Here is a 126,398-nt window from a genome sequence, read left to right as displayed (position 1 = left end):
ATAGGGAGGAAAAAAAAGCTGTTCTTTAAAAAGCTGTTAACAGCTGTAGCAGACTGACGTTGAGCAAATTAACTTGGGTTGTTATTGTTGTCAGTGCCTGCCTTCTTTTTAACAGTTTTCACCCTATGGATATCATCACGATCTGCCAATATATGTCAGTTGATGATGTACAAGGGGTTTGGATGGATGGATGGATAACATTTAAAATGTGAAGTCTTTTGACTCAGTCCCTAATAACTTCTCTACGGCACTTTTTAAAAAGGGGGTCGGAATGGAAATCTCAACCCTGGCCAATGCAGTAGTTTTGCAAGACTAAACATAAAACGTTTACCTTTTTAAAGGTATCTCGTAGCCTTTCTGTTTACTAACGATCTATCCCTTGCATTGCCCCTTGGATTAAAGGGCTTCTACTGTAACAGTTACAAAGACGCAAACAAGCAAGTAGACAAAAGGATGAAAGAAGTTAGTAAAAAGGTGAAAAAAAAAATCACATTGATGGACTTAGATCTTCCAGGTCTGAGTCGATAAACGTGTATCTCCGAGCTACCAGAAACACCCACGACCATGTTTGCGGTCCCTTATTTATGTCGGCCTTATCTTCACATTGGTATTACTTAGTCCTCCTGGCTTATTCCAGTGAGGTATTTGGCTTCAAATGACTTACATGCTTCATTTGGAAATTCTGGCTTAAAATTGAAGAGTAACTTATTGCTTTATTTAACTTTAACTTTGTTACAATGCAATCTGCTTCAGGTTTTGGAGTTTTTTCCTTTTTAAGTTGCCTTTGGTAACTAGAGGCAGGCAGACATTTCATACCCGAGGCTGCGTTATGTATTTTTTTTCAAATATAGCTAACCGATTAAAAATAAACAAAATACAATTAGTGTACAGACAGAAGATGACGTAATGTTTTGGTTTCTAAATACCTCAAAGATGGCAGTGGGTATATTCTGATCCTGAGCCAATTCCTCTTTCCTTTAGCTGACGAGGCTAGTAGAAAGAGAAAAAAAGTTCTCAAGGAAGCTGCCAACAGCTGTAGTACACTAAGGGTGAGTAAATTGATGTGGGTTGTCATCACTGTGCTTTCTTGTAACAATTTTCACCGTCATCATGGTCCTCCATATGTCCGTTAATTATGTAAAAAAGATTAGGATAGCATAACATCTAAATTTTGAAGTTTTTGGCTCTGTAATATGAGTCTTACGCTCGGAAAAGGGCAAATATAACCATTAACAATGATGAAATGCCGCATCTAAAAAACACTGAATTTGAAAAGGTTTTTCGAGTCACTGGTGGTCATTTTAAGCTAAAAATAGTATCATGATTTTATAACTCGCGCAAATCCATTATTTACAGTTCAATTAAAAAACAACACCAAACAAAACACAAAACAACAAAAAAGTAAAAACTAAATAATAGCATATTATTTAATCCTGACAGCTACAAATATGAACTTTGTCAGTTTTGAATTCATTGTAAGACAGCAGATTTTTTTTCCTTTTAAGGAAAGTAACGGACATTGTTGTTTATCGACTGCCAGCAATGACATGGAATAAAAACTACTAATAACAGTAAGACTGTTAGAGCCATTATTACATAAAAAAATATCGATCACTTTCGCGTTTTACTAATAAGATTTGTGGCTAAAAAAGCAACAACAACAACAACAAAAATAGCAAATACTGATAATTGACATCGGTTTCAAAATCCTCATAAACTTTAATTTTTGGACGCACTTTTCAGTTTTACCAGTCTAATAAACTTACTTTTTCAAGAAATTGCTGCATTTGCACGATGGCGCCATTTTACTACTACGACCAGAATCCTTTACATTTTTCCTTTAATTTCGCGTTTTTCGCGATTGTAAAAAAATCACGAAATTAAAAGCCGCGCGAAATTTAATACCCATACAGAAAATTCGTATAGGTAATAGCATGATTTGTAGTGATATTTGGCATAAACACCACTCGTGATATTTCAAAATTGTCTCAAATCTTAAAATTTATATTAAAAAGAGCAAACAATTCCAACGTGCAAACGCGATGGCTGTATGCCTGTGCTGTAAATCATGATCATTCCACCTTATAAAGTAGTACAACTAAATCAATTTGTTTTCTCCAAATCCATTGTATCTTAGGGCGCTTTCCATTTGTCAGAACCGGCCGGCCGCTCCATTGCCCGACCAGTCAGTTTGAAATTGTCTTTTTTCGAGAGTTTTTGCTGAAAAACCATCTCTTTAGTTCATACTGTTTAAGATTTGACTGATCTGGCCGGAGAGTTTCGATTAAAAGGGAAATTCCCACTGCGATGGGAATGGTCTGGCCGGTCAGTTCTGACTAATGGATAGCGCCCTTACAAAGGTAGCCCGAGCCCACGCTCAAGAGCGTCTTGATAAGTATGGCTCTTCACCACGCCTTCCCCGTCAGCGAAATTGTGATTGAGTGAAGCCTGGGGTCAAGAAAAAAAATTCCAAGAAACCAATATGGCGGCAAATCTGAAGCTTGAACGTTCATGATAACAGTTTTAGGGGAAAGTACCACGTGCTAGCACACCAAAAGAACACAGCACTGACGTCTAGAGGTTTTTATCAACGCCTGGATCCGTTTAGTTTTTTTTACGACTGAATATTTTCCTCTGAACACAGGAATGGTGGAACTTATTAAATCCACTCTCTGGAAGCACAATTTTTTTCTCAATACATTGTGTACAGCTGTTGGGTCGACGCGTTGGTAAGTAAACCAAACGTTATGATTCAACCTTATATTTAAGAATATAATTAACGGTAAAATTTCCGTACGGCCCCAGACATTTATCATTTCTGCGTATATGTTTCGACTCTTTTGATATTATTAAACTGTGTGAAATAGTCTGAAAAAGTCCATTTCACAGTAACGGGTGCAAACGAGGTTAGAGTTGGCCTTGTTTTGACGCAACCCTTCCTGCTTTATTATGTAGATCATGTTGTTCTCATGCTAACTAGTATTTATTAGCATGATTTTCGTAAGGAAAGGAAAGAGGTTTAATGTATCAAAGGGTACTATTAAGCTCATAACTGTAAAATGGTCTAACATGCTGCACGCGTATAGCTAGCCCATTTTTCGAAAACCAACGTTATTTGAGTGAAAATGCGTCAAAAGGTAGCTTTCTTGGGCCCGATAAGCTACCGGTGTATGACATTTGCAGACTGTAGACTGCAGACCGCAGACCGCAGACCGCAGACCGCAGACCGCAGACCGCAGACCGCAGACCGCAGACCGCAGACCGCAGACCGCAGACCGCAGACCGCAGACCGCAGACCGCAGACCGCAGACCGCAGACCGCAGACCGCAGACCGCAGACCGCAGACCGCAGACCGCAGATTGTAGACTGCAGACTGCAGACTGCAGACTGCATGATGCAGCAAGACTGTAAATTGAATGAAACCAAAAATATCATAATAAAGGTGGCATCATCACCAGCAATGCCTTGTTCTGAGAAGTACATGTAAGGCCTAGAAGCGAAGTTTATATTTTTCACGCAAAACACACCGACCTCATTCCTGAAGAAGTTGTTGGCTGTTCTTCTTGTATTGAATTAGAGCAGAATAATGTCTGCCGATGTCACAAACTCGCTCATGAATCTATAGCAACAGGCTAGCAATTTAGCCTGCACCACAGACGAAACTAAACTCTGGTTATTTAAGTCTGTCTGTGAAACAGCGCCGGAATTCCTTATTCTATGGGGGCCCCACCTGTGTACTAGGATTTGAGTATGAGCAATGATTGGCCTGTTAAAAAAGCCATTGTTGATTTGCCTATTTAGAAATTCAAAATGCACTTCCGGTAATTCGTCAAGTCCAGGTAGGATCTGTTCAGTTTAGATTATTTAGCATAGATGAAATACTTGATTTAAAAGGTGTTAAATGTTCATGATCTATCCTAGTTGTTTTTGTCGACGTAACTGTAGTGAGCATGAAGTGCTCGCAATCTGTTTTACAGAAGACTACTATTTAGACAGGCATTAGTGGGCATTGCTACATGTCATTATCAATTCGCAATAATCAAAGAAGAATAAAGATCTCAACCCAATTGGTGATATGCCGGATGAGTCAATAAAGAGTCACGTTGGTGAAGAATAGCCAACAGCATCTTGGAAATGAGGCCAATGTAACTTTGCACAAAAATATCAACCTTGTTCCCAGGCTACTTTCTCACTTCACACAATGTTACACTTTTGATGGTGTCACCTTTATTGGGAACATTTTTGGTGTCTTTTAATTTGCATTCTGCAGTCTGTGGTCTGCAGTTTGCAGTCTGTGGTCTGCAGTCTGCAGTCTGCAAATGCCATACACCGCTGAACACATCATCCAGTTTGACGTTTTTGGTTTGATAAAACTGTGGTTAGTAATAAGTGTATCCTAGCCTCTTTACACACTTTACACACAGATGTTTTGGTAGACAAGTTTAAAAAATGTGGAATATCTGAGTCTCATCATTCTCCTATTATCATCCTCGTCAAAGTTTTAAATGCAGATTGTCGCATTCATCTTAGCACTTATTTGAGAGGGGTGCTTGTTTGATATTATTGCCTAGAGGTTGGGTGCTCATTCAGGGTAAGGCCCTTTTCATAGCATGTATTGAACTTATACCTAGGAAATCTTTTGTTAATTTATTCTGCTTTATGTTGAAAGCTTAAGAAATTAGACCGCTCCCTGTTTTTGAGGAATTTAATAGAAGCCCCTTGCCTAAATTTCACGAATTGGAGATTTGGTGAGCAGTAGGGGCCATTCTCTACCCCTGGTCTTTATTCGCGGACATGATTACAAAAGAAAACATACATTCAGCACAGATGCAGGCCTTATTATTTTTTGGATAAATAATTCAGTCAGAGAGATCAACTCATATGTCATCTGATGATAAAATTTATAATATAATGCAGGTGTACTGTCCAGGGTGCTTTTGACTTTGTTGTTAATTGCTGTTAATAACTGTTTTGTACATGGAAAAAGTAAAAAGGCATGTTGATAATCTTTCAATTTAATCATGAATCAATGTGATAACAATATATGGTCTTAAACATCCTGCTTTTTTCAGCAAAGCACACTATCATGTTTAACATGAACTTCTTAAAATTATCTTTTTATAGCTAGGTTGGTTAAGTTAACTAGATGGAGCCATTATCTGTCTACTACAAAAAATCCTCTATTAAGCCCCCCCAAGAAGGGGGGTAGGCTTATTTATTTCAAGCACATTTGAGGGAGGAAATTAATAGAGACAGGGGGCTTATTTGAGAAGGGGGGATATTTATATTAGCAAGATAATAATATCAGTTCCCCATAAAGAACTAGAATGCCAAGTGTAGAAGCTCATTCCACAAGTACGATTGCTGGAGATCAAGCAGCCGAGGATCAAAATCTAATCCAACACGTGAATAAACCATCCTGGATCAGTCCATTTGAAGTGTTACTGTTATGATTGCTTAATACAGTATATCAATTATTAGTGAAGAATGATAGGAGGAAGGGGGGGGGGGGGGGGCTTTAAAAAGAAAAAGAGGGGGGGCTTATTACTTTCTTCCCCTGAAAAGGTAGGGCTTATTTAAGAGAGGGGCTTAACAGAGAATTTATGGTTTTATCTGTCTCTAAATTACATGTATAGCACTAGTTTTGCTGTGAATGCAATAAACAACATGCAGTCTTTGTAGTCAGATAATGTTGACAAACTGTAGAATAATTACAAAATGACTATAAAGTCATTCACTGTCAATATAGGCCTGTACTTATGGGAAACAAATACTGCCTCAGTTAAGGTTAGTATCAGATGATGATGGGCCATTTTACTTAACATCCACCCCCTCCTCTTCCCTCTATTGATGGGGTGTTTTTTCCTAAGCCTTTCAGAGAATCATTCCTGGGATTATTCCCTTCATAAGTTAATGTTTATCCTTTCACTAAACCCCTTGGAAATGTTAGTTTTTGATCTGTACCCCTTACAAAATGTGGCAATCATATCACCTGAAAACTTTCAATTTTGTTAGAATTTTGTGTATCCTTTGGGTGATTAAGTGAAATTGCAGTGATGGGTTTACAGATCATATTTTTCATCGTTCTCGTATTTTGCAGGTATGCTTGTACGGCTCATTGTAATGTGCACAAGAACGAGCACTCAGAAGCTGATGAAGGTAAACAATCAAAATGTCCTAAACCGGTACGTTGTTGCTATTAAGAAGAAGCGCTCTTAACACAAATCTATGACCACCTCTGACTCTTATATAGACGCAGCCATGCTTGTAAAACTTAACTCGATGCAAAATTGCTAGTTATTGTCTATTGGAAGGGAACCTTTCTTTTAAATGATGTTCTTCCGAAAAAAAAAAATTCCTTCGCAATTTATTCTAAAGCCCTGTGCAAACGGTAGCAACATAGTTGGATGTTACATGTTGCGTCCGTTTGCACACCCTGTTGCATGTTGTTGGCAGTTGCTGTGCAAATTTTGAAACCGGTAAAACTTTTCAGTCAACAACTCTTAACATTTCTTTTGTTCCGTGATCGCCGAAACGTAGCGCAACAATGTAGGATCCTTCCAACATTAGTGAGTTTACGCAAGGGGACTGTAGAAAGAAGAGGACGGCAAAACGTTTGTGTGTGACAAACGTGACAGGGCTATTACTTGCACTTGCATGTTTTGTCGTGATCTTCACTTAACGTTAATGATTTCTGGTCTTTTACAAAAAGATTGTGTAAAGGAAGGTGAAGTTTGGCGGAAAGGTTTTTCAAACAATATTATCGTGACGTCACGTTTGTCAATACAAGGTTTGCCGTCTTCTTTCCTCTCCCGTCCTGTTGCGTGAGTTCACCATTGCTAGGGCCACACACACTCATTACACATGGTGTCCTTGGTAACAGTCGAGTGACATTATTACAAAAGCATCAACACACCAGGCAGATACTGGTTATCTAAATCAGCATTCACCGGCTAAGTATAGTACTAAAAGTAAGGTCTTTGTGAGTATAATAATAACAATCTTTTAATAGGATGCTCCATCACAAGAGTGGTTTACATAGAGGTCCTAATTACGAGATGTATATTATATAATACAATTAAAATATAAAAAGGTTAAGCTAAAATCGATATATATTAAAAAAAAAAAAAAAAAAAAAAATTCAAGCTAAAATCCAGTTACAGAAATAATTAAAACATACACACTACAAGTACTCAATTATAAAAAGCAGAAAAAAGACACTTCTTAAAAATTGGAAAACTTGCTGAGTTTCTTACAGTTCTCTCTAATTCATTAAAGTCTTTGAAACAGTGGTACCGCGAACGTTGTTTTCCCCAATTATATTTAATTTTGGGGAGCTTGATAGTATCGTTATTGCGCGTATTGTAGGAATGTATATCACTCTTTCTTACAATGTCCAAAGAATGATTAAGTTGGCCATTAATACACTTGTATGCATATATACATCGATGACATTTCCTACGTTCTTCAAGATTCAGCCATCTCAAGACAATCAATGCATCGGTGGATGAGGAGTGAGGTGATCTATCTAATATCAACTTAGCTGCTTTGTTTTGGAGAATTTGCAATTCCTTCATAAGTGAGACATTGTCCTTGTCACCCCAGACTAAATCAGCATAATCAAAAATAGGTAGCACTAAGCTATTATAAAAAAGTAACCGGGCATCATAAGGTAAATAATACTTAATCCTACGTAGAAGACCAAGGTTTTTATTAACCTTACATGAAATAAATATCTTAGACTTGAGTGGAACTTTCTTTCATGACATGAGGATTTGAAAAATTGATGCTCATGTAGAAATTAGCCTTTGCTCCTCTTCCCCGCTCCTGGCGTGGCGGTGGGAGTTCTCAGACTCTGTATGGTGCAGTTTGGGAAGAATTCATTACCAGACCTACTACAATGGTCGAACTTGATTTACAATTACATATGTTAAAGGATGTTTTTTCTTAAATCTCTTAACCCCTCTCCCCTAAGGAGGGTACTAAAGTTGGTTATTTAATTAATATAGTAATGGCTTTAAGTTTGTTGCCTTTGTTATCAGTATACAGACGGAAGCTTCGCTTTTAGGCTTGGGTAAAACTATATAACATTGAAGTGAAGCACCTGTTATCGTTAACTTGATCGTCACTACAGTCTACGCCCCTAAACAGCCTCCATAATGTCAGAAGCTTAGGTAGATTTAACTGAAAGCTACTGAGTAGCGATAAAAAGTGTCCTTTATTCCTAATTAACTCTAGACTGAGTAATCTGCAAACTAGCCCTACGTTAACAGAGTGACAGGTCAGGTCGACTCCCTTCGTAGTCATCACAAGAGAGTGTCGAGAGTTTCGTTGGTGCTGGGGCATTGATCATTGTAACATTCTTGGCTCTCATCTAACAGTGTAAAATCATAATATGGAGTATCAGCTGTCATCATTTGTTCAAGGGTTGGTATCATTTCGGAGAATGCGGGTCGTTCGTTCGGATCATCCCTCCAGCAGTCCAGCATTAACTTGTACCTGTCGAGAAAAAAATATTGTGGATTATGCTTTGTTCAAGTTTGCCAATTATGACGATGCCCTAATTTGTCGTCAAGTTACGATACGCAAGTCACTTTGAACTCTGATGATCGTTGGCAATAGGCAATAGGCAATCACTGTTAACAACAATCTTTTCAATAAGTACACTCATCTGAATGACCACATTTCACCTAGTTACGAGACGAAATACTGGGCTCAAGCTATTTACAATGCCATGTTTTACCGAGTGAGATTACCTAAGATTTGGTTTTTACTTCAGCAAACGAAATTTCCCTTGTGAGAAGTATAGGAGGGATGAAATTATCCATTTTAAAGCGGAACATTAGCAGGTAGTTCTTCACGTTCAAGACGTCAAAGAAACGTGAATGCAATTGGGGTATGATTCTACTTCGTCTGGTGGAGAGATAAGCCTGGTTCTTTTTTGATCGATCTACTTGCGTTAGCGCTATATTCGCCACTTGCATTTATTTTTGTCGCAATCAAGTCGCATGAGTACCTGCTAAAAAGTCATGATTGTTTTTTTTTTATGTCACTTGTTACCTTCCTAAAGATAAAGTCAATCGAAGTGTATTGTACTTTAATTTACCCCTGGCGTTTTACCTATGAAGTGAAAGAAGTAGTCGAGAACGCGGCTTTGTTATGAACGTTTTAAAGATGATCATGCCTATAGCATAACGATGTTGTTTTTAAAAGATGCTTATTATGTTTCTTGTTTGGTACAAGTATTAATTGCGAGTCATTTACAATACGTTTACTTACATTTCATCACTGCAAGTGTTTGGTTGTTCCATGCGATACCCTTTCTTAAGGAGATTGTACAACTGGGCATGGCTGATTCTGGGATAAGGAGTGCCCCCTAAAATGTTCAATTTAGGTGTTATTGTGGAATTCAAAGAACTTTTAAACTAACATTACGTCTGTCAAGAACTGTTACTTATTTTAGCTCGTGACAGATTGACTCACTACGTTGGTAGTGATCTTGAACCCAGATCTTTGGTCAACGAAGCCGAAGACGAGATAAGGTCAACTGAAAAGAGATTAAAATATAAAAGCTTCGACTGTACTCTGTTCTCTTGTAAAGCACGCCGGAAGCAGCTTACGCACGAAGGAGTATTTCTCCTTACTTCTTAAGTGTTCTTGCCGTTTCCTGCGTACTTTACAACAAAACAGAGCACCGTGTCAAGGCTTCTCTATTTGTTTCATGATAAAGAATCCGCTGAATTCCCCATGCATCACTTTTTAATTTTCAAAACAAACTTTCGCAGATGGTGCGACACTTTAGCTGCGTGTTTTATACTCTCACAAAGCACACATTTGCAACCAAACAGAGTGGGCGTTATATCTGGACTTCACCATAAATCAACATATTTCATTGGTTACTCATACTGTTAAGATTGTGGGGGAGTGCGCCTGACCGCCGATCACGTGACGTACGGATTTGACCAGATCTCGCCTTCGGCTTCCTCGACAAGAGATCTGGATACGAAATTACTATGTTAGAATTTATTAGTCAAACAAACAAACAAATGCAATGGACAATCATTCTAGTTCTAACATCAGTCAAAGCATTAAATATATCTCACCCATGGTAGCCATTTCCCACAAAACAACTCCAAAGGACCATCTAAGGAACAAGGTACAGTATGATGAAAACAAATAATCGGTGAAACAACTTAACAATTATAATGTAAAAAGTTGTAATGAGAGGAAGAGAGAAATTACCCTTGATTGTCCGCGAATCCTTACATCAATAATTGTATTTTTTTTCTAAACGTAGCCGGAAAGGTCAATAGTTTTATTGCATGCTAACATTTCAGAAGGGTATCTTTGGTAAGAACAAAATAACAGCCTGCTGACCACTTACTATGATTCTATTCATCACGAGGTTCTTAGCGAAACATGCAGTGACACAGAGTTTTACTCAGTGGAGAGTGGCCCCTTAAATGGCAGTCATGGGGGGGCGGAGAGAAATACAGTAAATAGCTAGGCCATTTGTACGATAACGTCTTTGTGTTACTAAGACCAGAATTCATTTCGTTTTTTTTTATACTTACATTTGGTAACCTCCGTGAGGTTAAAAAACAAAAGTCCTAATTTGCACAAGAAAGCAAAACACTGAAGGATTCTGGCAGTAGTAGTAAAATGATGCCATCGTGCAGTTGATGCCATCGTGCAGTTGATGCCATTGTGTAACTGGGAAGGAAGGGTTTAAACAGAGGCTCTAAAACTGGAAGCTAGGACGTATGTCAATCTTCTTTTGGTTAGAGTAAATTCGAACCCAGTCCCCTGCCTTTAAACAAAGGGATGGTAACTGGTAATGGTATGTGTTAGTCATTTAATGCTTTGGAACATCTATTAGAGGAGCTTTTGTTATGGAAAATGTCCAAAAAGTGCCTCTGGTGAACAACCCGTAGGAAAGAATTCACTCAGTAGTAGCCGGGTTTCTCTGTTTAAATCTTGGTATGTGGCTCGTGCTTATACCTGTGTTGTAGGTGAATTTAACCCTAAGAAACATTGCAAAGTTTAATTTTAACTTACACATCACTCTTGGAAGTAAAAATTCCAGTCTCCAATGAATCAGGTGCTGTCCATTTTATGGGCAGTTTCTTAACGGTGGCCACCTCGTATATCTCACTTTCACTTGTGCGGCGTAGCATACCAAAATCAGAAATCTTCACCACTTTGTTTTCACCAAGTAATATGTTACGGGCTGCAAGATCGCGATGAACAAATCCTTTACTGGCCAAGTATTCCTGATAAAAGGATGATTTAAAACTTAGTCTTTTCTATCTACTTGTTAGCCGTTTGCCTGATCCCTTTTCTCGTTTGTAGCTGTTTATTTTCTTCTTAGACAGATTTTTTCAGTTACTATTAATAGTTACCAGTTCTGACAAAACGTAATGAAGTGAAGCCGTTATTTGGGCGAATAGTTTTAACCCTTTTTTGTGGGCAACAGATTATTTTAGCTGTGAAAGGTTTGAACCCAGCGGTCATTTCATAAGTTGGTTGAGCTTTATCGTTCGGGTGAACGAAGTCCTGAATAGGACTGTTTTTGACAGTGACTGACGTTTCGACAACCTCTGCGGAAGTCATCAATCATCATCAGAGTCAAAGTGAGTTGTAGCACGTCAGTTGAAGGTCGCGATGTTATTGGTTGTCTGCCAATTAAGCCGTAATGTTATTGGCTACGAAGGCTCTGTGAAGATTATGGTGCGTTTCGATCCGTCTATTGTCACAGTTTAACAGTCGTTTATTGTTAGTCAAATTGTCGGTTGTACAGTCATTCTCTTGTAGCTAGTTTTGCTTGAGTCCATCAATAAGTCGTTTGCACTGTGCCGGTAACTGTTGACTACGATTCAGTGGGGTTTGCTCTAAGTTTGTAAACCAACCCTCTAAAGTCAGTCGTTGATAGTAGTATGAAGAGTACTTAATGCAAGTCGATTGGATGTTTCGTCTGTAAATGATGTTCAGGAATGTGATTGTTGACATCACCATTTCTTGTCGCTCGTTTGTGTTCAGTCAGTCCCGTACTTAGGTTTCTGCCGGTCTTACCAGTGTAAGTAGCCTGTTAGTTGTATCATTTTATCTCCTATACTGCTCCCTGTCTGTCCTCCGGTTTGTCTTTGTCCTTGACGTTAGTAATTATAGTCATCGTAAAGTGGTTATCGGTTTGTGTGCAACGCTTATGATGTGAGGTTGTAGAATACGTGCGATAGTTTCAGAGGTGCCTCTATTGCACGGTATAGTCGCTGTCGAATATATATTAGACCTTAGGCAAAAAAATCAAAATTGTTATTTTTCGGAAGTATTTGTTAGTGTTTGTTCGTATGATTCATTTCCCATAGCAAAGACTTAACCTACCATTCCCCTAGCAATCTGCCACGCAAAACTCATCATATCATCTGCAGAAAAAACGTGGTCTTTATTGTCGATGTCACAAGTGCCTTCGTCTTTCTCTCTAGAGGCCCTCGCTGTGGTCCTTTCAAGGGATTCAGGAAACTGGTCGTCTTTAAAGGTCGGTGGTAATGACTGCACTCTCTTTTCGTTTTCTTCTTTACCAGGTTTGGTTTCTGGAGATGATACGTATACGTTCATGGCATCACCTTTGGACTTGCTTTTCTCGTTTTCCGAACTTTCTATTTCCTTTTGCTTTCCATTAGCATCGCTGTTCCTATCCTCTGTTTCTATAGTCAAGGTTATTCCATCGCTTCCCTTCGGTTCGTCATAGTTCGTGAGCTGATGAGTGGGTCCTTCGCCTCCTACCATAACAAGGCTTGCAGCAACTTCTGGGATATTTCTCGAGCTCTGCCCCAGCGATGTCGCTTCTTTTTCCAAAGTTGAACACTGAGGTAGTATTTCAAGTAGGCGCTCAATATTGGTGTCAGCATCAGTTTCCTTGGATTTGTGCGGATTTGCTAGTTCTTGCAGTTGCTTGGAGCCATCTTCCCCTTGTTTTTCATTTTTGATCTTCCCTCTTTTTATCTCCTGACCATCCGTGTTTTTCTTCTGACTTTCTAAGACATCAGTATGGTCATTATTCTTTTTTGTAAGCTGCAAGTAGTTTAAACATGATTAAGGTCTACAAATTAATATTCTATATAGTGAAGACTGGTGAAGCAATTTTACCAGAGTCAAAAGATCATTTTCTACACAGACGAAAAAGGAATGACCATACGACATAGCTACAGCTTAAGATATTTCTTTCGTTAGAAATGAGATTTTCTGATTTCAGACCAAATAAATTACCGGTTTTCCAAGAAAACGATGTCAACCTGTGGATATAGAATGTAAAAGCAAATTCATACATTTCCCGTGTTAGAATTGAAGAAGTGTTTCTTTCTCCCCAGTGGTTTTGGCTCTCCTTAGATGTTTTAGATATACAAAACTCTTTCAGTATAGACTGCGACATGCTCTGCAAGGTGATAGAAATATTGTGGGTAATGGCGTTGCAGCTAGTGTCCTCATTTAAAATGGCCCTCATCTTTGTTGTCACCCTGAATTTTACCGTAAATTCAGGTTAAAACAAATTAGAGGAAAACCTTTGATGAGGGCATATACGTCCGCCCCTTCTGCCAGAGTGTCTACTCTCCCTTGTATTTATCATTTTTTAACCCAGAGAGTCGTTATCATATTTCTGGTTTATGCTTCATAAATTTAAGTTAACAGGAATTGAAGACATGTTCAAAAAATTTGAATTTACGTTATATTTTGAGAAATGCTCCAGGCTATACAGTTATAGGAAATGTAACGGGGCAACAAATAAGCTGATATAAATTTTGCTATTAGGGAAAAACTGGCAAAAAAACGATACGTACAATAACAAGCTTTATTTGCTGTCTTTTGTTTCTAAGCCACTGCAGAAGATCTCCGTGAGGAACATATTCCATGATCAACATGATGGGCTCTGACCGAATCCAAAAACCGAGTATGCTAAGAATGTTTCGATGCGATCCAACGTCCTTCATGAGGTCAATTTCCTGAAGAAACTGTCGTTTTTCCTCCTCCCCAGCATTTTCTAAACAAAAACGGGAGTTAATGAACAAAAGGATATCAGTTAAAATCAGTCAAGAAAAACAATATCGAGAGGGTTTGTGAACTGCTTACCCTTGCAAAGAAAGTGATGATGAAGGCATCATGTTTTGAATCAAAATGTGGACGTGACAAAACGAGCAAAGTTCGCAGCATTGGTTAGACGTATCGCAGACAATTTATGCTTACTGCAGCAATATAAATGGAACACAATCAAAATAGGATTGCCGTGATTAATCGTCAACGCGCCATCCGGATCAAGTTCCATGATCATTCGTGACTTTTCCATCAGTGGGCGGAAAAACTGGCCGTTTTCAACAAGTTATTTTGGCAGTTGGGGTTATGCGTCAGTGGCCGTTGCCGTTGTAGAGACGTTTCGACAAGATTCATTGTACAGACTGTCCCTATAGGGACAAAACATAGTGACTGTTGTAGAGAGGTGGCCGATTATGGAGGTTAGACTTTAGCTTCAGTATTAGTAAGACGTCTGTCATATGTAAGTTAAGCTATTTTTATTGCATTGTTGGAAGTGGAAGCCTTGATCCCACATGGAAGTGAACTTCGACTACACTAAAGTTACACAAACTTTATTTACGTTAACAACGTGCAGGTCGAACATGATTTGTGAACACTAATCGAAAATGGCTTAGGATAGCTTACCAAGAAGGACTTTAACAGCAACAATTCGTCCTTCATTGTCCTTCAATGTTCGTGGGCTGTCCTTGGAATGTACATTTGGACTTCTTTCACTGGTATCGGAATATATATTTGCGTTTGTTACCTCCTTCATCACACCTTTGTGAACCTTGCCAAAAGCCCCACGACCAAGTTCCCCCATGATGGTTACTCGCTCGTGTGGGACTTCCAGTGACATAAAATGAACAATTTCTTTCTTGGATCTAAATAAGAAACATCCAATATTAGTAAAAAAATTCGTTTTGTACATGATCAAACTATGAAGAAAATGTGTAGTAAGAACGGTTTTTCCTACTGCGTAGGCGGCAGAGAAGGGTCGTCCGTAGCCCCCCCCCCCCCTAAAAAAAATTTGGGAGGGGGCGAGGGGGAGAGCCCCCTTCGTTTTGGTTCTTAATCGCCATTACGGATGTATTTGACATCACCTATGACTTCGGCGACTTCAAAGCGCACATTTCCTGCCCTCACTGGACGATTTGCTACCTAAAGAGCACCATGAATCAGGACCGTCTAAACAAATGCCTACTGATGTATTGTCCCAAATCGCAATCTTCCCACTAGACACTGTGAAGATTACAAAGAGATTTGCCTGTGCTAACGAAAAACGCGCTCAGCAGACCGGCGTTCTCCTAACTGAGCTAACCAGGCGGCAGTCAAATTTGGGTAGTGGCAGCCATGGACGGCTGTTTCGCCCTTATTGGGGTTGTTCAGCATGGTATAGCCGTCGGTCAATGAAGGGGGGAAAACCCGTGTATAAAAGACCCTTTGATGAGCCCCCCCCCCCCCCGCCCCCCACGTTTCGAAAGGCTCCGCCACCTCTGATGTTTAGACACATTAAGGAGCAAAAATTCCTTTTTTATGGGGAGCAATAGAAGTCACTCGATTTCCTTGAGTGCAATTTGACTTAAAGTTGAAACTGGGGTCCAGTGCGCATGTCTGTCTTCGTTCTAGCCTGGGCACGCTATGTACCTGTCGTCTGTCGAAAAATTAACTGTATTTAAAGCGAAAACAAGAAAAACAAACAAGCGAAACACACTGTGCCTTCCTGTTAAGGTTACGCCATGTAGTACATATTGTAATGTATCATTTAAAGGCCACTTTATACGTAACAGTTTGTCTGGCCGGTTTTGTAACCAAAACATATGGTGAACAGAAAAGTTGGCCCAATTTTTATTTAGACCTTCCGTGAATCGGAAAAGACACCACGCCAAAAAAAAACAACAAACAAATCGGTTTTCGAGTTCGAGCAAAAACATTATTTTTCCTCGGAGAACTACTTTTCAAAGAAATTGTTGCATATGACATTAGTGTCAATGTCAGTGTCAACTTTGTAAACATGCGTGGAGTAAACCCTCTTGACTTCTCAGTGTCATTTAAGCATACCGTTCTTCCCTTTTTTGCCTCCTTCGGTAGATCCCTACGAGAATTGCTGCCGCGAGAGTAGCAGTGATTCCAAGAACTATCCCCAAAGTTTTTGTAACGTCATCGTTAGCTGGAAAGACAGAAATAAGTTAATGTAAAAAGATATGGAATGCATACAATTTACATGTACGTCATCCATGCGAGGATAGGTGTTATTGTCTCGGTTACGGGAGTTTGTTTTTGTACTTTTTTTGCATTCTGAACATTTTGCGTATATCTCTTTTAAAATCTGTTTTGTTTTCCCCGTCTTTTCTGCTAAAGTGGCCTTCAAAATGTCTGTTGTAAAATAGATGGCTTCATTATCACCATAATTTGACTTGATTTTTTGAAGTTTTTAATGATTTTTCATATCAAGTAACCATGCTTTAGCCTTGCAATTTCATGCTGTTTTCTCAGTTAGGATAATAAAAATGCCTTCTCGGAAATTTTGGGTCTTCATTAGGTAAAGTCTCCCTATATATTAAAAAAATGACGGAGATTATAAATAGGATAATGCCTAGTTAGTTAGGCCTTCGTCTGAAAAATAATGACCGAGCGTGTAGAGTAAGGTAGAAATTTCCTCATTCTCCTGAACGTGACTTAAACGTCGGTCATTATAGTGGCAATGACCTGTTCTTCCATTTACCCTGTTCAAAATAATAAAGAGATGAATTATAAGTACATCTCAGAGGATTTGTTTTTGCGGCCGGCATTTTCTGGATTGTTTCTCATCTAATGGCATCATCCATGACCTACGGGTCTGAACGAATATAAAGCCTCACTTGTTCTGGGGGAAGTAGCCTAGACACGCAACGACGCGTGACGAAGCCCTTAGAATGTCAGCTTGGGTTAAGGTAAGCTATGTTTTGTTCCCTTGCGTTACTTACAGTAGACGTTTTGTTTATCCTGCCGTATCATAGGTGAGTTAGTTTGAACTTGCCAAGGAGTAGACCAGTCGCTTTGAAGTCGGCCAATCCACGAAGACACTTCAATCTGATAGATTTTGTCGCAGTTAAGTGTCAATAGATGATATAACTTCGCTGAAGTATGCTCTTGTACCCGGCGTTCTGCTCTGAAGCCCTGTGGATTTATCACCCTAAAGCGTATGGTGTTCTTCGTAGTGGCACACGCGTCACGACTCCATGTGAGGTTTACTGCGCAACCATTTATCTTGCTTTTCTTCTTGTTAATAACTGGAGTTTTCGGCGTGCCTTAGGTTCACAAAAATATATCGTCATCAGTTAGTTATTTACTATACCTGCCAACTTTTTCTGAGATATGAGCGTGAGATTTTTATCCTGGGAGTGCTGGGATTTTTGAAGACGACACGATCATTTTCGAAGAAGTCCGAAGTCTTCCGAAGACGTCCTAAGTCTGCCGAACTCTGCCGAAGGCGACCTCGCTCCCAGTGCTTTTCACTTCAAAAATCAGAGATCGTGAGGAAGGTATTGTCATTTATTCATTTTACACATGGTTTTCGTTCCTTACATGGGTCTGAGTTAACATATTTTTGGAAATTGTGTCAAGCAAGACGGCAACAACTCACATTTTTCAATCAGGCGTGAGAAATTGGCCCGCAAGCGTGAGCCGGCGTGAGATCGAAGTTTTCAACCCGCAGGCGTGAGAGTTGGCAGGTATAATTTACTTGTGTGTAGGCTACAAGGGAGTCGGTTTAATTCTTTTGTTTCTGATCAATTAAGATGAGAGCACCAAAATATGGGGATTCTTTCGCGACTGTACGGTTGTCACTCCAGCTGGTTTAATTGGCCCCGTTTAGCCATCTCGTCTAACAAGACGCTCAAGTATTGACCACCTCAAAGTTACTTCCGTTTTTTCAGCGTAACACGTATGCATTTTTAGATCACTACGACAATCACATGACTTTTGGGGGGGCATATAGTTTATTTGTAGCACGAGTAGCATCATTTGCGCCCTAGCGGAGCGACGTTTTGGTTGCCGTCGCGTCGTCCAATCGTCAAGTCCCTAATAAGAGCAAGACAACAAGGCATTACAATTTTGGCAGCGTCAAGATGTATAAAGAACGAAAACGGCTCACTTCCGGTCGACGTGTGTCACTTAAAAACTCATTTGGTTAAACTCCCTAATAACAACAGATTACCTTTGCCCAAGTCAGAAATCTGATTTGCAGACAAGGCAGTTTCGATTACATGAAGGTCCATCAGTGCCCCAACAAAAGGTTTATTTACCAATGGCAACTTGAACAGGACTGGATGATTTCCTATCACATTTTCCGTCTCAAGATGGTCTGACGATAAGAAGAAGAACTCGTTCCATTGTTCCTTCGTTAAAATTTCTGTTCCATTTACAAACACCTTGATCTTAGAGTCCTCACAGGTAATGGCAACATGATTCCAGTCACTGATTGCGAAGTTTGCTTTTGCTATAGTGTTATGTATCGACAAGATGACACTGGAATTCTTTATTGCTGCGTAAAATAGTTTTCCACTCACAGACCAAATCGCCATTAAAGGTCCCTCAATACTATCGATTTTAACCCAAAAAGCAATTGTAAAGTCGCAGTTTGTAATGTTCATTTTGGGCACGGTGACAAAGGAGCCTTTTTGACTAAAATGCGCCGCTTTACTTCCAAGGCACCGACCTTCAGTGTAGTTGACCGCACCAAAAAAACTACGAAATGAAAATTAGAGCAATGATTGTTAAAATAAATATGAAATATAACCTTAAAAGGAGCATACCACAAGAGATCTTTGAAAGTTTTTGAAAACTACGACAAATTATGAAGGGACTCTCCCTTGATGCACAAAGTGACTTACGATAACAGCGTTGACGTACGATAACGATGATGATGGCCATGAATATTATTATTCTGATGATGATGATGATCATTATTATTAGGATCATCATCGTCATCATTATCATCATGTTCCTTCAATAGGTTATTTATATGTTATACTAACCTTACATCTGAATCAGAACCATCTAGGAACCAGTGGCCAAAATTTGATGTCCCTAAGAAAAGATCATTTGTTAGATTGACTCATGAAAGATTTTTTTTTATAAATTGGATCACAAAATTAACTGAATTCTCCTAATGTTAAGGAGAAATTTCTTCTGTACAGTCGCTTGATCGTGGATCCTTTTTTTTGGTAATTTATCATTCATCATCTTATAATTTGTCACCTGTAATTTTTTGTTACTATTTTATGCATGTTCAGGGTGAAACTGTAAAAAACTGTTCGGAATTAGATTGCTTTCTCTATCTAAATCATCTAGGAACCAGTGGCCAAAATTTGGTGTCCCTAAGGAAAGATCATTTGTCAGATTGACTCATGAAAGGGTCATTTTTTAAAACTTGGTTCAGAAAATTAACTTAATTCCTCCTATGTTAAAGAGAAATGTCTTCTGTAGAGTCGTTTGATCAAAGATCCTTCTTTTGTCAATTTATCATGTATCATGTTATAATTTCTGTTTTTTTTAAATAAAATATTTCAGGGCAAAACTATGAAAACTGTTCGGAAATTGATTGAACTCTCTCCTTCAATAGTTTCATATGACGTAACCCATTTAGGCAACCGTGTGTCTCCAAGTTTCGTCAAAATGTATCTAAGATAAAAGTAAACTGCTTTGGGGAGGTTGTGGAGGGGCGTCCACTTCATACATGTAAGTGTTAGATTTAAAGTTAATTAGCAAATGTTTTAAATTAAAAGCCATCTGTTCATTAATTACCTTTACATCCATAGAGTTCCACCCTCATAGAGATGTGTTTATGCCAAGCGGTTGGTAGGAAACGGATGTACCGTGCTCTTATGCGTGGATTTAGTTTATGAGAAACAATGGTATCCGGGTCTGTGTTGCCATCGAACACCTGAAAAATCCAGGTAGGACGCACATGCGTTAAATTCACTCAATATATTCGATTCTTGCTGCATTCCTCAAAGAAAACGGGTTGCCAGACATATTTTTACTCTGAACAAAAGTGCACACGAGCAAAATATATACGTATTTAAAGGTTGGTGGAGAAATGCCCTACTGCTTTTTTCACTTTGGCGAAGGAGAGGCGTCTCACCTTATCTTTACCTTGTCCTTGCTCTGTGTAAACATTGAACTTATCTCCGTTGTCGCTGTACTGTAATCTGTAATGTGTGACCCACGTGCTGCTAGCATTGTCTCCTTGAGTAGCAATCTTTGCTACAAGGGTACGCTCTTGACTGCCCAGATCTATCTGCAACCATTGCTTAACATTATTGGTATAAGGTGACCACGATCCTACTTTATTTGAAGATCTTATCGCCTTTAGTCTGCCGTTGATGGCTGCATGCTCGGCATCCAGTTGCGAAGAAGCGATGACTTGCCCGTTGGAGATCTGTCCGTCTCCCATACCGAGAGCTTCTTCACATTCTATTGAATAAAAACAAACAACGACGGCTCTCGAACAGAACTCTTCTTTGACGGGGTAATCTGGCTTTGACATTAACCGATGCACCTGGGTTTGATGAACGTAAAAGGTAATGACGATGACGATGATGTGGTCCTACTGATTATAGCAATACTTATCACTATGATGTTGTTGTTGTTAATGATGATGATAATGATGATGGTAATGACGATGATGATAATGGTAATTGTGGTAATGGTGGTGGCAGTGTTGGTTGTAGCGGTAGTGATAATTATTTTAAAACTGAAGATTATTTATATAATGATGACAATTTAAAAAATGCTGCACAAACTTGGTATAAGGCGTCCCATTTACTAGTTGGAAGAATACCTTGATTTAGAAGCTCTAATCTGCAGAAGTTCAATAGCTTTCGGGTTGGATTGACAGGAATCCAAAAAATTGTAAATAATGGCTTATTTTTAACGCTACAATTGAGGGGGGAAGTGAAACTTAAACGATCAAGATACAAACCATCACAAATGATGGTGTTGGCATCCTCACTCCATGATCCACCAATCCCGCAGCGAGCAGATGAAGGACCCCTGAGATATCCACGGGCGCAGTTAAAAGAGCAAATCTTTCCATGTGGGTGAGTTGGTAAAAGACAATCAGAAGGTGAAACAAGCACATCATCCCGCAGTGAAGGTTTTCTGCACTTAGTTCCTTTTTAAAATAGAGAGAGTGTAAAAGAGAAGCAAAGTAAAATCCTTTTAGTGCTTTTTACTGGGAGCTTTATTTATTTATTTTGAATTTATTTTTGCTGGAAAAGTACTTTACAGTGAATCTAACATTACTTGATGAATCTGGAAACGTCGTGATTAGTATATCAGTGGGTCGCTCCGGTTGTAATTAATGGACCTTGCAATCAAGTATTAATTTTTCTGTCTTCTTTTTATTGCATTTCTTTCAAGTGAGTGGTACCTTTTTAAGATTCTTAACTGGCACCTCTATACAATACACACGAGCATAATCTGGAAAAAAATTCTAACCCTTCCAAAAACACATGATGTTTTCTTGGAGTTACTTACCTGCCGATATTGTGCAAAGGTACCGATGGTGATGACGACAGTCTCTATTTTTCAGTTTTCCCTTCGAATTTATCTCTACACAATCTCCCTCGTCCGTCAAACTATCCAAGTGACTGCGTAATTCATGAAAGTAACTAGCTTGTGAACCACTGACTAAACCAACCCCACTTAATATGTGACTGGGATTCCTGCGCAGACCAGTCCATGCGCTTTGTGTTAGAAATGAGCCAAGGGCATCTTGTTCAGCACGTGAAGTCACCATAGGAAGACTAGATTCAATTGCCTTACAGGCCGATTCTGCCGCGAACCAATCCAGTGCGTAAGAAGAGGCTCTGTAGCAGGAACCGAGGATTTGAATCCAGTCCTGGGGGCAACCTGCGAAAGACAAATAGAGACCTTTAGATTCTAAGACGAGTACGACTACGAGTACCAGATTTCCTCAATACTCAGTAGTGCGCGCGAGTAAACCAGCGTCATTTTGGCGGGAAACGTGACGGTGGTCGTCATTCTAGTACGAGTTAGTGTGTTAGCAGTCACAAGTGAGTTATAAAGTGTTATAGGTTTTATTATTTTGCAGCTGGGAGTTTAACCTCGTTCAATAAAGATAACAGGGCTAATTTTGTGGTGGAAAAGATGTAGAATGAAGCAATCCACGGTGTCTATTTTTTGAAAATACGCGAAAAATAAAATAAAATTCAAAGGACGCAAGACGCCTACAAATTTTGGAGGGAATTACCGAAATTACGTCATCGATAAACTCACGTGTGAGATTATGTAAAATAAACCACTCGGGTCCCGGATGTAGTTTTTATGAATTTTACGAGTGGTATATTTTTCAGTAAAACACTCGTGTCTATATAATAAAATACAAGAAGTCTACCTTTATTACCTTTATGAGAAATATCCAGATTCATTGGGATCTTAGATAAACCGTACAATCATTGGAAGTACTGTTTACACATCAAATTTACAATTTACTTTACTTTTTGATTGTACTTTATATCATAGAAAGTTGTGTTACCGTTGATTTCACAAACGTAATAATGAGATTTCCAACACTCTCTGTCATTCCATTTTCCTATGTGAGGGTTCATTACAACACAATCTTCTTTGCCTCCGAAATTGTTTGGCTCTCCACTCCACCAGTAGCTATAAAAAGCGCCAGACCCATCAACCCATTGCCAGCGTGAACTGTCCGTGACATCCCTCTGTAAACCAATCCACGTCTGGCCCTCTATTCTTTTAATGAGCTCTTGTATTTCAGCCAGTGAGTTCAGAATAACAAGACTTGATCCCAGTGCTTCACAAGCGGACTTTGCTGAGTTCCACTCCAGTGCGTTAGAAGATACTTTGTAGCAAGAACCATAAAGGCTTGTCCATCCTATTGGACAAGGTGCTGAAACATAGTCAAAGTATAACTTATTCAATACTTAGCCTGAGGAAACAGCCAACATTTCGCGAGCACTGGTTTCACTGTTTTTTCCGCGAAATGACGTATGCCAACATTCCAGATCTGGGTAATGACACGTCATAAATATGGAATCGTTGCATTTCTTCCTGAGACGTCCCTTTCTCGGGGAAACCAATGGTGGGGTCGTGAAATCACGGCTGTTTTCTCAGGATATTCAATATGTGACCGGTCTTTTTTTTAGTTGCAATTTTAAAATAATTCTAAAGCTTTTCCTCGACCGTGATATTTGCCAACATGAAAATTCAGGAAAACTCCGCGTACACAATAATTTTCCATACCGATCTCCGCTCATTTCCATTTGATAAAAGATCATAGCATTTTCTCTTTGGTGATCATTATTAATTTTCATAAACTTTTGTCCACCCTGCTAGCAGATTCTTTTTTTATCTGTTGGACAAAATTAGGCACCACTCGCAGGGTGCCTTTTCTTTTCACAACGTTCTGCAAATAGATTCCATGTTGCCGTACGTCCGTTCAATTATAGATCACAGATAGAGTGAGAAAGTGGTAAAAAAAAAAAAAACAAACAAACAAATAAGAGGCACACGAGCCCCACCTTTTTAAGTCCTCCACTTGCTTATTCCGAAATAATCTCCCATACATTTCAAAAGCGCGCGCCATGTTTGACAAACAAAGAAAAAACGTTTCCTTGACGTCATCCATGTGTCTGTACTCTAATATAATTTGCTATTGTAGTATTGATATAGTACAGTTATCGTTTCTTTCACTTACCAGGCATGTTTACATCTTCCGTAAAAAATATTTCAAATCCTCTATTGTTAGAATCAAATTTCTCGTTTGAGTGAAATGTTAACACCAGATAGTCTCGTGAAACGAAAATAACTTTTCCCGTTAAGTTACCGCAGTAATGGCCGATAGAGTTATTACCATGCGAAATGCTCAGGTAGTTCAATCTGCAAAAGGAAACACTCATTATTTCACGTGTTTACATTAAACAAACTAAACAAATTACATTTATATATGTTCCTGTTAAAATGCATTAAGTCAAAGGCTTCTGTTCAGAATAAAGAACCATTCAGATGGATTGGTTTCTTTGAAGTTGCTTTTCCATGACATGATATTAACTTTTTTGTAAGAGCCATTTGACTACTTAACATTTCGAAGTGGTGGCCAATTCCTTAAAGTAAGTACAAAGAAAAACAAAAACAAAAACAAACTAGGAGAAAATGGTTTACTTTAGGTTATTTAAGAGTTTTGACCCTTCAAAATTAAGCCGAGGTTTTTAATATGAATGATCCCTGCATTACGTAGCAATTTGAAACCTGATGATGTTTATCAACAGATTCACTTCCTAGTGAATTATGTCAATTTTTGCCCGCCAATAACTGTCACAGACATTGGTGTCCTTATTAGGTGCACTTCTTGCCCTGTTAACATGTAATTACTTGAGCTCATTATATCATTACCCAAAGTTTTGTATAATGATCCTTGGATCATAAAGCCACCAGTTCTTGCCGGCTCAGGCTTCCCTTTCACCCAAAAATAGTTAGCATTTTCACGGTTTATTTTGACACTGTTCACTAACACACTATAATTGGAAACACGCTTAATCAAAGAATATTACTCTAACCTGCATTCTGGATCAAACGCCAGTTCAAATATTTGAAACACAAGTTTTTGCACCTTGCCATGTGGAATTGAGATATTATAGACGCAGTGCATATTTGGTGGATAACTTTGTACGTATACAGGGGATCTCAGTATATTATCCTTCGCCGAACCGCATAGCTCTGCCGAGGAAAATGAGAGATGATCGAAATGTTTACGTCTACTTAGCATCGTTTGGATTAAATTTGCTATTAGGTGCGACAACAACTTTGCACGTGCATCAAGCTTTTTTGTACATTTCTTTGCCGTCTCTGCATGACTACGACGTGAAAATGCCTAATTTCACGTTTTGTGGAGGACATGAACACAAGGCAACGACTTTGTTTTTCTATTCCTATATCAGTCTTTTAGAATTCAGCTACAGAAAAAATTGTCAAGATTTGACGAATTGAATGAGATGAATAAACGCGATAAAGTTTGAGGCAGCGCGAATTCACTTTTTATGCAACGTTTTCGCAGCCGTCGCCGTCGTTGTTGCTTAAGCTCCCTCGCAAATGAAGACGTTAGAGCAGCTAATTTACGTAGAAAATTAATTCATGAGTAGCCAGACTAACTATTACCGTGAGAAATGTCCCTTACCGTGGTGTTTGTAACGCACCTATTGTTTCTGCAACCGTACAGAAACTGTTTAGCCACTCCGCTTACTCAAAATAAAGAAATAGGTCTAGTCTTCGGACGTAGATCAAATTCATATCGCGACCGCTTGTGTGTATGTAGATGGATGGGGAAGGGCTTTCGTTGGGGTTTCGTTGTTTTTTGACATTTTGCTACTTGTTAAACGTTTAATAGAAAGCAGGTGCGACGCAAGCTGCTCTACAAGATGACAAACGTGATACGTAAAATATCACCACTGGTCGCCATCTTAGATACTGTCCCGACCTATCTAGGAAGATCGAAGGGCCTGTGCTCACAAGTAGGTTAGATTGAAAATTGAGAGTTATTTCCCACACAAATTCTTGTATTACGCTTGGGTCCCTTCGGCACTTACCACTTTGAGGTAATTCTTTGAAATGCAATCTGAATCCACGCCTTCCTTTCCTAACGTTTTCCGAGTGGAATTTAATCACTGTGTAATTCCCGGCAACCATCACTGCCAAATTGTACGTCAAATTATCGCAATATCTGCCAATCAGAACGTTGCTTTGATGGTAAATGTTTAAATAGTCCTCCCTACAAGAAAATAAAAAATCCAGGCCCGATGAAACAGTAAAAGCGTTTGATTCTTCTACAAAAAACAAATTTTATTTTGGTGACAAACTTGCTTTGATAACCTGCGCAAGATTACATATTTCATTTATTTGTTTTGTTCTTGCATTTTGCCCACAAAAGTCCGTAACTGGTCTTTTTTAGATAACTTTGTAATATTATTGCGGTCTTATGTTGTGTACATTGCAGCCAGGTAAGCTTCTTCGCTTCTAATGCAGGAGTATCTAACTACTTCTCTGGTAGATTATTAACGCCCATCGCTTTGGTCAACAATTATTTTTCCATGAAAAAGTAAGGGACGATCTATTTTGTTAGGCTTTGTCTTGCCGAATTAATATACAAAATCGTTCAATAACTTGACGAATTAGTAAGACCATAAACCTCTGGAAAATGTTCAAGCGAGCGTAGAAGGTGTTTGAGTTAAGGCAGAGTGGTTTACCTCTACTGTTTTGACTGCTGGAAGAAAAGTCACAAGAAAAGCAGAATAACAAGTCTGTCAGTATGTTTGCTTAAAAGGAAATAAAAATGAAAATTCATCTAAGAATACACGTCTCTTGACAGACTGGTGTATTAATAACTCCAGTTCGCAGGTGCATAGTCTCTTTTTAAAGAGCCTTAAGTCTTAAGCTTTAGCTTTTGCCCACTTTCTCTTTTCATAAATTATGGGTAGATATGCACGGGAAAAAAATTGAAGTTTGAAATACACAGTGGAGTATTATCACATGACCTAGGGTTAAGAAAACAAAAAAGTATAAGCTAAAGAGGTCTGTTGACAAAAGTAAACTTGAACTGCGCTTAAGCTATACCTAACCCCAACCCCCCAATAGAACTATGAAATAAGGCCGTTTAGGGGAGGCCGGTGTCTGTTAGCAAATATTCAGCTCTATAGTACTGATTTTAGATGGATATGGCTCGAGGACTTTACAACCCTTTACTACTTCTCATTTAAATCGCCTACCCACAATCCCACAGAGGTTCCATGTCGAATGATGCAAAGGTCACATTCAGAATTTTTCCTGCTGGAATTTCCCAAGTCCAAGTACAGTTCATGTTTCTTGGATAGTGGTTTGGATATCCTGGACTTGTTAGTGTAGTATTGTTTACTACTGAACCGCATTCTGCAAAATCAAATGCACAATTTCTAATCATTTGTCATTTCTAGTAATTACCAGTCGGAATAATAGTACATTAGCATCTTAGATATTAGATTGTTCCTTAGCAGTTTAACTCTCATAGTTTGTCTAGGGCTAGCTAGGTTCACACCCTCAGGAAATTTTTCCGAAATTCACTACGAATCCGAATTTTCAGTTTCGGATAAGTTGATGCGGGTCAAAAACCTACGCATTCGAATCCCCTTTTTTTTTCCTTACAGGGAAATCCTCAAAGTTGTTAAGAATCCGGCCTCTCCTTCCTGTGAACAAGGTTGCAAGTATACCGCTGATTAACAGCAGCAAGGGCCCAAAAAGGGTGGCTCATATTACCCCTTAACACAAATTAAATATGGTAATGTCTCGCGGGGTTAATCACATTATTTTTATTCGTTACATTTCGTAATCATGGCAAATAATCTAAAATAATAAATTCATTCTCTGAAGCATTTTGGCTCACATCACCATGTTTTACTTAGGCTTTACTGTACGTAACAGAATGAGTGAATATGAACTACTCCTACCTGAATTTCCTTCAGCTGTAATGGTGCATAGCATTAGAAACAACACAAAAAGAACCTCCATTTTTCTGTTAATATAAAAAGTGAAGTGGAATTAGTCATATTCGTCATTTCAGCAGGGTGGGACAACGAAAAAACATTGTGCTGACAACTGAAATTAAATGGATAAAGACAAGAAACCTCTTTCATTGCCCTGTGAATCTTATAGGTTCAGGTGCTTTACCACTGGATCTTCAAGGCTTTCAAGACTAGTATAGAGGAAATGTTAATTGCTAAAGCCTGTCCAATTATGTGGCTGCGTTTATCGTAAGCATGGACGTCAGTGGGGCCATAAAAAACATGTTTTAGACTTTTTCCAAGTAAATTATTTTAATGACTTACCAAAATTAAACAAAGTGCATCTTTGATAAAATTTCTGTTTTTAATTTAATCAACATTGCCTTCCCAAAACCATTTACCCATGTCTTAAGTAAAAGATAATATGTAGCAGCCTTATTTTAAGTCAAACATAATTTATTATTGATCGTTTTCTGTTATTGAAAAAGAACATCTGAGAGTCACATCTGCGTAGATCTCCTCAGAATACATGTGCTTTCTTGTCAAAATTTCTGTTTTCAATTTACATAAAATTTTCTTCCCAAAAAAAACATTTACCCATATCCCCAGCCGTGAGTGAAAAATAATATGTATACATAGTAGCCTTAAACATAACAAAAATATTCTTTGATGAAATTAAATAGCAAACGGTTTTTGGGTTTCTAAGAATATCAATCAATTTTGCTCCTGGACGTTACACTAACGATCTCTTTGTCTCAATTCGTGTACACTGCATGTAACTGGTTCAAAGCAGTGGTTGGCAAGGATGGCTGTGTGGGGAAGGTCGTTGGCCGGGAGGCCATTATTCTGGGAATTTCAACAACCTATGGGTGTGGCAACCAGGTCTGGACAAGCTCATGCATTTTGAGAATTGAGAAACTGATTACCTTCAACATAACTTATCTGTGAACTGAGTTAATACAAATCCCCTCTTGCACCGGTATATGTTTTGCATACTTGACTAGGAATTTCTTTCCTGGCGAAGAATCTGTCGGCTTTTAAAACCAGATGGGGCCGGAGAAAAAGAATCAAACAATTTCTCTAGGAGTACGATTGACGCAGTCTGTATCGGTTGCAAATACTGGTGAAATTTTTAAGCGATGTGAGATCTGAGTAACTTGCCAAGCCGATCAATAGCACTTTTGCAGGCGAAGAGCAGTGATAGACTCGATGCAGACGAAACGAAAACCAAATAATTCCTTCCAAAATAGTTATCACGTACGAAGAAGGGAATATTAAGGACTGCATTTACAACGAAAGGGAGTTGTGTCGTGTGCCGTCGATCTCTTTTCACCGGCTACAACTTTAATGCAGGTGTTTCCAGTTCTTAAGAACTAAGTAAACAAACCGCAAGATAACAGTTTAACTATTTCAAGTCAGAATTTAATTTCACTTTCTTTAATTTAATACGCAGAATATCTTGATTTCTTCTTTCGTTGAGTACCAATAATTATCATCACGGATAAAACCGCATGCTCTTAAGTCTTATTTTCTGGTTACTTAAGCAATAGAAAACGTTTTCCGTGCATAGCCTGATATAAACACGAGAAGGGTTGGGAGAATTCGAGACAGTTATGCAAACCCGAGACGAGGTTGAGGGTTTGCATAACTGTCTAGAATTCTCCCAAAGCCTCGAGTGTTTATATCAGGCTATGCAAACACAGGAAAAAAGTTTTCTATTGCTTTTATAAAATAAATTTCCCGAGAAAAAACGCAAAACTCTTTGTATGGCACTGATTAAAAAGAGAAATTCTTGCCAGGTGCAAAGTCTTGTCGACGAGGTCTTGCACGCGTAATCAGTTCTTGTTTTGCAAAAAGATTCTTTCCAAAATACGGACTTTTCTCGCTTAAAATGTCAGATTAAGCGAAAAAAAAATGACACTTTCTTTGTAACGATTTTCCAAGTTTCAGCCGACGAAGGAATGGGTAAATAAAGTAAACTTGTCGAGTTTTGAACTTGAAAACTTTTTCAAATTCGTGATTGCGTGATTAGTGCGAAAAGCAAAACATCTCCACGCCACAACCATGTTTACATACTCTCATGCAAACACTCCTCTCAGCCAATCAGAGCGCGCGTATGGATGTGCTATCTTAGTTATTTTATAAATTTATGCACTATGCGGGCGTAAAACTTCAAGCATACTCTCCTTCGTATTTCACTAATTTCTCCAAACGAGGTCCTTAGAAAAGGTAAACATACTGATAAAGACAATTTGTAATTGATATTGGAATATACGGCGTTTATGCTAGTCATTTAGATATTTTCAGCAGGAAAGGAATGCACCAAGCCTTTCAAGATGTAGACCGTTTGACTGAAACGTTGTAAAGAAGAAGACCACTCTCTTTTCCTTTTCATTTTCTTTCCTCCATAATGCATCAGTCAATTCCACCTGCGCCCTCGTTTCAAGAGTAAGAAGTAGGCGAAATATTAGCTAAAAACATGGCAAGAACAGCAAGAAGATAACTCGACGGGCGACATCTGCTATTTGAAGAATATTTGCGGAGCTGAACAACCCTAAACGTGCACTATCGAAGATGAACTTAACATCGATGGGGGTAAGCATGTTTTAGCTATGTTTTTAACCTAGGAATTATTTTGAATGAATAACAAAACCATTATTGAATTCTGCTTTCGTATCATATGAAGAATTATGGAGATCGAGGAGGGTGTTATCCGTGGAGGCCGTACTCAGCCTCATTCATTAAAATAACGTACATTTTCCTGACAAAGAAAGAAAAAGAAAAGATTTTGATTTTAGCTCCACTGAATCCCTTCAGATTCTTCGGTAGTTTATATATCTCCAAGGAATGAACTTCATCTATTAAAACCATTGCATCTATCACTGGGCTCCCGCCAAGAAGATACATTTTGCGATGTTTTTGTATGCCACCTCTTTTACATTTCCTTTATTGTTATGCTCAAAGAGGACCATTTACCGCGCCACAGTCAGACCAGACCTACGTACTACAGTACAGTGGAACCCCGATAAAACGATTAATGGCCAAGGACAGGAGATATATTTTCGCTCGACGCTGTAACAGGAGAAGTTTCGTAATATCGAGATTCTGATATATATTATACTATATTATATTGTGTTTATTATTATTTTTTATGGTAAAAACAGCAAACACTTCCAACGTGCAAACGCGACGGTTGTATACCTATGCTGTAAATCAATCCACCCTAAGTAATACAACTAAATCAATTTGTTCTCTCCAAATCCATTGTATCCTACAAAGGTAGCCCGAGCCCACGCTCAAAGAGCGTCTTGATAAATACGGCTCTTCACCACGCCTTCCCCGTCAGCAAAATTGTGATTGAGTGAAGCCTGGGGTAAAGAGAAAATCCAAGAAACCAATATGGCGGCCGATGGCGGCAAATCTGAAGCTTGAACGTTCATGACGACCGTTTTGGGGGAAAGTACTACATACTAGCACACCAAAAGAACACAGCACTGATGTCTAGAGGTTTTTATCAACGCCTGGATCCGTTTAGTTTTTCTACCACGGGATATTTTCCTCTGAACACAGGCATGGTGGACCTTCTTAAATCGACTCTCGGGAAGCAATATACATGTACAACTGTTGGATCGAGGTGTTGGTAAGTAAGCCAAACATTATAATTCAACCTTTTATTGAAGAACATAATTAGTAATGGTAACAGGACTGAGTGGAGTCCAATTCGGTCTGTAATCATACGAGTGATTAACAAAATCGGGAGTCCGATTTGTTTAATCACGAGTATGATTACAGACCGAATTGGACTCCACTCAGTCCTGTTACCAATTAATCATAACTTTAACAACATTTGTGATATAATAGGCTATTTTTTAAATCAAAACACCAGAAATTCCAAATTTTGTTTTGCTAGCAGTGAAAAAATAAAGTCATTTAAGCGCGCGCGTGATGGCGCGTACTGTCCAATTACTTAGGAATGACGCGTACTGTCCTATTAAACTGTCCAATTAAAGCTGAAATCAGGGCAGTTGATAGCCAATCAGATTTGACAATTTTGTTATAGTGATGATTAACGTTAAAATTTCCGTACACCCAAGACATTTATATATCATTTATGGGTATATGTTTTGACTCTTTTCATTGTATTACGGAACTGACGTGTGAAATAGACTGAAATAGTCCATTTCACAGTTACGGGTGCAAACGAGGCTAGAGACGTAAGATTTTACCCTTTTTTGACACAACCCTTCCTGCTTTATTATGTAAATCATGTTGTTCTTATGGTAACTAGTATTTATTAGCATGATTTGCGTAAGGAAAGGAAAGAGGTTTAATATATCAAAGTAAAGGTCAACCTCGGCCTCACGTGCACTCAGAGGCTAGGGTACTATAAAGCTGGTCTAACATGTGGCACGCATATATCTAGGCTATTGTTTGAAAACCAACCTAATGAAATTTGCTGTCTTTTGAGTGGAAATGCGTCAAAAGGCAAGTTTCTTTGGCCCGATAAGCTCCAAGATCACACTAACAAAGGAAAGGAAAGGAGAAAAAGAATAAGCAAGGAGGAAGAAAGGAGGAGAAGAAAAACAAAAAAAAAAAACAATAGTTGCATTCTTATAGTTTTTATATAAAGCTGTTGGATGGAAAAGGTCCATTTGCCAGTAACACTTTCAAAAACCCGGCTAGATATAAATACTTATATAAGCTTACAATGTTTGTATGGGGCTGGATGGAGATGATACCTAATTAACTTGGGAATTTTATTAGAGTATGCTTAGATCTGAACCTTTATGTGGTTTAATTTGCTGTGGACTGGATATAGAGGCGGGATATGGTGGAGGCGGCTTGTTTCTTACTCTGGAGAGTACTCCAAATGCCTGAATTGTCAGTTTAATTTTGAAATCTTTCAGTTAATTGACTGGTGATTATTGATTATAATTAAGCTATGCTATAGTTTATTGCTCACACCTTGCTGTGAACGTGATCTTTCCATACAAATCAAATGTGCCATTACAACAGGGCTGTCTCTAAGATTTCACGATGGCTGAATTACACATCATCCAGGATTAAGTGAAGTCAATATTGATGTTTTTGGTTTGATAAAACTGTGGTTAGTAATAAGTGTATCCTAGCCTCTTTACACACTTTACACACAGATGTTTTGGTAGACAAGTTTAAAAAATGTGGAATATCAGTCTCATCATTCTCAAGTATCATCCTCATTAAACTTTTAAATTCAGATTGTCGCATTCATCTTAGCGCTTATTTGAGAGGGGTGCTTGTTTGATATTATTGCCTAGGGGTTGGGTGCTCATTCATGGTAAGGCCCTTTTCATTGCATGTATTGAACTTATACCTAGGAAATCTTTTGTTTATTATTTTTTGGATTTAATTCAGTCAGAGAGATCAATTCATAATTCATCTGATGATAAAATCTATAATATAATGCAGGTGTACTGTACAGGGTGCTTTTGACTTTGTTGTTAATTGCTGTTAATAACTGTTTTGTACTTGGAGAAAGTAAAAAGACATGATTGTTGATAACCTTTCTATTTAATCATGCATCAATGTGATAACAATATAATGGTCTTTAACATCCTGCTTTTTTCAGCAAAGCACACGATCATGTTTAACATGAACTTCTTAAAAATATCTATTTATAGCTAGGTTGGTTAAGTTAACTAGAAGTCTACTAGATGGAGCCATTATCTGTCTACTACAAAAGTAGTAAGTGTTAATACTAAGTGTACCGTAGCTCCTTTACACACTTTACACACAGATGTTTTGGTAGACATGTTTAAAAAAACCTGGAATATCAGCCTCATCATTCTCGATTATTATCATCCTCATCAAACTTTTAAATGCAGATTGATGCATTCATCTTGTATCCTAACTATTTTTAAGGAAAGTGAAGTAAAGTGGGGAAGGGGGGGTTCACTTATTTGAGAGTGGTGCTTGTTTGATATTATTGCCTAGGGGTTAGTTGCTTATTGAGGGAAAGGCCCTTTTCAGAGCATGTTTTGAACTTATACCTAGGAAATCTTTCCTTAATTTATTCTGCATCATGTTGAAAGCTTAAGAAATTAGACCACTCCCTGTTTTTGAGGACCCTTGCCTTAATTTCCCGAATGGGGGATTTGGTGAGCAGTACCATAGAGTTGGCATATGTGAGTCATTGTAGCCAGGGGCCATTCTCCACCCCTGGCCTTTTGTGGACATGATTACAAAAGAAAACATACATTCAGCAGAGAGATCAACTCATACTTCATCTGATGTTAAAATTTATAATATAAAGCAGGTGTACTGTCCAGGGTGCTTTTGACTTTGTTGTTAATTGCTGTTAATAACTGTTTTGTACATGGAAAAAGTAAAAAGACATGTTGATAACCTTTCTATTTAACAATCATCAATGTGATAACAATATAATGGTCTTTAACATCCTGCTTTTTTCAGCAAAGCACACTATCATGTAAAACATGAACTTCTTAAAAATGTCTATTTATAGCTAGGGTGGTTAAGTTAACTACAGATGGAGCCATCATCTGTTTACTACAAAAAATCCTCTATTATGCCCCTCCCCCCAGAAGGGGGGGGGGGGCTTATTTATTTCAAGCACATTTGAGAGAGGAGATTAATAGAGACAGGGGGCTTATTTGAGAAGAAGGGATATTTATTTTAGCAAAGATGATAATATCAGTTCCCTATAAAATACTAGAATGCCAAGTGTAGAAGCTCATTGCACAAGTACGATGGTTGGAGATCATGCAGCCGAGGATCAAAATCTAATCTGAACTTCCAACACGTGAATAAACCATCCTTGATCAGTCCATTCGAAGTGTTACTGTTATGATTGCATAATACAGTATATCATTTATTAGTGAAGAATGATAGGAGGAAGGGGGGGGGGGGGGGGGGCTTAAAAAAGAAAAAGAGGGCGGGGGCTTATTACTTTCTTCCCCTGAAAAGGTAGGGCTTATTTAAGAGGGAGGCTTAATAGAGAATTTATGGTATTATCTGTCTCTAAATTACATGTATAGAGCTTGTTTTGCTGTGAATGCAATAAACAACACGCAGTCTTTGTAGTCAGATAATGTTGACAAACTGTAAAATAATTACGAAAAAATTATGACTAAGTCATTCACTGTTAATATAGGCCTGTACTTATAGGAATCAAATACTGCCTCATTAGTTATATTACAGTTAAGGTTAGTATCAGATTATAATGGGCCATTTCACTTAACATCCACCCCCTCCTCTTCCCACTATTGATGGGGTGTTTTTTCCGGAGCATTTCAGAGAATCGTTCCTGAGATTACCCCCTTCATAAGTTAACGTTAATTCCTTCACTAAACCCCTCGGAAATATTAGTTTTTGATCTGTACCCCTTACAAAATGTGGCAATCATATCACCTGAAAACTTTCAATTTTGTCAGACGTTTGTGTAGCCTTTGGGTGATTAAGTGAAATTGCAGTGACCGGCTTAAAGACCATATTTTTTGTCGTTCTCGTCTTTTGCAGGTATGCTTGTACGGCTCATTGTCATGTGCGCAAGAACGAGGACTCGGAAGCTGATGAAGGAAAACAATAATACTAAAATGTCCTAAACCGGTACGTTCTTGCTATTAAAAAGAACCGTTGTTAACACCAATCTATGGCCACCTGTGACTCTTATATAGACGCAGCCATTCTTGTTCAACTCGATGCAAAATTGCTAGTTATTGCCTGTTTGAAGGAAACCTTTCATTTAAATGATGTTCTTCCGAAAAAAAAAAAATTCCTTCGCAATTTATTCTAAGGCCCTGTGCAAACTTATTAGTGGCAACATTGTTACATGTTACATGTTGCGTCCGTTTGCACACCCTGTTGCATGTTGTTGGATGTTGTTGCACAAAGTTTGAAACCGGTCAAACTTTTGAGCCAACAACTCTCAACATTTCTTTCGTTCCGTGATCGTCGAAGAGTAGCGCGACAATGTTAGATCCGTTTGCGCAGCTCCTCTAACATTGGTGAGTTTACGCAACACGACGTCAGAAAGAAGAGGACGCAAAATGTTTGTGTATGACAAACGTGACAGGGCTATTACTTGCGTGTTTTGTCGTGATCGTCACTTAACATTAATGTTTTCTGGTCGTTTACAAAAGGATCTTTTTAAAGGAAGGTGAAGTTTGGCGGAAAGTTTTTTTAAACAAAATTATCGTCACGTTTGTCACACAAGGTTTGCCTTCTTTTCCACTCCTGCCCCGTTGCGTATTGTTAAGGCGACGCACGCTTATTACACATGGTTCCCCACTCCCAGAGTAGCGGTGGGAGTTCTCAGGCTCTCTATGGTGTAGTTTGGGAAGAATTCATTTCCAGCCAACTACAGTGATCGAACTTTATTTATAATTATGTTTTGCTGTAAATAGAAATGTTGGCTCAATGATAGAGTTATTTTGATTATAGATTTGTTAAAGGATGTATTCCTTAAATCGACGAACCCCTCACTCTTAAGGGGGGGACTAAAGTTGGCTATTGAATATTATAATAATGGCTTTAAGTTTGTTGCCTTGTTATCAGTGTACAGACGGAAGCTTGGCTTTTGGGCTTGGCTAAATCTATGTAATACTAAAGTGAAGAACCTGTTATCGTTTACTTGATCCTCACTACAATCTACGCACCTAAACAGCCTCCATAATGTCAGAAGCTTAGGTAGGTTTAACTGAAAGTTACTGGGCAGCGATAAAAAATGTCATTTATTCCTAATTAACTCTAGACTGAGTAATCTGCAAACTAGCCTCTCGTTAACAAAGTGATACGTCAGGTCGGCTCACTTTGGAGTCATCACAAGAGAGTGTCCACAGTTTCGCTGGTGCTGGGGCACTGATCATTGTAACATTCCTGGCTCTCATCTAACAGTGTAAAATCATAATATGGGGTATCAGCTGTCATCATTTGTTCAAGAGTGGTTATCATTTCGGAGAATGAGGGTCGTTCATTCGGATCATCCCTCCAGCAGTCCAGCATTAACTTGTACCTGTCGAGCAAAAAACATTCTGGATTATGCTTTGTGTGCCAATTATGACGATGGCCAAATTTGTCGTCAAGCTACGATACGCAACTCACTTTGAACTCTGATGATCGTTGGCAATAGGCAATAGCCAATCACTGTTAACAACAATCTTTTCAATAAGTACACTCACCTGAATGATCACATTTCACCTAGTTACGAGAAGAAATACTGGGTTCAAGCTATTTACAATGCCATGTTTTGCCGAGAGAGATTACCTAACATTTGGTTTGTACTTAAGCAAAACGAAATTTCCCTTGTGAGTAGTATAGCAGGGATGGAAGTATCCGTTTGAAAGAACAACATTAGCGGGTAGTTCTTAACGTTCATGACGTCAAAGAAACGTGAATGAAATTGAGGTATGATTCTACTTCGTCTAGTGGAGAGTTAAGCCTGGGTCTTTTTTGATCGATCTACCTGCGTTGGCGTTATTTTCGCCAGTTGCATTGCACTGAGTACCTGCCAGAGAGTCAAGATTGTTTTTTTTTATTGTCACTTGTTACCTTCCTAAAGATAAAGTCAATCGAAGTGTATTGTACGTTACCCCTGGCGTTTTACCGATGAACTGAAAGAAGAAGTCGAGAACGCGGCTTTGTTATGAACGTTTTAAAGATGATCATGGCTATAGCGTAACAATGTTGTTTTTAAAAGATGTTAATTATGTTTCTTGTTTGGTACAGGTATTAATTGCGAGTCATTTGCAATAAGTATACTCACATTTCATCGCTGCAAGTGTTTGGTTGTTCCATGCGATACCCCTTCTTAAGGAGATTGTACAACTGGGCATGGCTGATTCTGGGATAAGGAGTCCCCCCTAAAATGTTCAATTTAAATATCATAGTGGAAGGTTCAAAGAACTTTTAAACTAACATTACGTCTGTCAAGAACTTTTAGTTATTGTGGCACTTGACAGATTGACTCATGACGTTGATAATGATCTTGTACCCAGATCTCTCGTCGACGAAGCCGGAGACGAGATCAGGTCAACTAAAAAAACTTTAAAATATAAAAGCTTCGACTGTACTCTGTTCTGTTTTAAAGCACGCCGGAAGCAGCTAAAGCACAGAGGAGTGTTTCTCCCTACTTCTTAAGTGCCCTTACCGTTTCCTGCGTGCTGTACAACAAAACAGAGCACAGTGTCAAGGCTTCTTTATTTGTTTCATGATAAAGAATCCGTTAAATTCCCCATGCATCACCTTGTAATTTTCAAAACAAACTTTTGGCAGATGGTGCGACACCTTCAGCTGCGTGTTTTGTATTCTCATAAAGCACGCATTTGCGACCAAACAGAGTGCGCGTTATTTCTGGACTTCATTAGAAATCAACATATTTCATTGGCTACTCATACTGTTAGGATTGTAAGGGAGTGTGCCTGTCCGGCGATCACGTGACGTATGGATTTGACCAGATCTCCCCTTCAGCTTCCTCGACAAGAGATCTGCATACGGAATTATGTTGGTAGAATTTATTAATAAAACAAATAAACAAATGCAATGGACAATCATTCTAGTTCGAACATTAGTCAAAGCATTAAATATATCTCACCCATGGTAGCCATTTCCCACAAAACAACTCCGAAGGACCATCTAAGGAACAAGGTACAGTATGATGAAAATAAATAATGGGTGAAACAACTCAACAATTATAATGGAAAAAGGTCGGATGAGAGGACAAGGGAAATTACTCTTGATTGTCCGCGAATCCTTACATCAATAATTGTATTTTTTTTCTCTTAACGTAGCCCGAAAAGTCAATAGTTTTATTGCATGCTAACTTATCAGAAGGGTAGCTTGGTATGAACAAAAGTTAATAACAGCCTGCTGACCACTTACTGTGATTCTATTCATCACGAGGTTCTTAGCAAAGCATGCAGTGACACAGAGTTTTACTCAGTGTAGGTTGGCTCCTTAAATGGTAGTCATGGGAGGGTGGAGAGAAACACAGTAAATAGCTAGGCCATTTGCATGATGACGTCTTTGTGCTACTAAGAAGAGAATTCATTTCGGCTTTTCTTTGATATTTACATTTGGTAACCTCTGTGAGGATTAAAAAAGAAAAGTCCTAATTTGCCCAAGAAGGCAAACCCTGAGTGATTCTAGTAGTAGTGGTAAAATTGGCCTATTGTGTAACTGGGAAGGAAGGGTTTAAACGCAGGCTCTAAAATCGGAAGCTAGGACGTATTCAATCTTCTTTCGGTTACAGTAAATTCGAACCCAGTCCCCTGAGAGAGAGAGGGATGGTAACTGGTAATGGTACGTGTTAGCCATTAATGCTTTGGAACATCTATTAGAAGAGCTTTTATTAAGGAGAATGTCCAAAACGTGCCTCTGGTGAACAACGCATAGGTAGGATTAACCCATTCGTAGGTTTCTCTGTTTTTAGTCTTGGCTCGTGCTTATACTTGTGTTGTAGGTGGCAAAAGGCCTAAGAAACATTGCAAAGTTTAATTTAACTTACACATCACTCTTGGAAGTAAAAATTCCAGTCTCCAATGAATCAGGTGCTGTCCATTTTATGGGCAGTTTCTTAACGGTTGCCACTTCATATATCTCACTCTCACCCGTGCAGCGTAGCATACCAAAATCAGAAATCTTCACCGCTTTGTTTTCACCAAGTAAGATGTTACGGGCTGCCAGATCACGATGAACAAATCCTTTGCTGGCCAAGTATTCCTAAAGGAAGTTTGATAAAAACTTAGCCTTTTCTAGCTACTTGTTAACCCTTTGCCTGAACCCATTTCTTCACTGTAGCTGTTTATTTACTTCTTAGACAGATTTTGCCTGTTACCATGGTTACCAGTTCTGACAAAACGTAATAAGTTAAAGCCATTGTTTGAGCAGTTTTTAACCCCTTTTTGGGGGCAACAGATTATTTTAGCTGTAAAAGGTTTGAACCCAGGAGTCATTTCGTAAGTTGGTTGAGCTTGTTCGTTTGGGTGAACGAAGTCCTGAACAGGACTTTTTTTGACAGTGACTGACGTTTCGACAACCTGTGGGTTAATCTTCAGAGTCAAAGTGAGTTGTATCACGTCAGTTGATGGTATTGAACTCTGATTACTGACCTGTTTGGTCAATTACGTCGCGATGTTATTGGTCGTCTGCCAATTAAGCCGTTATATTATTGGCTATGAAGACTCTGTGAAGACTATGGTGCGTTTCGGTCCGTTTATTATCACAGTTCAACAGTCGTTTATTGTTAGTCAAATTGTCGGTTGTCCAGTCATTCTCTTGTAGCTAGTTTTGCTTCAAGTCCATCAATAAGTCGTTTGTACGGTGCCGGTAACTGTTGACTACGATTCAGTGGGATTTGCTCTAAGTTTGTAAACCAACCTTCTAAAGTGAGTCGTTGATAATAGTATGTAGAGTACGTAATACAAGTCGATTTTGTGTTTCGTCTGTATATGGTGTTCAGCAATATGATTGTTGACATCACCATCTCTTGTCGCTCGTTTGTGCTCAGTCGGTCGCGTGCTTAAGTTTCTGCCGGTCTTATCAATGTAAGTAGCCTGACAGTTGTAGCTTTTTATCTCGAAAAACTGCTCCCTGTCTGTCCTCCAGTTTGTCTTTGTCCTTGACGTTAGTAATTAGTCGTCGTAAACTGGTTATCGGTTTGTGTGCAACGCGTATGGTGTAAAGTTGTAGTAACGTGCGATAGTTTCAGAGCTAAAGGACTTAACCTACCATTCCCTTGGCAATTTGCCACGCAAAACTCATCATATCATCTGCAGAAAAAACTTGATCTTTATTGTCTATGTCACAAGTGCCTTCGTCTTGCTCTCTAGAGGCCCTCGCTGTGGTCCTTTCAAGGGATTCAGGAGACTGGTCGTATTTAAAGGTCGGTGGTAATGACTGTAACCTTTTTTCTTTTTCTTCTTTAACAGGTTTGGTTTCTGGAGATGATACGTATACGTTCATGGCATCACCTTTGGACTTGCTTTTCTCGTTTTCCGAATTTTCTATTTCCTTTTGCTTTCCATTAGCATCGCTGTTCCTATCCTCTGTTTCTATAGTCAGGGTTATTCCATCGCTTCCCTTCGGTTCGTCATAGGTCGTGAGCTGATGAGTGGGTCCTTCGTCTCCTACCATAACAAGGCTGGTAGCAACTTCTGGGAGATCTATCGAGCTCTGCCCCAGCGATGTTGTCTCTTCTTTTTCCAAAGTTGAACACTGAGGTAGTCTTTCAAGTAGGCGCTCAACATTGGTGTCAACATAGGTTTCCTTGGATTTGTGTGGATTTTCTAGTTCTTGCAGCTGCATGGAGCCATTTCCCCCTTGTTTTTCATTTTTAATCTTCCCTCCTTTTATCTCCCGACCATCCATGTTTTTCTTCTGACTTTCTAAGACATCGGTATGGTCATTATTCTCCTTTGTAAGCTGCAAGTAGTTCAAACATGATTTAGGTTTGCAAATTAATGCTCTATATAGTATAGACTGGTAAAGCAATTTTTCCAGAGCCAAAAGATCATTTTCTACACAGACGAAAGCGCAATAACCATACGACATGGCTACAGCTTAAGATATTTCTTTCTTTAGAAATAAGATTTTTAGATTTGAGACCAAATGAATTACCGATTTTCAAGGAAACGATATCAACTTTTGGATGTAGAATGCAAAAGCAAATTCATACATTTCCCGTGTTACAATTAAAGGAGTTTTTCTTTCTGCCCAGTGGTTTTGGCTCACCTTACGTGTTTTAAATATGCAAAACTCTTTCATTATAGACTGCGATAAGCTCTGCAAAGTGAAAGAAATCTCGTGGGAAATTACGTTGCTGCTAGTGGCATTTACAATGGCCATCATCTTTGCTGTCACCCTGAATGTTACCGAAAATTCAGGTTAAAACAAATTAGAGGAAAACCTTTGATTAGGGCATATACGTCCGCCCTTTTGCCCGAGTGTCTACTCTCCCCTGTATTTATAATTTTTCAACCCAAAGAGTCGTTATCATATTTCTGGTTGTATTATCAATGCTTCATAAATTAGTTAACAGGAATAGAAGACGTGTTCAAAAAATTTGAATTTACTTTATATTTTGACAAATGCTCCAGGCTATACATTTATAGGAAATGTAACGGAGCAACAAATAAGCTGATATCAATTCTGTTATTAGGGTGAAAATGGCAAAAAATTGAGACATACAGTAACAAGCTTTATTTGCTGTCTTTTGTTTCTAAGCCACTGCAGAAGATCTCCGTGAGGAACATACTCCATGATCAACATGATGGGCTCCGACCGAATCCAAAAACCGAGTATGCTAAGAATGTTTCGATGCGATCCAACGTCCTTCATGAGGTCAATTTCCTGAAGAAACTGTCGTTTTTCCTCCTCTCCAGCATTTTCTAAACAAAAACGGGGGTAAATGAACAAAAGGATATCAGTTAAAATCAGTCAAGAAAAACAATATCGAGAGGGTTTGTGAACTGCTTACCCATGCAAAGAAACTGACGATGAAGGGCACGATGTTTTGAATCAAAATGTTAACGTGACAAAACAAGCAAAGTTCGCAGCATTGGCTAGACGTATCACAGATAATTTATGCCCACTGCAGCAGTATAAATAGAATACAATCAAAGTAGGATTACCGCGATTAATCATCAACGCGCCATACGGATCAAGTTCCATGATCATTCTTGACTTTTTCATCAGTCGGCGGAAAAACTGGCCGTTGTTTACAGGTTATTTTGGCAGTTGGGGTCATGCGTTAGTGGCTGTTGCCGTTGTAGAGACTTTTAAACAAGAGTCATTGTATAGACTGTCCCTAGAGACAGAAAATAGTGACCGTTGTAGAGAGATGGCCGATTTTGGAGGTTTGACTTTAGCTTCAGCTTCAACAAGATGTCTGTCACATGTAAATTAAGCTATTTTTCATTGCATTGTGGGAAGTGGAAGCCTAGATCCCACATGGAATTGACAATCCTAAAGTTACACAAACTTTATTTACGTTAACAACGTGCTGGTGGAACATCATTTGTAAACATTCATCGAAAATGGCTTAGTAGCTCACCAAGAAGGACTTTAACAGCAACAATTCGTCCTTCATTGTCCTTCAATGTTTGTAGGCTGTCCTTGGAATGTACATTTGGATTTTTTTCACTGGTATCGGAATATATATTTGCGTTTGTTGCCTCCTTCATCACACCTTTATGAACCTTGCCAAAAGCCCCTCGACCAAGTTCCCCCATGATGATTACTCGCTCGTGTGGGACTTCCAGTGACATAAAATGAACAATTTCTTTCTTGGATCTAAATAGGAAACATCCAATATTAGCAAAAAATTTCGTTTTGTACAGGATCGAACTATGAAGAAACTGCATAGGAAGAACGGTTTTTCGTACTGCCTAGGCGGCGGAGCAGGGTGGTCCGTAGCCCTTCCCCCCCTAAAAAAAAATTTGCGAGGGGGCAGAGCCCCCCTCGTTTTGGTCTGTAATCGCCATTACCGATGTATTTGACATTACCTATGACATCGGCGACTTCAAAGGGCACATTTCCTGCCCTCACTAGAAGATTTGCTACCTAAAAAGCACCGTGTATCAGCACCTCCTAGACAAATGCCTACTGATGCATTGTTTACAAATCGCAATTTTCACACTAGACACTGTGACGATTTACAAAGAGATTTGCCTGTGCTAACAAACAACGCGCTCAGCAGACCGGCGCTCTCCCAACTGAGCTAACTAGGCGGTCAAATTTGGGCAGTGGCAGCCATGGGCTCCGCCGCCTCTGTTGTTTAGATACATTACGGAAAATTCCTTTTTTCATGGGGACCAATAACGAAAATATATGGTGAACAGAAAAGTTGGGCCGATTTTGTATTTAGATCCTCCGTCAATCGGAAAATACACCAGGCAAACAAATCAGTTTTCGAGTCCGAGCAAAAACATTATGTTTCCTTGGAGAACTGCTTTTCGAAGAAATTGTCGGATATGACGCGAGTGTCAGTGTCAGTGTCCAACTTTGTAAACATGCGTGGAGTAAACTCTCTTGACTTTTCAGTGTCATTTAAGCATACCGTTCTTCCCTTTTTTGCCTCCTTTGGTAGATCCCTACGAGAATTGCTGCCGCAAGAGTAACAGTGATTCCAAGAACTATTCCCAGAGTTTTTGTAGCGTCATCGTTAGCTGGCAAGACAGAAATAAATTAATGTAAAAAGATATGGAATGCATGCAATTTACATGTACGTCATCCATAAGAGGATAATTGACAATTATTCTTTGAAATAGAGGTGAATAGTGGCCAGGTATTTACCGAGCCGCGAAAGAGGCGAGGTAAATATTCCCAAAGCCACCATCCATCGAGATTGAAAAGAATAATTGTTTTAGTATATACACCCGAAGTGATGTCAACAAAATCAGAGAGGAAACCATTAAAAAGTACGATTTGATTCAGAGATCACATCACGCGTAAGTTTAAAAGTAGATCTTTGCCGAATTTTCAAACCTGGTAATTCACAAGTTTATCATTTCGCAAACATCAGCGTAATGGCTTAAATGGAACCGCTAAAAGCTTGAACTGTTTCCTTACTAAGAAGAAAAGTAGAGCTTTGTTGTTTTCTGTTGACTCGCCAAGTTTATAGCCAAAAGGGTTTGTTTTATCGTTCTTCGCATGAAGTACTGACAAAAATTGCGGCTCGGTTGCTCGAGGTAAGACGTCGTCTTCTTGTATCATTCTTTTTCCTGTTTACTTGAAACGTAGAATTTCTTCAAACATTTCCTTTTAAATTTGTTTGTCACAAATAAACTTCGATTTTTGAGCCCAAATTTTCTTGTTGGAAAACGCTGAGTTCATGAAACGGCTTCTACGCGAATACACGGGAGTTGTAAACAATCCATTGAGCACAAAACTCAGCTACAGTAAATTGAAAAACGTTATATTGAATCCTTCCAAGTCTTTTCTTGCCTTGAAAAAAGTCAGCCCTAGGATTTTGTCGAGTTTTAAAAGATCTTTCTCTACAAAAATGGGAAAAACACCGAGCTCACACTTTATCCACTCGCTTGGGGGTGAATATTGTTGAATAGTCCGAGATAGCGAACCAATTAGATTGCTTAAATCACCAAGATCTCTGAGTGTGTATATACTAAGTGTTATTGTCTCGGTTGCGGGAGTTTGTTTGATATATTAATTGACGGATATTATAAATAGGATAATGTCTAATTAGTTAGGCCTTCTTCTGAAAAATAATGACCGAGCGCGTAGGTTAAGGCAGAATATGTTCTCGTTCGCTTGAACGTGACTTAAACGTCGGTCATTATTGTGGCAATGACTTGCTCTTCCATTTACCCCGTTCGAAATAATAGATAGATGAATTATAAGTACATCTAGGACTATTTTTTTTGCGGCCGGCATTTTCTGGTTTGTTTCTTATCTAATGGCATCATCCATGACCTCACGATTCTGAACGGATATAAAGCCTCACTGGTCCTGGGAGAAGTAGCCTTCCACGCAGACGGCGTTTTGACTAGTCACGCAACGACGTGTGACGAGGCCCTAAGAATGTCTGCTTAGGAGGAACGCCAGTGCGGCTTGGGTTAACGCAATCTATATTTTCTTCCCTTGCGGTACTTACAGTAAGCGTTTTGTGTATCCTGCTGTATCATAGGTGAGTTAGTTTGAACTTGCCAAGGAGTAGACCAGTCACTTTGAAGTTCTCCAATCCACGAAGACACTTCAATCTGATAGACTTTGTCGCAGTCAAGTGTCAATAGATGATGTAATTTCGGTGAAGTATGCTCTTCTACCCGGCGTTCTGCTCTGTAGCCCTGTGGATTTATCACCCTAAAGCGTATGGTGTTCTTCGTAGTGGCATACACGTCACGGCTCCATGTGAGGTTTACTGTGCAACCATTTATCTTGCTTTCCTTCTTGTTAATAACTGGAGTTTTAGGCTTGCCTTAGGTTCACAAAAATATATCGTCATCAGTTAGTTATTTACTTGTGTGTAGGCTACAAGGGATTCGGTTTAATTCTATGTTTCTGATCAATTAAGATCTGATAAGAGCACCAAAATATGGGGATTCTTTCGCGACTGTAGGGTTGTCACTCCAGCTGCTTTAATCAGCCCCGTTTAGACACCTCGTCTTACAAGACGCTCAAGTTCTTGACCACCTCAAAATTACTTCCGTTGTTTTAGTGTAATCCGTATGCATTTTTAGATCACTATGACAATCACGTGACATTTTGGGGGCATACAGTTTATTTGTAGCCCGAGTAGCATCATTTGCGCCCCGAGCGGAGCGACGTTTTCGCTGCCGTCGCGTCGTCGGATCATCAAGTCCCTTATAAGATCAAGACAGCGAGGCATTACAATTTTGGCAGCGTCAAGGTGTATAAAGAGGGAAAACATCTCACTTGCGGTCGACGTGCGTAACTAAAAAACTCATTTGGTTAAACTCCCTAACAACAACAGATTACCTTTGGTTAAGTCAGAAACTTGATTTGTAGACAAGGCAGTTTCGATTACATGAAGGTCCATCAGTGCCCCAACAAAAGGTTTATTTACCAATGGCAACTTGAACAGGGCTGGATGATTTCCTATCACATTTTCCGTCTCAACATGGTCTGACGATAAGAAGAAGAACTCGTTCCATTGTTCCTTCCTCAAAATTTCTGTTCCATTTACAAACACCTTGATCTTAGACTCCTCACAGGTTATGGCTACATGATTCCAGTCACCGATTGCGAAGTTTGCTTTTGCTATAGTGTTATGTATCGACAGGATGACACTGGAATTCTTTATTGCTGCGTAAAGTAGGTTTCCACTCAAAGACCAAATCGCCATCAAAGGTCCCTCAATACTACCGGATTTAATCCAAAAAGCAATTGTAAAGTCGCAGTTTGTAATGTTTACTTTGGGCACAGTGACAAAGGAACCTTTTTGACTGAAATACACCGCTTTACTTCCAAGGCACCAACCTTCAGTGTAGTTGACCGCACCAAAAAATCTACAAAATGAAAATTAGAACAATGAATGTAAAAATCAATGTGAAATATTAAGCTTAAAAAGAGCATACCACCAGAGATCTTTCAAAGTTTTTGAAAACTACGACAAATTATGAAGGGACTCCCCTTTGATGCACAAAGTGACTTATGAATATCAATCAAATGCATGGAGAACATTATGATAAAATTTCTATGATGAAAGGCGTTGACGTACGATAACGATGATAATGACCATGAATATTATGATGATGATAATGATGATGATGATTATTATTATGATAATCATCATCATTATCATTATGATAAATTTTCTATGATGAAAGCATTGACGATAACGATAATGATTCATGACTATGAGTATTATCATCATCATCATCAATATCATCAAGTTTCTTCAGTAGGTTATTTATAAGTTATACTAACCTTACATCTAAATCAGAACCATCTAGGAACCAGTGGCCATATTTTGGTGTCCCTAAGGAAAGATCATTTGTCAGATTGACTCATGAAAGATTTTATTTTTTTAAATTGAATCACAAAATTAACTGAATTCTTCTAATGCTAAAGAGAATTTTCTTTTGTACATTCCTTCTTTTGGTAGTTTATCATGTATCATGTTATAATTTGTCACTTTTATTCGTTTGTTACCATAATATCCATATTCACGGGGTAAAACTGTAAAAATTTGTTCGGAAATAGATTGAACTCTCTCCTTTAATAGTTTCATATCTCGTAACCAAAATAAGCAACCGTGCGTCGCCAAGTTTTGTCAAAATGTATCTGAGATAAAAGTAAACTGCTTGGGGAGGTTGGGGATGGGTGTCCACTTCATAGATGTAAGTGTGAGATTTAAACTTAATTAGGCAATGTTTTAAATTAAAAGTTATCCGTTTGTTAATTACCTTTACATCCATAGAGTTCCACCCTCATAGAGATGTGTTTATGCCAAGCGGTTGGTAGGAAACGGATGTACCGTGCTCTTATATGTGGATTTAGTTTATGAGAAACAATGGTGTCCGGGTCTGTGTTGCCATCGAACACCTGAAAAATCCAGGTAGGACGCACATGGGTTAAATTCAGTCAATAAATTCATTTCTTGCTGCATTCCTCAAAGGAAGCGGGTTGCCAGACATATTTTTACTCTGAACAAAAGTGCACACGAGCAAAATATATACGTATTAAAAGGTTGGTGGAGAAATGCCGGCTAAACTGCTTTTTTTCAATTTGACGAAGAAGAGGCCTCTCACCTTATCTTTACCTTGTCGTAGCTCTTTGTAAACATTGAACTTATTTCCATTGTCGCTGTACTGTAATGTGTAATGTGTGACCCACGTGCTGTTAGCATTTTCCCCTTGAGTAGCAATCTTTGCTACAAGGGTACGCTCTTGACTTCCCAGATCTATTTGCAACCATTGTTTAACATTATTGGTATGAGGTGACCACGATCCTACTTTATTTGAAGTTCTTATAGCCTTTAGTCTGCCGTTGATGGCTGCATGCTCGGCATCCAGTTGCGAAGAAGCAATGACTTGCCCGTTGGAGATCTCTCCGTCTCCCATACCGAGAGCTTCTTCACATTCTATTGAATAAAAACAAACAACGACGGCTCTCGAACAGCACTATTCTTTGACTGGGTAATCTGGCTTTGACATTAACCGATGCACCTGGGTTTGATGAAAGTAAAAGGTAATGATGATGAAGATGATGTGGTCCTACTGATTGTAGCAATACTTATCACTATGATGTTGTTGTTGTTAATAATGATGATAATGATGATGGTAATGACGATGATGATAATGATAGCGGAGCTCTGGCGCGCGAAGCGCGCCTGCGGAGCACCATGCGTAAGCAAATCTACCCATCCCAGAAAATTTGGTAATCACGTGACAGTACACCGCCCGCCCGTCCGCCCTCCCGCCCGTCCGTCCGTCCGTCCGTCTGCACCGTCTGCACCACAGGAGAACCAATGTTCAATCTCACACTTGCTTGCTAGTCTGGGAGCACAAGAAGACTGATATTGCGCATCAATGTTGTGATCAATTGACAGCTGTCAGAACAGGGTATCCGCTGACCAGTATCACCTGGCCGTATCGCGGGCTCAGGTTTTGACCCATCGAGGAAGAGAATCTTTTTGAAATTATCCGCTAACAAGTCACTAGTTTTCAAATGATCGCAGGCTCAAGTTTAATGTTTTTTAATTCATATGAAATATGTTGTGTTTTATATTTGCCGCACAATTAAAATTTTGATTTCAAACTGACCCCGGAAACTAAAATTCAGCCAGTTTTTACTGGCAGGGAAGACATGCCAGTTGCTTTTGATTTTTCTCACCAAGGTCACCCGTTGGTAACGCTCTACGTCCAATTTTTATGCTCTGATTCGTCAAAATTTGACAGGTGAGTTCATGCGGAAAATTTATGCAGCATCTTGAAACTTGTTTACTTTGACAACTGAAGCTGACAGAGTTTTGTGTCAACTTGTGATGTTTTTAAATTTCTTTTTCCACTGAATGTGCGAAATGAAATTCAGCTGCTATCAAGAGTCTTCTGTTATTCATGGCTAGTTTGTTTACTGGGTTTTTGGTTGAGAAATACGTCGCTTGTCAAAGTCGAAAATCCGATTTCGGATGGCATCGTTTTCGTTTTTCACCTTGCTTGATGCTTAAGAGCGTTGAAAAGTCTGAAGCGATCTGGCCTTACTTGATAGTTTTCAGTGCATCTCGAATGGTAAGCCTGAATAATTATTGTATTTGATGTCGAGCGTAGTTTATGGGGCTATTTAGTTTATGCACGTTTGTAAGATTTGACACAATAATCTGACCGAGTATCAGGTTTGATTATAAGCTTATAGAACTTTAAAAAGCCTCTAGACGTTTTCTAACCGCAAATAGAAAGAAAACGTTCGAAAGAATATCTAGTTAGAATTCTGGCTGTAAAAGAAAGCTTTGAGCGATTTTCTTCCCTCGAGTTCATCTTTGAAAACAGCAAACACCGGGAAGCCGGCTTAAAACATAAACAAGAATTTTCAGAGACACTTAATACTTGTCTTCGTGAATGAAAATTGTTGTCTGTGTATATGTTTCACCGAATTATTTTCCTTTTATTGATTGTTAGTAGTCTCTTTTACAATTTTAATCGCTGTGCCGTTTGTTTTCAGTCGCTCATGAACATCGCTTGTAGGAGTAGTCAAAATGTCGCGCGTATCAAACGCTTTTGAAGATTACACATCGTTAAAAAGCCATTATGTTGAAGCGTATAACTCTGTTAATCTTAATTTAAACAGTCGACTTTGGCGCTTGTTAAAAGTGAGAACCGGCTCGCCGTATAGGTGATTTTGTAAATTTTTTTTTAACGGTTTCGCTAACGCGTGCTTCGATCGTCCTGAATATTGAATGAGTGCAGTTTGTATTGCAAAATTGTGAAATACTGCATTCTGTCCGAGGTCTGTATGATGAAAACAGCGCATCATGGTACCATTTCACCTCAGATGTGATGTATAAAAAGTATGGAAGGTTGGTTTACATGTTCCCAGACTTGTTGGTAAGATATTGTAAAGTAAACTTGTCGAACGCAAAAAATTCGGCCTGATTTGTTTTCCAAGAATTTGTTTTCCTGCCCTAATGTACTATGATAAAGACCATTATGGCTATGGTGTACATATAAGGCTATCAAGTCGATGTAAGATTAATTTCACTCTTGGCTTGGACTGTTTGCAAATTATTTTTCTCTAAAATTACTTAGCCTTTCCCTCAAAAGTCACATGAATGTGCTCTAAAGTTAACTCATTTGTGGAATACAAGTTTACAATTGTTTGATTTAAATAATAAATTCGAGATAGTAGGAGCTTCGCTTTTAGCCCTGGCTAAATCTATATATTAATGTTTGTAATGGTGGTGGCAGTGTTGGTTGTAGCGGTGGTGATGATTATTTTCAAGCTGAAGATTATTTATATAATGATGACACTTAAAAAAATGCTGCACAAACTTGGTGTAAGGCGTCCCATTTACTAGTTGGAAGAATACCTTGATTTAGAAGCTCTAATCTGCAGAAGTCAATAGCTTTCGGATTGGATTGACAGCAATCCAAAAAATTGTAAACAATGGCTTATTTTTAACGCTACAATTGAGGGGGGGGGGGGGGGGGGGGAGTGAAAGTTAAACGACGAGATACAAACCATCACAAATGATGGTGTTGGCATCCTCACTCCATGATCCACCAATCCCGCAACGAGCAGATGAAGGACCGCTGACTTGATATCCACGGGCGCAGTGAAAAGAGCAAATCTTTCCATATGGGTGGGTTGGTAAAAGACAATCAGAAGGTGAAACAACCACATCATCCCGCAGTGAAGGTTTTCTGCACTTAGTTCCTTTTTAAAATAGACAGAGTGTAAAAGAGAAGCAAAGTAAAATCCATTTAGTGCTTTTTACCGGGAGCTTATTTATTTTTGCTGGAAAAGTGCTTTACAATGAATCTAAAATTACCTGATGATTGTGGAAACGTCGTGATTAGTATATGAGTGGGACGCTCCGGTTGAGGTTAATGGACCTTGCAATCAAGTGTTAATTTTCATGTCTTCTTTTTATTCCATTTCTTTCAAGAGAGTGGTACCTTTTTAAGATTCTTAACTGGCACCTTTATACAATACACACTAGCATAATCTGGAACAGAAATTCTAACTCTTCCAGAAACACATGACGTTTTCTTACTTACCTGCCGATATTGTGCAAAGGTACCGATGGTGATGACTACAGTTTCTATTTTTCAGTTGTCCCTTCGAATTTATCTCTACACAATCTCCCTCGCCCGTCAAACTTTCCAATTGACTGCGTAATTCATGACCGTAACTAGCTTGTGAACCACTGACCAAACCAACCCCACTTGAATTGTGACTGGGATTCCTGTGCAGACCAGTCCACGCGCTTTGTGTTAGAAATGAGCCAAGGGCATTTTGTTCAGCACGTGAAGTCACCATAGGAAGACTAGATTCAATTGCTTTACAGGCCGATTCTGCCGCGAACCAATCCAGTGCGTAAGAAGAGACTCTGTAGCAGGAGCCGAGGATCTGAATCCAGTCCTGGGGGCAACCTGCAAAAGACAAATAGAGACCTTTAGATTGTAAGACGAGTACGACTACGAGTACCAGATTTCCTCAATACTCAGTAGTGCGCGAGTGTGAACCAGCGTCATTTTGGCGGAAAACGTGACAGTTGTCATCATTCTACAACGAGTTAGCGTGTTAGCGGACGCAAGTGAGTTATAAAGTGTTATAGGTTTTATTATTTTGCAGCTGGGAGCCTAAATTCATTCAAAATAGATAACAGAGTTAATTTTTTTGGTGAAAAATATGTAGAGTGACGTTATCCGCGGTGTCTATTATTTGAGAATACGTGAAAAAAAAACTTTAAATGAAATGTCATGCTCGTAGTCGTTCTCGCCCTAGAATCTAAAGGTCTCCAATATTTCTTAAATGAACGAATATTATCATAAGCTGTAAGCAGAGGGAATCAAAAGTTGTTGTTGATGACTGCTATTATTATTGTCGCTGGAACAAAATCTGATTTTCGTTTTATTATTCAACAAAAGTCTATTATTATGACGAACGGGAAATGTCCAGATTCATTGGGATCTTAGGTAAACGGCACAATCATTGACAGTACTGCTTACATATCAAACTTACAATTTACTTTACTTTTTGCTCGTAGGCTTACTTATTATCATAGAAAGTTGTGTTACCGTTGATTTCACAAACGTAATAATGGGACGACAAACACCCTTGGTCATTCCATTTTCCTATGTGAGGGTTCATTACCACACAATCTTCGCCACTATTTCCGTGATTGTTTGGCTCTCCACTCCACCAGTAGCTATAAAAAGCGCCAGACCCATCAACCCATTGCCAGCGTGAACTGTCCCTGAGATCCCTCTGTAAACCAATCCACGTCTGGCCCTCTGTTCTTCTAATGAGCTCTTGTATTTTAGCTAGTGAGTTCAGAATAACAAGACTTGATCCCAGGGCTTCACAAGCGGACTTTGCTGAATACCAGTTCAGTTCGTTGGAAGATACTTTGTAGCAAGAACCATAAAGGCTTGTCCATCCTGTTGGACAAGGTGCTGAAACATATACTCAAAGTATAAATTATTCAATACTTAGCCTGAGAAAACAGCCAACATTTCGCGAGCCCAACACTGGTTTTACCGCGAAATGACGTACGCCAACATTCCAGATCTGGTTAGTGCTTCTGATTGGTTGTGTCGCGAAATTTGCCTCAACCAATCAGAAGCACTACCCAAATCTGGGTAATGACACGTCATAAGTATGGACTTGTTGCAGTCCTTCCTAAGACGTCACTTCGCGGGGAAACCAGTGGTGGGATCGTGAAATCACGGCTGTTTTCTCAGGATATTCAATATGTGACCGGTCTTTTTTTAATTGCAATGTTAACATAATGCTAAACTGCTTTTCCTCGACCATGATATTTGCCAACATGAAAAATTCAGGAAAACGCCCGTACACAATAATTCTCCGTACCGATCTCCGCTCATTTCCATTTGATAAAAGATCATAGCATTTTCTCTTTGGTGATCATTATTAATTTACATAAACTTTTGTCCACCCTGCGAACAGATTCTTTTTTTTTTTCATCTGTTGGACAATGTCTCTTGACAACGTTCTGCAAATAGATTCCATGTTGCCGTACGTCTGTTCAGTTGTAGATCACAGATAGAGTGTGATAGTGGTAAAAACAAAACCAAATAAACAAATAAGAGGCACACGAGCCCCACCTCTTTAAGTCCTTCACTTGCTTATTCCGAAGTAATCTCACATACCTTTCAAAGGCGCGCGCCATGTTTGAAAAACAAAGAAAAACGTTTCCATGACGTCATCCATGTGTCTGTACTCTAATACAATTTGCTATAGTAGTATCGGTATAGTATAGTACATTCACTTACCAGACATGTTTACATCTTCCGTAAAAAATATTTCAAATCCTCTATTCTTAGGATCAAATTTCTCGTTTGAGTGAAATGTTAACACCAGATAGTCTTGTGAAACTAAAATAACTTTTCCGGTCAAGTTACCACAGTGATGGCCAATAGAGTTATTACCATGCGAAATGCTCAGGTAGTTAAATCTGCAAAAGGAAATACTCAATATTTCACGGGTTTACATTAAACAAATTACTTTCATATATGTTCCTGTTAAAATGCATTAAGTCAAAGGCTTCTGTTCAGAATAAAGAACCATTCAGATGGATTGGTTTCTTTGAAGTTGCTTTTCCATGACATGATATTTACGTTTTTTTAAGAGCCATTTGACTACTTAACATTTCGAAGTGGTGGCCAATTCCTTAAAGTAAGTACAAAGAAAACAAAACAAAAACAAACTTGGAGAAAACGGTTTACTTTAAGTTATTTAAGAGTTTTGACCCTTCAAAATTAAGCCGAGGTTTTTAATATGAATGACCCCTGCATTACGTAGCAATTTGAAACCTGATGATGTTTATCAACAGATTCAGTTCCTAGTGAATTATGTCAATTTTTGCACGCCAATAACTGTCACAGACATTGGTGTCCTTATCAGGTGCACTTCTTGCCCTGTTAACATGTAATTACTTTAGCTCATTATATTATTACCCAAAGTTTTGTATAATGATCCTCGGATCATAAGCCACCAGTTCTTGCCGGCTCAGGCTTCCCTTTCACCCCAAAATAGTTAGCATTTTCACGGTTTGTTTTGACACTGTTCACTAACACACTTAAGTTAGAAACACGCTTAATGAAGGAATATTACTCTAACCTGCATTCTGGATCAAACGCCAGTTCAAATATTTGAAACACAAGTTTTTGCACCTTGCCATGTGGAACTGAGATATTATAGACGCAGTGCATATTTGGTGGATAACTGTGTACATATACAGGGGATCTCAGTATATTGTCCTTCGCCGAACCGCATAGCTCTGCCGAGGAAAATGAGACATAATCGAAATGTTTACTTCTACTTTGCATCGTTTGGATTAAATTTGGTATTGGGTGGGACAACAACTTTGCACATGCATCATGCTTTTTTTGAACATTTCTTTGCCGTCACTGCACGACTACGGCGTGAAACTGCCTGATTTCATGTTTTGTGGAGGACGTGAACACAAGGCAACGACTTTCTTCTTCTTTTTCTGAACTTCGATACAGTCTTTTAGAATTCAGCTCCAGGAAAAATTGCCATGATTTGACGAATTGAATGAGATAAATGAACGCGATAAAGTTTGAAGCAGCGCGAATTCACTTTTTATGTAACGTTTTCCATGTAGCCGTCGCCGTCGTTGTTGCTTTAGTTCCCTCGCGAATGAAGACGTTAGAGCAGCTAATTTACGTAGAAAATTAATTCATGTGTAGCCAGACTAACTATTACCGTGAAAAATGTCCCTTACGGTGGTGTGTGTAACGCACCTATTGTTTCTGCAACCGTACAGAAACTGTTTAACCACTCCGGTTACTCAAAATAAAGAAATAGGTCTAGCCTTCGGACGTAGATCAAATTTATATCGCGACCGCTTGTGTGTATGTAGATGGATGGGGAAGGGCTTTCGTTGGGGTTTCGTTGTGTTTTGACATTTTGCTACTTGTTAAACGTTTAATAGAAAGCAGTTGCGACGCAAGCTGCTCTACAAGATGACAAACGTGATACGTAAAACATCACCGCTGGTCACCATCTTAGTTACTGTCCCGACATATCTAGGAAGATCGAAGGGCCTGTGCTCGGAAGTAGGTTAAATGGAAAATTGAGAGTTATTTCCCACACAAATTCTTGTATTACGCTTGGGTCCCTTCGGCACTTACCACTTCGAGGTAATTCACTAAAATGCAATCTAAATCCACGGTTTCCTTTGTCAACGTTTTCCGAGTGGAATTTAATTACTGTGTAATTCCCGGCAACCATCACTGCCAAATTGTACGTCAAATTACCGCAATATCTGCCAATGAGAACGTTGCTTTGATGGTAAATGTTCAAATAGTCCTTCCTACAAGAAATAAAAAATCCAGGCCCGATGAAACAGTAAAACCGTTTGGTTCTTCTACAAAAAACAAATTTTATTTTGGTGACAAATTTGCTTTGATAACCTGCGCAAGATTACATATTTCATTTATTTGTTTTGTTCTTGCATTTTGCCCACAAAAGTCCGTAACTGGTCTTGTTTAGATAGCTTTGTAATATTATTGCGGTTTTATGTTGTGTACAATGCAGCAAGGTAAGCTTCTTCGCTTCTAAAGCAAGAGTGTCAATCTACTACTCTGCTAGATTGTTAACGCCCATCGCTTTGGTCAACAATTATTTTTCCATGAAAAAGTAAGGGCCGATCTATTTTGTTAGGCTTTGTCTTGCCGAATTAATATACAAAATCGTTCAATAACTTGACGAATTAGTAAGACCATAAACCTCTGGAAAATGTTCAAGCGAGCGTAGAATGTGTTTTGAGTTAAGGCAGAGTGGTTTACCTCTATTGTTTTGACTATGGGAAGAAAAGTCACAAGAAAAGCAGAATAACAAGTGTGTCTGTATGTTTGCTTAAAAAAAATTAAAAATGAAAATTCATTTAAGAATACACGTCTCTTGACAGAGTGGTGTAATAACAGCCTGTGTACAGACGTCCCCCCTCCCTCAGGAAAAATCCCGGGCTAGTGTAATAATAACTCCAGTTCGCAGGTGTCATAGTCTCTTTTTAAAGAGTCTTAAGTCTTAAGCTTTAGCTTTTGCCCACTTTCTCTTTTCATAAATTATGGGTACATATGCACGAGAAAAAAATCGAAGTTTGAAATACACAGTTCTCTGGAGTATTATCACATGACCTACATTAAGAAAACAAAAAAATATAAGTTATAGAGGTCTATTGACAGGCCGTTTATTGGAGGCCGGTGTCTGTTAGCAGATATTCAGCTCTATAGTACTGATTTTGGATGGATGTGGCTCGAGGACTTTACAACCCTTTTCTACTTCTCATTTAAATCGCCTACACACAATCCCACAGAGGTTCCATGTCGAATGATGCAAAGGTCACATTCAGAATTTTTCCTGCTGGAATTTCCCAAGTCCAAGTACAGTCCATGTTTCTTGGATAGTGGTTTGGATATCCTGGACTTGTTAGTATAGTATTGTTTACTACTGAACCGCATTCTGCAGAATCAAATGCACAATTTCTTATTAATTGTCATTTCTAGTAATTACTAGTCGGATTAATAGTACATTAGCATCTTGGATATTAGATTGTTCCTTAGCAGTGTAACTCTCATAGTTTGTCTAGGGCTAGCTGGGTTCACACCCTCAGGAAATTAAATTTTTCCGAATTCATTACGAATCCGAATTTTCAGTTTCGGATAAGTTGATGCAGGTCGAACACCTACGCATTCGAATCCCCCTTTTTTCCTTACAGAGAAAATCCTCAAAGTTGTTATGAGGCCGACCTCCCCTTCCTGTGAACAAGGCTGCAAGTATACCGCTGATTAACAGCAGCAAGGGCCCAAAAAGGGTGACTCATATTGCCCCTTATGGTATCATCCAGGTTAAAAAATCATCATTTTTCTAAATTTGCAATTTTTAGACGATTAATTAGAGCTCATCAAGAGCTTTCTTTTAAAAAAAAATCCAAAAAAAAAAAATTTTCTGTGCAGATTTATGGAGCGCAAAGGTTTTTTCTATGCTAATTATTTTAATTGATCGTTGACAAGTCCTGTCATACTTGATACGCATGCCGCTGTTGAACCAAGCTAATCACGCAATTTGACAGAAATCGTGGTTTGCAAGTATAGTGCTCACTGTTTTTCCCTGGAGTTTGAAAGTGAATGCCTACAAAGAAGAAAAAAGAGCTTGTCCGTTTTCGTCCTCGCCTCGAAGACAAAAGAAGACGACAAAATCGTTTTGCCGCCAAAGAGTGGGCTTCGAAATTAGCAGAGAGCGACAAGGGCTCCTACTACAATCAAGAAAAATGGCTAAAAGATGACAAAGCTCCTGAAAAACCCATTGAAACTACCGCGGGATCGAGTTTCACGAATTTGTTAGCGAGAGGAGCGAGCTTTTTAGGCCGCGAAGCAGCTAAGCGAGAGATGAAGTCACAAGAGGTCCCTTGCCATATAAAAATCGGATGAAGTACTGTTTTGAAAGTGTATTGTAGCGGGAAAGAAGCTTCAAGAAAAACTCCCGGAAGCGGTTTGTTTTCGATTTTTCCAGGGAAGTGTCCAACTTTTAAAAAATGTATCGAGTAAAAGTACGCTTGGCTCAACTTGGCTTGTCCGGTGCGAAAATGAAAACTGCCGTTGCAAATTACTAATGAAGCTTTCTCGACAACAGAAAGGATCGAACAGAGCAGAGCCCTTGAAAATTGTTCATCTGTTGTCGGGTTTCGTTTTCAACTTTTCCTGCTGTGTCACTATTGTTGTCCCTTCTCTGGTATGCATCAACATTGACAACTTTCAAGTTGGTGTCATAATCTGTTATAGTCTCATCACGGGTAATACGCCGCCAAAAATCTTTTTCCACTGTTTTCTCGAAATGAAAATCAGGACAAGTTGAGGATACGTTTTAAACTCCAAGTCGGCAACCCGTGAACCAATTTGCTTGAAATTTGGCCAACTTACTGTCAGATAGTTTTTCTAAAAAACCATGCCTGCGAATTTTGATTTCTTTTTTCGTTTTCGAGTTAGAGTATTTTTTTCACTGGTAGTGCTAATGATTTGCTATTCCTAACTTCACCTGCTTATATCAACAGAACAAACGCACTTGACAAAGCGATCTGAGACACGATTTTTTAGTCAAACGTGTTAAGAAGCGAATGCGTTCTTAACTGACTTCTTCCGTTAATTTTTGGCTGGAATGGGCTTAAATTTACAGTGACACCTACTTTCACAAAAAGCTTCTCATTTCTAAATCGCGTTAATATTTTGATTTTTTAAAAGAAATAAGCAATAATCTAGAACTATTAAGCTTTCAGAAAATGTACGGTTTAGGGGGGTATTTGTTAAAAGCAAAAGCGCTAGCGCCGATCAACGCGAGGAGGGTGCTTGAGGGTGGATGATACCTTAAAAAAAATTAAATATCGTAATGTCTCATGGGGTTAACTACATTATTTTTATTCGTTACATTTCGTAATCATGCAAATAATCTAAAACACTAAATTCATTTTGTGAAGGATTTGGCTCACATCACCATGTTTTACTTAGGCTTTACTGTACTTAACAGAATGAGTGAAAATAAACTACTCCTACCTGAATTTCCTTCAGCTGTAATGCTGCATAGCATTAGAAACAACACGAAAAGAACCTCCATTTTTCTGTTAATATAAAAAATGAAGTGGAATTAGTCAAATTCGTCATTTCAGCAGGGTGGGAAAACGAAAAAACATTGTGCTGACAACTGAAATGAAATGGATAAAGACAAGAAACCTCTTTCATTGCTCTGTGAATCTTATAGGTTCAGGTGCTTTACCACTGGATCTTCAAGGCTTTCAAGACTAATATAGAGGAAACGTTAATTACTAAAGCCTGTCCAATTATGTGGCTGCGTTTATCCTAAGCATGGACGTCAGTGGGGCCATAAAGGACATGTTTCAGACTTTTTCCGAGTAAATTATTTTAGTGACTTACCAAAATTAAACAAAGTGCTTCTTTGATAAAATTTCTGTTTTTAATTTAATTAACATTTCCTTCCAAAAACCATTTACCCATGTCATTAGTAAAAGATAATATGTTGCAGCCTTATTTAAGTCAAACATCATTTATTATTGATCGCTTTCTGTTATTCAAAAAGAACATTAATCTGAGAGTCACATCTGCCTAGATCTCCTCAGAATACATGTGCTTTCTTGTCAAAATTTCTGTTTTCAATTTACATAAAATTTTCTTCCCAAAAAAACATTTACCCATATCCCAAGCCGTGAGTGAAAAATAATATGTATACGTAGCAGTCTTAAACATAACAAAAATATTCTTTGATGAAATTATAAATAGCAAACGGTTTTTGGGTTTCTAAGAATATCAATCAATTTTGCTCCTCGACTTTACACTAAGATGTCTCTGTCTCAATTCGTGTACACTGCATGTGACTGGCTCAAAGCAGTGGGTGGTTAGGATGGCTGTGTGGGGAAGATCGTTGGAGGTCAACAACCTATGGGTGTGGCAACCAGGTCTAGACAAGCTCATGCATTTTGAGAATTGAGAAACTGATTACCTTCAACATAACTTATCTGTGAACTGATTTAATACAAATCCCCTCTTGCACCTGTATATGTTTTACATACTTGACTAGGAATTTTTTTCTTGGCGAAGATTCTGTCAGCTTTTGAAACCAGATGGGGGCAGAGAAAAGAAATCAAACAATTTCTTTAGGAGTACGATTGACGCAGTCTGTATCGGTTGCAAATGCTGGTGAAATTTTTAAGCGATCTGAGATCTGAGTAACTTGCCAAGCCGATCAATAGCATTTTTGCCGGCGAAGAGCGGTGATAGAGTCTGTGCAGGCGAAACGAAAACCAAATAATTCCTTCCAAAACAGTTATTACGTACGAGGAAGGGAATATTAAGGACTACATTTACAACGAATGGGAATTGCGTCGTTTGCCGTCGATCTCTTTTCACCGGCTACAACTTTAATGCAGGTGTATCCAAGTAAACAAACCGCAAGAAAACAGTTTAACTATTTCAAGTCAGAAATTAATTTCACTTCCTTTAATTTAATACGTAGAATAACTTGATTTCTTCTTTCGTTGAGTACCAGTAATTATCATCACGGATAAAACCGCATGCTCTTAAGTTTTATTTTCTGGTTATATTTGTGCAATATGCGGGCGTAAAACTTGAAGCATACCCCCCTTCGTATTTTACTAATTTCTCCAAACGAGGTCCTTAGAAAGGGTAAAAATACTGATAAAGACAATTTGAAATTGATATTGGAATATACGGCGTTTATGATAGTCATTTCGATACTCTCAGCAGGAAAGGAATGCACCAAGCCTTTCGGGATGTAGACTGTTTACTGAAACGTTGTAAAGGACAAGACCACTCTCTTTTCCTTTTCATTTTCTTTCCTCCATAACTGAGCAACATCAACAACAACTGAATAGATCAGAGTTTCCCATACCAGAGAGCGGTAAAAGCTTATGTAATCACACGCAGACAGCACCTTATTAACAACTTTAATCTTGTTTAGTGATTTTAGTGATAAGGGGTGTTAAAAAGTTGCCATAAAATTGTGTGAACATAGTGGAAGCATCTCCAACCGTTTATTGGAAATTCTGATAAGTTTTGATTCCTATTTCAAATTTCACCGTCAAAAACCACTGATTAATAAAAATTATTTCCTAAACGAACTTGGATCCTCTCTACTGCCTTGAAATACAACTTAAATGGTACTTCTTTGAAAAACAACTTAAATGAGTTAGGACCCAGTGCGAGTCAGCCAGCGAGCAATGCGTCTGAAAAATACGAATGAAATTAAATTAGATTTTTAATTCGTTGCCAGTCACCTATTCTTGGAAAATTGTTGTGAAGTTGTTGTGAATCGACTGGCAGTAATAAGATGGAATAAGATTTTCTAATGACAGTAAGACAGTTAGAGCCAGTATTGAATAAAAAAATATCAATTTCGCGTTTTACTGATAAGATTTGTGACAAAAAACAACAACAACAATAAATACTGACTATTGATATCGGTTTCAAAATCCCGTTTCATTTTTGGACGCAATTTTCAATTTTACCAGTCTAATAAACTTACTTTTTCAAGAAATTGTTTTTAACTGCTCGTTATATTCAAACAATGAAAATAAACTTGTGCAGCAAAAAGGTAACAATGGGACATATACCAAAACGTCTGATCTCTTCTGCGATCTCAATTAGTACCTTACTGGTACTTAAATTCGTGATTTTGCCGGCGAGACAGTATTTCGCGGGGTTTTATTTTTGGAAGATACAAAATGGAGCTTACCAGTAATTATAAAACCGGAAGGCAATTTTTTTTGTCGATACATATCGTTGCCATTACACGTCAATGTTATTTGAATTTTCATATGGGTATTAAGGGACCGGTCATTATTTATCACCTGGGGGGGGTCGGAGGATTTTGGGCTAAACACGATGAAATTTAGCCGATCCCCCCTTTAAATGTTATTTTATTGAAGTGATCCCCCCTCATAACTATATATAACTTTCGTGATCCCCCCCCCCCCCAATGTCTTTGTACCCATATTCACCTTTCGACGTGTATATTTAGTGTTTTAAACGTTCATATACAGGTATAGTATTTCTAACTATGATGTACTTACAGCATAATAAAGCCGTTATCGCGCAGTCTTTTTTTAAAAGTGTCTCTTGACGAGGCTCAAGAGGCAAATGAAGTTGTTGAATGGGATGATGAGGCTCAAGATGAGGCAGATGAAGCAGTTGAATCGAATTTAGTATAGAGCTGACACAGGACGCCCATTCCTGGAGAGGCGATAAATGGTTTATGTTTAAACAAACACGCTTTTTACAATGTTTCAGTTATCAGAAGTTTATATAGTTCACAATTTAGAATTCACCTGTCATGTTTAAAGATGAATATTAGCTAAGTCATGAGCACGTTATAAAAGGAAAAATATAAAAGCGTTAAAACAAAGCTTTCTCGATATAAATTGAAATGCACACATTCGCCAGTGTGACAGACTTCCGTTTTTTAAATAAAGTTGTGTTAATAGAACAAATTGAGATTGCAAATGCCATCATCTCCCAGCAGAATGGGCACATTTATGTTGTATGCTTTCAAACTGGCATTGTTCAAGCAGATTTGAGTGGTCCCACCTCTGAATCCTTCCAAAATTTTCAGTGATCCCCCCTTTTGGGCTCTCAGTTACGACTGATCCCCCCCTCTGTTCTCCTAAAAATCAAGTGATCCCCCCCAAAATCCTCCGACCCCCCCCCAGGTGATAAATAATGACCGGTCCCTAAGTTTCGCGATTTTTTTACAATCGCGAAAAACGCGAATTTGAAGACTCACGAAATTTAGTACCAATAAGGAACATTTAACTGGCAAAGAAATAGAAAGAATAGATTTGATTTTAGCTCCACTGAATCCCTTGATGCTTGGAACTAATTTACCGTCAGTTTATATATCTCGAACTGAATTAACTTCATCTACCAAAACCATTGCGTCTATCATTGGGCACCTGCCAAGAAGATACATTTTTCAATGTTCTTGTTTGCGATCTCTTTTACATTTCCTTTATTCTCATGCTCAACGAGAACCATTTACAGCGCCACATACCAGACCTACGTAAGCCTGTCCCGATTGTGCTCGGCAGCTAACTTTTGAGCAACTTTTCGAGGTTCTACCAACGTTGAGCATTTTTTTGTCTTTCTGCGGAGCAATTTTGGAGCAAAATGTAGGTTTAGATCTCATATCAAGCACCAAAAAGTCAACAGGGAGGATCGTCCTCTTCTTTTAAAATATTTATCAACCTTTTGACTCATAACCTTTCACTTTTCAACGTTTCGCAGGCCTAAAAAAGCAATTATTACCTTATGAATAATTAATTATTTAGTTCTATGTTTTTACATTTTCTCCCATATTTGCGAGGAACTCTTTAAAGGTAAGCTTCAAGCTATTTTTCTTGAACAATGTTAGCAATTATTGTGTAGAACGAAAAATGAAGCCTTAAATTGACATTTATTTATAAATAAAAATATTCAGAAATTTGGGAAGCAACTTTTTGGATTTTTGGCATTTTTTAGCAACACCAGAGCTACACTGCAGTCACCTCGATAAAACAAAGGACCAAGGGACAGGCAAAATATGCTCACTCGACGCTCTAACAGCATGGATAATAGAAAGACTGGATAGGAAATTGGCTGACGCGATCGGTTTCAACATAGTGGGAAAATGTGACGTCACATTATCGAGAGCCATTCAACCTCTTACATCCGATGTTTTGCGCGTCTTACTTTTCATCGCATACTTCATATCTCTGTCTTCGACTATACAGATTGCCCATGTTTTGAAGTACAGGATGAAGAGGACTTGCTCTCGGAGAAAACAGTTAGAGGGTTCAAAACCGGTAGCGGTAAAAGACAGAATAAATGATTATGAAACTTGTGAGAGCGAAGAATGACTCCAGCGCCCGATAATTTTATGCACCAAACGAGAAGCCTAACTACATAAAAACTATGCGAAACCTTACATTTATACAGCTACAAAACACCTATAAAAAAGGCACAGCCTAATTTTCTACAAACCACAAGAAAACTGGAAATAATTTTAACTCTTTTTATCACGGTTTTGACGATTTCTTTTCTGCTTTCATCGACAAGCTCAGCGAGTGTCAAATTTTATAAGTTAACAACACTTGACAAAATGATTTTATTAACCGGTAGTAGTACCCAGCTCAAATAAGCGTTTAATTTTCCCTTCATTTTTATTTACGAACAACCAGTGACAAGAAGCCGTATTTCAGAAATGTAAAAAAGCGGGGAAAAGCTCACAGCAGAGAAAGGAAATTTGCTTGTGGACCACCGTGGAAACGCCGTTTCTACCTTTTTCAAATCAAGTTTCATAGTGAAGCAAGTTGTTTTGTTATTTTCAGGTATAAATGTACAATGACCCAAGGTACTTTTCAGTCAGGTCTTTGAAAAAGCGAACTGAAACGCTTTTAAAAATGTTATGTAAAACGGTTAATTGTTAACTACTAGAATACAACTGGGAAGCAAACTCTACTGGTTAATAGTAGAACCTTCCTTTTCACGAGGAAACACTTGCCTTCCATAAGGCTTAATAAAACCTAGAAATATATTATCTTTGAAATACTGACCTTTTTTTAGGATGAAACAAAGTTTAAGTTTTTGTGTAGTGTTAACGATGTGGACAGGGAATACTGTAAATCACCTCTGAAATAAATATAAACACTGTTCCTAACGAAAAATAGAAGCTCCTTAATATATGTAAAAAATGAAACAATAGCATCAGGGGTTATGGAGTTTTTGTTTAGTCTGAGGTGAGTGGATGAGGGATTGAAAAAATATGAAAAACATGAAAAACAAACTGCTTATTTGAAAACAAAATTCGTACCCCCAAGAAAGTACAGGTATATGTTTTATTAATTTGATTTAGAATATATCTTGGTAAGGTTTATCATCTACAGGTACCTTGTTGCTTTGGATCTCTAAAAAAACGAGTACAATAATAGTGCTAATCAAGTCCATCTTTGGTTGGAAAACAATGTGATTCTGATAGACCGTCTCAAAGAAGAACACTAACCAACTTAAACACATGACTCTGTGGCTAATATAAGCATTGACCCTCAAACACAGTTAATTTGTCCCACTCACAAAGAAGTAATAAATACGCTTCAGAAGTGACAAATAGATCTTCTGATCATAAATAATTTAGATGCCACCTTCTGGCTCTCATGCGTGACAAAAGCAACTTTGTTGCTGTTTAATACAGAAGATTGATTGATTTGTGCCCTCTCAGGAGAGTACTTGACTCCAATTTTACTGTCTTCATTGACTATGTGTGTTCAGCACATTCTACAATTATAAAAGACAAACAAAAGGGAAACTAAAACACTGTTTAAAAATTAACAACAACACTTACTAGGAGCCTGAACAGAGGATAAAAAATGTCAGTAGGTGTTTTCCCATTGATGCAACAATTATTTATAGTTTATGTAAGGGAAAAGTACAAAAATTATGAGGCTCTTCAGTGCCTTCGAATACAAGCTGCGAGGAGCGACGTGAGTCGATTGTATTCACTGGATATGTAATATAGTAGTTTAATTTTAACATTAAAAGATGAGCAAAATTAACATACTGCTTTACGAACAATTAGCAGGGTTAATCTAGGATATTACTTGAGCGAAACAGTTCTCAACACAAACTAGTCTGTCCATTGGAACTTTATACACCGTGTGCGTACACTTGCTCGGCGCCAGCTCCGAAAGTAGTTAGTTTCAGCCATTTTCAATCGAAATTTTTTTTGCTGAAAAATAACAGCTTTCACTCTGTAACTATGCCTATGCCACAATTCCATCCTTAAAACATCTGTCAATCATAGTTAAGAATAGAAACAAGAAGAAACCTTCATAAGGCGTCCTAAAACAGTCGCCAAGTGTACTAAATATGACTCTGGCAAGGTCAATTTTTGGGACGCAATTTTCTCAAAGACAAGGACAAATAACACAAAACAACAACAAGAAGTTCTTACCTCGAAGGTTCAAGTGTGGCTTTGAATGATCGCCATCGCCGTAAGACAACAAACGAAGGGAAAAACACACAACAAAAATTAAATTACTAATAAAAAATCCGACAAAGAACAACATGCAGGCAAAGAAACCCTGCAGTTCGACTGGTTTGCGCCACCTTTTCGCCATCGTTTTGTCACAAATTTCCGCTATGATTGAACCATCCAACGCCATCTTGGAGCACGAACCAACCAATCGGCGATAAGAAATCAGCCCACGTGACATAAGTTTCCTATCCAGTCTTTCTATTATCCATGCTAACAGGAGAGGTTTTGTCATATCTACATTCTTTCCCGTGTATTTTTCTGTTACTTACTACTGATACATTTTCTTGTTTTTTATATTAAAATTGTTGTTGTTTTTTTTACAAAGATTAACAGTGAAACAGTAAATCGCAGTTAATGGAGCGTGACTAGCCTGCGATCATGCCCTCTCCCTATGTCTCTATAATCTGTTTTCGGGAGGAGGGCATGATACATTTCTTTTACAGATCACATGGAAAAAATCCAGAATCTGGACTTTTTTCTGATTGGATAGGAAACAATACGGATGATTTGCGCTGTTCCGATTGGCCAAAACGCCGCCATCCGTTAGTTGTTGTTGATTTCAGTCTGCATTGTTGCTTGCGTAATGAGCAGTGAATACACACGCGAGTTGGTTATGAAATTTCTGCGGGCTCAGTTTTCTTGATTTTGAAAAAAGTCTAAATACAAATTTCATCCACTGAAATATTTTCCATTTCATCGTAAACTAAAACTTGCAGTCAAAATTGACCGATCATTTGAATGCAATTTGATACCGGCTACAAGTCACAGAACTGGCAACGGGTTCACTTTTCAAATAATTAATTTATGATTGGAATCTTGACCTGATTTGACTGTAGTTCCTCCTTCAGAAACCTGCGAATTATTCTGAGCCATCTTCGCTTTCACAACACTTTTCAGTTAGTGAAATAAGGTGCTTCAGCCTAATTTTGTTTTTCACTGCTTTCGGCACAGAACGAGGTCAAGGAGCTTTTACCAGTAAATTCTTTATTATTTGTAGCTGTTAAAGAAAGGTACGGCAGCTCCAGCTGGCAGTATTTCATCAAAAAAAAAAAAAACCTTTAAACTTTTTTTTTTAGGAAGCGCCATCTGAACGTACTTAAAAAGTTTCTTTTCTTTAAAATTGATTTCGAAAGAGACATTATTCTTGCCAAAATTTGATTCTCGTCTGGTAAACGCATATTGGCTAATAACACGACAGGTCAAGCAGTCGTTAGATTATGTAAATTAGGGGGCAGTTGATGGCTTGTTAAATAAATGTATCAGGCGTTATTTTTTTTCCTTCCCGAGCCAAAGAAGCAAAGAAGCAAAAAAAAACCAACAAAAATAGTAACGGCTGATCTCAGGTTAGAGCGTGACGCGCCAGAGCTCCCGGGGACTGTTATTGTTTTGACGTCGTTATATGCGTCGACGCCATATGTGAGTTGAGTTTGTTGTTGGTTCTCTCCCTTGCTCCGAGAGGTTTTTCTCCGGGTACTCCGGTTTTCCCCTCTCCTCAAAAACCAACACCTCCAAATTCCAATTCGATCTGGAACGCACGGACACGTTTAAACGATTTCATATGAACTCTTAAGTGCTTCGTGGGTAAAAAAGCAATTTAGAATTTACAATTTATGAGCGAAGCAACTCGTGCCATGCAACGCACCATGAATCTACAATAGTTAATATCTTTGTCGCATCTTAGTACAAAGGTACAGACAGGTACCAAGATCAAAATGTTGCAACACTGTCTAGTACGTTTGTAACATTCGTTCTGTATCGCTAGATTCAATAAATACCTCTATTCATGTCTCGTTGTACGCACCGTGTGTCCCTGCAACACTGTTGTACGCCACCGTCCATTTGCTTAGCTTTAGACGTATGTTTATATATAGCTGTAAAAAGGTTATATTAGGCAAAAATCATCATTCGCTTAGCTGTCTTGCTTACTGAACAGTTTACTCGTAAATATTGTAATTTTTTCCCTCCTTCCCTCCCAGTTGAAAGGCGTTGTTGTTGTTATCTGATGTCATACAAATAAAATGTGGTTCACCCATCGTATCTGGCTATCGGTTAAGTCTCGTGGCGACTTCCCCAAGCGTCGTGTTGTCGCACTATTTGAATTGCGATTAGCTTTAGCTCTGTTACACTCCAATGTTTAATCGTTTTGCAATTCAGCACTTGCCGGCGGTGTCGGCCTAAATTGCTGTCATATTGGCTTGAGCAAATTATAAACTGCCTACACTCGTTTCATTAGGTTGCACGATGCTGAGTCGTAGGTTTTCAGCTTATAGTGCCGTGGAGAGTAAGGCTTGTAGGTTGCGTGAGGTTTTAACACAGGAGCGGCGATATAAATTTATGATAAAAACAGCAGACAATTCCAACGTGCAAACGCGATGGCTGTATGCCTATGCTGTAAATCATGATCATTCAACCCTAAGTAGTACAACTAAATCAATTTGTTTTCTTCAAATCCACTGTATCTAACAAAGGTAGCCCGAGCCCACGCTCAAAGAGCGTCTTGATAAGTACGGCTCGTCACCACGCCTTCCCTGCAGCAATATTGTGATTGAGAGAAGCCTGGGGTAAAGAGAAAATCCAAGAAACCAATATGGCGGCAAATCTGAAGCTTGACACTTTATGATAACAGTTTGTGGGGAAAGTAGCACATTCTAGCACACCAAAAGAACACAGCACTGACGTCTAGAGGTTTTTATCAACGCCTGGATCCGCTTAGTTTTTTTTACCACTGGATATTTTCCTCTGAACAGAACACAGGCATGGTGGAACTTATTAAATCGACTCTGGAAGCAATATACAGCTGTTGGATCGACGCGTTGGTAAGTAAGCCAAACGTTATAATTTAACCTTAGTTATATTTAAGAAATCAATATAATCAACGGTAAAAATTTCCGTACAACCCCAGACTTTCATCACTAGATTTATGAGCATATGTTTCGACTCTTTTGATATTAATAAACTGTGTGAAATACCGTAAAATTCCGAAAATAAGCCCCTCCATGTATAAGCCCCTCCAAATATAAGCCACCCAAACTCGTAACGCGAAAAACCGTCCGTTAAATCGCCTTCCAAATATAAGCCCCCCCCGCGCCCCGGCGGGCTTGTACTTGGAAATTGCCCTCAAATACAAAGTAAAACAAACCAAAAATGGTAAATTTCATTCCAACTATAAGGCTAGCCTAATCGATTTTTAAACGCAACTGTCCCTCCGAATATAAGCCCCTCCAAAAATTAGGCCCCTCAAAAAGGGCCCTTGAAAAATATAAGCCCCGGGGCTTATTTTCTGAATTTTACGGTAGTCTGAAATAGTCCTTTTCACAGTTACGGGTGGAAACAAGGCTAGAGTTGACCTTGTTTTGACATAAACTCTTCCTGCTTTATTAGGTAAATCATGTTGCTCTTATGCTAACTAGTATTTATTACCAGGATTTTCGTAAGAAAAGGAAAGAGGTTTAATGTATCAAAGTAAGGTCAAGCTCAGCCTCACGTGCACTCAGAGGCTAGGGTACCTAATAAAGCTCATAACTGTAAAATGGTCTAACGAGCACTCACAAGCTAATGAAGGAAAACAATTTAAATGGCCTAAACCAGTACGTTCTCGCTATTAAAAAGAACCGTTCTTTACACAAATCTATGGCCACCTCTGACTCCTATATAGACACAGCCATGCTTGTAAAACTCAACTCCCTTTGCACACCCTGGTGCATGTTGTTAGGAGTTTTTGCGCAAAGTTCGAAACTGGTCAAACTACTTAGCCAACAACCCAACATTTGTTTTGTTCCTTGTTTGCCCGAAGCATAGCACAAAAATGTTGGATCCGTTTGCACAACTCTTCCAACATTGTTGGGGGCCACGCACGCTCATCTCAAGGGGTTTAAGGCCTGGGTCAAAGGTGTGTTCTGAGCATATGAATGACGGCAGTATCTTTCGCTAGGAGACCTAGAACAAAATGAAGTTTTTCCCAAAGGCAAATCTTAAGGTTTTCTGGTGCCTTAACGTTTAATTATGGTGACATGACATGCCATGTAACCAAAAATTGAGAATGAAGGAAATTGGCAAATTGGTGGTGAATTCACTTTTTTCGGATAAGCAAATTGGCATTTATAAACATACCTAACTTTCTACATTTGGAATGAATGTACATGAAGTTTAAAATTAAAGTTTTTAATAATTCAAGATTAAATTTGGGCATTTAAGATGATGTTTTCCTTCATAATTTCATATTGAAGGGCAATGGACGGTCATGGGGATGGTCCTGTGTTAGTGTTAGAAATATTTAATATGAATTAGAAAAATGTTATTGCTGGATTTCTTTCCTTAAACCGGCCACCAATTGGTCAATAATTTACAATTTTTAGCAAAGTGGTCACGTGACATATCACGTGACTTATTTACACAATATTCATACTTTAAAATGTTAAGGACGATGAGTTCTTTACATGTGCCAAATTTTGACTCAGTGCCATCATCTATGCCAAAGTTATAGCCAATAATTCATTTTCCTCAGGTAAACCCCTTAGTCCCAGGCCTTAAACTACTTGAGATTACCCATGGTCTCCTTGGTAACGGTCAACAAGTGACATTATTACAAAAGGATCAACACACCTTATGCTCGTTATCTACTTCAGAATTCACCGGCTAATTATAGTACTGAAAGTAAGGTCTTTGTGATAATCTTGAACTTGAGTGGACGTTACTATCAGAAATGATGTTTTCTAATGTTGCGGGGGATATGAAAAAATGATCCTCAAGTAAAAATTATCCTTTGCTCCTTTTTCCCGCTCCCGGCGTGGCGGTGGGAGTTCTCTGACTCTCTGTGGTATAGTTTGGTAAGAATTCATTTCCAGGCTTACTACAGTGATCGAACTTGACTTACAATTACGTTTTGCTGTAAATATTAGTCTGTTAGCTCAATGGTAGAGTTATTTGATTTTAGATATGTTAAAAGACATTTTGTCTTAAATCAGCCAACCCCTCTCTCCTAAGGAGGGGACTAAAGTTGGATATTTAACCTTATAATAATGGCTTTAAATTTGTTGCCTTTGTTATCAGTATACAGAAGGAAGCTTCGCTTTTAGGCTTGGCTAAATCTATATAATATTGAAGTGAAGCACCTGTTATCGTTAACTTGATCATCACTACATTCTACGCCCCTAAACAGCCTCCATAATGTCAGAAGCTTAAGTAGATTTTACTGAGTAATCTGCAAACTAGCCCTACGTTAACAGAGTAACACGTCAGGTCGACTCACTTTGGAGTCATCACAAGAGAGTGTCGAGGGTTTCGCTGGTGCTGGGGCATTGATCATTGTAACATTCCTGGCTCTCATCTAACAGTGTAAAATCATAATATGGGGTATCAGCTGTCATCATTTGTTCAAGGGTTGGTATCATTTCGGAGAATGAGGGTCGTTCATTCGGATCATCCCTCCAGCAGTCCAGCATTAACTTGTACCTGTCGAGAAAAAAATATTATGGCTTATGCTTTGGTCAAGTTTGCCAATTATGACGATAGCCAAAACTGTCGTCAAGCTACCACACGCAGCTCACTTTGACCTCTGATGATCGTTGTTGTCGAATAGGCAATCGCTGTTAACAACAATCTTTTCAATAAGTACACTCACCTGAATGATCACATTTCACCTAGTTACGAGACGAAATACTGGGTTCAAGCTATTTACATTGCCATGTTTTGCCGAGCGAGATTACCTAAGATTTGGTTTTCACTTCAGCAAAACGAAATTTCTCTTGTGAGTGGTATAGAAGGGATGAAATTATCCATTTTAAAGCGGAGCATTAGCGGGTAGTTCTTAACGTTCATGACGTCAAAGGAACGTGAATGAAATTGGGGTGTGATTCTACTTCGTCTGGTAGAGATAGAGTTAAGCCTGGTTGTTTTTGATCGATATACTTGCGTTGGCGTTATATTCGCCAGTTGCATTGATTTTTGTCGCAATCAAGTCGCACAAGTACTCGCCAGAGAGTCGTGATTGTTTTTTTTTTATTGTCACTTCCTACCTTCCTAAAGATAAAGTCAATCGAAGTGTATTGTACTTTACCCTTGGCGTTTTACCGATGAACTGAAAGAAGTAGTCGAGAACGCGGCTTTGTTATGAACGTTTTAAAGATTATTATGCCTATAGCGTAACAATGGTGTTTTAAAAAAATATCGTATTTCTTGTTTGGTACAGATATTAATTGCGAGTCATTTGTAATAAGTTTACTTACATTTCATCACTGCAAGTGTTTGGTTGTTCCATGCGATACCCCTTCTTAAGGAGATTGTACAACTGGGCATGGCTGATTCTGGGATAAGGAGTCCTCCCTAAAATGTTTAATTTAAATATCATTTGGGAAGGTTCAAAGAACTTTTAAGCCAACATTACGTCTGTCAAGAACTTTTAGTTATTGTGGCACGTGACAGATTAACTCACAACGTTGATAGTGATCTTGTACCCAGATCTCTTGTCGACGAAGCCGAGGACGAGGTCGCTTCGACTGTACGCTGTTCTGTTGCAAAGCACGCCGGAAGCAGCTAAAGCAGGAAAGAATTGTTGGGGGAAACCGAGACCTAGTGGAGAGTTTCTCCCAACTTACGTTCTCTTGCCGTTTCCTGCGTGCTTTTCAACTAAACAGAGCACAGTGTCAAGGCTTTTTTATTTGTTTCATGATAAAGAATCCGTTAAATTCCCCATAAATCACTTTTTAATTTTCCAAACAAACTTTCGGCAGATGGTGCGACACTTTAGCTGGGTATTTATACTCTCATAAAGCACACGTTTGCAACCAAACAGAGTGCGCGTTATATCTAGACTTCATTGTAAATCAACATATTTCATTGGTTACTCTTCCTGTTAAGATTGTGAGGGAGTGCGCCTGTCCGGCGATCACGTGACGTACGTATTTGACCAGACCTCGCCTTTGGCTTCCTCGACAAGAGATCTGGATACGGAGTTACGTTGTTAGAATTTATTAGTAAAATAAAAAAACAAATGCAATAGACAATCATTCTACTTCCGGTCTAACATCAGTCAAAGCGATAAAGATATCTCACCCATGGTAGCCATTTCCCACAAAACAACTCCGAAGGACCATCTAAGGAACAAGGTACAGTATGATGAAAATAAATAATCAGTGAAACAACTTAACAATCATAAATTAAAAAGTTCTGATAAGAGGAAGAGAGAAATTACTCTTGATTGTCCGCGAATCCTTACATCAATATTTTTCTTCTAAACGTAGCCGGAAAGGTCAATAGTTTTATTCCATGCTAATATTTCATTAGGGTATCTTGGTATGAACAAAATAACAGCCTGCTGACCACTTGCTGTGATTCTATTCATCATGAGGTTCTTAGCGAAGCATGCAGTGACACAGAGTTTTACTCAGTGGAGGGTGGCCCTTTAATGGTAGTCATCCCCGGAGAGAAATACAGTAAATAAGCCATTTGCACGATGACGTCTTTTTACTTCTAAGACAAAAATTCATTTCTTTTCTTCTTTGATTTTGAAATTTGGTAAACCCATTGAAGTTTAAATACCAAAAGCCCTAATCTGCACAAGAAAGCAAAACCCTGAAGATTTCTGGTAGTAGTTATAAAATGACGTCATCATGCGAGTGGCCTATTGTGTAACTGGGAAAGACGGGATTAAACACAGGCTCTAAAATCGGAAGCTAGGACGTATTCAATCTTCTTTTTGCCTCCTACGCAGGATTTTTTAGGGGAGCTCGTATTTCGTCCCTCCCCACAAACGTCTGCTCAACTGAGAACAACATTCCTTTTCCATTATTTTATTCGCGTGATAAGTGACCAGTTCAATCAACAGTTTTGAAATTAAGTGTTGATAGGCTAAACACGACTCATAAGCTCATGGTCGTGTAAAAACGTGACTGTAGATTTACCTTTTTCCTTCTTCTCTTTCTTACGCTAAGGTTATGCAGTGCACGAAGTATTCTAAAACCTGAATATATCTTACTTTTGCCGCTCTGAATCTAACATTTACTAGAGGTCATATAGCTTTCCCAGTGTTCCATACAGATCGAGTAATTATCGGGTAACCCTGCGGTCAAGTTCAACCTTCCAGAACTTGAAAGATACAATGTGATTGGCTAAGCTTGGGAAAGGGATGTTGTTTTCGGTTGAGCAGGAGTTTGTTGGGAGGGACGAAATCCGAGCTTCGCTAAAACGCCTGCGTGGGAGGTTAACCTTCTTTTGGTTGGAATAAATTCAAACCCAGTCCCCTTTGAAAAGAAAGGGATGATAACTGGTAAGAGAGCAGTTATCAAGGAGAATTTCCAAAAATTGTCTCTGGCGAACAAGGCCTAGGAAGCAAATGACTCAGTAGTAGGTTTCTCTGTTTTTAGTCTTGGTATGTGACTCGTTCTAATACCTGTGTTGCAGGTGACGATAGGCCTAAGAAACTTTGCAAAATTTAATTTTAACTTACACATCACTCTTGGAAGTAAAAATTCCAGTCTCCAATGAATCAGGTGCTGTCCATTTTATGGGCAGTTTCTTAACGGTGGCCACCTCGTATATCTCACTGTCACCTGTGCGGCGTAGCATACCAAAATCAGAAATCTTCACCGCTTTGTTTTCACCAAGTAAGATGTTACGGGCTGCCAGATCGCGATGAACAAATCCTTTACTTGCCAAGTATTCCTGATAAAATGATGATTTAAAACTTAGTGTTTTCTATCTACTTGTTAGCCGTTTGCCTGATCCCTTTTCCCCTTTGTAGCTGCTTATTTTCTTCTGAGACAGATTTTTCTAGTTACTAATAGTTACCAGTTCTGACAAAACGTAATGAGGTGAAGCCATTATTTGAGCATTTTTGACTCTTTTTTGTGGGCAACAGATTATTTTAGCTGTGAAAGGTTTGAACCCAGTGGTCATTTCATAAGTTGGTTGATATTGATCGTTCGGGTGAACGAAGTCCTGAATAGGACTGTTTTTGACAGTGACTGACGTTTCGACAACCTGTGCGGTAGTCATCTTCAGAGTCAAAGTGAGTTAAATCACGTTAGTTAATGATATTAAACTCCGATTATTGGCCTGTTTGGTCAGTTAAGTCGCGATGTTATTGGTCGTCTGCCAATTAACCCGTAATGTTATTGGCTATATGAAGACTGTATGAAGACTATGGTGCGTATCGATCCGTCTATCGCATTTGTCACAGTTTAACAGTCGTTTATTGTTAGTCAAATTGTCGGTTGTCCAGTCACCCTCTTGTAGTTAGTTTTGCTTGAAGGCCATCAATTAGTCGTTTGTACGGTGCCGGTAACTGTTGACTACGATTTAGTGCGGTTTGCTCTAAGTTTGTAAATCAACCTTCTAAAGTGAGTCGTTGATAGTAGTATATACAGTACGTACTACAATTCGATTTGATGTTTCGTCTGTAAATGGTGTTTAGCAATGTGATTGTTGACATCACCATTTCTTGTCGCTCGTTTGTGTTCAGTCAGTCGCGTGCTTAGGTTTCTGCCGGTCTTACCAATGTAAGTAGCCTGGCAGTTGTAGCATTTTATCTTGTATATTGCTCCCTGTCTGTCCTCCGGGTTTTCTTTGTCCTTGACATTAGCAATTAGTCGTCGTAAAGTGGTTATCGCCTTGTGTACAACGCATAGGATGTGAGGTTGTAGTATATGTGCGATAGTTTCAGAAGTGCCTCTATTTCACGGTATAGTCGCTGTCGAATATATATTAAACTTTAGGCGTAAAAACAAAATCTTTGTTTTCGGATGTATGATTCCTTTCCCATAGCAAAGAAATAACCTACCATTCCCTTAGCAATCTGCCACGCAAAACTCATCATATCATCTACAGAAAAAACGTGATCTTTATTGTCGATGTCACAAGAGCCTTCGTCGTGCTCTGTAGAGGCTTTCACTGTGGTCCTTTCAAGGGATTCAAGAAACTGGTCGTCTTTAAAGGTCGATGGTAATGACTGTAACCTCTTTTCGTTTTCTTTTCCAGGTTTGGTTTCTGGAGATGATACGTATACGTTCATGGCATCACCTTTGGACTTGCTTTTCTCGTTTTCCGAACTTTCTATTCTCTTTTGCTTTCCATTAGCGTCGCTGTTCCTATCCTCTGTTTCTTTAGTCAAGGTTATTCCATCGCTTCCCTTCGGTTCGTCATAGGTCGTGAGCTGATGAGTGGGTCCTTCGCCTCCTACCATAACAAGGTTTGCAGCAACTTCTAGGAGATTTCTCGAACTCTCCCCTAGCGATGTTGTCTCTTCTTTTTCCAAAGTTGAACACTGAGGTAGTATTTCAAGTAGGCGATCAACATTGGTGTCAACATCGGTTACCTTGGATTTGTGTGGATTTTCTAGTTCTTTCAGTTGCATGGAACCATTTTCCTCGTGTTTTTCATTTTTAATCTTCCCTCCTTTTATCTCTCGACCATCCATGTTTTTCTTGTGACTTTCTAAGACATCGGTATGGTCATTATTCTTCTTTGTAAGCTGCAAGTAGTTCAAACATGATTTAAGTTTACAAATTAATATTCTGTATAGTAAAGACTGGTAAAGCAATTTTTACCAGAGCCAAAAGATCATTTTCTACACAGACGAAAGCGCAATAACTATACGACATATACAGCTTATTATAGATATTTCTTTCTTTAGAAATAAGATTTTCTGATTTTAGACCAAATAAATTACCCGTTTTCAAGAAAGCGGTATCAACTTTTGGATATAGAATGTAAAAGTGGTTCCACAGTGGTTTTGGCTCTCCTTAGATGTTTTAAATATGCAAAACACTTTCATTATAGACTGCATGCGACAAGCTTTGCAAGGTGAAAGAAATGTTGTGGGAAATGGCGTTGCCGTTAGTTGCTTCATTAAAAATGGCCATCATCTTTGCTGTCACCCTAAATTTTACCGAAAATTCAGGTTAAAACAAATTAGAGGATAACCTTTGAGTAAGGAATATACGTCCGCCCTTTCGCCCGAGTGTCTACTCTCCCATGTGTTCATGATTTTTTAACCCAAAGAGTCGTTATCATGTTTCTGGTTGTATTATCAATGCTTCATAAATTTGTTAACAGAAATTGAAGACATGTACAAAAAATTTGAATTTACTTTATATTTTGAGAAATGCTCCAGGCTATGCATTTATCGGAAATGTAACGGGACAACAAATAAGCTGATATAAATTTTGTTAATAGGGAGAAAATGGCAAAAAATTGATACATACAGTAACAAGCTTTATTTGCTGTCTTTTGTTTCTAAGCCACTGCAGAAGATCTCCGTGAGGAACATACTCCATGATCAACATAATGGGCTCCGACCGAATCCAAAAACCGAGTATGCTAAGAATGTTTCGATGCGATCCAACGTCCTTCATGAGGTCAATTTCCTGAAGAAACTGTCTTTTTTCCTCCTCTCCAGCATTTTCTAAACAAAGCGGGAGTTAATGAACAAAAGGATATCAGTTAAAATCAGTCAAGAAAAACAATATCGAGAGGGTTTGTGAACTGCTTAGCCATTCAAAGAAAGTGATGATGAAGGGCATCATGTTTTGAATCAAAATGTTAACGTGACAAAACGAGCAAAGTTCGCAGCATTGGCTAGACGTATCGCTGACAATTTATGCTTGCTGCAGCAGTATAAATGGAACACAATCAAAATATATAGGATTGCCGCGATTAATCATCAACGCGCCATACAGATCAAGTTCCATGATCATTCTTGACTTTTTCATCAGTCGGCGAAAAAACTGGCCGTTGTTTACAGGTTATTTTGGCAGTTGGGGTCATGCGTTGGTGGCTGTTGCCGTTGAAGAGACGTTTAAACAAGAGTCATTGTGTAGACTGTCCCTAGAGACAGAAAATAGTGACCGTTGTAGAGAGGTGGCCGATTATGGAGGTTTGACTTTAGCTTTAGCATCAACAAGATGTCTGTCACATGTAAGTTAAGCTATTTTCCATTGCATTGTCGGAAGTAGAGGCCTTGATCCCACATGGAAGTGAACTTCGAGTATACTAAAGTTACACAAACTTTATTTGCGTTAACAACGTGCTGGTCGAACATGATTTGTAAACATTCATCGAAAATGGCTTAGTAGCTCACCAAGAAGGACTTTAACAGCAACAATTCGTCCTTCATTGTCCTTCAATGTTCGTAGTCTGTCCTTGGAATGTACATTTGGATTTCTTGCACTGGTATCGGGATATATATTTGCGTTTGTTACCTCCTTCATCACACCTTTATGAACCTTGCCAAAAGCCCCTCGACTAAGTTCCCCCATGATGGTTACTCGCTCGTGTGAGACTTCCAGTGACATAAAATGAACAATTTCTTTCTTGGATCTAAATAAGAATTATCCAATATTAGTTAAAAATTTCGTTTTGTACAGGATCAAACTATGAAGAAACTGCATAGGAAGAACGGTTTTTCCTACTGCTTAGGCGGCGGAGCAGGGAGGTCCATAGCCCCTCTCCCCCCCCCCCCCCCCAAACAAAAATTTGTGAGGGGGTCACTTTTGTCCGTAATCGCCATTACGGATGTATTTAACATTACCTGTGACATCGGCGTCTTTAAAACGCACATTTCCTGCCCTCACTAGACGATCTGCTACCTAAAAGCACCACGAATCAGGACCGCCTAAACAAATTCCTGCTGAAGCATTGTCACAAATTGCAATCTTCACACTAGACACTGTGAAGATTACAAAGCGATTTGCCTGTGCTAACGAAAAACGCACTCAGCAGACCGGCGCTCTCCAAACTGGGCTAACCAGGAGGTGGTCAAATTTGGGCAGTGGCAGCCATGGACAGCTGTTTCGCCCTTATTGGGTTTCTGCAACGTGGCATAGCCGTCAGTAAATGAACAGGGAAAACCAGTGTAAAAAGACCCTTTGGCGAGACTCCCCACCCCACCCCCCACGTTTCGAAAGGCTCCGCCGCCTCTGTTGTTTAGACACATTATGGAAAGTTCCTTTCTTATGGGGACCAATAGAATTCCTTGACTACAATTTGCCTTTTGTTGAAACTGGGGTCAAGTGCGCATTTCTGTCTTCGTTCTAGTCTGGACACGCTATGTACCTGTCGGCTGTCGAAAAATAAACTGTATTGAAAGCGAATACAAGAAAAACAATCAAACAAACGAAACACACTGTACCTTTCTGTTAAACTTACGGCCTGTAGCACATATTGTAATATATAATTTAAAGGCCAGTTTATACGTAACGGTTTGTCTGCCCGGTTTTCTAACGAAAATAGATGGTGAACTGAAAAGTTGGGCCCATTTTGTATTTAGATCCTCCGTCAATCGGAAAATACACCAGGCAAACAAATCGGCTTTCAAGTCCGAGCAAAAACATTATGTTTCCTCGGAGAACTACTTTTCGAAGAAATTGTCGGATATGACGCGAGTGTCAGTGTCAGTGCCCAACTTTGTAAACATGCCTAGAGTAAACCATCTTGACTTTTCAGTGCCATTTAAGCATACCGTTCTTCCCTTTTTTGCCTCCTTCGGTAGATCCCTACGAGAATTGCTGCCGCAAGAGTAACGGTGATTCCAAGAACTATTCCCAAAGTTTTTGTAGCGTCATCGTTAGCTGGAAAGACAGAAATAAATTAATGTAAACGATATGGAATGCATGCGATTTTCATGTACGTCATCCATAAGAGGATAGGCGTTATTGTCTCGGTTGTGGGAGTTTGTTTTATATTAAAACAAAATTGACTGATATTATAAATAGGATAATGTCTAGTTAGTTAGGCCTTCTTTGTAAAAATAATGCGCGTAGGGTAAGGTAGAAAATGTTCTCGTTCCTTGAACGTGACTTGAACGACGGTCATTATTGTGGCGATGACTTGCTCTTACATTTACCCCGTTCAAAATAATAGAGAGATGAATCATAAATACATCAAGGACTTTTTTTTTCCGCGGCCGGCATTTTCTGGTTAGTTTCTAATCTAATGGCATCATCCGTGAATTGAACGAATATAAAGCCTCACTGGTCCTGGGTGGAGTAGCGTTCCGCGCATACGGCGTTTTGACTAGTCACGCAATGACGAGTGACGAGGCCCTAAGAATGTCTGCTTAGGAGGAACGCCAGCGCGGCTTGGGTTAAGGCAATCTATATTTTGTTCCCTTGCGGTACTTACAGTAGACGTCTTGTGTTTCTTGCTTTATCTTGGGTGAGTTAGTTTGAACTTGCCAAGGAGTAGACCAGTCACTTTGAAGTTCTCCAATCCACGAAGACACTTCAATCTGATAGATTTTGTCGCCGTCAAGTTTCAATAGATGATATAATTTCGCTGAAGTATGCTCTTCTACGCGGCGTTCTCCTCTGTAGCCCTGTGGATTTATCACCCTAAAGCGTATGGTGTTCTTCGTAGTGGCACACACGTCATTACTCCATGTGAGGTTCACTGTACAACTATTTATCTTGCTTTCCTTCTTGTTAATAACTGGAGTTTTCGGCGTGCCTTAGATTCACAAAAATATAACGTCAACAGTTAGTTATTTACTTGTGTGTAGGCTACAAGGAATTCGGTTTAATTCTTTTGTTTCTGATCAATTAAGATAGAGCACCAAAATATGGGGATTCTTTCGCGACTGTATGGTTGTCACTCCAGCTGGTTTAATTGGCCCTGTTTAGCCATCTCGTCTTACAAGACGCTCAAGTTCTTGACCACCTCAAAATTACTTCCGTTTTTTCAGCGTAACCCGTATACATTTTTAGATCACTACGACAATTACATGACTTTTGGGCGGCGTATAGTTTATTTGTATCACGAGTAGCAATTTGCGCCCTAGCGGAGCGATGTTTTGGCTGCCGTCGCGTCGTCCGATCGTCAAGTCCCTAATAAGAGCAAGACAACGAGTCATTACAATTTTGGCAGCGTCAAGATGTATAAAGAGCGAAAACGGCTCACTTCCGGTCGACGTGTGTCACTCAAAGACTCATTTGGTTAAACTCCCTAATAACAACAGATTACCTTTGCCCAAGTCAGAAATCTGATTTGCAGACAAGGCAGTTTCAATTACATGAAGGTCCATCAGTGCCCCAACAAAAGGTTTATTTACCAATGGCAACTTGAACAGGACTGGATGATTTCCTATCACATTTTCCATCTCAAGATGGTCTGACGATAAGAAGAAGAACTCGTTCCATTGTTCCTTCGTTAAAATTTCTGTTCCATTTACAAACACCTTGATCTTAGAGTCCTCACAGGCAATGGCAACATGATTCCAGTCACTGATTGCGAAGTTTGCTTTTGCTATAGTGTTGTGTATCGACAAGATGACACTGGAATTCTTTATTGTCGCGTAAAGCAGCTTTCCACTCACAGACCAAATCGCCATTAAAGGTCCCTCAATACCATCGGTTTTAACCCAAAAAGCAATTGTAAAGTCGCAGTTTGTAATGTTCATTTTGGGCACGGTGACAAAGGAGCCTTTTTGACTGAAATGGGCCGCTTTACTTCCAAGGCACCAACCTTCAGTGTAGTTGGCCGCACCAAAAACACTACGGAATTAAAATTAGAGCAATGATTGTTAAAATAAATATGAAATATAACCTTAAAAGGAGCATACCACAAGAGATCTTTGAAAGTTTTTGAAAACTACGACAAATTATGAAGGGACTCTCCCTTGATGCACAAAGTGACTTGTGAATATCAATCAAATGCACGGAGAACATTATGATAACATTTCTATGATCAAAGGCGTTGACGTACGACAACGATGATGATGACCATGAATATTAATATTCTGATGATGATGATGATGATGATTATTATGATCATCATCGTCATCATTATCATCATGTTCCTTCAACAGGTTATTTATATGTTATACTAACCTTACATCTGAATCAGAACCATCTAGCAACCAGTGGCCAAAATTTGATGTCCCTAAGAAAAGATCATTTGTTAGATTGACTTATGAAAGATTTTATTTTTATAAATTGGATCACAAAATTAACTGAATTCTTCTAATGTTAAAGAGAAATTTCCTCTGTACAGTCGCTTGATCGTGGATCCTTTTTTTTGGTAATTTATCATTCATCATCTTATAATTTGTCACCTGTATTCTTTTGTTACTATTTTATCCATATTCAGGGTGAAACTGTAAAAAACTGTTGGGAAATAGATTGCACTCTCTATCTAAATCATCTAGGAACCAGTGGCCCAAATTTGGTGTCCCTAAGGAAAGATCATTTGTCAGATTGACTCATGAAAGAGTTATTTTTTTTAAAATTGGTTCACAAAATTAACTTAATTCCTCCCATGTTAAAGAGAAATGTCTTCTGTACAGTCGTTTGATCGAAGATCCTTCTTTTGTCAATTTATCATGTATCATTTTATAATTTCTGTTTTTTTTTTTAACAAAATATTTCAGGGCAAAAGTATGAAAACTGTTCGGAAATTGATTGAACTCTCCCCTTCAATAGTTTCATATGACGTAACCAAAATAGGCAACCGTGTGTCTCCAAGTTTCGTCAAAATGTATCTAAGATAAGAGTAAACTGCTTTTGGGAGGTTGGGGAGGGGCGTCCACTTCATACATGTAAGTCTTAGATTTTAAAGTTAATTAGGAAGTGTTTTAAATTAAAAGCCATCTGTTCATTAATTACCTTTACATCCATAGAGTTCCACCCTCATAGAGATGTGTTTATGCCAAGCCGTTGGTAGGAAACGGATGTACCGTGCTCTTATGCGTGGATTTAGTTTATGAGAAACAATGGTATCCGGGTCTGTGTTGCCATCGAACACCTGAAAAATCCAGGTAGGACGCACATGCGTTAAATTTAGTCAATAAATTCGTTTTTTTGCTGCATTCCTTAAAGGAAGCGGGTTGCCAGACATATTTTTACGCTAAACAAAAGTGCACACGAGCAAAATATATACGTATTTAAAGGTTGTTGGAGAAATGCTAAACTGCTTTTTTTCACTTTGGCGAAGAAGAGGCGTCTCACCTTATCTTTACCTTGTCCTAGCTCTTTGTAAACATTGAACTTATCTCCGTTGTCGCAGAACTGTAATGTGTAATGTGTGACCCACGTGCTGTTAGCATTGTCTCCTTGAGTAGCAATCTTTGCTACAAGGGTACGCTCTTGACTGCCCAGATCTATCTGCAACCATTGCTTAACATTATTGGTATAAGGTGACCACGATCCTACTTTATTTGAAGTTCTTATAGCCTTTAGTCTGCCCTTGATGGCTGCATGCTCGGCATCCAGTTGCGAAGAAGCGATGACTTGCCCGTTGGAGATCTCTCCGTCTCCCATACCGAGAGCTTCTTCACATTCTATTGAATAAAAACAAACAACGACGGCTCTCGAATAGCACTCGTCTTTGACGGGGTAATCTGGCTTTGACATTAACCGATGCACCTGGTTTTGATGAACGTAAAAGGTAATGATGATGACGACGATGTGGTCCTAATGATTGTAGCAATACTTATCACCATGTTTTTTTTTGTTTTGTTTTTTTGTGATGATGATGATGATGATGATAATGATAATGATGATGACGATGGTGATGGTGATAATGATAATGGTGGTAATGGAGGTGGCAGTGTTGGTTGCAGCGGTGGTGATAATTATTTTAAAACTGAAGATTATTTATATAATAATTACATTAAAAAAAATGCTGCACAAACTTGGTTTAAGGCGTCCGATTAACTAGTTGCAACGACATTTTGTTTCACAGGCTCTAATCCGCAGAAGTCAATAGCTTTCGGGCTGGATTGATAGCAATCCAAAAAATTGTAAACAGTGGCTTATTTTTAACGCTACAATTGAGGGGGGAAGTGAAACTTAAACGATCAAGATACAAACCATCACAAATGATGGTGTTGGCATCCGCACTCCATGATCCACCAATCCCGCAACGTGCAGATGAAGGACCGCTGACTTGATATCCACGGGCACAGTTAAAAGAGCAAATCTTTCCATGTGGGTGAGTTGGTAAAAGACAATCAGAAGGTGAAACAAGCACCTCATCCCGCAGTGAAGGTTTTCTGCACTTAGTTCCTTTTTAAGATAGACAGAGTGTAAAAGAGAAGCAATGTCAAATCCTATTAGTGCTTTTTACCGGGACCTTTATTTATTTATTTTGAATTTTGCTTTGTGTTATTTATTTTGGTCGCTCCGGTTGTAATTAATGGACCTTGCAATCAAGTATTAATTTTTCTGTCTTCTTTTTATTGCATTTCTTTCAAGTGAGCGGTACCGTTTTAAGATTCTTAACTGGCACCTCTATACAATACACACGAGCATAATCTGGAAAAAAATTCTAACCCTTCCAGAAACACATGAAGTTTTCTTGGAGTTACTTACCTGCCGATATTGTGCAAAGGTACCGATGGTGATGACGACAGTCTCTATTTTTCAGTTTTCCCTTCGAATTTATCTCTACACAATCTCCCTCACCCGTCAAACTATCCAATTGACTGCGTAATTCATGAACGTAACTAGCTTGTGAACCACTGACCAAACCAACCCCACTTAAATTGTGACTGGGATTCCTATGCAGACCAGTCCATGCGCTTTGTGTTAGAAATGGGCCAAGGGCATCTTGTTCAGCACGTGAAGTCACCATAGGAAGACTAGATTCAATCACCTTACAGGCCGATTCTGCCGCGAACCAATCCAGTGCGTAAGAAGAGGCTCTGTAGCAGGAACCGAGGATTTGAATCCAGTCCTGGGGGCAACCTGCGAAAGACAAGTAGAGACCTTTAGATTCTAAGACGAGTACGACTACGAGTACCAGATTTCCTCAATACTCAGTAGTGCGCGCGTGTGAACCAGCGTCAGTTTGGCGGGAAACGTGACAGTCGTCGTCATTCTAGTACGAGTTAGTGTGTTAGCGGTCACAATTGAGTTATAAAGTGTTATAGGTTTTATTATTTTGCAGCTGGGAGTTTAACCTCATTCAATAAAGATAACAGCGCTAATTTTTTGGTGAAAAAGATGTAGAATGAAGCTATCCACGTTGTCCATTATTTGAGAATACGCGAAAAAAACTTTAAATGAAATCTCGTACTCGTAGTCGTTCTCGCCCTAGAATCTAAAGGTCTTTAATATTTCTGAAATGAACGAATATTATCGTAAGCAGAGGAATCAAAAGTTGTTGTTGCTGACTGCTGGTATTTTTGTCGCTGAAAAGAAAAAGATTTTCGTTTTATTATAATACAGGAAGTCTACCTTTATTACCTTTATAAGAAATATCCAGATTCATTGCTGGTATCTTAGATAAACCGTACAATCATTGGAAGTACTGTCTACACATCAAATTTACAATTTCCTTTCTTTTTGATTTTACTTATTATCATAGAAAGTTGTGTTACCGTTGATTTCACAAACGTAATAATGAGATTTCCCACACCCTTGGTCATTCCATGTTCCTATGTGAGGGTTCATTACAACACAATCTTCGTTGCCTCCGTGATTGTTCGGCTCTCCACTCAACCAGTAGCTATAAAAAGCGCCAGACCCATCAACCCATTTCCAGCTTGAATGGTTCATGAGATCTCGCTTTAAGCCAATCCACGTCTGGCCCTTTGTTCTTTTGATCAGCTCTCCTATTTCATCCAACGAGTTCAGTATAACTAAGCTTGATCCCTGGTCGTTACAGGCGGACTTCGCTGAGTTCCAGTCCAGTTGGTTGGAAGATATTTTGTAGCATGAACCATGAAGGCTGAGTATCCATCCTACTGGACATAGCGCTGAAAGATACAGTCAAAGTAAGACTAATTCATTACGGAGTCTGAGAAAACGGTCGATTTACCCCACCAATGGTTTTCCCGAGAAGTGAAGTCTGAAGAACGACTGTGGAAATTCCACACTGATGATGTGTCATTTCGCAGATCTGGGTAGTGCTTCTGATTGGCTGAGGCAAATTTCGTTTGCGACAACCTATGAGAAGCACTACCCAGCTCTGGGTAGTGACACGTGATCAGTATCGAATTTCTGCAGGCGTCATTTAGCCGGAAAACCAGTTGTGGGGTCACGAAATGTCGGCTAGTTTAGGCTATTCAACACTTAGCCGGTCCTTTTTTCGAGAGCAATCTCAAAATAACACTGAATCTTTTCAGTCTTTTCCTTGACCATTATACTTGCATACAAGGAAAACTGGAAACTCCGCGAACATATTCTCCACTCTGATCTCTGTTCATTTCCATATGATATAAGTACAAAGCAGTTTCCCTTCGGTGATCATATATATTCTCATAACCTTTCTCTTGACTGTGTATTGAATTATAGATGTTGATTTTTGTATTCACTTACCAGGCGCGTTAACATCTTCCGCAAAAATTATTTCGAATCCTCTTTTGTTAGGATCAAATACCTCATCGGAGTGAAATGTCAACACCAGATAGTCTCGTGAAACAAAAATAACTTTTCCCGTTAGGTCACTGCAGTATTGGCCAATAAAATTATCACCATCTGAAATGTTCAAGTAGTCGAATCTGCGAAGGAAATATTCAGCATTTACGGGTTGGCAATAAACAAATTCCTTTTAAATGCTTCTGTTCAGAATACATATGTGTGTGGTGATGACACTTTTGTTGGTTTTTCAACACAAAAATGACGACCGTTTCGTGAACTTAGCGTTTTCAGCAGAAAGATTGGTATCCTTGCATCCTCGGAGACCCAGGGGCAGATAGTGGGGGCGAGGGAAAGTCTAAACGGGCGGAAAAATATGGCACGAAGAAAAGTAAAGAACGGTGAGAAGAGCCCCTGGGGACACTGTCTTACCAGACCAGTTCCTAACGGTCGCCGCCGTTCTGACTTCTGATTGGTGCCAGAAAACTTTTGTGATTTTCTTCCCAATCAGAAGGCAGAACGGCGACGACCGTTTGGAAGTGGTCTGGTAAGACATTGTCCCCAGGGGCTCTTCTCGCCGTTCTTTACTTTTCTTCGTGGCATATTTTTCTGCCCGTTTAGACTTTCCCTCGCCCCCACTATCTGCCCCTAGGTCTCCGAGGATGGTATCCTTGTCACCAAAAATAGCTTGCAATTTTATTATAGATGATACCTTAGCATCTGTAACCGGTATAAATTATACTGTGTGACAAAGCAAATGACTATTCCATTCCCCGTCTTTTTTCTTTCTCAAGTTATTTCATTCATTCGTTCGTTCGTTCATGCATCGTCGCTAAAAGCTTCGATGTGTAAACATTTCTGGAAAGAACCCATAAATCCATTAGGTCCCACCTTTCATGGTTTATACTTTTCAAGCGACAACGTTTTTTCAGTCAGGTATAGACAAACATGTTTTATGCTGAAGATAGTCAAGTTTATGTTTCTATCAACCTTAAACACCCGAATTATGATGTTCTTGTTACCCTTCGGCTATGCGTATTGCTCCGCAAGCTAATCTGGTGATGAGATCAATTAATCGGAACATGCGAAACTATCTTTCGTATAATGGACTTAAAATGTCATCTCTTGATCAGATACTCTTTTGTATGACATACCTAATGGAATACTTAAGTTTACAGAAAAAAAAAATTGCACTAGCTTTCAGTTGAGAAGAGGATTGAATTGCAGATTCTCCTTGAAGACAAGACTGCAGACTGAAGCCTCACGTTCACTACTCTGTCGGCAAAGAGCTAGAGCTGACAAATATGGTAATAGAGCTTTTGGCTACCGCAGGCCTTTACAGATTATATGGAAAACGGGCTTAATCAACAAATAGTACTCTCACCTGCATTCTTGATCAAACGCCAGTTCAAATATTTGAAATGTAAGTTTTTGCACCTTGCCATGTGGAAGTGAAATATTATAGACGCAGTGCATATTTAGTGGATAACTTTGTACGTATACAGGGGATCTCAGTGTATTGTCCATCGCTGAACCACATAGGTCTGCCAAAGAAAATAAGAGATAATCGAAAAGTATAAGTTTATTTCTTTTCTATCTGTAAGTGTGTACATTTTTAATGATTTGCTCATATATTATTACAAATATAGCAACCTTTATTTTTGCGGGAAAAAAAGAGCAAAATAAAACAAACAACAACAATTGTAACCAAAAAAATTCAAAATAACCTTGAATTGCTTTTTTACGTTAAAGTCGAAAAAGGAAGGTGCCAGTTTCTGCAAAAGTCTTTGAACTTCCGGTTGAAAGTTTCAACGTCCGTTATGCTTTGTGTCCTCATGCCTTTTCTGGCCTTCATCTTGGTTTGACTTGCTACTTGATTTTGGCTCTCTACGATGCCTTCCATGAGGTCACCTGGAAAGCGACCTTTTTTCATATTTTAATCGAGTATCTGGCATTGAAGTGACATTTATTCCTATGTACAACAGAACCGTCCGACCTTTCTTAGAACTTTTAAAAAACTCATACTGGCTGACCAAAGTTTGCCAAACCCATTGAGCACTTTTTCTAGCATATGGCTCCGAGGCAAACAAAGTTTACACTAGTAATAACCAAAGGTTAGGAAGTGAGGGCGATAACGATCGCAGGTCCAAACGCTCAGTTGCTCCAACGCTGTGCTTTGCCTACGTTTCAGTTGACAGATGGTCAAAACATGCGCGGATCAGATTACAAGGAGTAGCAGGTCGAAACGCGCGTGATCAAATCCGTTTTGAGCATTCCATCCATTCTTAGTGGAAGTCCAAACGAATGCTGGCTACATACATGTGACGCATGCGTAATAACAACCTGGAGATTAGGATTGCGGGCTCCTCTTGTCGCCCGCAATAGTATAAAGCATCAAATGTTGTCATAGCGAATTTGGATACAAAGTGCAGAAAAACAGTTTTTTTAAAAAAGTAACACTCGTAGAGAAAGTAGTTGCCATATTGTTTCCTGATAAATTTCACGGTTCTAAATTGCCCTTAAATTCGAAGGGGTTTGTGTTGGGTCGTTTTAAAATTTTAATTGACCAACGCCTCCCGCCTTCCAAACCTAAAGATGATTTAAACAGTCATCAAATGTGGCCAAAATAAAATGGGTCTAATCGGAAACAAGAAAATTTGCAGAAAGACCTAAAGGATCACTAGTTTTCAAAACCTCCACTAGGAGGGAAATTTTCACCTGTCAAATTTAAAGCCCCTCAGGAACTATTTATTTTGAGAATTATTTCCCCGAACAAATTGATATATCACGCTTGGGTCGATCCTTGACTACACTCACCACTTCGAGGTAATTCACTGAAATGCAATCTGAATCCACGCTTTTCTTTCTTAACGTCATCTGAGTAGAATTTAATCACTGTGTAATTCCCGGCAACCATCACTGGCAAATTGTACGTCAAATTACCGCAATATCTACCAATCAGAACGTTGCTTTGATGGTAAATGCTCAAATATTCCTTCCTACAAGAAAATAAAAAATCCAGGCCCGATGAAACAGTAAAACCGTTTGGTTCTTCTACAAAAAACAAATTTTATTTTGGTGACGAACTTGCTTTGATAACCTACGCAAGATTACATATTTCATTTATTTGCTTTGTTCTTGCATTTTGCCCACAAAAGTCCGTAACTGGTCTTTTTTAGATAACTTTGTAATATTATTGCGGTCTTATGTTGTGTACATTGCAGCCAGGTAAGCTTCTTCGCTTCTAATGCAGGAGTATCTAACTACTTCTCTGCTAGATTATTAACGCCCATCGCTTTGGTCAAGAATTATTTTTCCATGAAAAAGTAAGGGACGATCTATCTTGTTTGGCTTTGTCTTGCCGAATTAATATACAAAATTGTTCAATAACTTGACGAATTAGTAAGACCATAAACCTCTGGAAAATGTTCAAGCGAGCGTAGAAGGTGTTTGAGGTAAGGCAGAGTGGTTTACCTCTACTGTTTTGACTGTTGGAAGAAAAGTCACAAGAGAAGCAGAATAACAAGTCTGTCTGTATGTTTACTTAAAAGGAAATAAAAATTCATTTAAGAATACACGTCTCTTGACAGACTGGTGTATTAATAACTCCAGTTCGCAGGTGCCATAGTCTCTTTTTAAAGAGTCTTAAGTCTTAAGCTTTAGCTTTTGCCCACTTTCTCTTTTCATAAATTATGGGTACATATGCACGAGAAAAAATCGAAGTTTGAAATACACAGTTCTCTGGAGTATTATCGCATGACCTACATTAAGAAAACAAAAAAAATATACGCGAAAGAGGTCTATTGACAAAAGTAAACTCGACCTGCGCTTAAGCTATACCTAACCCCAATTCCCCAATGGAACTATCAAATAAAGGCCGTTTAGTGGAGGCCGGTGTCTGTTAGCAGATATTCAGCTCTATAGTACTGATTGTAGATGGATATGGCTCGAGGACTTTACATCCCTTTTCTACTTCACATTTAAATCGCCTACCCACAATTCCACCGAGGTTTGATGTCGAATGATGCAAAGGTTACATTCAGAATTTTTCCTGCTGGAATTTCCCAAGTCCAAGTACAGTCCATGTTTCTTGGATAGTAGTTTGGATATCCTGGACTTGTTAGTGTAGTATTGTTTACTACTGAACCGCATTCTGCAGAATCAAATGCACAATTTCTAATCATTTCTTATTTCTAGTAATTACTAGTCGGATTAATAGTACATTAGCATCTTAGATATTAGATTGTTCCTTAGCAGTTTAACTCTCAAAGTTTGTCTAGGGCTAGCTAGGTTCACACCCTCGGGAAATTTTTCCGAATTCATTACGAATCCGAATTTTCAGTTTCGGATAAGTTGATGCAGGTCAAACACCTACGCATTCGAATCCCCCCTTTTTTTTCCTTACAGAGAAAATCCCCAAAGTTGTTGAGGCCGGCCTCCCCTTCCTGTGAACGAGGTTGCAAGTATACCGCTTATTAACCGCAGCAAGGGTCCAAAAAGGGTGACTCATATTGCCCCTTAACAAAAATTAAATATCGTAATGTCTCATGGGGTTAACAACATTATTTTTATTCGTTACATTTCGTAATCATGGCAAATAATCTAAAATAATAAATTCATTTTCTGAAGCATTTTGGCTCACATCACCATGTTTTACTTAGGCTTTCCTGTACTTAACAGAATGAGAGAATATGAACAACACAAAAAGAACCTCCATTTTCCTGTTAATATAAAAAGTGAAATGGAATTAGTCATATTCGTCATTTCAGCAGGGTTGGACAACGAAAAAACATTGTGCTGACAACTAAAATGGATAAAGACAAGAAACCTCTTTTATTGCTCAGTGAATCTTATAGGTTCAGGTGCTTTACCACTGGATCTTAAAGGCTTTGAAGACTGATAGCGAGGAAATGCTAATTGCTAAAGCCTGTCCAATTAAGTGGCTGCGTTCATCTTAAGCATGGACGTCAGTGGGGCCATAAAGGACATGTTTCAGACTTTTTCCAAGTAAATTATTTTCATGACTTACCAAAATTGAACAAAGTGCTTCTTTGATAAAATTTCTGTTTTTAATTTAATTAACATTGCCTTCCAAAAACCATTTACCCATGTCTTAAGTAAAAGATAATATGTAGCAGCCTTATTTTAAGTCAAACATAATTTATTATTGATCGTTTTCTGTTATTCAAAAAGAACCTCCATTTTCCTGTTAATATAAAAAGTGAAGTGGAATTAGTCATATTCGTCATTTGGTGGGACAACGAAAAAACATTGTGCTGACAACTGAAATTAAATGGATAAAGACAAGAAACCTCTTTCATTGCTCTGTGGATCTTATAGGTTCAGGTGCTTTACCACTGGATCTTCAAGGATTTGAAGACTGATATCGAGGAAATGCTAATTGCTAAAGCCTGTCCAATTATGTGGCTGCGTTTATCGTAAGCATGGACGTCAAGTTATTTTCATGACTTACCAAAATTGAACAAAGTGCTTCTTTGATAAAATTTCTGTTTTTAATTTAATTAACATTGCCTTCCAAAAACCATTTACCTATGTCTTAAGTAAAAGATAATATGTAGCAGCCTTATTTTAAGTCAAACATAATTTATTATTGATCGTTTTCTGTTATTCAAAAAGAACATCTGAGAGTCACATCCGCGTAGATCTCCTCAGAATACATGTGCTTCCTTGTCAAAATTTCTGTTTTCAATTTACATAAAATTTTCTTCCCAAAAAAAACATTTTCCATATCCCAAGCCGTGAGTGAAAAATAATATGTATACGTAGCAGCCTTAAACATAACAAAAATATTCTATGATGAAATTAAATGGCAAACGGTTTTTGGGTTTCTAAGAATATCAATCAATTTTGCCCCTCGACTTTACACTAAGATGTCTCTGTCTCAATTCGTGTACACTGCATGTGACTGGCTCAAAGAAGTGGGTGGCAAGGATGGCTGTGTGGGGAAGATCGTTGGAGGTCAATACTCTGGGAATTTCAATAACCTATGGGTGTGGCAACCAGGTCTGGACAAGCTCACGCATTTTGAGAATTGAGAAACTGATTACCTTCAACATAACTTATCTGTGAACTGATTTAATACAAATCCCCTCTTGCACTGGTATGTTTTACATACTTGACTAGGAATTTTTTTTCTTGGCGAAGAATCTGTCAGCTTTTGAAACCAGATGGGGGCGGAGAAAAGGAATCAAACACTTTCTCTAGGAGTACGATTGACGCAGTCTGTATCGGTTGCAAATGCTGGTGAAATTTTTTAGCGATCTGAGATCTGAGTAACTTGCCAAGCCGATCAATAGCATTTTTGACGGCGAAGAAAAGTGATAGAGTCGGTGCAGACAAAACGAAAAACCAAATAATTCCATCCAAAACAGTTATCACGTACGAAGAAGGGAATATTAAGGACTGCATTTACAACGAAAGGGAATTGTGTCGTGTGACGTCGATCTCTTTTCACCGGCTACAACTTTAACGCAGGTGTATCCGGTTCTTAAGAACTAAGTAAACAAACCGCAAAAAAACAGTTTAGCTATTTCAAGTCAGAATTTAATTTCACTTCCTTTAATTTAATACGCAGAATAACTTGATTTCTTCTTTCGTTGAGTACCAATAATTATCATCACGGATAAAACCGCATGCTCTTAAGTTTTATTTTCTGGTTATTTAAGCAATAGAAAACGTTTTCCGTGTTTGCATATATAGCCTGATATAAACACGAGAGGGGTTGGGAGAATTCTAGACAGTTATGCAAACCCGAGACAAAGTCGAGGGTTTGCATAACTGTCGAGAATTCTCTCAACGCCTCGAGTGTTTATATCAGGTAATGCAAACACAGGAAAAAAGTTTTCTATTGCTTTTATAAAATTTATTTCCCGAGAAAAAACGCAAAACTCTTTGTACGGCACTGATTAAAAGAGAAATTCTTACCAGTCGCAAAGTCTTGTCCACGAAGTCTTGCACGCGTAATCAGTTCTTGTTTTGCAAAAAGATTCTTTCCAAAATACGGACTTTTCTCGCTTAAAATGTCAGCTTAAGCGAAAAAAAATTGACACACTTTCTTTGTAACGATTTTCCAAGTCTCAGCCGACGAAGGAGTGGGTAAATAAAGTAAACTTGTCGAGTTTTGAACTTGAAAACTTTTTCAAATTCGTGCTTGCGTGATTAGCGCGCGAAAAGCAAAACATCTCGACGCCACAACCATGTTTACATACTCTCATGGAAGCACTCCTCTCTGCCAATCAGAGCGCGCGTACTATATAAATTTATGCAATATGCGGGCGTAAAACTTCAAGCATACTCTCCTTCGTATAGAGTACTAACGTGTGACGTCATAAAAATGAAATTTCCGAAATTATGGGATTTGTCAGGATATTCTGAAAGAACAATGTCCAAGAAGCCTACTTGCCAAAAATGAGCATTTGGAGGCAAATTGTCGCTGAGATCGTAGCCCAGTTATGCTTACAAAACTCCATACAAACCCTTCTAAATTTTTTTGGGGTCGACCCAACAAAAAAATTAGAAGGGTTTGTATGGAGTTTTCTGAGTATAACTGGGCTACGATCTCGGAGACAATTTTCCCCGAAATGCTCATTTTTGGCAAGTAGGCTTCTTGGACATTGTTCTTTCATGAATATCCTGACAAATCCCATAATTTCGGAAATTTCATTTTTATGACGTCATCACTTTAGTACTCTATTTCACTAATTTCTCCAAACGAGGTCCTTAGAAAAGGTAAATATACTGATAAAGACAATTTGTAATTGATATTGGAATATACGGCGTTTATGCCAGTCATTTCGATATTCTCAGCAGGAAAGGAATGCGCCAAACCTTTCGGGATGTAGACCGTTTGACTGAAACGTTGTAAAGAAGAAGACCACTCTCTTTTCCTTTTCACTTTCTTTCCTCCATAATGCATCAGTCAATTCCACCTGCGCCAGCCCCCCTTCCCCCCACCCCCCGGGCTGACCCCCGAGCATTTTTTACCTTGGATGGCAAATTCCCGGGAGTGGGGGCTCTTGAGCTGTCGAATCCCCCGGGGTGGGGACAAAAAAAAGGGGGCAAATGCCCCGTCCTCCGTCAACACTGCAACCTTTTTTCATTGACCGCACAGTCGAATAGTGCCATTTTAAGCATTTCAATGTGCGATTTTTCGATTGAAATAAACGTCTTCCTTTGTAATGGCGCTAGGATTCTAATTAAGACTTCACGCCGCGACGACATGCACTAGGTTATGGTTTTAGTATTGATACAAAATTATTGACATTAAAATTAATAGAGCGCTGTAAAGTTATATGTTATGAATAGTTTTATAACTATGAAAGGATGGTCTTTAAATAATATCAACAGAAATTTGATTCAGTAACCAAAAAACGTTGATTCACATCGATAGCTCCAATTTTCGCTATGTAATTCTGGCTTGATGAGCAGTGAAGAAATGCATGCATAAAATAGAGAACATGCCTTTACAACCCACTTCAATTTATTCCTGTCCTTTAATTTTCCCTTCAATTTTATTTACGGACAACCAGTGACAAGAAGCCGTATTTGAGAAATGTAAAAAAGCGGGGAAAAGCTCACAACGGAAAAAGGAAATTTGCTTGCGGACCACCGTGGAAAAGGCGTTTCTAACTTTTTCAAATCAAGTTTTATAGTGAAGCAAGTTGTTTTGTTATTTTCAGGTATAAATGTACAATGACCCAAGTTACTTTTCAGTCAGGTCTTTGAAAAAGCGAACTGAAACGCTTTTAAAAATGTTATGTAAAACGGTTAATTGTTAACTACTAGAATACAATTTTGAAGCAAACTCTTCTGGCAAATAGCAGAACCTTCCTTTACACGAGGAAACACTTGCCTTCCATAAGGCTTAATAAAACCTAGAAATATATTATCTTTGAAATACTGACCTTTTTTTAGGATGAAACAAAGTTTAAGTTTTTGTGTAGTGCTAATGATATGGATAGGGAATACTGTAAATCACCTCTGAAATAAACTTAAACACTGTTCCCAAAGAAAACTAGAAGCTGCTTAATATATGTAAAAAATGAAACAATAACATCAGGGGTTATGGAGTTTTTGTTTAGTTTGAGGTGAGTGGATGAGGGATTGAAAAAATATGACATTTGAAAACAAAATTCATACCCCCAAGAAAGTACAGGTATATGTTTTATTAATTTGATTTAGAATATATCTTGGTAAGGTTTATCATTTACAGTTACATCGTTGCTTTGGATCTCTAAAAAAAACGAATATAATAATAGTGCTAATCAAGTCCATCTTTGGTTGAAAAACAATGTGATTCAGATAGACCGTTTCAGAGAAGAACACTAACCAACTTAAACACATGACTCTGTTGCTAATACAAGCATTGACCCTCAAACACAGTTAATTTGTCCCACTCACAAAGAAGTAATAAATACACTTTAAAAGTGACAAATAGAGCTTCTAATCATAAATAATTTAGATGCCACCTTCTGGCTGACATGCATGACAAAAGCAACTTTGTTGCTGTTTAATACAGAAAGATTGATTGATTTGTGCCCTCTCAGGAGAGTACTTGAACATGATTTTACTGTCTTCATTGACTATGTGTGTTCAGCAAATTCTACAAAAAAGACCAACAAAAGGAAAACTAAAACACTGTTTAAAAATTAACAACAACACTTACGAGGAGCCTGAACAGAGGACAAAAAATGTCAGTAGGTGTTTTCCTATTGATGCAACAATTATTTATAGTTTATGTAAAGGAAAAGTACAAAAATTATTCGAGTCTCTTCAGTGCCTTCGAATACAAGCTGCGAGGAGCGACGTGAGTCGATTGTATTCACTGGATATGTAATATAGTAGTTTAATTTCAACATTAAAAGATGAGAGAAATTAACATACTGCTTTACGAATAATAAGCAGGGTTAATCTAGGATATTACTTGAGCGAAACAGTTCTCAACACAAACTAGTCTGTCGATTGGAACTTTACACACCGTGTGCGTACACTTGCTCGGCGCCAGCTCCGAATGTAGTTAGTTTCAGCCATTTTCAATTGAAATTTATGGCTGAAAAATAACAGCATTCACTCTGTAACTATGCCTATGTCACAATTCCATCCTTAAAACATCTGTCAATCATAGTTAAGAATAGGAACAAGAAGAAACCTTCATACTAAATATGGTTCTGGCAAGGTCAATTTTTGGGACGCAATATTCTCAAAGTCAAGGACAAATAACACAAAACAACAACAAGAAGTTCTTACCTCGAAGGTTCAAGTGTGGCTTTGAAGGATCGCCATCGCCGTAAGACAATAAACGAAGGGAAAACACACACAACAAAAATTAAAGTACTACTAAAAAATCCGAAAAAGAACAACATGCAGGCAAAGAAACCCTACAGTTCGACTGGTTTGCGCCACATTTTCGCCATCGTTTCGTCACAAATTTCCGCTATGATGGAACCGTCCAACGCCTTCTTGGAGCACGAACCAACCAATCGGCGATAAGAAATCAGCCCACGTGACATAAGTTTCCTATCCAGTCTTTCTATTATCCATGCTAACAGGAGAGGTTTTGTCATATCTACATTCTTTCCCGTGTATTTTTCTGTTGCTTACTACTGAGATATTTTCTTGTTTTTTATATTGAAATTGTTGTTGTTTTTTTTACAAAGATTAACAGTGAAACAGTAAATCGCAGTTAATGGGGCGTGACTAACCTGCGATCATGCCCTCTCCCTATGTCTCTATAATCTGTTTTCGGGAGGAAGGCATGATACATTTCTTTTACAGGTCACATGCAAAAAAGCCAGAATCTGGACTTTTTATCTGATTGGATAGGAAACAATACGGATGATTTGCGCTGTTCCGATTGGCCAAAACGCTGCCATCCGTTAGTTGTTGTTGATTTCAGTCTGCATTTTTGCTTGCGTAATGAGCAGTGAATACACACGCGAGTTCGTTATGAAATTTCTGCCGGCTCAGTTTTCTTGATTTTGAAAAAAGTCTAAATAGAAATTTCATCAACTGAAATATTTTCCATTTTATCGTAAACTAAAACTTGTAGTCAAAAATTGACCGATCGTTTGAATGCAATTTGATACCGGCTTAAGCGACAAACGGGTTCACTTTTCAAATAATTAATTTATGAATGGAATCTTGACCTGATTTGACCGTAATTCCTCGTTCAGAAACCTGCGAATTATTCTGAGCCATCTTCGCTTTCACAACACTTTTCAGTTCGTGAAATATGGTGCTTCAGCCTAATTTTGTTTTTCACTGCTTTCGGCACAGAACGAGGTCAACGAACTTTTACCAGTAAATTCTTTATTATTTGTAGCTGTTAAAGAAAGGTACGGCAGCTCCAGCTAGCAGTATTTCATCACACACACAAAAAACATTTAAACTTTTTTTTTTTAGGAAGCGCCATCTGAACGTACTTAAACAACAATAATAACGCCTGATCTCAGGTTAGAGCGTGACGCCTAGAGCTCTCGGGGATTGTTATTGTTATGACCTCGTTATATGCGTCGACGCCATATGTGGGTTGAGTTTATTGTTGGTTCTCTCCTTTGCCCCGCGAGGTTTTTCTCCGGGTACTCCGGTTTTCCCCTCTCCTCAAAAACAACACCTCCAAATTCCAATTCGATCTGGAACGCACGGACACGTTTAAACGAGTTCATATGAACTCTTAAGTGCTTCGTGGGTAAAAAAGCAATTTACAATTTACAATTTATGAGCGAAGCAACTCGTACCATGCAACGCACCATGAATCTACAATAGTTAATATCTTTGTCGCATCCTAGTACAATGGTACAGAGAGGTACCAAGGTCAAAATGTCGCAACACTGTCTAGTACGTTTGTAACATTCGTTCTGTATGGCTACATTCAATAAATACCTCTATTCATGTCTCGTTGTATGCACCGTGTGTTCCTGCAACACTATTGTACGCGACCGTCCATTTGCTTAGCTTTAGACGTATGTTTATGTATAGCTGTAAAAAGGTTATATTAGGCAAAAATCATCATTCGCTTAGCTGCCTTGCTTACTGAACAGTTTACTCGTAAATATTGTAATTTTTTCCCTCCTTCCCTCCCAGTTGAAAGGCGTTGTTGTTGTTACCTGTTGTCATACAAACAAAATGTGGTTCACCCCTCGTATCTGGCTATCGGTTAAGTCTCGTGGCGACTTCCCCAAGCTTCGTGTTGTCGCACTACAGTCAACTCCCTTTATTGCGGACATTCTAGGGAACTCGCGTTAGTGTCTTCGTTAGCGAAAGTCCGTAATAGCGGGAGTTTATTTCAGTCAAACATCTGTAATTAATTTTTGCCGGGGATTTAGCTGCTGTCCGTATTATCGGGGTGTCCGTAATAGCGGGGTGTCCACAAGGCGAGAGTTGACTGTAGTGCCTTGGAGAGTAAGGCTTTTAGGTTGCGTGAGGTTTTTGGTCCTACCGGTCCGATCCAGCGCGGTACACTCCACTGGGGAGATAGGTTGGGCTCTAGTCACGCTTTTGTCACACGGGGAAATCAATTTGTTTTCTCCAAATCCACTGTAGCTATCAAAGGTAGCCCGAGCCCACGCTCAATGAGCGTCTTGATAAGTACGGCTCTTCACCAAGCCTTCCCCGTCAGTAAAATTGTGATTGAGTGAAGCCTGGTTTCAAGATAAAATCCAAGAAACCAATGTGGCAGCAAATCGGAAGCTTGAACGTTCATGATAACAGTTTTTGGGGAAAGTAACACATGCTTGCACACCAAAAGGACACAGCACTGACGTCTAGAGGTTTTCATCAACGCCTGGATCCGTTTATTATTTTTTTTAACGCTTGATATTTTCTTCTGAACAGAACACAGGCATGGTGGAACTTACTAAATCGACTCTGGAAGCAATGTACAGCCGTTGGATGGACGCGTTTGTAAGTAAGCCAAACGTTATAATTTAGCCTTAGTTATATTTAAGAATATAAATAACGGTAAAAATTTCCGTACAACCCCAGACTTTTATCAGTTATGAGCATATGTTTCGACTCTTTTGATATTACTAAACTGTGTGAAACAGTCTGAAATAGTCCTTTTCACAGTTACGGGTGGAAACAAGGCTAGACTTGACCTTGTTTTGACATAAACTCTTCCTGCTTTATTAGGTAAATCATGTTGTTCTTATGCTAACTAGTATTTATTAGCAGGATTTTCGTAAGAAAAGGAAAGAGGTTTAATGTATCAAAGTAAGGTCAAGCTCAGCCTCACGTTCACTCACAGGCTAGGGTACCTAATAAAGCTCGTAACTGTAAAATGGTCTAGCGAGCAGTCAGAAGCTAATGAAGGAAAACAATTTAAATATCCTAAACCAGTACGTTCTCGCTATTAAAAAGAACCGTTCTTTACACAAATCTATGGCCACCTCTGACTCCTATATAGACACAGCCATGCTTGTAAAACTCAACTTGATGCAAAATGTCTATTTATTGCCTGTTGGAAGGAAACCTTTCTTTTAAATGATGCTCTTCCGAAAAAAAAGGTTCCGTCACAATTTATTCTAAAGCCCCGTGCCAACGAACGCAACATTGTTGGCCAACAACTCCCGACATTGTTGAATGTTACATGTTTCGTCCCTTTGCTCACCCTGTTGCATGTTGTTGGGAGTTGTTGTCCAAAGTTTGAAATTGGTCAAACTACTGAGCCAACAACCCAACATTTCTTTTGTTCCTTGATTGCCCGAAGCATAGCGCAAAAATGTTGGATCCGTTTGCACAGCTCTTCCAACATTGTTGGGGCCACGCACGCTCGTCTCATGGGGTTTAAAGCCTGGGTAAAAGGTTTCGGACCATATGAATGATTGGCAATATCTCTCGCTAGGAGAACTAGAACAAAATGAAGTTTTTCCCAAAGGCAAATCTTGAGGTTTTCTTGTGCCTTATTAACGTTTAATTATGGTGATATGACATGTCGTGTGACCAAAAATTGAGAATGAGGGAAATTGGCAAGTTGGTGGCGAATTTACTTTTTTTGGATAAACAAATTGGCATTTCTGAAACAGGATAAACATACCTAACTTTCTACATTTAGAATGAATGTACCTGAAGTTTAAAATTAAAGTTTTTAATAATTCAAGATTAAATTTGGGCATTTAAGATGATGTTTTCCTTCATAATTTCATATTGAAGGGCAATGGACAATCATGGGGATGGTCCTGTGTTAGTGTTAGAAATATTTAATATGAATTAGAAAAATGTTATTGCTGGATTTCTTTTCTTAAACCGGCCACCAATTGGTCAATAATTTACAATTTTTAGCAAAGCGGTCACGTGACAGATCACGTGACTTATTAACACAATATTCATACTTTAAAATGTTAAGGACGATGAGTTCTTTACATGTGCCAAATTTTGACTCAGGTAAACCCCTTAGTCCCAGGCCTTAAACTACTTGAGATTACCCATGGTCTCCTCGGTAACGGTCAAGTGACATTATTACAAAAGCATCAACACACCTTATGCTCGTTATCTACTTCAGAATTCACCGGCTAAGTATAGTACTAAAAGTAAGGTCTTTGTGATAATCTTGAACTTGAGTGGACGTTACTATCAGAAATGATGTTCTCTAATGTTGTGGGGGATATGGAAAAATGATCCTCATGTAAAAATTATCCTTTGCTCCTCTTTCCCGCTCCCGGCGTGGCGTTAGGAGTTCTCAGACTCTCTGTGGTATAGTTTGGGAAGAATTCATTTCTAGGCTTACTACAGTGATCGAACTTGACCTACAATTACGTTTTGCTGTAAATATTAGTCTGTTAGCTCAGTGGTAGAGTTATTTGATTTTAGATATGTTAAAGGACATTTTGTCTTAAATCAGCCAACCCCTCTCTCCTAAGGAGGGGACTAAAGTTGGATATTTAACCTTATAATAATGGCTTTAAATTTGTTGCCTTTGTTATCAGTATACAGAAGGAAGCTTCGCTTTTAGGCCTGGCTAAATCTATATAATATTGAAGTGAAGCACCTGTTATCGTTAACTTGATCATCACTACATTCTACGCCCCTAAACAGCCTCCATAATGTCAGAAGCTTAAGTAGATTTTACTGAGTAATCTGCAAACTAGCCCTACGTTAACAGAGTAACACGTCAGGTCGACTCACTTTGGAGTCATCACAAGAGAGTGTCGAGGGTTTCGCTGGTGCTGGGGCATTGTTCATTGTAACATTCCTGGCTCTCATCTAACAGTGTAAAATCATAATATGGGGTATCAGCTGTCATCATTTGTTCAAGGGTTGGTATCATTTCGAGGAATGCGGGTCGTTCATTCGGATCATCCCTCCAGCAGTCCAGCATTAACTTGTACCTGTCGAGAAAAAAATATAATGGCTTATGCTTTGGTCAAGTTTGCCAATTATGACGATAGCCAAAATTGTCGTCAAGCTAAGGCACGCAACTCACTTTGAACTCTGATGATCGTTGTTGTCGAATAGGCAATCGCTGTTAACAACAATCTTTTCAATAAGTATACTCACCTGAATGATCACATTTCACCTAGTTACGAGACGAAATACTGGGTTCAAGCTATTTACATTGCCATGTTTTGCCGAGCGAGATTACCTGAGATTTGGTTTTTACTTCAGCAAAACGAAATTTCCCTTGTGAGTAGTATAGAAGGGATGAAATTATGCATTTTAAAGCGGAGCATTAGCGGGTAGTTCTTAACGTTCATGACGTCAAAGAAACGTGAATGAAATTGGGGTATGATTCTACTTCGTCTCGTAGAGATAGAGTTAAGCCTGGTTGTTTTTGATGGATCTACTTGCGTTGGTGTTATATTCGCCAGTTGCATTGATTTTTGTCGCAATCAAGACGCACGAGTACTCGCCAGAGAGTCATGATTGTTTTTTTTTTACTGTCACTTCCTACCTTCCTAAAAAGATTATTATGCCTATAGCGTAACAATGTTGTTTTTAAAAAATATCGTGTTTCTTGTTTGGTACAGATATTAATTGCGAGTCATTTGTAATAACTTTACTTACATTTCATCACTGCAAGTGTTTGGTTGTTCCATGCGATACCCCTTCTTAAGGAGATTGTACAACTGGGCATGGCTGATTCTGGGATAAGGAGTCCCCCCTAAAATTTTTAATTGAAATATCATTTGAGAAGGTTCAAAGAACTTTTAAGCCAACATTACGTCTGTCAAGAACTTTTAGTTATTCTGGCACGTGACAGATTAACTCACAACGTTGATAGTGAGCTTGTACCCAGCTCTCTTGTCGACGAAGCCGAGGACGAGATCGCTTCGACTATACTCTGTTCTGTTGTAAAGCACGCCGGAAGCAGCTAAAGCAGGAAAGAATTGTTGAGGGAAACCGAGACCTAGTGGAGTGTTTCTCTCTACTTCCTAAGTGCTCTTGCCGTTTTCTGCGTGCTTTACAACTAAACAGAGCACAGTGTCAAGGCTTCTTTATTTGTTTCATGATAAAGAATCCGTTAAATTCCCCATAAATCACTTTTTACTTTTCCAAACAAACTTTCGGCAGATGGTGCGACACTTAGCTGGGTATTTATACTTTCATAAAGCACATGTTTGCAACCAAACAGAGTGCGCGCTATATCTGGACTTCATTGTAAATCAAAAAATTTCATTGGTTACTCTTACTGTTAAGATTGTGAGGGAGTGCGCCTGACCGGCGATCACATGACGTACGTATTTGACCAGATCTCGCCTTTGGCTTCCTCGACAAGAGATCTGGATACGGAGTTACGTTGTTAGAATTTATTAGTAAAACAAACAAACAAATGCAATAGACAATCATTCTACTTCCGGTCTTACATCAGTCAAAGCGTTAAAGATATCTCACCCATGGTAGCCATTTCCCACAAAACAACTCCGAAGGACCATCTAAGGAACAAGGACCAGTATGAGGAAAACAAATAATCGGTAAAACAACTCAACAATTATCAATTAAAAAGTTCTGATAACAGGAAGAGAGAAATTACTCTTGATTGTCCGCGAATCCTTACATCAATAATTGTATTTTTTTTCTAAACGTAGCCGGAAAGGTCAATAGTTTTATTCCATGCTTACATTTCAGAAGGGTATCTTGGTATGAACAAAAGTTAATAACAGCCTGCTGACCACTTGCTGTGATTCTATTCATCACGTGGTTCTTAGCGAAGCATGCAGTGACACAGAGTTTTACTCAGTGGAGGGTATACCCTTCAATGGTAGTCATCCCCGGAAAGAAATACAGTAAATAAGCCATTTGCACGATGACGTCTTTTTACTTCTAAGACAAGAATTTATTTCTTTTTTTGTTTGATATTGAAATTTGGTAAACCCAGTGAATTTTAAATAGCAAAAGCCCTAATTTGCACAAGAAAGCAAAACCCTGAAGGATTCTAGTAGTAGTTATAAAATGACGTCACCATGCAAGTGGCCTATTATGTAACTGGGAAAGTCAGGTTTAAACACAGGCTCTAAAATCGGAAGCTAGGACGTATTCAATCTTCTTTTAGCCTCCTACACAGGTTTTTTAGGGGAGCTCGTATTTCGTCCCTCCCCACAAAAGTCTGCTCAACCGAGAACAACATTCCTTTTTCATTATTTTATTCGCGTGATCTGAAGTGACCAATTCAATCAACAGTTTTGAAATAAAGTGTTGATAGGCTAAACACTACTCATATGCTCATGCTAGTGTAAAAACGTGACCCTAGAGTTACCTTTTTCCTTCTTCTCTTTCTTACGCTAAAGTTATGCAGTGCACGAAGTATTCTAAAACCTGAATAAATCTTACTTTTGCCGCTCTGAATCTAACATTTACTAGAGGTCATATAGCTTTCCCAGTGTTCCATACAGATCGAGTAATTATCGGGTAACCCTGCGGTCAAGTTCAACCTTCCAGAACTTGGAAGATACAATGTGATTGGCTAAGCTTGGGAAAGGGATGTTGTTTTCGGTTGAGCAGGAGTTTGTTGGGAGGGACGAAATCCGAGCTTCCCTAAAACGCCTGCGTGGGAGGTTAACCTTCTTTTGGTTGGAATAAATTCAAACCCAGTCCCCTTTGAAAATAAAGGGATGGTAACTGGTAAGAGAGCAGTTATCAAGGAAAATTTCCAAAAATTGTCTCTGGCGAACAAGGCCTAGGAAGGAATTGACTCAGTAGTAGGTTTTCTCTGTTTTTAGTCTTGGCATGTGACTTGTTCTAATACCTGTGTTGCAGGTGACGATAGGCCTAAGAAACTTTGCAAAATTTAATTTTAACTTACACATCACTCTTGGAAGTAAAAATTCCAGTCTCCAATGAATCAGGTGCTGTCCATTTTATGGGCAGTTTCTTAACGGTGGCCACCTCGTATATCTCACTTTCACCTGTGCGACGTAGCATACCAAAATCAGAAATCTTCACCGCTTTGTTTTCACCAAGTAAGATGTTACGGGCTGCCAGATCGCGATGAACAAATCCTTTACTGGCCAAGTATTCCTGATAAAATGATGATTTAAAACTTAGTCTTTTCTATCTACTTGTTAGCCGTTTGCCTGATCCCTTTTCTCCTTTGTAGCTGCTTATTTTCTTCTCAGACAGATTTTTCTACTTACTAATAGTTACCAGTTCTGACAAAACGTAATGAGGTGAAGCCATTATTTGAGCATTTTTAACCCTTTTTTGTGGGCAACAGATAATTTTAGCTGTGAAAGGTTTGAACCCAGTGGTCATTTCATAAGTTGGTTGATATTGATCGTTCGGGTGAATGAAGTCCTGAATAGGAATGTTTTTGACAGTGACTGACGTTTCGACAACCTGTGCGGTAGTCATCTTCAGAGTCAAAGTGAGTTGTATCACGTTAGTTAATGATATTAAACTCTGATTATTGGCCTATTTGGTCAATGAAGTCGCGATGTTATTGGTCGTCTGCCAATTAAGCCGTAATGTTATTGGCTGTGAAGACTCTATGAAGACTATGGTGCGTTTCGATCCGTCTATTGCAATTGTCACAGTTTAAAAGTCGTTTATTGCTAGTCAAATTGTCGGTTGTCCAGTCACCCTCTTGTAGTTAGTTTTGCTTGAAGTCCATCAATTAGTCGTTTGTACCGTGCCGGTAACTGTTGACTACGATTTAGTGGGGTTTGCTCTAAGTTTGTAAACCAACCTTCTAAAGTGAGTCGTTGATAGTACTATGTACAGTACGTAATACAATTCGATTTGATGTTTCGTCTGTAAATGGTGTTTAGCAATGTGATTGTTGACATCACCATTTCTTGTCGCTCGTTTGTGTTCAGTCAGTCGCGTGCTAAGGTTTCTGTCGGTCTTACTAATGTAAGTAGCCTGCCAGTTGTAGCATTTTATCTTGTATACTGCTCCCTGTCTGTCCTCCGGTTTTTCTTTGTCCTTGACATTAGCAATTAGTCGTCGTAAAGTGGTTATCGCTTTGTGTACAACGCATAGGATGTGAGGTTGTAGTATAAGTGCGATAGTTTCAGAAGTGCCTCTGTTTCACGGTATAGTCGCTGTCGAATATATATTAAACTGTAGGCATAAAAACAAAATCTTTGTTTTCGGATGTATTTGTTAGTGTTTGTTCGTATGATTCCTTTCCCATAGCAAAGAAATAACCTACCATTCCCTTAGCAATCTGCCACGCAAAACTCATCATATCATCTGCAGAAAAAACGAGATCTTTATTGTCGATGTCACAAGAGCCTTCGTCGTGCTCTGTAGAGGCTTTCACTGTGGTCCTTTCAAGGGATTCAGGAAACTGGTCGTCTTTAAAGGTCGATGGTAATGACTGTAACCTCTTTTCGTTTTCTTTACCAGGTTTGGTTTCTGGAGATGATACGTATACGTTCATGGCATCATCTTTGGACTTGCTTGTCTCGTTTTCCGAACTTTCTATTCTCTTTTGCTTTCCATTAGCGTCACTGTTCCTATCCTTTGTTTCTATAGTCAAGGTTATTCCATCGCTTCCCTTTGGTTCGTCATAGGTCGTGAGCTGATGAGTGGGTCCTTTGCCTCCTACCATAATAAGGTTTGCAGCAACTTCTGGGAGATTTCTCGAACTCTCCCCTAGCGATGTTGTCTCTTCTTTTTCCAAAGTTGAACACTGAGGTAGCATTTCAAGTAGGCGATCAACATTGGTGTCAACATCGGTTACCTTGGATTTGTGTGGATTTCCTAGTTCTTTCAGTTGCATGGAACCATTTTCATCGTGTTTTTCATTTTTAATCCTCCCTCCTTTTATCTCTCGACCATTCATGTTTTTCTTCTGACTTTCTAAGACATCGGTATGGTCATTATTCTTCTTTGTAAGCTGCAAGTAGTTCAAAAATGATTTAAGTTGACAAATTAATATTCTGCATAGTAAAGACTGGTAAAGCAATTTTTACCAGAGCCAGAAGATCATTTTCTACACAGACGAAAGCGCAACAACCATACGACATATACAGCTTATTATAGATATTTCTTTCTTTAGAAATAAGATTTTCTGATTTTAGACCAAATAAATTACCCGTTTTCAAGAAAGCGATATCAACTTTTGGATATAGAATGTAAAAATGGTTCCACAGTGGTTTTGGCTCTCCTTAGATGTTTTAAATATGCAAACCTCTTTCATTATAGACTGCATGCGACAAGCTTTGCAAGGTGAAAGAAATGTTGTGGGGAAATGGCGTTGCCGTTAGTGGCTTCATTAAAAATGGCCATCATCTTTGCTGTCACCCTGAATTTTACCGAAAATTCAGGTTAAAACAAATTAGAGGATAACTTTCGAGGAGGGCATATACGTGCGCCCTTTCGCCAGAGTGTCTACTCTCCCTTGTGTTCATCATTTTTTAAAGAGACGTTATCATGTTTCTGGTTGTATTATCAATGCTTCATAAATTTGATAACAGAAATTGAAGACATGTACAAAAAATTGGAATTTACTTTATATTTTGAGAAATGCTCCAGGCTATACATTTATCGGAAATGTAACGGGACAACAAATAAGCTGATATAAATTTTGTTATTAAGGAGAAAATGGCAAAAAATCGATACATACAGTAACAAGCTTTATTTGCTGTCTTTTGTTTCTAAGCCACTGCAGAAGATCTCCGTGAGGAACATACTCCATGATCAACATAATGGGCTCTGACCGAATCCAAAAACCGAGTATGCTAAGAATGTTTCGATGCGATCCAACGTCCTTCATGAGGTCAATTTCCTGAAGAAACTGTCGTTTTTCCTCCTCTCCAGCATTTTCTAAACAAAACGGGAGTTAATGAACAAAAGGATATCAATTAAAATCAGTCAAGAAAAACAATATCGAGAGGGTTTGTGAACTGCTTAGCCATTCAAAGAAAGTGATGATGAAGGGCATCATGTTTTGAATCAAAATGTTAACGTGACAAGACGAGCAAAGTTCGCAGCATTGGCTAGACGTATCGGCGACAATTTATGCTAACTGCAGCAGTATAAACGGAACACAGTCAAAATAGGATTGCCGCGATTAATCATCAACGCGCCATACGGATCAAGTTCCATGATCATTCTTGACTTTTTCATCAGTCGGCGGAAAAACTGGCCGTTGTTTACAGGTTATTTTGGCAGTTGGGGTCATGCGTTGATGGCTGTTGCCGTTGAAGAGACGTTTAAACAAGAGTCATTGTGTAGACTGTCCCCAGAGACAGAAAATAGTGACCGTTGTAGAGAGGTGGCCGATTATGGAGGTTTGACTTAAGCCTCAGCATCAACAAGATGTCTGTAACATGTAAGTTAAGCTATTTTCCATTGCATTGTCGGACGTAGAGGCCTTGGTCCCACATGGAAGTGAACTTCGACTATACTAAAGTTACACAAACTTTATTTACGTTAACAACGTGCTGGTCGAACATGATTTGTAAACATTCATCGAAAATGGCTTAGTAGCTTACCAAGAAGGACTTTAACAGCAACAATTCGTCCTTCATTGTCTTTCAGTGTTCGTAGGCTGTCCTTGGAACGTAGATTTGGATTTCCTTCACTGGTATCGGAATATATATTTGCGTTTGTCACCTCCTTCATCACACCTTTATGAACCTTGCCAAAAGCCCCTCGACCAAGTTCCCCCATGATGGTTACTCGCTCGTGTGGGACTTCCAGTGACATAAAATGAACAATTTCTTTCTTGGATCTAAAAAAGAATTATCCAATATTAGTTAAAAATTTCGTTTTGTACAGAATCGAACTATGAAGAAATTGCATAGGAAAAACGGTTTTTCCTACTACTGAGGCGGCGGAGCAGGGAGGTCCGTAGCCCCTCCCCCCCCCCCCCCCCCCAAACGAAAATTTGTGAGGGGGTCACTTTTGTCCGTAATGGCCATTACGGATGTATTTAACATAACCTGTGACATCGGCGACTTTAAAGCGCACATTTCCTGCCCTCACTAGACGATTTGCTACCTAAAAGCACCACGAATCAGGACCGCCTAAACAAATCCCTGCTGAAGCATTGTCACAAATTGCAATATTCACACTAGACACTGTGAAGATTACAAAGCGATTTGCCTGTGCTAACGAAAAACGCACTCAGCAGACCGGCGCTCTCCAAACTGGGCTAACCAGGAGGTGGTCAAATTTGGGCAGTGGCAGCCATGGACAGCTGTTTCGCCCTTATTGGGGCTCTTCAACATGGCATAGCCGTCAGTCAATGAACGGGGAAAACCAGTGTATAAAAGACCCTTTGGCGAGACCCCCCACCCCACCCCCCACGTTTTGAAAGGCTCCGCCGCCTCTTTTGTTTAGACACATTACGGAAAGTTCCTTTCTTATGGGGACCAATAGAATTCCTTGACTACAATTTGCCTTTTGTTGAAACTGGGGTCAAGTGCGCATTTCTGTCTTCGTTCTAGTCTGGACACGCTATGTACCTGTCGGCTGTCGAAAAATAAACTGTATTGAAAGCGAATACAAGAAAAACAATCAAACAAACGAAACACACTGTACCTTTCTGTTAAACTTACGGCCTGTAGCACATATTGTAATGTATAATTTAAAGGCCACTTTATACGTAACGGTTTGTCTGCCCGGTTTTCTAACGAAAATAGATGGTGAACTGAAAAGTTGGGCCGATTTTGTTTTTATATCCTCCGTCAATCGGAAAATACACCAGGCAAACAAATCGGTTTTCGAGTCCGAGCAAAAACAATATGTTTCCTCGGAGAACTACTTTTCAAAGAAATTGTCGGATATGACGCGAGTGTCAGTGTCAGTGTCCAACTTTGTAAACATGCGTGGAGTAAACCCTCTTGACTTTTCAGTGTCATTTAAGCATACCGTTCTTCCCTTTTTTGCCTCCTTCGGTAGATCCCTACGAGAATTGCTGCCGCAAGAGTAACGGTGATTCCAAGAACTATTCCCAAAATTTTTGTAGCGTCATCGTTAGCTGGAAAGACAGAAATAAATTAATGTAGAAAGATATGGAATGCATGCAATTTACATGTACGTCATCCATAAGAGGATAGGTGTTATTGTCTCGGTTGCGGTAGTTTGTTTTATATTAAAAAAAATTGACGGATATTATAAATAGGATAATGTCTAGTTAGTTAGGCATCTTCTGAAAAATAATGCGCGTAGGGTAAGGTAGAGAATGTTCTCGTTCCTTGAACGTGACTTGAACGACGGTCATTATTGTGGCAATGACTTGCTGTTCCATATACCCCGTTCAAAATAATAGAGAGATGAATCATAAGTACATCAAGGACTTTTTTTTTTTGGCGGCCGGCATTTTCTGGTTTGTTTCTAATCTAATGGCATCATCCGTGAACTTACGGTTCTGAACGAATTATAAAGCCTCACTGGTCCTGGGGGAAGTAGCGTTCCGCGCAGATGTCGTTTTGACTTATCACGCAACGACGCGTGACGAGGCCCTAAGAATGTCTGCTTAGGAGGAACGCCAGCGCGGCTTGGGTTAAGGCAATCTATATTTTGTTCCCTTGCGGTACTTACAGTAGACGTCTTGTGTTTCCTGCTTTATCTTGGGTGAGTTAGTTTGAACTTGCCAAGGAGTAGACCAGTCACTTTGAAGTTCTTCAATCCAGGAAGACACTTCAATCTGATAGATATTGTCGCAGTCAAGTGTCAATAGATGATATAATTTCGCTGAAGTATGCTCTTCTACGCGGCGTTCTGTTCTATAGCCCTGGGGATTTATCACCCTTAAGCGTATGGTGTTCTTCGTAGTGGCACACACGTCATGACTCCATGTGAGGTTCACTGTGCAACCATTTATCTTGCTTTCCTTTTTGTTAATAACTGGCGTTTTCGGCGTGCCTAAGGTTCACAAAAATATATCGTCATCAGTTAGTTATTTACTTGTGTGTAGGCTACAACGGATTCGGTTTAATTCTTTTGTTTCTGATCAATTAAGATAGAGTACCAAAATATGGGGATTCTTTCGCGACTATACGGTTGTCACTCCAGCTGGTTTAATTGGCCCCGTTTAGCCATCTCGTCTAACAAGACGCTCAAGTTCTTGTACACCTCAAAATTACTTCCGTTTTTTCAGAGTAACCCGTATGCATTTTTAGATCACTACGAAAATCACACGACTTTTGGGGGGCATATAATTTATTTCTAGCACGAGTAGCATCATTTGCGCCCTAGCGGAGCGACGTTTTGGCTGCCGTCGCGTCGTCCGATCGTCAAGTCCCTAATAAGAGCAAGACAACGAGGCATTACAATTTTGGCAGCGTCAAGATGTATAAAGAGCGAAAACGGCTCACTTCCGGTCGACGTGTGTCACTCAAAAACTCATTTGGTTAAACTCCCTAATAACAACAGATTACCTTTGCTCAAGTCAAAAATTTGATTTGTAGACAAGGCAGTTTTGATTACATGAAGGTCCATCAGTGCCCCAACAAAAGGTTTATTTACCAATGGCAACTTGAACAGGACTGGATGATTTCCTATCACATTTTCCGTCTCGAGATGCTCTGACGATAAGAAGAAGAACTCGTTCCATTGTTCCTTCGTTAAAATTTCTGTTCCATTTACAAACACCTTGATCTTAGACTCCTCACAGGTAATGGCAACATGATTCCAGTCACTGATTGCGAAGTTTGCTTTTGCTATAGTGTTATGTATCGACAAGATGACACTGGAATTCTTTATTGCCGCGTAAAATAGTTTTCCACTCACAGACCAAATCGCCATTAAAGGTCCATCTACATCACCGGATTTAACCCAAAAAGCAATTGTAAAGTCGCAGTTTGTAATGTTCATTTTGGGCACGGTGACAAAGGAGCCTTTTTGACTGAAATACGCTGCTATACTTCCAAGACACCAACCTTCAGTGTAGTTGACCGCGCCAAAAAAACTACGAAATGAAAATTAGAGCAATGATTATTAAAATAAATATGAAATATAACCTTAAAAGGCGCATTCCACAAGAGATCTTTCAAAGTTTTTGAAATCTACGACAAATTATGAAGGGACTCTCCCTTGATGCGTGACGTATCCCTTGATGCGTGACGTATCAATTAAATGCATGGAGAACATTATGATAAAATTTCTATGACGAAAGGCGTTGACGTACGATAACGATGATGATGACCATGAATATTATTATGATGATGATGATGATCATTATTATTATTATTATTATCATCATCATCGTCATCATCGTCATCATTATCATCATGTTCCTTCAATAGGTTATTTATATGTTATACTAACCTTACATCTGAATCAGAACCATCTAGAAACCAGTGGCCAAAATTTGGTGTCCCTAAGGAAAGGTCATTTGTCAGATTGACTCATGAAAGATTTATTTTTATAAATTGGATCACAAAATTAACTGAATTCTTCTAATGTTAAAGAGAAATTTCTTCTGTACAGTCGCTTGATCGTGGATCCTTTTTTTTGGTAATTTATCATTTATCATGTTATAGTTTGTCACTTGTATTCTTTTGTTACTATTTTATCCATATTCAGGGGTAAAATTGTAAAAAACTGTTCGAAAAAAGATTGCACTCTCTCTCTGAATCATCTAGGAACCGGTTGCCAAAATTTGGTGTCCCTAGGGAAAGATCATTTGTCAGATTGACTCATGAAAGAGTTGTTTTTTTTTAAATTGGTTCACAAAATTAACTTAATTCCTCCTATGTTAGAGGGAAATGTCTTCTGTGTTCTGTACAGTCGTTCGTTCGTTCTTCTTTTGGTAATTTATCATGTATCATGTTATAATTTCTGTATTTTTTTGAAATAAAATATTTCGGGGCAAAACTATAAAAATTGTCCGGAAATTGATTGAACCCTCTCCTTTAATAGTTTCATATGTCGTCACCAAAATAAGCAACCGTGTGTCTCCACGTTTCGTGAAAATGTATCAAAGATAAAAGTAAACTGCTTTGGGGAGGTTGGGGAGGGGCGTCCACTTCATACATGTAAGTCTTAGATTTAAATTTAATTAGGAAATGTTTTAAATTAAAAGCCATCCGTTCATTAATTACCTTTACATCCATAGAGTTCCACCCTCATAGAGATGTGTTTATGCCAAGCGGTTGGTACGAAACGGATGTACCGTGCCCTTATGCGTGGATTTAGTTTATGAGAAACAATGGTATCCGGGTCTGTGTTGCCGTGGAACACCTGGAAAATCCAGGTAGGACGCACATGTGTTAAATTCAGTCAATAAATTCGTTTCTTCAATCGGCGACAAAATGAGTTGAGACACTTCGCCCAAAACTGGGCTTTTTTACGTTTCATTAACTTCAAAAGGAAGAAATATAGCTTTCCTCCCCCATCCCCTCCGTGCAATGTTGTGCCCTTGTTCTAGCTGCCTTTTGGAAACAACAAACACCCCAACTTTGAATGGAGGGGACAGGGGAGGGGTGCGGATTCTTTTGTTCTCCGAAATTACCCCATTTAAGTAAAATGTCTCAACAATCTTGTCGCCGATAGTCTGAATCTCAAAAGTGGCCGTACGTCCTTTAGAAAGGTAATTGAATTCATTTCTTTATGCTGGGATGTAAGACCCCTTGTGGCTTCTTATTTGTTGTGTTCGACTTCATCATACCTATTTTAGAACAATTAGAATAAGGCGATTTCGTTATTTTCAGTGCGTGACATTTCGTGTCACGCTTAACCGTGCCTTGACATCGTGCAATGTGGCGCGTCGCGCACGATTTCTTATTCTCTCCTTTATCGAAACAAAGAACAAAGTGAAAAGGATAGGAAAATTAATACATTTCTAGGCATTAAAGTAGTTATAATGGCTAAAATTGCTCTTTAGGAGGAATTTCCACGAGTAACCACGAGTAACCACGATGAGTATAAAATAAAATAATCTGATTATCTTTTAAGAACAAAGTTGGTTACTCGTGGTTACTCGTGGCCAGTCCCCTCCTGACCTCATAGTTTCTACTGTAAAGTACATTCTTTAAAGACCCTCATGGGTATATGGGCAACGAATCTACTGCACAGATTTAGCGATGCTATGCAGCTTTGCTGTGCGTTAGAAGTTGGAACATTTTTCCTGAAAATTCTCCTGCGCATAGCAATCATGGCTATTTTATCGTCCATCCCACCCTTATGAAATAGCCAAACTTCGAATAAACACTTCGAACTTACTTGGGATATATTCAGATACAATATATTACCTGCCATCGATTCCTACCGATCACACTTAGTTACCAGAGGAAAATCAATCATTCGGTACGTGGGTATGCTGCTTAATTACTTGAAAACACTACCGACTACAAAGATTGTCAAAACTAATTTTCCCTCGGAAAACACAGGAAAGGGATTATATGGGTATCTTATCTATCTTCTGAAAAACGACCCGGTGTATATAGTAATCTCAACTAGTTACCGTCTCCTAACCGGTGCTAATAAGACAACAGCGCGTAGATTTCGATTCAGACAATCGGCGACAAAATGAGTTGAGGCACTTCGCCCAAAAGTGGGCTTTTTTACGTTTTATTAACTTCAAAAGGAGGAAATATAGCTTTTCTCCCCCATCCCCTCCGTGCAATGTTGTGCCCTTGTTCTAGCTGCCTATAGAAAACAACAAACACCCCAACTTTGAATGGAGGGGACAGGGGAGGGGTGCGGATTCTTTTGTTCTCCGAAATTACCCCATTTAAGTAAAATGTCTCAACAATTTTGTCACCGATTGTTGCTGCATTCCTCAAAGGAAGCAGGTTGCCAGACATATTTTTATTCTGAACAAAAGTGCACACGAGCAAAATATATACGTATTCAAAGGTTGGCGGAGAAATGCTAAACTGCTTTTTTTCACTTTAGCGAAGAAGAGGCGTCTCACCTTATCTTTACCTTGTCCTAGCTCTTTGTAGACATTGAACTTATCTCCGTTGTCGCTGTACTGTAATGTGTAATGTGTGACCCACGTGCTGTTAGCATTGTCTCCTTGAGAAGCAATCTTTGCTACAAGGGTACGCTCTTGACTGCCCAGATCTATTTGCAACCATTGCTTAACATCATTGGTATAAGGTGACCACGATCCTACTTTATTTGAAGTTCTTATAGCGTTTAGTCTGCCGTTGATGGCTGCATGCTCGGCATCCAGTTGCGAAGAAGCGATGACTTGCCCGTTGGAGATCTCTCCGTCTCCCATACCGAGAGCTTCTTCACATTCTATTGAATAAAAACAAACAACGACGGCTCTCGAATAGCACTCGTCTTTGACGGGGTAATCTGGTTTTGACATTAACCGATGCACCTGGTTTTGATGAACGTAAAAGGTAATGATGATGACGATGATGTGGTCCTAATGATTGTAGCAATACTCATCACCATGTTTTTTGTTTGTTTGTTTTTTTATGATGATGATGATGATGATGATGATGATGATGATGATGGTAATGATGATGACGATGATGACGGTGGTAATGGTGGTGGCAGTGTTGGTTGCAGCGGTGGCAATAATTATTTTAAAACTGAAGATTATTTATATAATAATTACAATAAAAAAAAATGCTGCACAAACTTGGTTTAAGGCGTCCGATTTACTAGTTGCAACGACATTTTGATTCACAAGCTCTAATCCGCAGAAGTCAATAGCTTTCGGGTTGGATTGATAGCAATCCAAAAAATTGTAAACAATGGCTCATTTTTAACGCTACACTTGAGGGGGGAAGAGAAACGTAAACGATCAAGATACAAACCATCACAAATGATGGTGTTGGCATCCGCACTCCATGATCCACCAATCCCGCAACGAGCAGATGAAGGACCGCTGACTTGATATCCACGGGCGCAGTTAAAAGAGCAAATCTTTCCATGTGGGTGAGTTGGTAAACGACAATCAGAAGGTGAAACAAGCACATCATCCCGCAGTGAAGGTTTTCTGCACTTAGTTTCTTTTTAAGATAGACAGAGTGTAAAAGAGAAGCAATGTCAAATCCTTTTAGTGCTTTTTACCGGGAGCTTTATTTATTTATTTTGAATTTATTTTTGCTGGAAAAGTACTTTACAGTGAATCTAACATTACTTGATGATTCCGGAAACGTCATGATTAGTATATGAGTGGGTCGCTCCGGTTGTAATTAATGGACCTTGCAGTCAAGTATTAATTTTTCTGTCTTCTTTTTATTGCATTTCTTTCAAGTGAGTGGTACCGTTTTAAGATTTTTAACTGGCACCTCTATACAATACACACGAGCATAATCTGGAAAAAAATTCTAACCCTTCCAGAAACACATGATGTTTTCTTGGAGTTACTTACCTGCCGATATTGTGCAAAGGTACCGATGGTGATGACGACAGTCTCTATTTTTCAGTTTCCCCTTCGAATTTATCTCTACACAATCTCCCTCGCCCGTCAAACTATCCAATTGACTGCGTAATTCATGAACGTAACTAGCTTGTGAACCACTGACCAAACCAACCCCACTTAAATTGTGACTGGGATTCCTGAGCAGACCAGTCCATGCGCTTTGTGTTAGAAATGAGCCAAGGGCATCTTGTTCAGCACGTGAAGTCACCATAGGAAGACTAGATTCAATTGCCTTACAGGCCGATTCTGCCGCGAACCAATCCAGTGCGTAAGAAGAGGCTCTGTAGCAGGAACCGAGGATTTGAATCCAGTCCTGGGGGCAACCTGCGAAAGACAAGTAGAGACCTTTAGATTCTAAGACGAGTACGACTACGAGTACCAGATTTCCTCAATACTCAATAGTGCGCGCGTGTGAACCAGCGTCAGTTTGGCGGGAAACGTGACAGTCGTCGTCATTCTAGTACGAGTTAGTGTGTTAGCGGTCACAATTGAGTTATAAAATGTTATAGGTTTTATTATTTTGCAGCTGGGAGTTTAACCTCATTCAATAAAGATAACAGCGCTAATTTTTTGGTGAAAAAGATGTAGAATGAAGCTATCCACGGTGTCTATTATTTGAGAATACGCGAAAAAACTTTAAATGAAATCTCGTACTCGTAGTCGTTCTCGCCTAGAATATAAATGTCTTTAATATTTCTGAAATGAACGAATATTATCGTAAGCAGAGGAATCAAAAGTTGTTGTCGCTGATTGCTGGTATTTTTGTCGCTGAAAAAGAAAAAGATTTTCGTTTTATTATAATACAAGAAGTCTACCTTTATTACCTTTATAAGAAATATCCAGATTCATTGGGATCTTAGATAAACCGTACAATCATTGGAAGTACTGTTTACACATCAAATTTACAATTTACTTTACTTTTTGATTTTACTTATTATCATAGAAAGTTGTGTTACCGTTGATTTCACAAACGTAATAATGAGATTTCCCACACCCTTGGTCATTCCATGTTCCTATGTGAGGGTTCATTACAACACAATCTTCGTTGCCTCCGTGATTGTTCGGCTCTCCACTCAACCAGTAGCTATAAAAAGCGCCAGACCCATCAACCCATTTCCAGCTTGAATGGTTCATGAGATCTCGCTTTAAGCCAATCCACGTCTGGCCCTTTGTTCTTTTGATCAGCTCTCCTATTTCATCCAACGAGTTCAGTATAACTAAGCTTGATCCCTGGTCGTTACAGGCGGACTTCGCTGAGTTCCAGTCCAGTTGGTTGGAAGATATTTTGTAGCATGAACCATGAAGGCTGAGTATCCATCCTACTGGACATAGCGCTGAAAGATACAGTCAAAGTAAGACTAATTCATTACGGAGTCTGAGAAAACGGTCGATTTACCCCACCAATGGTTTTCCCGAGAAGTGAAGTCTGAAGAACGACTGTGGAAATTCCACACTGATGATGTGTCATTTCGCAGATCTGGGTAGTGCTTCTGATTGGCTGAGGCAAATTTCGTTTGCGACAACCTATGAGAAGCACTACCCAGCTCTGGGTAGTGACACGTGATCAGTATCGAATTTCTGCAGGCGTCATTTAGCCGGAAAACCAGTTGTGGGGTCACGAAATGTCGGCTAGTTTAGGCTATTCAACACTTAGCCGGTCCTTTTTTCGAGAGCAATCTCAAAATAACACTGAATCTTTTCAGTCTTTTCCTTGACCATTATACTTGCAGACAAGGAAAACTGGAAACTCCGCGAACATATTCTCCGCTGTGATCTCCGTTCATTTCCATATGATATAAGAACAAAGCAGTTTCCCTTCGGTGATCATATATATTTTCATAACCTTTCTCTTGACTGTGTATTGAATTATAGATGTTGATTTTTGTATTCACTTACCAGGCGCGTTAACATCTTCCGCAAAAATTATTTCGAATCCTCTTTTGTTAGGATCAAATACCTCATCGGAGTGAAATGTCAACACCAGATAGTCTCGTGAAACAAAAATAACTTTTCCCGTTAGGTCACCGCAGTATTGGCCAATAAAATTATCACCATCTGAAATGTTCAAGTAGTCGAATCTGCGAAGGAAATATTCAGCATTTACGGGTTGGCAATAAACAAATTCCTTTTATATGCTTCTGTTCAGGATACATATCTGTATGGTGATGACACTTTTGTTGGTTTTTCAACACAAAAATGACGACCGTTTCGTGAACTTAGCGTTTTCAGCGGAAAGATTGGTATCCTTGCATCCTCGGAGACCCAGGGGCAGATAGTGGGGGCGAGGGATAGTCTAAACGGGCGGAAAAATGTGGCACGAAGAAAAGTAAAGAACGGCGAGAAGAGCCCCTGGGGACACTGTCTTACCAGACCAGTTCCAAACGGTCGCCGCCGTTCTGACTTCTGATTGGTGCCAGAAAACTTTTGTGTTTTTCTGCCCGATCAGAAGGCAGAACGGCGACGACCGTTTGGAAGCTTCGATGTGTAAACATTTCTGGAAAGAACCCATAAATCCATTAGGTCCCACCTTTCATGGTTTATACTTTTCAAGCGACAACGTTTTTTCAGTCAGGTATAGACAAACATGTTCTATGCTGAAGATAGTCAAGTTATGTTTCTATCAACCTTAAACACCCGAATTATGATGTTCTTGTTACCCTTCGGCTATGCGTATTTGCTCCGCAAGCTAATCTGGTGATGAGATCAATTAATCGGAACATGCGAAACTATCTTTCGTATAATGGACTTAAAATGTCATCTCTTGATCAGATACTCTTTTGTATGACATACCTAATGGAATACTTAAGTTTAGAGAAAAAAAAAATTGCACTAGCTTTCAGTTGAGAAGAGGATTGAATTGAAGATTCTCCTTGAAGACAAGACTGCAGACTGAAGCCTCACGTTCACTACTCTGTCGGCAAAGAGCTAGAACTGACAAATATGGTAATAGAGCTTTTGGCTACCGCAGGCCTTTACAGATTATATGGAAAACGGGCTTAATCAACAAATAGTACTCTCACCTGCATTCTTGATCAAACGCCAGTTCAAATATTTGAAATGTAAGTTTTTGCACCTTGCCATGTGGAAGTGAAATATTATAGACGCAGTGCATATTTGGTGGATAACTTTGTACGTATACAGGGGATCTCAGTGTATTGTCCATCGCTGAACCACATAGGTCTGCCAAAGAAAATAAGAGATAATCGAAAAGTATAAGTTTATTTCTTTTCTATCTGTAAGTGTGTACATTTTTAATGATTTGCTCATATATTATTACAAATATAGCAACCTTTATTTTTGCGGGAAAAAAAGAGCAAAATAAAACAAACAACAACAATTGTAACCAAAAAAATTCAAAATAACCTTGAATTGCTTTTTTACGTTAAAGTCGAAAAAGGAAGGTGCCAGTTTCTGCAAAAGTCCGTCCGACCTTTCTTAGAACTTTTAAAAAACTCATACTGGCTGACTAAAGTTTGCCAAACCCATTGAGCACTTTTTCTAGCATATGGCTCCGAGGCAAACAAAGTTTAAACTAGTAATAACCAAAGGTTAGGAAGTGAGGGCGATAACGATCGCAGGTCCAAACGCTCAGTTGCTCCAACGCTGTGCTTTGCCTACGTTTCAGTTGAGAGATTGTCAAAACATGCACGGATCAGATTACAAGGAGTAGCAGGTCGAAACGCGCGTGATCAAATCCGTTTTGAGCATTCCATCCATTCTTAGTGGAAGTCCAAACGAATGCTGGCTACATACATGTGACGCATGCGTAATAACAACCTGGAGATTAGGATTGCGGGCTCCTCTTGTCGCCCGCAATAGTATAAAGCATCAAATGTTGTCATAGCGAATTTGGATACAAAGTGCAGAAAAACAGTTTTTTTAAAAAAGTAACACTCGTAGAGAAAGTAGTTGGCATATTGTTTCCTGATAAATTTCAGGGTTCTAAATTGCCCTTAAATTCGAAGGGGTTTGTGTTGGGTCGTTTTAAAATTTTAATTGACCAACGCCTCCCGCCTTCCAAACCTAAAGATGATTTAAACAGTCATCAAATGTGGCCAAAATAAAATGGGTCTAATCGGAAACAAGAAAATTTGCAGAAAGACCCAAAGGATCACTAGTCTTCAAAACCTCCACTAGGAGGGAAATTTTCACCTGTCAAATTTAAAGCCCCTCAGGAACTATTTATTTTGAGAATTATTTCCCCGAACAAATTGATATATCACGCTTGGGTCGATCCTTGACTGCACTCACCACTTCGAGGTAATTCACTGAAATGCAATCTGAATCCACGCTTTTCTTTCTTAACGTCATCTGAGTAGAATTTAATCACTGTGTAATTCCCGGCAACCATCACTGGCAAATTGTACGTCAAATTACCGCAATATCTACCAATCAGAACGTTGCTTTGATGGTAAATGCTCAAATATTCCTTCCTACAAGAAAATAAAAAATCCAGGCCCGATGAAACAGTAAAACCGTTTGGTTCTTCTACAAAAAACAAATTTTATTTTGGTGACGAACTTGCTTTGATAACCTACGCAAGATTACATATTTCATTTATTTGCTTTGTTCTTGCATTTTGCCCACAAAAGTCCGTATCTGGTCTTTTTTAGATAACTTTGTAATATTATTGCGGTCTTATGTTGTGTACATTGCAGCCGGGTAAGCTTCTTCGCTTCTAATGCAGGAGTATCTAACTACTTCTCTGCTAGATTATTAACGCCCATCGCTTTGGTCAACAATCATTTTTCCATGAAAAAGTAAGGGACGATCTATCTTGTTTGGCTTTGTCTTACCGAATTAATATACAAAATTGTTCAATAACTTGACGAATTAGTAAGACCATAAACCTCTGGAAAATGTTCAAGCGAGCGTAGAAGGTGTTTGAGGTAAGGCAGAGTGGTTTACCTCTACTGTTTTGACTGTTGGAAGAAAAGTCACAAGAGAAGCAGAATAACACGTCTGTCTGTATGTTTACTTAAAAGGAAATAAAAATGAAAATTCATTTAAGAATACACGTCTCTTGAAAGACTGGTGTATTAATAACTCCAGTTCGCAGGTGCCATAGTCTCTTTTTAAAGAGTCTTTAAGTCTTAAGCTTTAGCTTTTGCCCACTTTCTCTTTTCATAAATTATGGGTACATATGCACGAGAAAAAATCGAAGTTTGAAATACACAGTTCTCTGGAGTATTATCGCATGACCTACATTAAGAAAACAAAAAAAATATACGCGGAAGAGGTCTATTGACAAAAGTAAACTCGACCTGCGCTTAAGCTATACCTAACCCCAATTCCCCAATGGAACTATCAAATAAAGGCCGTTTAGTGGAGGCCGGTGTCTGTTAGCAGAGATTCAGCTCTATAGTACTGATTTTAGATGGATATGGCTCGAGGACTTTACATCCTTTTTCTACTTCACATTTAAATCGCCTACCCACAATTCCACCGAGGTTTGATGTCGAATGATGCAAAGGTTACATTGAGAATTTTTCCTGCTGGAATTTCCCAAGTCCAAGTACAGTCCATGTTTCTTGGATAGTAGTTTGGATATCCTGGACTTGTTAGTGTAGTATTGTTTACTACTGAACCGCATTCTGCAGAATCAAATGCACAATTTCTAATCATTTCTCATTTCTAGTAGTTACTAGTCGGATTAATAGTACATTAGCATCTTAGATATTAGATTGTTCCTTAGCAGTTTAACTCTCAAAGTTTGTCTAGGGCTAGCTAGGTTCACACCCTCGGGAAATTTTTCCGAATTCATTACGAATCCGAATTTTCAGTTTCGGATAAGTTGATGCAGGTCAAACACCTACGCATTCGAATCCCCCTTTTTTTTTCCTTACAGAGAAAATCCCCAAAGTTGTTGAGGCCGGCCTCCCCTTCCTGTGAACGAGGTTACAAGTATACCGCTGAATAACCGCAGCAAGGGTCCAAAAAGGGTGACTCATATTGCCCCTTAACAAAAATTAAATATCGTAATGTCTCATGGGGTTAACAACATTATTTTTATTCGTTACATTTCGTAATCATGCCAAATAATCTAAAATAATAAATTCATTTTCTGAAGCATTTTGGCTCACATCACCATGTTTTACTTAGGCTTTCCTGTACTTAACAGAATGAGAGAATATGAACTACTCCTACCTGAATTTCCTTCAGCTGTAATGCTGCATAGCATTAGAAACAACACGAAAAGAACCTCCATTTTCCTGTTAATATAAAAAGTGAAATGGAATTAGTCATATTCGTCATTTCAGCAGGGTTGGACAACGAAAAAACATTGTGCTGACAACTAAAATGGATAAAGACAAGAAACCTCTTTTATTGCTCAGTGAATCTTATAGGTTCAGGTGCTTTACCACTGGATCTTAAAGGCTTTGAAGACTGATAGCGAGGAAATGCTAATTGCTAAAGCCTGTCCAATTAAGTGGCTGCGTTCATCTTAAGCATGGACGTCAGTGGGGCCATAAAGGACATGTTTCAGACTTTTTCCAAGTAAATTATTTTCATGACTTACCAAAATTAAACAAAGTGCTTCTTTGATAAAATTTCTGTTTTTAATTTAATTAACATTGCCTTCCAAAAACCATTTACCCATGTCTTCAGTAAAAGATAATATGTAGCAGCCTTATTTTAAGTCAAACATAATTTATTATTGATCGTTTTCTGTTATTCAAAAAGAACATCTGAGAGTCACATCCGCGTAGATCTCCTCAGAATACATGTGCTTCCTTGTCAAAATTTCTGTTTTCAATTTACATAAAGTTTTCTTCCCAAAAAAACATTTTCCATATCCCAAGCCGTGAGTGAAAAATAATATGTATACGTAGTAGCCTTAAACATAACAAAAATATTCTATGATGAAATTAAATGGCAAACGGTTTTTGGGTTTCTAAGAATATCAATCAATTTTGCCCCTCGACTTTACACTAAGATGTCTCTGTCTCAATTCGTGTACACTGCATGTGACTGGCTCAAAGAAGTGGGTGGCAAGGATGGCTGTGTGGGGAAGATCGTTGGAGGTCAATACTCTGGGAATTTCAATAACCTATGGGTGTGGCAACCAGGTCTGGACAAGCTCACGCATTTTGAGAATTGAGAAACTGATTACCTTCAACATAACTTATCTGTGAACTGATTTAATACAAATCCCCTCTTGCACTGGTATATGTTTTACATACTTGACTAGGAATTTTTTTCTAGGCGAAGAATCTGTCAGCTTTTGAAACCAGGTGGGGGCGGAGAAAAGGAATCAAACACTTTCTCTAGGAGTACGATTGACGCAGTCTGTATCGGTTGCAAATGCTGGTGAAATTTTTTAGCGATCTGAGATCTGAGTAACTTGCCAAGCCGATCAATAGCATTTTTGACGGCGAAGAAAAGTGATAGAGTCGGTGCAGACGAAACGAAAAACCAAATAATTCCATCCAAAACAGTTATCACGTACGAAGAAGGGAATATTAAGGACTGCATTTACAACGAAAGGGAATTGTGTCGTGTGACGTCGATCTCTTTTCACCGGCTACAACTTTAATGCAGGTGTATCCAGTTCTTAAGAACTAAGTAAACAAACCGCAAAAAAATTATTAACTATTTCAAGTCAGAATTTAATTTCACTTCCTTTAATTTAATACGCAGAATAACTTGATTTCTTCTTTCGTTGAGTACCAATAATTATCATCACGGATAAAACCGCATGCTCTTAAGTTTTATTTTCTGGTTATTTAAGCAATAGAAAACGTTTTCCGTGTTTGCATATATAGCCTGATATAAACACGAGAGGGGTTGGGAGAATTCGAGACAGTTATGCAAACCCGAGACAAAGTCGAGGGTTTGCATAACTGTCGAGAATTCTCTCAACGCCTCGAGTGTTTATATCAGGTAATGCAAACACAGGAAAAAAGTTTTCTATTGCTTTTATAAAATAAATTTCCCAGAAAAAACGCAAAACTCTTTGTACGGCACTGATTAAAAGAGAAATTCTTACCAGTCGCAAAGTCTTGTCCACGAAGTCTTGCACGCGTAATCAGTTCTTGTTTTGCAAAAAGATTCTTTCCAAAATACGGACTTTTCTCGCTTTAAATGTCAGCTTAAGCGAAAAAAAATTGACACACTTTCTTTGTAACGATTTTCCAAGTCTCAGCCGACGAAGGAGTGGGTAAATAAAGTAAACTTGTCGAGTTTTGAACTTGAAAACTTTTTCAAATTCGTGCTTGCGTGATTAGCGCGAAAAGCAAAACATCTCGACGCCACAACCATGTTTACATACTCTCATGGAAGCACTCCCCTCAGCCAATCAGAGCGCGCGTACTATATAAATTTATGCAATATGCGGGCGTAAAACTTCAAGCATACTCTCCTTCGTATAGAGTACTAACGTGTGACGTCATAAAAATGAAATTTCCGAAATTATGGGATTTGTCAGGATATTCTGAAAGAACAATGTCCAAGAAGCCTACTTGCCAAAAATGAGCATTTGGAGGCAAATTGTCGCTGAGATCGTAGCCCAGTTATGCTTACAAAACTCCATACAAACCCTTCTAAATTTTTTTTGGGTCGACCCAACAAAAAAATTAGAAGGGTTTGTATGGAGTTTTCTGAGTATAACTGGGCTACGATCTCGGAGACAATTTGCCCCGAAATGCTCATTTTTGGCAAGTAGGCTTCTTGGACATTGTTCTTTCAGAATATCCTGACAAATCCCATAATTTCGGAAATTTCATTTTTATGACGTCATCACTTTAGTACTCTATTTCACTAATTTCTCCAAACGAGGTCCTTAGAAAAGGTAAATATACTGATAAAGACAATTTGTAATTGATATTGGAATATACGGCGTTTATGCTAGTCATTTCGATATTCTCAGCAGGAAAGGAATGCGCCAAACCTTTCGGGATGTAGACCGTTTGACTGAAACGTTGTAAAGAAGAAGACCACTCTCTTTTCCTTTTCACTTTCTTTCCTCCATAATGCATCAGTCAATTCCACCTGCGCCAGCCCCCCTTCCCCCCACCCCCCGGGCTGACCCCGAGCATTTTTTACCTTGGATGGCAAATTCCCGGGAGTGGGGGCTCTTGAGCTGTCGAATCCCCCGGGGTGGGGACAAAAAAAAGGGGGCAAATGCCCCGCCCTCCGTCAACACTGCAACCTTTTTTCATTGACCGCACAGTGGAATAGTGCCATTTTAAGCATTTCAATGTGCGATTTTTCGATTGAAATAAACGTCTTCCTTTGTAATGGCGCTAGGATTCTAATTAAGACTTCACGCCGCGACGACATGCACTAGGTTATGGTTTTAGTATTGATATAAAATTATTGACATTAAAATTAATAGAGCGCTGTAAAGTTATATGTTATGAATAGTTTTATAACTATGAAAGGATGGTCTTTAAATAATATCAACAGAAATTTGATTCAATAACCAAAAAACGTTGATGCATAAAATCGAGAACATGCCTTTACAACCCACTTCAATTTATTCCTGTCCTTTAATTTTCCCTTCAATTTTATTTACGGACAACCAGTGACAAGAAGCCGTATTTGAGAAATGTAAAAAAGCGGGAAAAAGCTGACAACAGAAAAAAGGAAATTTGCTTGCGGACCACCGTGGAAAAGGCGTTTCTAACTTTTTCAAATCAAGTTTTATGGTGAAGCAAGTTGTTTTGTTATTTCAGGTATAAATATACAATGACCCAAGTTACTTTTCAGTCAGGTCTTTGAAAAAGCGAACTGAAACGCTTTTAAAAATGTTATGTAAAACGGTTAATTGTTAACTACTAGAATACAATTTTGAAGCAAACTCTTCTGGCAAATAGCAGAACCTTCCTTTACACGAGGAAACACTTGCCTTCCATAAGGCTTAATAAAACCTAGAAATATATTATCTTTGAAATACTGACCTTTTTTTAGGATGAAACAAAGTTTAAGTTTTTGTGTAGTGCTAATGATATGGATAGGGAATACTGTAAATCCCCTCTGAAATAAACTTAAACACTGTTCCCAAAGAAAACTAGAAGCTGCTTAATATATGTAAAAAATGAAACAATAACATCAGGGGTTATGGAGTTTTTGTTTAGTCTGAGGTGAGTGGATGAGGGATTGAAAAAATATGACATTTGAAAACAAAATTCATACCCCCAAGAAAGTACAGGTATATGTTTTATTAATTTGATTTAGAATATATCTTGGTAAGGTTTATCATTTACAGTTACATCGTTGCTTTGGATCTCTAAAAAAACCGAATATAATAATAGTGCTAATCAAGTCCATCTTTGGTTGGAAAACAATGTGATTCAGATAGACCGTTTCAGAGAAGAACACTTACCAACTTAAACACATGACTTTGTTGCTAATACAAGCATTGACCCTCAAACACAGTTAATTTGTTCCACTCACAGAGAAGTAATAAATACTCTTCAGAAGTGACAAATAGAGCTTCTAATCATAAATAATTTAGATGCCACCTTCTAG

General features: G+C 38.8%; 4 protein-coding genes across 4 annotated transcripts; all 4 read right to left on the bottom strand.

The window, feature by feature from the left end:
• Positions 1–8,027: 8,027 nt before the first annotated feature.
• Positions 8,028–45,565, bottom strand: LOC140941700 (platelet-derived growth factor receptor beta-like). Its single transcript, XM_073390712.1, has 9 exons — positions 45,226–45,565; positions 43,672–43,780; positions 42,667–42,905; positions 41,802–42,001; positions 12,382–13,071; positions 11,059–11,273; positions 10,104–10,144; positions 9,280–9,376; positions 8,028–8,499 (listed from the first exon to the last, which is right to left on the bottom strand). Exons 1-9 carry the CDS (start codon positions 45,254–45,256, stop codon positions 8,307–8,309), a joined length of 1,815 nt encoding a protein of 604 aa, XP_073246813.1. The 5' UTR covers positions 45,257–45,565; the 3' UTR covers positions 8,028–8,306.
• A 470-nt stretch (positions 45,566–46,035) lies between these two features.
• On the bottom strand, positions 46,036–54,490 carry LOC140942111 (uncharacterized). Its single transcript, XM_073391090.1, has 9 exons — positions 54,399–54,490; positions 53,552–53,733; positions 52,334–52,696; positions 51,311–51,685; positions 50,772–50,966; positions 47,846–48,177; positions 47,501–47,639; positions 47,022–47,073; positions 46,036–46,600 (listed from the first exon to the last, which is right to left on the bottom strand). Exons 1-9 carry the CDS (start codon positions 54,488–54,490, stop codon positions 46,036–46,038), a joined length of 2,295 nt encoding a protein of 764 aa, XP_073247191.1.
• Positions 54,491–70,086: 15,596 nt separating this feature from the next.
• Positions 70,087–76,308, bottom strand: LOC140940683 (proto-oncogene tyrosine-protein kinase receptor Ret-like). The gene is made up of 5 exons (XM_073389662.1): positions 75,673–76,308; positions 74,341–74,555; positions 72,948–72,988; positions 72,122–72,218; positions 70,087–71,348 (listed from the first exon to the last, which is right to left on the bottom strand). Exons 1-5 carry the CDS (start codon positions 76,306–76,308, stop codon positions 71,156–71,158), a joined length of 1,182 nt encoding a protein of 393 aa, XP_073245763.1. The 3' UTR covers positions 70,087–71,155.
• Positions 76,309–101,217: 24,909 nt separating this feature from the next.
• On the bottom strand, positions 101,218–115,431 carry LOC140942110 (uncharacterized). The gene is made up of 15 exons (XM_073391089.1): positions 115,315–115,431; positions 114,453–114,869; positions 114,265–114,351; positions 112,639–112,777; positions 111,863–111,914; positions 110,974–111,503; positions 110,135–110,458; positions 109,463–109,571; positions 108,082–108,320; positions 107,211–107,410; positions 105,792–106,481; positions 104,442–104,656; positions 103,034–103,074; positions 102,206–102,302; positions 101,218–101,529 (listed from the first exon to the last, which is right to left on the bottom strand). Exons 1-15 carry the CDS (start codon positions 115,429–115,431, stop codon positions 101,337–101,339), a joined length of 3,450 nt encoding a protein of 1,149 aa, XP_073247190.1. The 3' UTR covers positions 101,218–101,336.
• Between the last annotated feature and the right edge of the window lie 10,967 nt (positions 115,432–126,398).

The sequence above is a fragment of the Porites lutea genome, chromosome 6 (genome assembly GCF_958299795.1).
Source record: "Porites lutea chromosome 6, jaPorLute2.1, whole genome shotgun sequence".
NCBI classification, from domain to species: Eukaryota; Metazoa; Cnidaria; class Anthozoa; order Scleractinia; family Poritidae; genus Porites; species Porites lutea.
This window is presented reverse-complemented; position numbering and strand designations above follow the sequence as displayed.

Bases quoted from the DNA above. Each gene is read 5' to 3' on its own strand.
- LOC140941700 (XM_073390712.1), bottom strand. From the start codon at position 45,256: ATGATACAGCAGGATACACAAAACGCTTACT. The intron at 43,781-45,225 runs GTAAGTACCGCA...CTGTCTTGCCAG, and splicing joins GGATACACAAAACGCTTACT to CTAACGATGACGCTACAAAA. The intron at 8,500-9,279 runs GTAAGTAAACGT...TTTTCTCGACAG, and splicing joins AACACTTGCAGTGATGAAAT to GTACAAGTTAATGCTGGACT.
- LOC140942111 (XM_073391090.1), bottom strand. From the start codon at position 54,490: ATGCACTGCGTCTATAATATCTCAGTTCCACATGGCAAGGTGCAAAAA. The intron at 51,686-52,333 runs GTAACACAACTT...TGTCTTTTGCAG, and splicing joins TTACGTTTGTGAAATCAACG to GTTGCCCCCAGGACTGGATT. The intron at 46,601-47,021 runs GTTAGTATAACT...TTCATTTTGTAG, and splicing joins GGTTCTGATTTAGATGTAAG to ATTTTTTGGTGCGGTCAACT.
- LOC140940683 (XM_073389662.1), bottom strand. From the start codon at position 76,308: ATGGATGGTCGAGAGATAAAAGGAGGGAAGATTAAAAATGAAAAACAC. The intron at 72,989-74,340 runs GTAAGTTAAAAT...CTTGTTCCTTAG, and splicing joins TTTACTTCCAAGAGTGATGT to ATGGTCCTTCGGAGTTGTTT. The intron at 72,219-72,947 runs GTGAGATATCTT...TAAACATTTTAG, and splicing joins GTGGGAAATGGCTACCATGG to GGAGGACTCCTTATCCCAGA.
- LOC140942110 (XM_073391089.1), bottom strand. From the start codon at position 115,431: ATGGAAAGATTTGCTCTTTTAACTGCGCCCGTGGATATCAAGTCAGCG. The intron at 109,572-110,134 runs GTAAGTACCGCA...CTGTCTTTCCAG, and splicing joins GGAAACACAAGACGTCTACT to CTAACGATGACGCTACAAAA. The intron at 102,303-103,033 runs GTGAGATATCTT...TAAAAATTTTAG, and splicing joins GTGGGAAATGGCTACCATGG to GGGGGACTCCTTATCCCAGA.